Source organism: Sardina pilchardus, chromosome 1 (genome assembly GCF_963854185.1).
Source record: "Sardina pilchardus chromosome 1, fSarPil1.1, whole genome shotgun sequence".
Classification (NCBI taxonomy): Eukaryota; Metazoa; Chordata; class Actinopteri; order Clupeiformes; family Clupeidae; genus Sardina; species Sardina pilchardus.
In genome coordinates, this window is record NC_084994.1 from 51,525,627 (window position 1) to 51,669,805 (window position 144,179).

At 40.4% G+C, this 144,179-nt stretch overlaps 4 protein-coding genes and 1 long non-coding RNA gene across 5 annotated transcripts; 3 read left to right on the forward strand and 2 right to left on the reverse strand.

The window, feature by feature from the left end:
* Positions 1–5,240: 5,240 nt before the first annotated feature.
* On the reverse strand, positions 5,241–31,056 carry slc26a11 (solute carrier family 26 member 11). Its single transcript, XM_062549294.1, has 16 exons — positions 30,945–31,056; positions 30,016–30,590; positions 28,607–28,799; positions 25,129–25,214; positions 19,025–19,104; positions 16,504–16,646; positions 14,163–14,341; positions 13,976–14,048; positions 13,824–13,874; positions 13,660–13,720; positions 11,589–11,644; positions 9,646–9,786; positions 9,373–9,500; positions 9,172–9,277; positions 8,064–8,197; positions 5,241–6,168 (listed from the first exon to the last, which is right to left on the reverse strand). Exons 2-16 carry the CDS (start codon positions 30,241–30,243, stop codon positions 6,061–6,063), a joined length of 1,767 nt encoding a protein of 588 aa, XP_062405278.1. The 5' UTR covers positions 30,244–30,590; positions 30,945–31,056; the 3' UTR covers positions 5,241–6,060.
* Positions 31,057–31,147: 91 nt separating this feature from the next.
* sgsh (N-sulfoglucosamine sulfohydrolase (sulfamidase)) lies at positions 31,148–43,283 on the forward strand. The gene is made up of 7 exons (XM_062549306.1): positions 31,148–31,379; positions 31,512–31,672; positions 35,709–35,814; positions 37,713–38,026; positions 38,142–38,223; positions 38,390–38,593; positions 41,489–43,283. The coding sequence occupies exons 1-7, from the start codon at positions 31,277–31,279 to the stop codon at positions 42,046–42,048; spliced, it is 1,530 nt and encodes a 509-aa protein (XP_062405290.1). The 5' UTR covers positions 31,148–31,276; the 3' UTR covers positions 42,049–43,283.
* Positions 43,284–43,303: 20 nt separating this feature from the next.
* Positions 43,304–45,031, forward strand: npb (neuropeptide B). The gene is made up of 2 exons (XM_062549317.1): positions 43,304–43,723; positions 44,515–45,031. The coding sequence occupies exons 1-2, from the start codon at positions 43,304–43,306 to the stop codon at positions 44,641–44,643; spliced, it is 549 nt and encodes a 182-aa protein (XP_062405301.1). The 3' UTR covers positions 44,644–45,031.
* An 11,956-nt stretch (positions 45,032–56,987) lies between these two features.
* LOC134095667 (uncharacterized) lies at positions 56,988–58,905 on the reverse strand. The gene is made up of 3 exons (XR_009940590.1): positions 58,673–58,905; positions 57,797–58,040; positions 56,988–57,287 (listed from the first exon to the last, which is right to left on the reverse strand). It is a non-coding gene; the product is annotated as an uncharacterized LOC134095667 (long non-coding RNA).
* A 13,778-nt stretch (positions 58,906–72,683) lies between these two features.
* Positions 72,684–103,578, forward strand: LOC134095674 (ethanolamine-phosphate cytidylyltransferase-like). The gene is made up of 13 exons (XM_062549337.1): positions 72,684–72,972; positions 80,648–80,736; positions 80,901–81,062; positions 83,609–83,675; positions 83,750–83,834; positions 83,916–83,957; positions 84,334–84,472; positions 84,645–84,727; positions 89,513–89,590; positions 94,482–94,547; positions 95,871–95,936; positions 99,425–99,513; positions 100,665–103,578. The coding sequence occupies exons 1-13, from the start codon at positions 72,818–72,820 to the stop codon at positions 100,783–100,785; spliced, it is 1,242 nt and encodes a 413-aa protein (XP_062405321.1). The 5' UTR covers positions 72,684–72,817; the 3' UTR covers positions 100,786–103,578.
* Positions 103,579–144,179: the final 40,601 nt, after the last annotated feature.

The window sequence follows — 144,179 nt, forward strand, 5'->3', positions numbered from 1 at the left end:
CTGCACATGCCAGGTGGGGGCAGCCCACATCTCGCTCCTGGTGGATACAGGGGCAAAAGTATCAATCCTGAACAAGCACACATATGACTCGTTTTTCAGTCATGTGCCTCTTGGAGCCGTAGAAAACCCCCTGTCAGGCTATGGCCATTCCCCCATCTCTACGCTGGGTGTAGCCCGACTCCCTGTCAGATATGACAAGCAGACTGTTCCCGATGCTGAGTTTTGCATCACTCAGAGAGGAGCCAACATTATGGGCCTAGACCTGTTCCTTGCCCTGGGGTTTACAGTGATGGACGCTAGGGGTCTGCGTGTCCTGCAGGTGGGGGGCTCCTGGCCTGATCGCTATCCTCACCTGTTTAAGGGGCTGGGCCACATGTCTGGATTTGTTCACCAGCCCACCATTGACCCATCAGTCTCCCCCGTGATACAGCCTCTCCGGCGCATTCCCCTGGCGCTCCGCGATGCAGTGGAGGCCGAGCTGCGTCACCTGGTGGAGGAGGCTGTGATAGAGCCAGTGGATGCCTCACCTTGGGTGTCGAACCTGGTGATAGCCAAGAAAAAAGGGGGTGGACTACGCCTATGTGTTGACTTGACAGACGTAAATAAAGCCATCATCCCCGACAAGTATCCCCTACCCACAGCCGAGGAACTCACTAGCCATTTTCATGGTTCCACCGTTTTCAGCAAGATGGATTTGCGACACGGTTACCTGCAGGTGCCCCTGGCACAGGCCAGCATGGACCTCACAGCCTTCGTCACGCATGTGGGGGTCTTTCGATACAAACGAATGGCCTTTGGACTTTCATCGGCCCCCAGCTGTTTTCAGAAGATAATGTCACTTATACTGGCTGGTATCCAGGGGGTCTCCATCTTTTTGGATGATGTGGTGGTGCACGCACCCTCAGCCACACTGCATGACACCCGCCTGGAACAGGTGTTTCAGCGGTTCGAACAGCATGGGGTCGTGCTGAATGCTGAGAAGTGCTCATTTGGAGTCAGAGAGGTTGAGTTCCTGGGCTTCAGGCTCTCTAAGGAGGGCATTGCTCCCATTGTGTCTCACACCGAGGCCATTCTGTCCCTGCCTGACCCGCAGTCACCATCTCAGCTCTCCTCCTTCCTCGGGATGGCTGCCTACTACCTCAGGTTCATGCCCCACTTTTCAGACTTGACTGCCCCCCTGCGCCAGCTGCTCAGGAAGGATGCCACCTGGAACTGGACCCCTGCCTGCCACGAAGCTGTGTGTGCCATCAAGCAGCGGCTCACATCCCCTCCCACACTGGCCCACTTTTGCCTGACCGCGCCCACCCTGGTCACCTGTGACGCCTCTGGAGTGGCGCTTGGGGCTGTGCTCTCCCAGATCCATGGGGGGGCAGAACGCCCGGTGGCTTTCGCTTCACGGGCACTCACGCCAGCGGAGCAGAAGTACTCCGTAGGGGAGAGGGAGGCCCTGGCCTGCCTGTGGGCATGCGAACGCTGGCATGTCTACCTTTATGGACGGACCTTCACCATACGTACAGATCATCAGGCGCTGACGGCTCTACTAGCGACCAAAGGCTCGGGGCACAGACCTATGAGACTGCACAGGTGGGCTGACCGACTGAATCAGTACAATTTCGGTCTGGAGTTTCTGCCAGGACGCGCCAACACAGTGGCTGACCTCCTGTCAAGAGCTGTCTCCCTGACGAAGGAGACGGATGGTCTGACATCAGACACTGAGAGCGACGAAGACTGGGTCAACATCTTGCATGGGCCTCTCAGCACAGTGGTCACCCTGACGGAACTGCAGCAGGCCTCAGCTGAGGACAGCACACTCACCGCTCTCCGCGCCTTCGTCCAGAATGGCTGGCCGGCCAAGGTGGATGACAACCTGCTTCCCTATTACCGTTTTCGTGATGAGCTGTCCTGCTGGGGGTCGGTGTGTCTCGCTCGTGGTCATCGTGCGCTTGTTCCAGAGACTCTTAGGGCAAGAGTGCTGCACATGGCTCACGAGGGGCACCTGGGGGTGGTCAAGGTGAAACAACGCTGCCGGGATACAGTTTGGTGGCCCCGCATTGACTCGGACGTAGAGGAGCTGGTGCGTAACTGCACCTGCTGCCTTCTGAGCGGGAAGACAGGCCAGCCTTCCACAGCACCCCTGACCCCTACCCCTTGGCCTACCGGGCCTTGGGAACACATCCAAGTCGACCTCTGTGGAGAACTGCATGGGGCACCCGCACACGCACGCTTCCTGCTGGTGGTACATGACCTCCATTCAAAATGGCCAGAGGTTGTGCAACTGACCTCTATCACCTCGAACATCATCATTGGTCACCTGGATCGCCTGTTTGGGCGTTGGGGGCTTCCCAGTGTCATTACGACGGACAATGGGGCCCAATTTACATCAGCCGAGTTCACAGAGTTTCTGGCCATTCGGTCAATCAAGCACATCCGAACGGCTGTGTATCACCCAGAGAGTAATGGGGGAGTTGAAAGACTTAATCAAACGCTTAAGAATGGACTCAGAGCCTGCCTGGAAGAGGGGAAAACATTTGATGATGCGCTCAGCCAAACCCTCCTGACCATCCGGGCGTCCAAGCATTCCACCACAGGGGTGTCGCCAGCGCTGCTCATGATTGGACGAGAACTAAGGCAGCCCCTGGATTGTTTGAGAGCTGAGCCTGCCCCTGTACAAGTGAGCCCAGGGCTTGAGACGGCCAAAGCTCGGGTCTCATCTTCACAGGCGCGGATGAAAGGGAGGTTCGATGCTGCGCACAGAGTACAGCGACCCTCACTGTCTGCAGGGGATTGGGTTAGGATCAAACGTCTTCATCGGCAGAACAAACTACGATCATACTGGTCTGAGCCACTCCAGGTGTCTAAGCAGCTAGGACCGGCCACCTACAGGCTGAACGACGGCACTCGTTGGCACTTTAACCGTCTGCACAAAGTAACAGCCCCCACAACACTGGACCAAGCTCGGGCTCCAGCAGGGGTTCTTGGCTGGCCGCTCCCACCCAGAGCAAACCAGGGGGCCGGGGACCCGCCAAGGCTGCAACCACCACCACCTGACATGCCGGTTCCGCCAGTGCGCCCTCAGAGAGTGAGGGTCCCACCCACCTGGCATGGGGACTATGTTACAGGGTGAAAGTTACCTCGGGTTTAGGAGGACTGAGAGTTTTGGTCAGTCTTCTTGAAGGGGGGGGGAAAATGTTACGTTTGTAAAACACTCTTACAGTGCCCGGTTGGGCTTAGTGTATTGTTCTGTCTTTGAGGTTACTGTGGCCTTAAGAGGCGTGTCTGGTTTACGGCAGGTGTCGTGAGTGAGTTAATAAAGAATATGGCGTGCTACTAAACTTGTGTGATTACTGTCGATATCCAAACACAACATGTATGATGTTCTTCAGGATGTATTTGAAGGCATTGCTGTTGTAACTTTTCAAACCATGGTCTGAGTTTCCACATTTTATTCTTCAATCTCTTCAATCTCAAAGAGATTGTCTTCAAATTGGAGCAGTGTCAACGTTTCTGAAATCGGTCCCGTGACATTACATCTGTAACTAGGGTATCTTAATACTATTCCCAATATTAATAGCTCTAATATTGGACATCTGTAGGCTACCAAAACCATGAACATGGTTTGCAACTACAGTAGCTGTAACATTTCCACTTCACAAATAGTTTGAAGTACATATATGGTGTAGCCTAAACTCAGACCTTTCTTCAATTGCTTCATCCACACTGTTGTCAAATTGAACATCTGGAGGTTCAAAGTCTGCCTTTCTCCAACTGTACTACCTCTTCGTCTTTGCAGATTTCTTTGATTTCTTTCTTCTTGTGGCATGTGTTGCTGTTGCACTATATGCATTTATGCTACACCATATGTACTTCAAGCAATTTGTGACATGTGAAATGTTACAGCTAGTTGCAGACCACACAAACCTTTACAGTGTGGAGAAAGAAGGAAAATCAGTCAACACAACTGTCAAAGAAATTGAGAAAGTTCTTGGTATGTACTTGTTAATGGTTTTGGTACAGAGGTCCAATATTAGAGCTATTAACACTATTGGGAATAGTATTAAGATACCCTAAAGTTGCAGATGTAATGTCACGGGACCGATTTTAGAAATGTTGACACTGCTCCATATATATTTCCAGGAAAAAAAACATGACCATTGAGGGATTTACCACTAAATAGCCTACCTGCTGTATCAACTTTGATACATTTTCTGCTCAATTTTACTGCAAACTACATTTTAAAAAGTTTTTTGAACAAGTAGTTGTTTATTTTAAAATGTTGATAAATGTGTAAAGGACAATCTCACCATATTAGTAAATGACCGATATCCTTGACCGTTACATAATCAGCAAGGTGCTACTGAGATACCGCCATTTTGAATTCTAATACACCACGTCAGAATTGTTGCACTGCAAAAGGTATCCAACAGAGGACAGAAGACAAGCATCAGACTGTATACAAAAGGGTTTTATGCTAAGTTTATACTGTATCTCATGGAGATGCAATGGAGAAGAAACGCACGTCTCAAATACGATACACATTGCATTATAGTTCATATGTTTGTTCTTGTTGGATATTGTAGAGTAACAACTTGGTCCTACATTTGTGACTTTGGGCTTTATTTTGGCACAAAGCATGAAGCAAAGTTTATTCTTACTTTAAGCAAAAGACACATAAAGCACAGCTGCAATGTCATGAGATGTAAGCAGCAACTTTTTATTCAGTCATTCCAACATAATTGAGGTACTGTAAGTGTTGCTTACTGTATTTCAGGCTGTTTTAGATTGTAACCCCTTGTCAATCAATAGTGAAGAGTAATAAGCTGTGTAGAACTGTTTTGTTGTTGACTATGAGACCATGGTGAAGTTAGTTTCATTTAACTAACTTTGAACTATAAGTTCAAATAATAGATGAGTGCAGATGCATGTAGATACTCTGCTAGTCACAAACAGATTTTTAGTAAGTGGAATCAACCATACAGTCTTACGTGCAAGCAGATTCCTTCAAATGCAAATAGTCAAATCAATAATGTGCTGTCTGAAGTTGTGCTGCTTGCTGTTAAAATGAATAACAGATGTCACTCTGGTCATGGTCAAGCCCAATTGAGCTACCACTTTCTTTCTGGGCTACAGGGATTTCGTCACCCCAGATCCTGGACTTTTTCCCTATGCCAATTTGTTCAGGATGCCCGAGCCACCAGCATATGAACCCCACACAAAATAGTTTTTAACAATATTTATTTACCTCCCCCATATGGCACTTTCACAATCCTCTCACAGCCATAACAATCAGCATATTTATAAGTGGACACAGGAGGACAAGTTCTCACTTCAAGTACAAAGACACTACACACACTGATAAGTCCGACATACACAGCAAGACACACTTCTCTGGCTGGTGGGTTATGGCTGCAACCTTCTCTTGTTCACCAGCAGGGGGCCACCCAACACGGAAGACAAACAAACAAAGAGCAAAAAATCAAGTCTATCGGAGGGGTTCGGTGACTTTGCCCAGACAACCCATGACATTTCTGAGTGCAAAATGATAACAAAGAAACAAACAAGATTCCAATGTTTTCATACATTTTTTAAAATCTTTTTTTTGAGTGCATATACCATTGCTATGAGACCCGTGGTTTTTCAAGAAACTGACTTTATTGTAGCAATACAAAGTCATCATCAGCAGCACAGCACTTCTTAAGTTTATAGTTGATTGTAAATTATTACAAATTATGGTAATGTCTGTGAGAGAGTGTCATATTAGTGTCAAAGAGAGAGAAATGGCTAGTTAATCCCCCCCCCCCCCCCCCTCCCCTACAATCACACATTCGTTTACAGTATCAAAAGGCTAGTCACCAAGCCATTGGAATTCATGAGAAGTTTTACTAAATTAAAAATATACAATTAATCGAACTTCTGTCTGCATAGTCTACTGATAAAATTAAATACAGATAATTTTCAGTAAAGATAATAGGATAAAATTGATGTTACAATAAATTAGCCACATCAAAAACAATGTATAAAGATAAGAAATTATGCTTTTCTGCTGATTGGATGTTAGGGTTTTCAGTCATTATGAGTATGACCCAATAGGCTCTCAACTGCAGCTTCAACACTGTCTGTATGCTGGAGCTGTGGCAAGTCTGCTGCATTCAAAACCTCCAGAAGACAGTTCTAGTGTAGGGTAGAGAAAATGGGATGTCAGTGGTACAGCAGAATATTGATGCAGCGTATAGCTATGCTTTTGACTTGTTACAAATAAGGACATCAATAAACCATTGCAACTCAACTCAGTTCAATTCAGTTTCAAGTTGATATATTTTAGTATCATCAACTATTATGAAACTCAACTGAGTTCAATTGAGTTTCAAGATGAAACTGAATTGTTAGAGATTCTATTATGAATCTGTATACAGCTTTGTGGAAAATAAAACCGCTGTTTGCCGACAAAGCACAATTGTGAATGGTCAGTGTTGCCATTAGGTAATGCAATGCGATAAAAAGTTTGTTATCTTCCTGCGATAGTCATTTTAGATGAATGTGACAACGGATTTCCGAAGGGGATCTAAAACTACATGTGGATAATCCTGAAAACAATAATGCCAAGGAATTAATTGCACTAATCGATACTTTCTCGCAGCATGTACAGGGGCCAACACACTCTCACAGCCATACCCTCGATCTTGTTATCACAAAGGGTCTCAATGGCTCTACAGCTGTTAAAGACCTGGCATTATCTGATCATTTCTGTGTGTTCTTTGACGTCTGATATCTGCTCAATTACTAGAGTTGTTGCTGTTGTAAAGCCAATGCTCAAGAGAAATAACCTGGATGCCTCCATGCTAAACAATTACTGGCCCATATCCAATCTAACTTTGTAGTCTTTAATCAACTAACCACCTCCCTAACATCAAATGGGTATTTTGATTACTTTCAGTCTGGTTTTAGGGCAAATCACAGCACTGAAACAGCTCTCATTAAGGTTTTCAATGGCATACGCCTCAACACAGATTCAGGTAAAACGTCAATCCTAGTGTTACTGGACCTGAAGTGCAGCATTTACACTGGGTTGGATTTACAGGCATAGTTTTCAACTGGCTCAAATCATATCTAGAAAAAAGGAGCTTCTTTGTTGCTGTACCTCAACACAGTGGTTGTCAATTTTGGGGCAGCTATTATTCAACCTCTATATGCTCCCACTTGCACAAATCCTTCAAAATGATTTCATATCATAGCTATGCAGATGACATACAAATTTAATTTTAATCAGCTCTGTCGCCAAATGACTATGGTCCCCTTGAATCTCTGTGAGTGTATAGAACAAATCAACATCTGGATGTCTCAACATTTTCTTCAGCTGAACAAAGAAAAAACTTACATTTTAACTTAGAGTAATTGTATGTGGTAATAATGAGGAAAGACTTGCCACTCTCCTTGACACAAAAGGATTGAAAGCAAAGGATACAGTTAAAAATCTTGGTGTATTAACCGACAGTGATCTAAATTTCAACAGCCACATGAAAGTGATAACTAAATCAGCTTTTTACCACCTCAAAAATATTGCCAAACTGATGTCAAAGCATGATTTAGAGAAACTCATTCATGTATTTATCTCCAGCAGGGCTGATCACTGGAATGTTAGGTCTTTTTAGGAACACCTGTGAAAAGCACATTGCAGTAATCAGTCTATCTACTGTATATCTCCAACTCCAGGGAGTTTTCCTCACCCCTGTTACTCATGGCCTCTCTCTGTAGGTTTTAACACTCTGTAAAGCGCCATGAGACATGGTAATGTTTTGGCGCTCTAGAAGTGAAATTAAATTGAAACAGGTAATTTCCCCATCCCTCTCTCTCTCTAAAATGATAATGTTTATTGTTAATGCTGTATGTCACTTTGGACAAGCCTATGCCAAGAGCCATAACCATCACAAGTGGTTGTATATTTGATTAACTCTTCCCCATATTGCAATGCAATGTTTTCATCATATTGCCATTCTTATTCTCACCTTGCCAATGATTTATCATATTCCCATCTCTAATTTACGCACAACCTCAAATTGGCTAGATACCTTTAATCCCGAGAAGATCAGAGTGACATTTTGAAGTCTGAATTGTTTGAGCAGGTTGCGGAGTTCATTCACCACAGTGAAATCAATTCTGCTGACATGCTGACAGTTCAATACCACAGAGCGAGGGGGGGACACTAAAACATTGAGAAGACAAAGTGCAAAAGATTAGCTTCATGGATTCATAGACTTTCCAGTTCCCCACACATGGCAAATGTGGCATTCCATTGAACACCTTGTCCTAACCGGATCCAAGCGAGTGAATGTCAATGTTGTCTGTCTCACTAAATCCGTTAAATATGCCATTGTGTTGCGTCACAGGGTTCCATATTTCTCATTCAAAATAGAAACAGGGCGTCCGACCAAATTTCTCTCAAAAACGTTGCGTTGCATCGCGCTGCTCGCGTCGCTTCAGTCAAGACACTCCAATTGAAAACAATGTAATTAAATGGATTCTATCGCTAATGTTCGCTCGCTTCGCGTCCGGTTAGGACAAGGTGGAACTCTATGGCTGAATAGTAGTCCATGTAAATCCAAGATCTGTTTAGTGAAATTGTGGAATGGCTGGCAAAAAAGTTAAGAACAGAATCAAATATTTCATAAACAGTATTGACTAAATTCTAAATGCTTCTGAGGCCATACAGGTTGTGCAATAGTGCTTTTGATCGTGGATCATGATCCATAATGTTGTACAACAAGGGTGTGTGTGTGTGTGTGGGGGGGGGGGGGGGGGGGGGGGGGCAGGAGTGTTTATACTGTTATTCTTTTCATAGAGATCACTTGTATGTTGTGCAATACGGCCTCTGGCCTATATTCATTTGCACTTGTCATATTTTGAATTGTATTGTTATTTATTTATGTGACAGCACTGGAGTCCAAGACAAATTTCCATTTCGGGACAACAAATTGTATCTTATTATTATCTTACTTAAACAGTGACAGTAGCTAGTGATGACTGGACAATATTACTACCAATTTTCTTGTTCACACCCCCACTATAAAAAAGTAAATTGCTAGATATTTTGCTTCGGTGGAAGTAAGTCTGACAACAATATGTTACTATAAATGCAATACGGTATAATATAATGCAAATATGTGTGCTTCATTTTACCCTGAAGTGCATAGTTGTAGATCACATGATTTAAGTGCTCTGCAGCTGGAAAGCTAAGTCCACTGTCCAGTTCCATCAACAGAAAGCCATGGTCAGTGTCAGTAACCTTGACAATGAGAATAGAAAGAGCAACAGTGAATCTTTAAAAGCTATATGTGGGCTGTACATATATCTATAATTTTCCGTTATCTTCAAACACACCTTTATTTTGGGTCTGGCTTCATGATATAGCAACATAGCTCCTGACACCAGGATACCTCCTACTATGCCATACTGGATCTCCCAAAGGCTCACCAAAAAAGTTACCATAAAAGGTACCAGATCCGGTTCTAGTTGAAAGTAAATGGTTTAATGCAAAGGATACTCTAAACAAACATGTTCTCAAATATTTTAAATCAGTCAATAAGCAACACTTATGTGCAATAAGCAACACTTATATATATATATATATATAGATCAAACACAAACACTCACTTCGGACCCTCCACAGTTGTATCACCTGGTGGTAGTCAACCAATGGTGTGACAGCACATATGATGACAGCAGCTAGAGATGCTTTAGGAATGTAGTAGAAAACTGGCATGAGATAAGCCAGAGAAAGCAGCACGATCGCCCCTATCAAACAGAAGAATTATAAAAATATTATCTGTCAATAAACAAGTGCGCTCTCCTTTTGCTACATCTAGTGTCAGAAATGAAATAGTTTGCTGTGAGGACATTGAAATTGTGAATAAACATATGAAGGACACCCAAGTACCACCCAAGGTTAATCCCTGTGTAAAGGACCCCAGGGCAGGGCCAACGGAAAGCAATCCTGCGTCCTGGGCGAAATAGGAATATGTCGCCCCCATGCGCATAGACTACAGTATGTGCCACTTTCTGCAGCATGCAGATTAGAGCTGAGCTTTTGTGGGGGTAGCTCAACATTGCTTCTTTCCCGTGCTACTGGACCGCACAGAAAAATAATAAAATGTTGCGGGAAAATTGCGACTGAAAAAAACAGTTGCCTAAAATTAAGCAATTGCACTTTTCTGTATTTTGCCAGTTGCAACACTAGGCTTTGAACCTCTGTTGTTATCTGATATCACTGAAAATGAATTACTAGCTGCAGAAATGTCTATGGCATTATTTGACAATGCTGTAGCCTATACCATGCCACGCTGCAGCGCCTCTGGTGGTTTGAGCAATTGCCTTTTGCCGGCCCTGCCCCAGAGATAGCTGAAATGAATGTATGGAGGACCATGTGTTGGTAGAAGGGTACTGTATGGTTGGGGCTGTGGGACAGATGCGAAGACCCCCCAAAAGAGATAGGACAAGTACTCCTCCACAAACAAACTGTAGGTGTTTTCACACTGCACATCACTCCTAGGCTGGGTGAACCCTGCCTGAACTTCCGGGGAATTTGAATTTCGCCCAGCAGCTCAGGCTCTATACCAGCAGATCTACAGTATTTTTGCTGTTTACTGCCAGAATCTTTGGCTCCAATCAGAAACGGCCATACTCTAGTCCTGGCACGCTATTGGCCGGTGACGCGCCGAAAACGAAACTTAAGCGACGCAAAGTGCAGTAGAAACAAAGCGCAGCCTCGCCAGACTAATGTTCAATCTTAAAAAATTGAGTTAAGTATGGTGAAAACCAGACTACAGCACTCCACCAATTTACCGTCTTTTTTGTGTCTCAGCCTGAGCTTTCAGATAGATAGATAGATAGATACATACATACATTATTGATCCCCAAGGGGAAATTCAAGCCAAGGGGAAATTCAAGCACACTGGAGGTGGCACATTGGCAGCCAATTTTATGCAGGGAATATTCCTCCTGTGGGCATACACTTATTGCCGCTGACTCGAGGCTCCGGTGGCTGTCGTTGTTTTACGCCTCAGATGTTGTTCAACAAGTCCCATCACAAATTCAAAAGTAGGCCTACGCCGCGAGAATTGCTTCCACCACTCAACATCATCAAAATGGTTGAGGGCAATCGACCAAAACACTGGTCCTTGTGGTCTATATCTAGCTTCCACACATTTTCAGATGTCGATGGCAATTGATTGAGAATCGTCAAACATCTCAGTCTCTGCTGTCGTCGTAGCTTCAATAGCCGTTTAGCCTCCACCTGCCAACATTTAGCTTTCAAAAAACGGAGACTTTTTCACTGCACTTCGGTCGTTGCTTTTACCTTACTGAAAGCCTACGCAACCTCTGCCAGTTATGTATCCAACTGCTGCCTGCAGCCAGATTTTGTTGTTCTTTTGAAAATGACAGTGTCACGAGACTAAATATTCTTCCGATGCCTATGTTGTACATCATTGTTCAACTTCACGCCCAGTGGTTACATGTTTAGGCCTACACCGTGGCGGCAATGCATATCTGCTTGTTTTTTTTTTGTCAATCAGGTGTCAATCACACAATTTAAGTACCTGTAATGACACCGCCTGCTGGTGTACACACCCCTGTCTGAGAGTTAACTGCAGTCCTGCAAGAAGGGAAAAATAGTAAATAACACAGACTTACACACCAAACCATAGGCTAAACAAGATGCATGAAAGCTTGTACAGAACATACAGTATACAGCTTTTCGGGTGGCTTTTGACATTACAATGGACAACGTTAATTCCATCTAATATTATTAGTACACTTGGTAACCACATACTAGCAGTGACAAAACAAGATATTGAGAGACTGAAAGGATTTAAGCTGTTAAATGTCTGCTTCCCTTTTTTGTCGTCTTTTCCATCCCTATATTGACCTTGGTGGCTGATACTTTTTATGATATCTTAATGGGTTTTTCTTTCTTTTCACTGTTTTTAATGCCACTTTTACCCCATAGCACCAAATGTTAAATACTAATACTGTAATAATAATAATAATAATAATTGGTTCCTGACTTAAGAATTTTCAATGACACTACAAATAACTGTGAGGTAATCCTTTACCAGTCATCAGCCATCCTTATGCCTGGCCCTCATCACACCAGAAGTCCCATCCCTCTGACGGCCCTACCATTGCCTGCTGTAGTCCCCTTGCCCGGATTCCTGGTCGACACATCCCAGCGACCCATTACTTTCCCTAAGAAAATTACTAATCCTTATGGACAATTTATTCCCTACACTGGACTATTAGAGCTTTCTGAGACTAAAAATGACCTTACTGTACTGTAACTGACCCTAGACAAATAGGTTGGGCCCTTGAGTCGTGGATCTGTCCGAGGTTTCTTCCTATATGTATCGACCCTGATACTCGTAGGCCCTCTCTAAATGTTTAACACTCTGTAAAGTGCCATGAGGCCTGTGTAATGTTTTGGCGCTCTACAGGTGAAATTAAATTAAATTCAAATGGAAATTGAGTTGCTGCTCAGCTGCGCTCCATATGAGCCTCTCGCCTAATCACTTTTAACCGTCATTACCAATTTGCAAATGATGGTGAATAAGTCATTGTGAGATGTATTTCGTAATATCTTTATAATGTATAATTTGCAATGTTTTACATGGATGTTGGTGCGCGTCCCTGTGGACCAGAGAAGCAGTGTGTAGTTGTGCACCCGCCCATATCACTGTTGATAATGCCCTCTTAAAATAACATATAAACAACTTACTATGGATTTCTGACCAGGTTTCTCTTGGTCAGTGGCGCAATACGTTTTAGGTAGTGTACGATTGTGAAAGTTCAGAATCCCTTCTGTAAACTTTCGCTGATCACCGGGTGTGAAACATCAACATTTGCAGAAACAGTATGGGGCCAGGCCTTTGAAAAAAAACCTTAGCCTATTAGCTGGTTTCATTCTCATTGAGCTCAATGCAAATCAAACCAGCTAATAGGCTAACTGAAATAAAACCATGCCCATCTCTAGGTATGGTGAAGGGTATATGATGATGTGGGGCTATTCTAATTCCAAAGACCAGGGTGCATAGTGTCGTGGATCCATGAAATAACTGGCATTTAAAAAATAAAAACAATACAATTCTGCCTGCCTCTATGGGAATTTCCAAAAGATGATTTTATATTCCTCTTTATAGTCAACTTTAGCATGTGTTCCAATACTTATGGAGGGCACTGTAACTCTATGTAACTCTGAAGCTAAATATCTTAGAACTACTCAGAATGCAGTTAGAACCCTAAGGCGGGGATCACACTAGCCAGCGGCAAGCGGCAGGTTTCCTATTGTTCTCTATGGTTCAGCAGCGGAATGGTGACAACGCTGACGTAACGCTAGCGTTGAGCAAACTGTGTGTTGAACTTGGTTCAACTTTGAAGCGCAACGCTCGGCTCGTCACAATCAGTTTTGGAATGTTTAGGCATATTAACCAATCAGATTCGTCTAAGGACGTAGCAACAAAGATTGAACTTAGGAACGAGATAGAATGTTTAGATTTATTATTATGGTCTGAGCGTTGCGTTACGCTTGCCGTTGCCGCTAAGGGGACGAGCTATTAACAACAAAGGCAATAAAAGAAAAACTTAAGTTGAGAAATGCCTATTCACATAGCCTACCTTCCAAAACTCCCAGTGACAGGATATGCTGAAACAAAAGAGCCTAAGATGTTGGTGATCCCTGTTAAGACACATGTATAAGATGGAATCATCATCATTCATTCACCAACAGCTTGCCTTTTCAATGATGGGAAATGTGCTGAGAAGATCATAAGTAGACATACCAATGGCAAAAAGTTCTTGATTTGGATCAATGCGATAATTGTTTTGATCTCCTGAAAATTAAATGAATTATTTTAAGTATAAAAACACTTGCACAATTATATGTAATTTTGTCAACAATGTGACCATGGAAATTGTGCTAGCATTATCTTACCAAAGGCTTTTGCAATTGCAATACTTTCCAACAGACCCATCAGAGGTATAATAGCCAAACCCGCACCAAGGTCCTGTTTCAGACATGTGATGTAAAATAAATTAGGAACTCAATAACTTGTAACTGAATGGCAAATCAATGTACACCTCACATGATTATTAAAATTCAGCTCAAAGATTTCACTTACCAGCAAAATGTCACTGAAAGATACTATTGTCCCATTTGGTGTGATTTCAGAGAAGGCTGGAGGCTTAAATGGTGGGAGACCCTTTGAGGTTTTCCCGGTGAGAGTAAAATAGTGTCGATTGGATGACTCTAGTGAAAAGACCATAACAGTTGCACCAACAACAACCAGCGCGTTTCGGACTGGGGAAAAATGGGAGAGATAGGGTGTTAGAACAGGGAGGAAGTGAGCAATATTTACATCTACAGTATTACAGTTTTTCTCAAATGCTAAAACACAAAAGCCAATCCAAATAACCAGTTGTCTAAACACATTTACTAAATCTAGCCATATTTTTTCAATACCATAAACACATTTCACATGAAGACACAATTCACAAAACACAATCCTCCGTTCTCATAAATCTAAGCACATTTTTCCTTGCTAAAACACATGTTGCAAAACATATTCTCAAATGAGAGCTCATGTGATGCAAAATGCTTGCCACAGTCAGCAATAACTGAACACAATGAACACACCTGGCGTCATTTATTACACACAACGACTCAAATTTGAAGACACTTGTTGCTAATGCGCACAGTGACTGTGGTGTGGGTGTGTGTGGTGTGAATGAAGAAAATACAAGAACTTCACACCCTGATCATGTTTTCAAGAGTACTGTTGTGTGCAATATATTCAGTTTTTTTGCATTGAGCTGTGTTACAGTAGTGTACTTGCAGAATTTTCTGTATTCTGAAACTCACAACTCTAAATGAAGAGCTCTTTTCCAAAATGCTATAAATCCATTTTTGAAAACATTACTGTACTGTAACAAATCATGTTGTATTTACAGTAATTGTGTGTTTCAGGTAATATCAATAAAAATGCAGTTGTTTTGTTTTTATTGAGTAAAGATAAATTACTGTAACTACTGTAAACATAACCCAATACAGTTTCACTGAGATTACTTGAAAAACAAAATGTACAAAATATGTTTATGAAAATTCATTAGTAAATATAGCGTTTTGGAAAATAACTCTTCAAATGCAGATCCGTTAGAAGATCCGTTACTCTAAAGTTTTTTAAAAATATGCATTGGCAGTTATGAAACAAAGAACCTTCTCACAAATTGAGCATTGTGTTTTGAATTGTTTTGCTGTAGTGTAATGATGTGTATAGTGTTTACATTTTTGAAAGCTTCGAGCTGCTCTTTTGGTGTGAAAGTTTGAGTTTTGAAGTGAGAAGGTGTGGTTGTGCTTATGTAGCTTTAGAAAATAATATTGTGTTTAGACATTGGGCAACATGGAGGAAACATTTGTGAAATGTGTTTTAGCATTTGAGAAAAACTGTAATGTGTACTGTGCCTGTTAAAATCAATAAATCACTAGAGATGCACCGATTGATCAGCTGGTGACCGGAACTTGCCGATGCACTAATGCAGCGCACTTGAAACATCACACAGCCGAGTTTGCAAGGTTTGAAAAAGCTAGCAAGTTGCATGCCCACAGCTGAACAAGAAGCAGAGTTGAATAGAGCTAATTGATTGCGACATTAAAAAGAATCATAGCGATCATACATGATAATAAAAAGTCAACAAGCAGTAACATACAGAGTAGGCCTAGTAGTTCTACTCTACAAAAAAAATACTCAAACTATTTACTGCACATGGGAAGTGGATGTCGTGAACATGGAAATACAACATCAGACAGGCAAACAAAAGTTAAAGTTGTTTTTGACATACAGTATAGTAGGGTCATTCTGTGTTAATGTCCAATTTTAGCAAAATTTGTCAGGTGACCCTCATCTTTGTAGACCAAAACTATGCATACTGTACATCTTAAATGGTATATCTGGATAACTAATCGTTGCAAAACAGCCCTTTGAAATGTCAAATCATTTCAAGCATCATGGTGAACAATCCTTTTTGTTTAACTTCCAACATTATTGTCTCTTTTGGTAGTTCACACACATTCGTAAAACTGTGAAAAGAAGCACATTTTCCTGTTGAATTACAAAATCCAACTTTTTGAACGAGAGGGCTTTTCGTTCAAAAAGTATGTGACACAGAGGGGAAATTACATAGGATACGTCTGATTTGATTGGATTTGGATTGGATTTCATCTTGATCAAGCCTGTATCCACCATAGAGTATCCACCATAGAGTTTTCATCAACACAGTGACAGATACCTCTGACAAATTTTGATTCTGATGACAAAGCAAAAGCAGTGGGCTATCATGGAGTGTGTTGTAAACTAATTAACGAACGCAACACAATGTCTCACACAGCTCACATAAACTTACCCACAAATGTATTGTCTGGTCTACACACTTGGTGAGTGCTCACCTAGTGACCTAGAAACATACCTGTAGCAGCACTCCAAACAATTTTATGCGCCACTCGAACATGGGTCGTGTGCTCTTCTGAGAGGGGTGGTAGCGTACTTTTCATCCACATTAGAAAAATCAACAGAAGTATACAGGAAACACCTAGAACAACATCACCCAACCTAAATAAAGAGCACAAGAGATGAAAATACATAGCCACATTACCGATAACTTTAACAAATAAAAATCTGCTTGCCTCTATGGGAATTTAACACATACTGTAGGGTTGACATAGGGGTTCCAACACTTATGACCCCAGTATTTTAAGGAAAACATTTGTTTATTTACGATACATTATTCCTTCACGAAGAAAATTGATGTCCTTAAAGGTTGGATATTTCCTCATTGTTTTATTTCAGGCATTAAGATCAATTTCCAAAAGATGATTTTATATTTCTCTTTATAGTCAGGCATGTGTTCAAATACAATAAGTACATACAGTGCTGTGAAAAAGTATTGGCCCCCTTGCTAATGTTGACTAAAAAGAGGAATAAAATCATCTTTTGGAAATTGATCTTCATGCCTTAATTTGAAAATGGAGTAAAAATCCAGCCATTAAGGACACCAATGTTCTTTGTGAATGAAGAATGTATCTTAAATAAATAAATGTTTTCCTTAAAATACAGTGGGCATAAGCATTTGCCCCCCTATATTAAATTCCCATAATAGAGGAAGGCAGATTTTTTTTTTTGAAGGCCAGCTATTTTATGGATCCAGGATACTATGCATCCTGATACGTTTCCCTTGGCCTTTGGAATTAAAATAGCCCCACATCATCACAAACCCTTCACCATAGCTAGAGATTGGCATGGTGTTTTTTCCAGTTAGCCTATTAGCCTGTTTGATGCTCATTGAGCTCAATGCAAATCAGTCTGCATAGTCGAATATACGCAACAACGTGTGCGTACACATGACTGACCAGCTATCCCTTGGTTATGGTTGATTACAGTTTTTTTTCAATCGCTAACAAGCGTTTGTCCATTCATTTGACACATTTTCAAAACTCTAAACACAGACTCACACCTACAAAACACAATTGGCCAAATGGATCATTTTCCTCTCAAAAACACATTCCATGTTGCTACACCACATTTTGTTACACACTAACTCGTAATTTCTCTGCACACACTAACTTTACCAAAACACTGGAAATCTGACTCAAAATGAAATCATTCTGTCAAAGAATAAAACTTGTTTTCACTTCACAAGATATGCAGTCAATCAGAGTACACTAGGTTTCAAAATACTGGCTACTGTTGACATTACAAAAACTGCATAGACTTTTTTTGTTTCAGTTTCACAGGTATTTGCATGCAAAACATGCAATCGAGCATTTTTACACTACATTTCTTGGTTGGTAACTGTATGTCTAAATGTAATGTTCACATTCAAATGCATTCCAGTAAAATGCAAATCTTTTTTTTTTTTACTGTTCACTAGGCCTACAAGAGGTGCAGTATAAATACTGTTTACAGTAGACTATGATAGAACAGAAAAAGTTTTACAGAAACAAAATATCCATGAAACAAACACACAAGAGCATTCTGAACAAAAAACAACAGCAAAAAGCCTAGATAAAAAGGGGGGGAACAAAAAAACCACAAAATTACTGTGTCATCAACATTGCATCTGATATTTACATGTATTCTCACCAGCCTTTCTTACATGTAGTGAAAGGCCTAGGTTGATTACATGGGCAATGATAGTGGCACAAATCTTATCACTGACTACTGTTCTTGCAGCCCTTGGAAAGCCACCACTACACATTCTTACACCTCTACCTTGCCCTCTCCTTGGGCCTACTGTTCTCCCTGGCCCTGCTCCTCTCACTGCTCCTGCACCTCTCACTGGGCCTGCCCTTCTTCCTGGGCCCCTTGCTCTTACTCTTCCTCGTGCAGACAATACAGTGTTTGTCTTTTTCTGTTTCTGTTTCCAAAAACATCACTCCTCAAAGTCCTCCTTTTACTGTGTCAATGTCATATGAAAAAAATAACCCCTGCCACTGAGTCTAAGCCAGACTGGAATTGGCTGTGGTTGGTCCAATTTACCCAACATCATGTGTGTAAATTATTCAATTGTTTGTTTATTATCAGCTGAGATATATTGCTTTTGAACTGATATCATTGCAGAAGCAGAGGTTTTTATACTGTATCTAAGGTTTGGGATATTGTGTTTGCTATTGTGGGATGTTGTGTGTTAACATTCGTAAATAATAGAAAAACGATCCACCATTTTGTTAAGAAAATGTAAGCATTGTGGAAATGTATTCACTGACTGCATACTGTGTGAAAACAACATGAAATGTGTGAATGGTATGGCCAAAAAAGGTCGATGCTGTGCTAACTGTGTTTAGAGTTTTGAAAATGTGTCAAATGAATGGACAAACGCTTGTTAGCGATTGAAAAAAACTGTAAGCTGAAATCAGCCGATTCCAGTCACTGGATAATCAATCCATGCATTCCTAATGCAAATGCACAAAAACATGACACATCTCACTCACCTTGCCTCAGGAATCCTCTGAAATGTGTAGTAAAGCTGTAGAAAGAACTGATGAGGGATATTCTTCAGTCCTAGTATATTCTGCAAAAAAAGAATGAGTTAGAATTTAGTTAGCTAGCATATTCTTTTACACTGCATAATGCCAAAATGCTCAATGGGTCGCTAGGGTGTGTGGGGCAGGAATCCGGCCAATGAGACAGCAACAGGTGATGGTAGGGCAGTCATAGGGATAGCACTTCAGGTGTGAGAGAGGGCCAGACACAAGGATGGCTAATGACTGGCAATGATTTACCTCACAGGTGAGGAAATGGGGGAATCAGGATCTGAGGATTGATCAGGTAGAGGTGTTGAGGGTCCAAGAGAGGTCCTCAGAGATGTAGACAGTGGTTAAATTGGGCCGGAGCTCTCCAGGGTATAGCCCCAGCACATAAGCCTGCTTGTTTGTGTCCAGATGTGCACGCTTGCAGTTAGTTGCCTATAGGTTGGCTGAAATATATCTATTCTTCTATACTGTAAATCTTATTCCAGATGCTGAAATTGCATTGCAATACTTCCAGACCACTTTTAACACCTTAGCAGATAAACATGCCCCTTTTAAGAGATTGAGGGTAAAAAAATAGATGTAACCCTTGGTTTATTCATAATCTAGGTGAGATTATTTTTCAAAGAAACAAAGCTTGGGCATTTGCAAGATCCACTGGTAATGATGGAGACTTGCAAACTTTCAGACATCTTAGAAATACATGCACTTACTTGGTGAAAAGGGCTAAATCTACCTATTATTTGAACAATCTGTCTGTGGTAGCAATCCAGGGCAATTCTGGAAAGTGATTAAATCACTTAAAGGTGTTTCTGAAACCTCTTTTCCTAAACAAATTATGTTGGATTCTAAAATGGTAAATGAGAAAATGGAGATTTGTAATGCTTTTAATGATCACTTATCAAATGTGGTACTAGATCAACTGAATAGTGTGGATATGGCACTAGAGACACAAGTCAATTTCAGTGTCACTAATCCTGAAGAAGAGAGGATTTTATTTCTCATTCAGACCAGTAAGCCAGTCCGAGGTTCTCCATGGATTGTGTAATTTCAAATGTATGAAAAGCTCTCTGGGTGCAGATCAGTTAGACCCACATCTCTTAAAAATTGCAGCCCCTGTCATACCTTTGACTCACATTTTTTATTTAACTTTCTGCTCTGATTCTATTCCAGAAGTTCCTGAAATTACATAAAGGAGGAGACACAAATGATTTGAATAACTATAGGCCAATCTCTAAGGTCCCATGTTTACAGTAGCAAAGATGTTAGAATCCATTGTAAATGACCAGCTTTGTTCCTTTTTGTCAACATATTCTAAAAGGGACACTTCACCGATTAGCATTAAGCTTTGTATCTTTAGAAAACCAGTCATGTTTTTAAATGGCTGTGCAACATTCCCTCAGTTTGCCTTGAAACGGGAGAAATACGGTTTTCAATGTTGGACTTCCTGCTTTCAATGATGTAAAAATCGTCATTTTACATCATTGAAAGCAGGAAGTCCTATATCTTTGTCGAGTGGATGAAACTACAAACACTTTCCTCATTTTTCCAAGAGGGGGCGGTGGGACTTCACTTGCAGAAACTAAAATATATAGCCGCCATCTTTTTTGGAAGCGGTCTGTGGAGAAAGCTGATAAGTAACTACGATTTAATATTAAATACTAATTCATTGAATGCTGCTATTGAAACTGATATGGCAAATGGGAATTCTGAAGATCTGGTATGTGAAGTTGATGCATGAGATGACCTGTACGAGCTGTAATACAGCACAGAACATCAAGGCCTCCATCAAGGCCTGCAGCAAGCCTGGACGTCGATTAGGATCATTGGCTGTCGATTAACCTTTGCCTGGGCTAGCTCCGGCTAGCTCAAACTAGAATGGACTAGCTCTCACAAGGTCAGTTATCCTAATGTTATTCACAAGTTATGCAATACTTGTTAAAGGTCGGGTATTCTAGCATATGGGTGGTTGACATGACATGACCTTTTTTTGGTCCAGAGTGTCAAACTGAAGTAAAGAAATGTCTAATCTGCAAATAAATGTGGTTATATTGTTCAGAAAAACCTGCTTTATGTGAACGTATGGACCATTCATGCCAGTCATATTCCTATTTCTCAAAATTTTCAGCCAAACCAGGAAAAGCTCATATGGCGTGACTGTCCCGAGCCCATTTCATAAAGTTTGATATTGAATAAAAAAAAATCTAATTAATATATTTTCCCATTACTTGAATACAATGAATACTAAAGATGTCTACTTGTAAGTCTGTAGTGTTTAAAGTCCAGGCATAATATTTTTGAACAAGCCAGAAACAAAAACATTTTGTCCCAAAAATCAATATCATATGGTGTGACCCTAAATTATGTTTTTTAAATGTGCAATTGTGTGGAGACCTTTAGGGATAGGGGGTCCTTCCTCATTCAGGAAGTATAATAGCTTCTCAGAAGGACATTGAAAGTTTACGTGTTGAGTTATCTCTCATATTTCTTTCAATAAATCAAGTATTTCAAGCACTCCTATCTCAGTTCCACTTTTCGCTGTCTTTTGGTGTGACCCATTTTTCAGGAAAATTTCAAAAGTAAATCGTTTTTTGGTCAAAATGACCTTTACATCTATGTTACCATGTTAAAGTGGGCATATGATTTTGGTGCTAGCATGTAGCCTCAAGACGGATTGTTCTGCTAAGTGCATGAAACCTCATATGGAGTGACTCCATATCATATGGTGTGATGGGATTTTGCTGTCACACCATATGATTTATTTGTCACACTATATGACATAATCTGTATTTTCCTACATAAATAATGTTTTTTTCAAACATATGTTTAATTAATAGTTCAGTGTTATACATGTGTTAACATATTTAACATTTTGTTAACATTTATTATTTAATATGTGGCACCTATTACCCAAGTGCTATACAATATCTGGTGGAATTCTGTTTTACAAAGTTCTGAGTTTTTAACTGTGATCCTTTATGTGATATATTTGTCTTAAACTGTGATTTATTGTTTGTGAAATGCATATATTCACATTTTTGCGTTAACAGATTGTTATTTGGTGTAATTTATCATATGGTGTGACACCATATCATTTGGTGTGACATCAAGAAACATCAAGAAATTATGAAAATAAAAAGGCTTTCTGAGTCTAAATCATACAAATCTGAATGTAACAGATATGAAATAGGGTCAGCAAACATTGTATGCATTTCATTTCTTTTGTATCAAGATATGTCCAAATTAATATGAAGTTTATTGAAAGATTAGGGACAAATGCCTCACTTTGTGTATTGATGAATAAATATACTGTAAAATATAATACATTTCCACAAGGAAATGGTAGATCTTGATGAAGTAAAGATAGAAGATTATGATACACTGACTCACATAAAAAAAAATATACCCCATCATAGTTTTACACACAATAACTTTCATGTCACACCATATGATCATTTTAGTCACTAACACAAGACATTAGTGAATAAATATGAATTCCAATACAAATTATAAAAGATCATACATATTTTGGGAATGGGAGAGTCAGTACAACATAACTAAGCGATTTCCATGCATAATATCTGATTTTTTTTTCAAAAACTTTTATTCGGCCTAAATCGTCAACCACCCATATGCTGTCAATTTGCGGGACATTTGACATGGAAATATGTTAATTAACGTTTTGTTTTTTTCCGCGATTTTTTCGCTAATTCCTTTTGAAGACCAGCAACATTGATATATGGCCACAAGATTGAGTACAACATAAAACAATGATCGTTTTAATTTTAGAATCGTTATTAATGCCAAAATGTTACATTAATGAGTCCTTCTGTGTACTTGTCTACTTCCTGGTGGGTGCTGGTAAGGCAGTGAAAGGCAGGGAATTCTGGGAGTTGCTGGATTTTATCCACATGACCCAAAAATACATTTTCGGCTTTTTTCTCCCATCTCAGGGGAAAATGAGGGAATGATGCACGACCATTCGAAAATATGACTGGGTTTCTGACAATAAAAAGCTTAATGTAAATGGGTGAAATGATCCTTTAAGTCCTTATCAATCTGGGTTCAGAGCTGGCCACAGCACACAGCAGTAACTGCTGTAGTTAATGATATAGCTTCTGTTGTTGACAGTAAGAATCATTGTGCAGCTTTGTTTATTGATTTGTCCAAGGCGTTTGACACTGTTAATCACAGGATACCTCTTGAAAAACTGACCTCTTTTGGTCTAGATGAAGTGTCCTTTAAATGGTTTCAAAACTAACTCTCTAATAGAAGACAGTGGGTAGACGTGTCAGGATCAACCTCAGAGCCATTGAGAATAAATAATGGTGTTCCACAGGGCTCAATTTTGGGGCCAATGTTGTTTACATTGTATATCAATGACATCTGTGCTTCAATAGATGACACAATCCTTTATGCCTATGCATCTTCTGTAGAGCAAGCAGTGTCATATCTTCAATGTGCATTTGATTGTGTGTAGAAGTCTTTGAAAGATCAAAAACTGGTTGTAAATGAAGCTAAAACTAAATGTATGATCTTTACTAGATCGAGAAAGTGTGACCTTGATGCCTATGACATTTGTTCCCTAAATGTGACACAAATTGAGCAAGTTTCTCAATACAAATATCTGGACATATTTTGTCTAGATAACAAACTTTCATTTAGAACACATGTGCTTGATCTCACAAAAAAGGTAAAAATTAAATTAGGCGCACTTTACAAGATTAGTCCTGCTTATCTTTAGAAAATAGAATGACAATTATTCAAGCAACTATAATGTCAAACTCCTCAAATTAACTCAGGTTTTGGTAAATTAGCTTTTATATTTTTTTGCATCAAATAAATGGAACAAATTGCAAGAATTATTAAAGTTAGATTAGATAAAGTTAGGTTTGTGTCTATAGACCAATTCAAGGGCTTGATTGATAATTTATGGCTGTTGTAAAATGTTCTTGCTTTGACTGATATAGACCTTTTATGTCATTATTATTATTATTATCATTATCATTATTTATACATACATATTCTTTTTTTCCTCTATTTTATTATTTTTATTTCTTAATCATTCATGTACTATTATTTTATTATTTGCTTTTTGTATCTTTTTATTGTTCTTGTTTTGTTATTTTGATTATTGTTGTATTTTCTCTAACTCAGGGCATTGCTGTAAAAGAGCTTGATGCTCAGTCAATTTCTCCCTGAATAAAAAATGGTTGATGATGATGATTAATCTTATTTTCAGTCAACCATCGTGCACTGCTGCTCACACATGCATTGCGAATGCAATGGGCTACCACAAAAAGGCAACCAGAACGACAGAATCCTCATCCAATGAATGTATCCCCTCGAATGAATAACTAAAATATTAAGTTGTCTGTTCCCTGGCGGCCCATTTATTTTAATTACATTTTCCTACACTTTTTTTTCCATAGGGTGGAACTGCAAACAACTGCAGGCCCGAATACAGTGCCTTGAATTATGATCATCAGCTTTGCATGATGACAAAACAAGGAGGTCTATGTAGGTAGGCTTAGGCTACATTTTTCAATGAATGTTCCTGGGAGATCCTTAGTTGCGTGGGATGTGGAAGCGTGAAAGTTCAAGAAGACCTACTGCCTTGAAAAAACAATCTCATTGCCGCTGCTGCAGCAGATCGACTTGGTAAAGTTCCCACAGACCCAAAACTTCGCAGCTGTGCTACTCTCATATGCTGCACTGTCTCTTCTGTAAGATTTACTGATGAAGGATCTCACTTTTCTGGACCTTTTTCGATTTCTCTATTTCTTTGCACAAAACTCTACAGAAAGTGCGATGTTATCGTACCACCATCTCGATTATTTTTTATACTCATTATTATCTATTTGTGGGCTTAGAGAGACAACCAGAGCAGAGAAGAAAATAAAACCTGTGTTCCAATTCATTGCATTTTTATGCTAGCCAAATAGGTTTTTTTTATCATAGAAATATCAGTATCGGTACTTGAAAAAGTTAGTTCTTCCGCCAGAGGCAAAGATGGTAATGAAAGGTTGAATACATTTTCATCTGTTCCAACAGATGACACTCACCTTAATCTGCCCAAATCCAATCGTAACTGCTGCAGCAGCCGTGAAGCCCTTGATGACAGGATAGGAGATGAAGTCTAACAAAAACCCTGCATACAAAATGAAGCGAAAAATAAGTGTTCATGTAATTTGCAGCATTTTATTTCCATTGTGGTCCCTAATGGGAGGGGGAAGGGGGCAGCAGGTCTATAATGGGGTAAAAAAGCATACAAAGTCACCACCTCAATTAATATATCAGTATGCTACTCAATACAACAAATTGTTTTATTTTGTCTCGATTATGGTATTGTTTCTGCCTTGTTCTGCCCGTATGTCATCACAGTTATCACAGTTATCACCGTTTACTGTTATCAACTGTTATTGCAGTTGGAGTTATTGCAGTCATCAGAGCGTGCCAGGTGTTAAATATAAAATAGGCATAAAATACATAAATCTGTTAAGACAGATTAACCCCAAATTCAATCTAAGTACACACTCCCGTTTATCTTAAAGTACTACAGCTATGTGCTTCTGGGCCACTACAAAGCGAAAAAACATATTGTGCTTGAAGTAGACAGCAGGCTACATTATTGCACACATGTTGCAATGTAATAAGGTTCCACTGTTTAAAAGAAGATCATAACATATGAGAACTGCACACTCAATCTTGTAAACATAAAAGTCACTGCCCATTTCTACTCACGGAAATAGAGAGGCGCCCAGAGTCTCTACAAAATGAGTTCACCCTGGCCCAGACAACAAATTTCCAAGTTTCATAATAATCGGGCCAGACATTTCCACATATTCCTATTACCAACCAAACAACCAACAAACACAAACCTGCCAACCTTGAAGAAATATTTTGAGTAGCACATCGAGCTGAGAAAACGCAGTGAAAAACAGACATAGCCATACATGCAAGATACATTTTGGATAGCGACCCATCTTTACTGTTGGATATCTATCTAAACTTGATCCAACGTATTCCTGAAATAATCTTTTACAGTAGCTCTATAATTTTAACAATCTGGTTAGAGTCTAATCCTGACCTATGAAAAACACGTGTGTTAATAGGGACTGAGTGGACATGTTGTCCATTTTCTTATATGTGGTCTATTCAATATCTGGTCTATTACTAGCCTACATCTTTTCAATCCATTCGTATTAGCTATTTCTTTTAAAAGAAATAAGGGCTGTCAAGAGATTTAAAAAAAAATCTATCTAATTATAACCTCAAGCGGCAATGGCGGGCTCGAGCACCTGCGGTTCAGGACCTGTGACATTTCGGAATCTAACAAAGCACTGACGTGATGTGTTTGTGAAATGCACTTATATGATGTGTGTGCTACAGTATTTGTTTTTGTATGTTTTCTACATTGGAAGCACTTGCTCACTTCTTGTTGGGTTCATGACATACATTTTGTGATATGCAGTGCAATGCAGATAACAGTTGGTAGTTGTCCTAAAAATCTGGTTTCAGCCTACCTGCTCGGGGGGACGGGGGACGGGCTATACCAGACATGTGAATTAGCCATGTGAGTATCAGCCTTATCAAAGTATCTAATATCTGGGAAAGACCAATTGTCCAAGGTGTTGTCAATGTCTGGCACATTTCCTATTTGGTCAGCTGGTGAGACTAGACCAGGTTAGCAGTTTGAGCATGTGAATACCATCATTTATATGAACTAATATTTTGCTAATAAATTCCAAAAACTATTCTGACTTTAGCCAGCTGGTAGCGCCATGCCACACAGGCATGTTGGGTGTTTAGGTGTCATCTACACCTAATCTGACTAATCTGGATTGTGATATCCAACAGAAGTAAAAAAAAACCCACACATTCCTTCTCTTGCAAATTGGTGGTGCTATTCCAGGCTATTCAGAACAAATGAATATAACCATCATGATATCTAATATTTGTAAAATCAAGCAGTCAAAGCATAGAACATTTCTGGCACATTTCCTGATTGGCCACATGGTGGCACTATGCTATGCATATGAATTACACATGTGCATATCATCACAATCATGATCCAGAATCATGGTCCAATATTTTGTAAAGTTTCAGATCAATCCATCAAAGGCCCACTGGGTATCTGGATATCATCATAATCCTAATATGTATTAACCTGAGAAGTTTTAGACCATTCATTCAAAGCATAGAACACTTCTGGCACATTTCCTGTTTGGCCAGATGGTGACCCTATGGTAGACATGTGATTTACACATGTGAATATAATGACAATAATGATATCCAATATTTTGTAAAGTTACAGATCAACCAGTTAAGGCAGTGCCCATTTTTCGAAAACAAAAAACAGAAACTTTTGATGCTTTGCTAAGAACAGAAACGAAACCAAAATCTTTACCTTTTTTTATGTTCCGGAACAGAAACATATCTAAAATAATGGTAACCAGTTGATATCATTATTTTTTCCGTTCGTTGACAAGACGTCTATGCAAGATGACTGAGTGAAGTTCACTTACAGTCGTTCACCCATCAGGGGAAATGTAATACAGAAGCTTGTGCCAGCTGTACAGGATCTTGATCTCCCTCTTTGCCCTGACAAGATTTTGGCCATTCAATTTTAATAAAGTTATATTCACAATGGCAGCAATGTACACACCATTGTGGTTTTGTATTGTCTGATGGCATAAGAGAAACAAATGCACTGATTGGGCCCTATTTGTTATTTGCACCAATAGGCCTTATGAAAGGCTCTTCAGGTAGGTCATTTGTTTCCAGTGGAGCCAGGTGTGTTTGAACCTGCCGCTATTGTTAATGTAATTAGTGTCTACACGGGCCCGGTTGGTTGTTGCACCTAGAGAATCACTATGTTACAATGTAAAAGGATTTATTAAAAATGTTATGCTGTTTACATAACATAGCCTAGTGCTTTTTTAATGTTTGATGACAGGATAGAGAATTATGTAGACTAACAATGGCCGGGTTTCCCAGATTCGTTAAGAAGCTCGTAAGTGCTAAGAACTTCTTAGGAGTGCTCTAAGAACACTCCTAAGAAGTTCTTAGCCCTCAAGAGCTTCTTAACAAATCTGGGAAACCCGGCCAATATCATTTTAAAGTCCTGATGATCAGCATTCTTATTTGTATGTCCCTCAGCTGACATGAAACGTTATCAACCAGTTCAGGAACTTATTTTTTTTGTTCTAACTGGTTCAGGAAAGTTAATTTTAGGGTTGAATCAACAAACGTTAAAATACTATTTCTGTTCAGAACAAACCAATTGGGAAATAATTCTGGTTCAAAACCCTGTTGAAGACATGATCTTGAGCTTTGGGAAACAACAATCAATATTTTTTTTCACTATTTTACAGCATTTCATCAATCAAACAACTAATCGATTAATTGAGAAAAATAATCGGCAGGTTAATCGACTATGAAAATAATCGGCAGGTTACAGCCCTCTATAATAATGAAAAGAGGCCACAGACAACAATAAATTAAGCCCAAAAGCATAACACATAAAAATCTCCTTCTTACCCAATCTCAGGAGTGCCATTGACATCTGGATAAGCCCACCAAGGAATGACAGCAGAACAGCATAGAGAGGATCCCCACCGACGTAAAAGGCGCACAGAAGGGACATAATGGCTGTTGGCCCCAGGGTCACATCCTTCGATGTGCCCAAGACACAGTAAATAAAACCACCCATGAAAGCGGAGTATAACCCATACTGTAGAGCAGAGAGTTAAAAATTAGACAAAGCCATAAATATGATAAAAGCACAGCCTCATCAAGACACAAATAAACAATATAGCTGCCAACAGAAAACCTGCTTATCCACTGTGGTATACATATTGTCTTTGAGCATAATGGTGAATGGAAAAGGACAAGTTTGCCACAGTGGGATGTTCTACAGTACAACAGAGTTGAAGAAGACATACAACAGACTTGAAGAAGATCCCTGATTTAATCAAAATTCAATAAATTGCTCCTCACAGTTCCCTGGCAGTCTGTTCTCTCTCTGTGCTCAAGTAACAGTCCACAACAGTCCAATTTATGCATTGGAAGGCTTTTAACCATGCAGCTAATTTATTTCCGTTTTGTTTTGGTGTACCTGTTTACATGGACCAGGTTGGGTGTTGAACCTAGTGAATGAGCATGTTAAGATGCTAAGGAATTTATGTATGTGTCAAAGTTGAACTTGGAGTTGACTTTCGCCAGATCCTGTAGTTCGCTGTCTGCTTCACACAAGGATCTGGGACTTCTCGATAGGAGATGTATTTATTATCCTTGTAAAACATCCTCGTATGTGATTTGATAAACCACTTGCCTGTTATCTTGAATGACGTGCTAGGCTTCTTCAAGCTCTTGCCAAACCCGGTCGGAAGAAGAGTAAAAACATCCTTGCCACCAATACATTTCTTCAAAACTATTCTCTGTTAATCTTTTAAAAAATGAATACTCGATAGATTCGACAAAACGGTTGAAATAGCAGAATCAATGTCAGCACAAGACTCCTCGCTGCGTGCCGCCATTGTTATTTGAATCAAACACTCGCTTCGGCGCTCCTGATTGGTTGATCATTTTTTGATCACTGGAACGAGTTTGGATTGCCCTCGCGTCCAGACCCTTGTGTGGAGCTCAGCGAAACGCCTCTGGTGGAGCATGGCGGAACTACAAGGGTCTGGCGAGAGTCAGGCTAGCCCTTTTGGGCATTTATAAAACAAGAGTGAACACATGAAGAGCAGAATATAACACTGCTGACACTCCACTGGAAATATAACTCCCATGTGCCTTACGTGCATAAATCGAATCAACATGAACTTCTTGAGCATGTAATTTCTGATAAATCACAGACTCAACCTCAAGTCACCTAATAAACATTAGAGTTTAATATGACTTGGCAAGTGTGCTACAAAGTCCTTATGCCAAACAAATGCACTTACCTGCACAGGTAAACCTGCCACCTCAGCATAAGCCAGAGCCTGTGGTACTGTGGTGAGTCCAACTGTAACACCTGCAATGATGTCCATCTGCAGCCATCTGAAGTTGTATTTTGGAAGCCAGGTCAGAATTGGTATCCAGCTATGGAGGGTGCAGAGAGAGCCACAGCATACCCACTTATGCTGTGCTGAGCTTCTGTCTATGGGGATCTGGTTGATCAGTGGCTCCATTTTCTATTCATATAGGCCTACTTCCCTTTAACAGCTTGCATCAAATTAAATCTTCACAGCACAGATTTTGCACCCTCGCCTTCTTTTGAAGCTCCAGTGGTGACAGCTAATGAAGATCATTGGCATCATGAACTCAAGACTCGCTGAAAGAAGCTGCACTATTGTCTATGGAATAGTGAGGAAAGTCTTAGAAGCTTTGATCATTTGTATTTTGGCAGAGAAATGTCCAACTTTCAGAATGCCTGCATGTAATGTAATGGGAGATGCATGTCATCTCCATGCTTTAGCTCTGTTCTCCAAATACAAAACCCTGGGTCGGATGTTACGTTTCTGGACCGCCATGCCATCTGGAGTAAAGTGAGAAAAAATGCACATTATCACACAGACATTTAATTGTAGCCTGCATTTTTCAGCATTCGGGCAGGATGGTCTATCCCTTTTGGCACTGTGAAGTGGAGCATTGGAGACGTTTATTTGGCTATAGAGTGCACTCAATTCCGCCACGAAAGCAACACCACTATCCAAGCTTGATATCCTCCTGAAATTCTGAAATTAATAAGGTCTAATTAAATATCCGATTGAATTGACACAACTTCCCAGGTTATTAAAACAACATGACTTAGCCTACTTAGCATGAAAAACCTTCGGCATAGGACGCATGAGAAACGCAAAATGTTTAAATTTGAAAACAAAGTTGCTACCTTAGTTTTGATCCATGGGTCCTTTCATTTTGACTCCCTGAATCGTTATCCCCCCTGACACTAATCACAGTAGCTCCATACAGACAGTGTACTTCCTCTATTGTGGCCAGTGTGGTCTGCGAGTGTTATCGTCAAACTCACGTTGTCACGTGATAATCCTCATGACTATCAGGAGGAACGTAGAACGTAAGGCGGAAGTTGTAGGCTACAACAAGCTACAAGTGTTGCGACTTGCGAATGTTGTGTGGGCCAGCCCTTGTCACATTGAATGGAAACCAAGTGAATATTATTATTTCATTTTAACAGTTGTGCGATTCTTCAAAAATGTCAACATGACATTAGAATACAGTAGATCGGGGTTAGTTTTTCTGGCCTTTTTATTAAACTACAGCTGCACCGTAGAATCTAAGCAGAGAAATGTGCTGCTCATCATTGGTAAGAACATTTAGGCTACTTCAGAGTATTCAAATTTAACAAAGTTGTCCCTACATGTCCCTACTCATTGAAAACGCAAGGATTATTCTTGTAAGGCTTAAACCGTTTGTCCATCCAATTCTGTACAAACAGCTGACGATGCTGGCTTCGAGACAGAGGTTTATAACAACACAGTGGTTCGCACACCTCATCTCCACGCTCTGTCGCAGCGCAGCTTAATATTGCAGAATGCATTCACGTCGGTCAGCAGCTGTTCCCCAAGCCGATCCACCATCCTCACAGGCCTCCCACAGGTAGGAAATGTCAGTTCTTGAACTCTAGTTGGCCTACTAACGTCCCGTTTTTGTCGTCAACCTATCCTCGTTTTTTGGTTCATTAGGTAGCCTAAATAGCCTAGGCCTATAACAGATCAGTGAAAGTTAAACACTGATCTGTTGGTAGGCCTACTGGCTGAGTGTCAACATCAACTTAAAGTGGATGACGTCGAGTAGACATTTTTGAGGGGGGCATAGTTTCATGAAAGGGTATGTGAATGTAGTGGCCTAGCTTATGATAGGATCACTCGTTTTGTTAGTGACATAAATTGTCAGGGTGACATGAACGATATTGTGTGTAAAATATGGGGCATATGCGGTGTATTTCACTAAATAACACACAGACAGTCACTCTTGTTGCATGTTCGCTCTTACTCTGCTCTAACAGGAACTGAATTCAGATATCCCAGCATTCCCTATAGCCAGGCTGAGATGATTGGTCTACGGCACAACTAGTTACCAAAATACCAAAACTCCAAAGTTTAAAGCAACACTAAAGCACTTTTCCTCTGTCGCACGCACGCTATTTGTCTATACAGCAAATAACAATGTCCACAGACAAGGTAGGGTATGTTTCACGATTTCATGAAAGTATGTATTGCAACATTGAAGCAAGTGCACAAAGCAAGGTCCATAACGACAGAGTTTGGTGTGGATGTACTTGAGTCCTGACCTCAACCCAATAGAACAGTTGGGACTGACAGCCAGTCTCCTCATCCAAGGAGTGTGACCTCACAAATCAATGCGCTTCTGGAAGACTGGTAAAAAAAATCCCATAAACACTCTCCTAAACCTTGTGGAAAGCCTTCAGAGAGGAGTTGAAGCTGTTTATAGCTGTAAAGTGTGAACCAACGTCATATTAAAGCCTGTGGATTGGATGTATTTTAAGTGCATATGTGAGTCTAAGGCAGGTGACCCAATACTTTTGGCAATATAGTGCATGTCATATGATTACATTGTGGACCTTCAGCCGAGTTCTATAGCATGCTATAAACGTAAATTGAAGCTTTGTGGGCTGCAATATAAATTACAGATTGACAGACGAGTGTTGGTTGATATGAACATCAGTTAACTTAAAAACAGGCACCTTACTTTGGATAGACAGTAGAAATATTTCAGAGGAGTGACTAACAATAACAATGAGAATTTTTCATTATTATTATTTCACCTCATACACAGAATGCAGCTCAAAGTGCTTTACATTTGGGGCATACACAATAATAGAGAAAAAGATATATTATAATGCAAACTCACAAACAAAGCATCAGAATCAGAATCAGCTTTATTGGCCAGGTTTGCATTTCAAACAAGTTTGACTCTGAAACAGTAAAAAAGTATACAGTAAGGACAGACAGTTATGTACTGTAGGCCTATAAGAATAAAGGAATAAATACAGTATGTACATTTACAAATAAATAGATGCTATGGGTGGCCTTGTTGTCCCTCAAGGTACAGTATACCATGGTCGTGGACACCCCAACAGGCACAGGCCAGACGCAGGATGCAATATACAATTGAAGAGAGAAGTATATTCCACTGGATGCGGTCAGCTTGTTCATGGCTCAAGCAGGTAGATGACTGGTTATCATGCAAGCAGTTTACAGTTTATTTCAATCGCTAACAAACGTTTGTCCATCAGTTTCACATTTTCAAAACTCTAAACACAGTTAGCACATCATCGGCCTTTTGTGGCCATACCATTCACTCATTTCATGTCGTTTTCACACAGTATGCAGTCAGTGAATACATTTTCACAATGCGTATATCTTCTTAACAGACAAGCTATACCTCTCAACAAAATGATGAATAGTTTTTCTATTATTTACGAATGTTAACACACAACATCCCACAATAGTTAAAACAATATTCAAAACCTTATAGATACGGTATAAAATCCTCTGCTTCTGGAATGATATCAGTTCAAAAACAATATACTGTATCTCAGCTGATAATAAACAAACAATTGAATAAATGACACACAACTGATTTATGTTGGGTCAATTGGTCCACAGCTAATTGCAGTCTGGCTTAGACTGAGTCGCAGGGGTTATTTTCTGATATTACATTGACACTATACAGTACAAGGAGAACTTTGATGAGTGATGTTCTTGGAAACAGAAACAAAAAAAAGACAAACTCTGTAATGTCTGGACGAGTAAGAGTAAGGGGCCCAGGGAGAAAAGCAGGCCCAGTGAGAGATGCAGTGAGAGGTGCAGGAGCAGTGAGAGGAGCAGGTGCAGAGATTAGACACAGTAATATTGTGTTTTTTAGTCCCCCACTCCCCATTTTATCCAGGCTTTTTGCTGTTGTTTTTTAGTTCAGAATACTAAGTGTGTTTCATGGATATTTTGTTCACTGTAAGCAAAACTTTTTCTGTTCTATACTGTAAACAGTATTTCTAGTACTCTTCCTCCTGTAGTAAACAGTAAAGGAATACAGCCAACCAAAAGAATTAGAGTAAAAATGGTGGATTGCATGTTTTGCATGCAAATACCTGTAAAACTGAAACACAAAAGTCTATGCAGTTTTTGTAATGTCAACAATAGCCAGTATTTTGAAACCTGGTGTACTTTGATTGACTGCATGTATGTTGTGAAGTGAAAACAAGTTTTATTCTTTGACAGAATATTTTCATTTTGATTCGTATTTCCAGTGTTTTGGTAAAGTTAGTGTGTGCAGAGAAATGACGAGTTAGTGTATGTTAGCAAAATGTGTTTTTTAGAAGAAAATTATTCATTTGATAAATTGTGTTTTGTAGGTGTGAGTCTGTGTTAAGAGTTTAGAAAAATTATCTGAAGTATGGGTAAGTGCTTGTTAGCGATTGAAAAAAAACTAATTTAGCAGCAGTTCGATACCCACATTGAGTTTATTAAGCTATTTAGGTATTGATTTCTTGGTGGCATATACATGTCCGCTGCGCGTCGGGGTTCTGTTCATCCTGTCGGGAATACATTTCTGGTGGCATGTAAATGTCATGCATATTTGTGTTTGTTTGTCTCCAGTTTATATCAGAAAGAGACATCTGCAAGCAGTTACATCTGTCACGCAATTAATTGTGAATTGTCATCAATGCAGCCAGTTAACACGGGAGGCAGTTGACATGTAATAAGCTATAAGAGATGATAAATATAATTACCTCTGCTAACGAGGTGATGTTTTCATCTGGGTTTATTTGTTTGTCTGTCTGTCTGTTTATTTGTTTGTTTGTTTGTCTGTTTGTTCGCAAGATAACTCAAAAAGTTATGGATGGATTTCGATGAAATTTTCAGGAAAGGTCTGAAATGACCCAAGGAATTTTCCAAAAATCTTATCTCAATAAAGAAACTCAGCAACAAGCCCACATTTTGCACAGATGATCCTCACATATGAATGATATATGGTAAAATTTCGGTCAATTAAATGAGAAGACGAAAATCAAGCTCAATTTTAAAAATATATATGCTCTGACAATATAATTATGATTACAACCAAAGTTAATGCATGGACATTACCTTATAGTCCATATACAGTATGAGTGGGGAAAATATCTGATGAATTTCACAAACATTTTGAAAGAGAAGCCTTCCAAAGTGATGATGTTTTTTTTTCACATAATGAATTTATAGCCATTTTCAGAGCTTTGTAGAGGGGAAATTACACACAAGATACAGTAGCCTATGTCTGATCTGGTTGGATTTTTTTTTAATTCAACAGGAAAATGTCCTTCTATTCACATAGTTTCACTAATGCTTGTGAAATACCAAAAGAGCCAATAATGTAGCAAGTTGAACAAAAAGGATTGTTCACAAAGCTTAAAATGACTCGAAGCTTCATAGGGCTGAAGTTGTGGAACTACTGTAATTTGTAAGTTGTGGATACAGATATACTATTTTTCCGATTTTTTCGGAGAGGGTCACCTTTTGGCCACCGAGTGATTTGACACTGAATGACTTTTCTAGTTTTTAAATGTAATGCGTACTGTTTTATTGTCATTGTATGTGATGCTTTACTGATCTTTACTTTTCAATTCTCACAGCATCAAAATGGCATGTATGGTCTACATCAGGGTTACCATCATTTCAACTCATTCGATGGTGTCCGAAGTCTTCCTCTGCTCCTGCAACAAGCCAACATCCGCACGGGTAAATTCTAGATATTGCATTGTAAACACACAAATATGGTGTGGTATAAAGAAAATGAAAACAAGATAGAAGGAACATGACATTTATGAATTAAAAGGAAACAGAAAAAAACAAACAAACAAAATAGCTAAGCAAGCATTTATGAGGGGACCAAGTAGATAAGATGAAGTTTCCATGGCAGCTCAATGCTGTTACATCAGACATAGCTGTAAGTAGTCAGGGCAAGTTTAAGAATCAAAGATTGACTGAGATATAAGCTCACTTCTTGTTTGGCGGCTTTTGCCTCCGATTTCAATTGGCTGTGATGGTGGAACAATTGTGTGGCCTAGCAAGCTAGACCCACATCAAGATGTAGGGTCTAGAAACTCACCATAGCAGTGCTCAATCAGAGGGGTGGGATAAACGGTTGTCTTTCAAATTCCCTCTCCACGCAATAGGATAGCGCTAAACAAATCATCATCTTGTTTTCAAGTAGCAGGATGCTTAAAGGGATATTCCGCCATTTTTGGAAATACGCTCATTTTCCACCTCCCCTCGAGCAAAACAATCGATATTTACCTTATTCACGTTCATCCAGCCATTCTGTGAGTCTGGCGATACAACTTTTAGCTTCAGCCTAGCATAGATCATTGAATCAGATTAGACCATTAGCTTCTCGCCTGCTAGCTTCATGTTGAAAAGTGACTAAGATTTCTGGTAATTTTCCCATTTAAAACATGTCTCCTCTCAAGTTAGAAAGTGCAATAAGACCAACTGAAAATGAAACCTAGCGTTTTTCTAGTCTGATTTGACATGGAACTACACTCTCATCTGGCGTAATAATCAAGGCAACTTGCAAACGTACCATAGGCGCAGTGATATCGTACGCAGCATCTGAAAATAGTCCCCATAGACAACAAGCAGTAGTAGTGCCAGTAGTTTGCAAGTTGCCTTGATTATTACGCCAGATGAGAATGTAGTTCCATGTCAAATCAGCATAGAAAAACGCCAGGTTTCATTTTCAGTTGGTCTTATTGCACTTTCTAACTTGAGAGGAGACACGTTTTAAATGGGAAAATTACCAGAAATCTTAGTCACTTTTAAACATGAAGCTAGCAGGCAAGAAGCTAATGGTCTAATCCGATTCAATGATCTATGCTAGGCTGAAGCTAAAAGTTGTATCGCCAGACTCACAGAATGGCTGGATGAACGGGAACAAGGTAAATATCGATTGTTTTGCTCGAGGGGAGGTGGAAAATGAGCGTATTTCCAAAAATGGCGGAATATCCCTTTAACGGTCGCAACTTCTGATCACATGTCAGTCATCATTATGTCAAGCCCGCCCACTGACTCTATACACGATGTGATTGGTTCGATGATCGCTGCCAAAGCCCAGCTCCCAAGTCAACAAAGAGTTGCTAGACTACTGCCCGCTAGGGGCGTCTTTCTAGGCTAGCAATTTTGAATATCGCTTGAAAAAGCAAGACATACAGTAAGGCTTAGTCTGAAGATCATTTGTGCCAATGTTTGTGACAAAGGGACAAAACATGTAACCTGTGAAAATGTTTTCATGTTTCTGACAAAATCCGGATTCATTATGTTGATCTCACAGGTTGGCATGTGTCGACCTAAGTACCACCCATAGTACTGTATTTACAGACAGCCCTAGAAAGTTTGAATTTCAAACACATCAGTTACAATCCAAAATGCATTTTTGATCATTGCAGTGTCTCCTGGAGGTCAAAGGTCACCAAATTGAATTTCTTTTCTTTTTATTGTTGACATTTTGTCCTGTACTGTATATGATGTTCTGAAAAGGAAGTTTAATTAAATCAAAAAACCCTGAAGGTGAATTTACATTATCATGGCCCATTTAAACCCTGACTGATCATTGTGCTGTATGTATGTTCATTTTGCAGGTATTATAGGGAAGAAACATGTTGGTCCTGGAATGGTTTACCCATTTGACTTTTCCTACACTGAGGAGAACGGTTCTGTGCTTCAGGTGGGAAGGAACATCACAAAAATCAAACTTCTGGTACAGAAATTTTTGAGGACCCACAAAGAAGAGGAGCGTCCATTTTTCCTTTATGTGGCATTCCATGACCCACACCGTTGTGGTCATTCACAACCACAATATGGTGCCTTCTGCGAAAAGTTTGGTAATGGTGACAGTGGAATGGGATATATTCCAGACTGGGAACCCAAGCATTACACCCCAGATCAGGTTAAAGTAAGGAGTGAAAGCTTTAATATGATGAGATTCCTCTCTGATTGCTAAGCAGCCATTTATTGCAAGTATCTTTCATGTTTCAAGTAACAGCTAATTTCTTTAACTTTGGCTTGAGGTGCCTGATTTCATCCCTGACACTCCAGCTGCAAGAGCAGACTTGGCTGCCCAGTATACCACTATTAGCAGACTTGACCAAGGTAAGAACCTTTTTGTATATGGGATGAGCACTTTGTAATTTCACAAATGTGTCATTGTAAGATACAACGTTTGAAATTGCAGTAAATAATTTCAATTGAAAATGTATGTCTGTGTGCCCCATATGCGTCTTATAAGTCATATAAATGGCCTTACACATGTGTGCAGGGATTGGGCTGGTTCTGAAGGAGTTGCGGGAGGCCGGGTTTGAGGAAAATACCCTCGTCATTTACAGCTCTGATAATGGGATCCCATTCCCTAATGGGAGAACAAATATGTACATGTCTGGAGTGGCCGAGCCCATGCTTGTGTCCTCACCAGAGCACAGGCAGCGCTGGGGAGAGGTCAGTAAGGCCTACGTAAGCCTCCTGGGTGAGTAGGAATGTGCTATGAGTGGACAATTGATTTTATGATCTAGTATTTTAAAATTTTTACATTTTTACATTTTTAGTGTATTCAGGTTAACTATCTTGCCATTTTATTTTTATGCTAGAAATAGTATGGCATGCACTGGACTGTTTTAGTGAGTGTGTCAACTCTTGAGATGTAGTACCAGTAAAAAACCACAAGGAGGTAATGTTACCCTAGTGTTGAGGATGTGAGTCAGTCATTGTAAATAATCATGCTGCACTCAAATATGAATAGGATCGGAGGTTAGTCCTTAAAAGTAACATTCTGATTCTATCCTACACTGAAAAAAATGATTAGTAGAATTTACTTAAAAAAATCTTTGTAACAAATTGCACTCAATAAAACTAAGTAAATGTAATGCTGTAATATCAAGTACAACTTACTTGCCAGAATCAATTAAAATGTACTTGCTACTGTCATTGACATTTCTGAAAAAATTAAGTAAGTTTTACTTGACCATGTCAATATAGAAACACCATGGTCATGAAATATGGAGTAAATCTTACATGTTTATAATAAGTAGATTTTACTAGATTGTTTTGTATTAAGAGGTCTTACACACTAAAGTTATGTAAATGTTACTTGTTTTCTTCGGATAAATGTTACCAAATGGCAAATTACACCGATCACACTATTTAAGTAAAATGCAAACTTTATTTTACCAATTTAAACAAAAATGCTCTACATAACAAATAAAATATCACTGATATTTCAAGTTAAGATACAACAAAACCACTGGGGTGCAGTCAACTTGATGGAATTAATCAAATAATGAAAAACAATAAATACAATTTCACATATCTCTCACTCAGGTGACTGCTTTTCTGTAACTTATTGGATGTAGCATTAAAACAACATTATAACCCTATGTAGGCTATAAAATATAGATGAGCATCCATACCAACTGGACTTAGTAGAGGGAGAAAGAGAGAGAGTCTCAGAGAGAGAAAGACAGAGAGAGAGAGAGAGAGAAAAAGAGAGAGAGAGAGACCAGGAGCCAGTGAGATAAGCATTAGTATACATGGAATGACTTCTTGCTTTTCATTATACACCAATGGTTCAAGAACAGAGAACACTGTTTGATAGAGAAAGATGGAGGCAGACAGGTCACCAGGTGGGTAACCTGTTACATCAAAATGATCTTTGAGTAATGGGGCGGGGGGGGGGGGGGGGGTAATAAAAATATACAAATATATATTTGAGTAATGCAAAATGTCACACAGTGTTACACAGTGATTATAGTTGTTTCTAGACAATGCTGTTTCAATGTACAACCTGTTTGTGTTTGAGAGCGCGCGAGAAAGAGAGAATGTTTAAGTGTATGTGCTTGGGTGTGTGTGTTTAAGTCCGCAATTTGGATTTTAAAGCTTGTACTTTTGGTGTCAGCTTCATCCCATCCAGTTCCACAAAAAGTTTCTGAAACACCTTGAATGTGTAACGCGGTGGTTTGGGATATGCAAGATTCAGGGCATAGATCAGTCCCAAAAGTAATATGCAAGCTCTTGCTGTGTTTCCACATCCACGCAACATCTCCCTGCCTTCAAGAATGATGGAGACATCAGGATCCTCTTCGGAATCACCATGGACGACCATGATACGTGACCAGTAGGATCACTGCAGTGGTCCTCCTGCATACAATTTACAAGAAAAGATAATGCTAATGAGGAACAAAACCAAATTCCTTCTATCATTCATATCAACTACATTTCATTACATTACAATGGCATGAACAATAGTGAACAATGGCATGTAATAACAGCAATAATATCCTATCACACACACACATAGATGTTTACTTGCCTGAAGTGCAGAGTCAAACGTAGGGCACTCTCCCCTGGCTCAACCCGCATGATGATGCTTGACAAATCACTGTTGAGAAAAATACAATAGTAAGACCCAAATTAATATTACCATAACATTTTCCGTCAGTATTTGAGTAAAAACTTATGCATACTGTTCTTATATAGGCACAATGTAACATTAGAGCCAGACACTTCAAGTTGACGTTTTGGTAGGTAACTGCTAGCGCTAAATGTGAACTTCAGTGAAATTATAGCTAGGCTAGCGCTAATTTAACAGTTGGAGTCATAGCACTACATTGTTTCGGGCAGTTCTTTGATTCGACTGGACCTCCTCAACCACAAACACTTCCAAATAAAAAAAATAATCGTTTTTGTTTTGAGAGAAGATATTCTAACTTAGAAGTTACCGTGCTTACTATCAACCTCCAACTCACCCCAAACGTTTGCAGACGTTAACTGACAACGACGTTAGCTTTTGATCAAAACAAATTGTGGCCTGGCTAGCAGCTAGCTGCTAGCACTACCCGAACTACGAACGGTAGTGCTAACGTGTGCTACTGTACGTCAAGCAGACAATAATCAAATTATCAACATGTACACGAACTCCTATACGACCACAAATATAAAACAAAAAGGGAATACTCACTCGTTTCGACAGTCAGGTGTAGCAAAGTGGTGACTTCTTCGGCGACAAGCTTCTTCTTCAAGTACCTCAGCTCAGACCAAAGATTCTTTTTCAACCGTCTTTGCTACCAGGCATTGTCCAACGGCGCATGCGCGAATTCAAATGCGTGAAGGTTTATTTAGTAAAAGTTACTTAAAATGTTCAGGTGTTGGTAATTAATTTAGAAACTACGAGTAAATATCTAGTAAAAAATACTCTTCCAAATCAAGAACATTTGATTACATGAATATGTTGTGTATAGTTTAATGTTTTTTTCTAGTCCCCACTGAAACTTGATATAACACTGTAATAATTGCTACATTTGAATAAGTAAATATTACAATGCCTAAAAGTCATTTTTTTGAGTGTATGTTCTCTTCTCCCCCACAGATGTCACACCTACTATCTTGGATTGGTTCTCTATTCCCTATCCCCCCTATAGCCTCACTGGGGGATCACTAGTCCAGTTAACAGGGCGATCTTTGCTCCCTGCCCTAAGTACTGAACCAACGTGGTCTGTTGTGTTCTTCAGCCAGAGCCTGCACGAGGCCACCATGTATTACCCCATGAGATCTGTATATCAGGGGCCCTTTCACTTAATTCACAACCTCAACTATCGGATGCCCTTTCCCATTGACCAGGACTTATATGTGTCGCCCACCTTCCTGGACCTGTTGAACCACACCCAGGCAGGCCAACCAACAGGTTGGTTTAAGACATTAAAGGATTATTATTACCGTGAGCGCTGGGAACTGTATGACACACAACGTGATCCAACAGAGACCAAGAACCTTGCATCAGACCCCAATCATCTCAGCGTTCTAGAGACACTGAAAGCCCAGCTGCTGAAGTGGCAATGGGCAACGTCAGACCCATGGGTGTGTAGCCCAGATGCAGTGCTGGAGACCAAAATGGAGCCACAATGTAGGTCACTATATAATGGGCTGTAAGACCTGAAGTACTCACAAGGTTACGAAGAATTAAGCAATAAGCCCCGAGAGGCCGTGGGTTATACTGTATAATCGAACAGCTAAGGGGCGTTGTTAGGCACGACGCGAAGCGGAGTGCCTAAAACCCCCTTAGCTGTTCGATTATACAGTATAACCCACGGACTCGAGTGGCTTATTGCTTTTCTAAAACGGTAACTACGTCGATCTAGCAAGATTTCATGAAACGAAGGCACAGCAACGACAATGTAACGATATATTCATAGATAATCTTTCTTCCGCCAAGAAATATATTCCCTCCTTATGAATGGTTGCCATCAAAGATTCTAGAACAGAGCAAGATGGATCAGTTGCGTCAAAAGAATGAAGTACGGTACAGGACGCCATTTCGGTAAGCTCAGCAACATTTCTGACACAGTTCCAATCATATAAACCCACCTCAACAGCTGTTTTTGCCGTTGCCAGCTGTTTTTTGTTTTGTTTTGTTACTCGGTAATGATCTGGCCGTGTGAAAGGCACGATTTATTACTTTTCGGCTTACCAAAATGGCGCCCATGGAGCGTTAAAATGTACTTCAAAAAATCCAACGTATTCTCCGGCCAGTGATCCATCTTGCTCTGTTCTAGAATCTTTGGTTGCCATGCAACAACAAGACGCAGCCACTGCTAGTTTTGTGCTAGCGCATTACTATAGAACGAAATGCGGTCAAGGTGTGAGTTTATCATGATATTTACAACGGCATCGAACGCGATTCAGCCAATCACAATCAAGGACCGGAACTATCCGTTTTAGAAAGGACATTTCTAATGTTATTTTTGTGATAACACTGATTCATCTACACAGCCTACAGTTGCATTAGACATATTTTAATATACCAAAGGAATTAACTGACACACACAGATAGACTTATGTGTGTGTTTAATTACAAATTAATCTAATGATGATATTTTTTCTTATCAAATAAGAGCCGTAATTATCTGCTTAGTTATTTTCTGCTAGAAAGCCCATAAGTAGCTAGCCTATAGCTTTGATGTTTCTTGGTTAGGTTTTGGAAAATTGATTGAACATGTAAACGATGAAACAATTTGGCACTGTTTTTTTTCAGTTGTAAGAGCTGTAAAAGCTGTGCAGCTTCACTGTTATGAAATATGCCAATATCGTATGCGTTTTGACTGTAGGCTGATTTGTTATTCTTTTTTATTACACCACATTACAATAAAAGTTTCCCTCAAAAGGTTCTCCACGTCTGAAATGAGCTATGAATCATGACTATGCGATGACGTTGACGAACATCATGATCTGTCATGAGCCTGAATCGACTAGGCTATATAAAGGACCAGTGCTTGGAACTATAAAACATAGTCAACCCTTTACTTTCATCCCCTTCACGCGGCTTCCACTGAAGATGTGTGCAATGGAGAAATCTGCCCGAACTGCAGTGGTATTCCTGGCCATATCCATGCTCATTGCCTGCCATCCAACAGAGGCATGGTACAAGCAGTCGACCGGTCCAAGCTATTACTCTGTTGGTAGAGCCTCCGGTTTGTTATCCGGGATCCGCAGATCACCATACATCCGCAGGTCCGAACAGGAGTCACCTCTCGAGACCATCGAATCCACTGTTAATAATGTTACTCCAGAGTTGGTCTACCGACAGACTCCGGTCCTGAAAAATATGGTAAGGTCCTATATTTTCAATAAACTTGTATCGAAATGATATACTGTTTGATGTTGTCGCTGCATTATACAAATAATGGTGCAGCCTAAGTGTAGGCTACTTTCTTTATGCTGAGCATGCCTAGTCTGCAAAGTTGGTTGGCTACGCATTTAACAACCTCAGTTGGTGAACAGACTATTGGCTATAAGCTAATAATAATTTATGTATTGGCCAAAAATAGCTTTCAATTAATTGCGCGGTCTATCTTCGTTATTTGGATGCTGTAGGCTATCCCAACTATTCGACGAGATGTGCACACTTTTCGTGTAATCTAGGCAATAAAAAGTATTATAGGTTGTTAAACTTAGGCTATTGTTCACAGCTCTGCACTATTAAAACGATCAACACAAATATGTCGCATAAACTGCCTATATCTATCTTAAAACCTGCTGAATTTAGCCTGTTGGTGGAATTAATCGCCCAGTGCTCAGTGCTTCGTGTGATAGTTTCTTTCAAGGTCTTTCAAGAAGCATATCTGTTCAACATGATGATGTTTGTTTATGTGTTATGGTTTGCATATTATAATAGGCTATTGATATAAGCTATTGATTAAGTTAATTAATTAACTAATCAATTGATTAGGCTTCTACCTTTAATGCAGTATAACCAACTTTTAAATTATTAAGGAAATGTAGGCCTAACTTGTGTGTTGCTTTGGGCAAATAGTATCATGACTTGAATTCTGAAGTTAAATTTCAACGGAGGTAGGCTACTAATGGTTTTTTTTGTTATGTTTTTTTTTGTCTCCTCAGGCTATCTGTGTCAAAGACATCAGTCCGTCTTTACAGAGTTGTGAGCTTATCCAAGACGGTTCTAACATGTTAAGATGCAAAGCTGATGTGTCTGTCTCCCTCAACTCGCTGGACTGCCTGGACGCTTGAACGTCTGCAATGCTTAAAAAAAAACTGATATTCTTTCATCTTTTAGAGTAATTTTATGGAAATAACATATGGACTGATGGCCCTGAATGTTTTCTCATTTCACACAATGTTAAGGTGTTATAAATGTAAAAGCAAGAGAAATAATAAATGCTGTCATCAAGATATAGGAGATACAACAGGTCTATTTTATGATACATACTAAATGTTGCCACACTTAACATTGACATGCCTATGTAATTAGCCTACTAAAATGTCCTAGTATTTCTCAAAAATGATTTCTTTATTTTATTAAAGTGGGACAATCTTATCAACGTGTGGGTAAGGCTGTGTGCATTTCTGTTTTACCTACTAGGCTACCTGTGATAGACAACAGTCTTTTCAATTATTTCCTCGCTATCAGTATCTTTTTGTTGCTAAATAGCCTACAGAAAGCTACTGTATGTGTTGTCATTTTCTCTGCAATGCATATTTTTTTAAACATTGAACCAGATGAAAGTTTTTAAAAAATATATATGATATAAGATTTACCAATAATTATATTGTAAGAACTTAAATGACACTGTCATCAACAAACAAGTCAATTTTCATTTCAGTTACATAAACATTGAGACCATATAAAGTGAAAATCTTTTGACACTTAGCCAAATGTGTGCTGAGGACATGATTCAATGTGTTTGTCAAATAAAACAGAATACTCTCCCTCAGTGAAAACAGTCCATATTTAAGACCATCGGAACCAAATAATCAGTTATCAAGATGATGGAATTAAGTTGTCTTTCTTCAGGAAGCTTTAAAGACTGACAGAACCTTTTAGAGGTATAGGCGAGAAACATTTGATTAGTCCATAGTCTAGAAGTCTATGTAAAATAATAAAATAGAGAGCTTTTTTGGAATGATCCATATAAATTGTGGTGCACAATTACAATTTTTACAATGCTTTGACATAGGCTACCATCTGAATGATTTTTACATTTTTAATTGGAACCCACATAACCACACTGTCAACATCACGGTATTCAGACACTTACACGGTTATACAATACAAAGCAACATACTGTCTGCAAAATTCTCTTCACATCATTACAGTGTCTCTATTGTCATTCTAATAAATTAGTTTGCTAGATGTGACAATGATATTTTAAGGTAATGACATTACTCCATAACATTTATGGCTGTATCCACATCATAAAGAGAAAGACCTGAGCATAATATACACACATTGAAGTACATAAAAGATAACAGTATCCAGCCACTAAATGCAGTGCATAGTCCTCAAAGCAGGGCTGTACACTGCGAGCAGGTCGTCGCAAAAACGAATAAAAATATAGTGCGAGTTTAAAATAATAAATACTCGCACACGTGCGAGTACTGATTTCAACCCTTTCATTCGCATTTGGCTCCTAAAATGAATCCACACCAAGTGGATCAAAGTATAGGCTAGTACAATTTTCGTGCATCAGTATACAAATTTCAGAGTTGACAACTCTTACGCACCTGGCTAGACACTCACGCTTTCAGCATCAACTTCGCGCTCTCACACACACGCAAGAAATGTCACTCCAAATCCATTCTTCTTTCAATCTGTTCGTTATCAGTTGGTGACTATGTAGCAATTACCGGTGAAACGGTAAACCATGATAAAACTGTTGACTATAACAATTACCGTGATATAGAAACCAGACAAGCCATTTTCTGTGTGTATGGAGGGTTTGAGCAGAGACTAGGATTGCCACTGCTGTGAATGATCTGTATCCTGCTTAAGGCAATAAGGTTTTCAATGAAATGTCATAGTGCTCCTAATTTTTTTTCTGTGCTCCTAAATGTTTTCATTTAGGAGCACCTATGCTCCTAGTGAAAAAGCTAAGCGTAGGCCTACAGCCCTACTCAAAGGATGCAACCTTTTCTACCAAGTCTACATATTATTACCCTGAGAGACCTCAGTCAATATTCAAAAAGTGATGACAAAAATAAAACCTGCAAAAGAGAAATGAGATGATTCATATATATGTACAGTATATGAGCATGAGATATACCACCCTAACCTTCATCAAATCCTTAAGCCTCTTTCTCTCACACCAAAACACAGGTTAGAGATCACTGATCAGAAATGTCAAATGAAAGAAAGGAAGAGATATAGTCTGCTGACCCCATTTCATAGACTCGACCCATGTTCATATGAAAAAGCAAAAAACATTTCCTGCACTCAAGAACAACGTAATGTTACTGTCTTTTTTGGTTGAATAAGAATATCAGTATCACCTGAGGCCAGGGATTGATTTTCAGCCCATATCCATAATCCTACTGTTACTGACTGAGTTGTACCCAGACTTTAGTGAAAATGTAAGTAGCATATTTCCCCCAATCTGATGTGTTTTTCACTGTCTACAAATCTATTGTATGTGTATCAAGGAATCCAGCAAATATTAATCTCGAAAAGTGTCTTGGCCTCCAGAATAATGTTTGAGTCGATCAAATTCATGAAATAAATAAATAAATCTGAAAGAAAGATAACAATGTAATACCTGCATGGTGACCCAGGTCAAGCAATCAGTTTGTAATGATACTTTTCACAAAAGGATATCAGGAAGTTTATTTGATCAGATCTATCATATCCTACAGTAGATGATGATTCACAGATTAAATGCTGTAGCTATAAATAGATACTAGTTAAAACCCAACTGTACATTTAGACAAAAGAATGCTAATGATGTGTGACTCCTGTCATAAAGGTTGGACATGGAAAACAAACACACATGTAATTAGATCCTAATAACACTGACACAGGGCACTAAGGCTGGTGGTCTGACCATAGATATGCCCCAATGACTTAATTAATGGTTGTGGTTTAATAGCTGCCAATCATTTTGTTCATCTTGGAAGAATGAAGTATGACTAATGTGGCTTGAAAATCATCTAATGAGTCCAATTATTAAACATGTTTGACAAAATGTGATGCTTTTTTTTTTTTTTTTGAAAAAAGGAGGCTCCATTATTGGCTTTTAGTGAACAACGGGATGATGTGGGGCTTAGGTCTTTCACGGAATACACCCTAGTTCCTCTCTGAGGTTTAATCATGGGTGGCAAAGTACAAGATAAAAGCAAATGTTAGCGGAATTGTGTGGGCAGCAAATGAGTGCAAAATTCAACCACAGATCTTAGCATGAAAGAAAAACTGTAGTGACATTTGTACAGTGAGTGATGAAAATAATGAAGATAATGAAGTTAGTTTTAGCTCACAATTAGAATGATTGACCTGCAATCTATTTGATTCTCCCCCTGAAATTGATATGGCTCATTCAATCTCGATTTCACAGGTAAATTGTTCTTTACAGATTGCATCAAAGCAACAACTGCTCCATGTGATATGGATCTGTTTAAAGTCATACATTCATTAATTGCTTTTTTCATCTGTATTGCCTGTCACATCTGTGATAAAACTCTTAGAGGGCAATTGAGGTTTTGATGAATTCCTCTTCACATTAATTGAAAATGGCAAGTGTCAGCTTTTCCCCTATCTTGGCCAGGACAAATCTGGCAAAAATGCATCCAGCATTTTAGCCCAATTATAGAATAGGTTCTGGTTTCATGACAGATTGTTATACGAAAAGGCAATCCCTTGTGTAGTATAAGTATTAAGTAAAAAAAAAAAAAAACTGAGCATAGTTTGCTTGGGCAATGTTTTGGTAGCGATTTATCTTATTTGCAGATTAAATATCGCTGTTTGGATTATTTTACACAGTGATGTCATATCATAGCACATAGGCCTACATATCAATCTATTCTTCCTGTAAAACAGGGTTGTGGGTGGTTATTGACATTATCTACAGGTCTTACAATCTCATAATAATAATGATAATAGTCTTTTTTTCATATCTTATGAAAAATATGTGCTGAATAACTGTTTCATACACAGCTAATAATATACTGTATAACATAATGCCAATATAATCCAAAGTATTCAACTACTCATCTTGAATAATATATCAGAATATAGCCGCTTTCAGACATAGGTGGGCCGCTTCAAATGTTGCCTTCAAGGCAACGATACTGTACCTGGAAGGCGCAAGGGTTAGGCATGGGTTAGGGTTAGGGATGGGATTAGGTGCTTTTTAGTCGACAGTGGCAGCGTTGCTTGGAGGATGATGTTGGGGTGTTAGAACACCACCAGCAGGGTGTTGTACCAAATCATATTAAATGTGGTAGAAAAAGGAATGCAATTTCCTAAGGAGTGTAATGAGGCTGGAGTCTGCATCAAGCCACCACACACAGACGTGTCCAGGCACATTGCCTGAATCAGACAAGGTTAGAGCGTCTAACCTGGGTTTAGGAGAGACAGAACTGAACCGTTGCTCAACTCCTCTTTTCACATAAAAACAAATTTAGATATCAGGGTTCAATCAAGAGCCCAAGAGTGCCCAAGAGTCTGGAGGAAGAGGCACGCAGTTGGGTGTCAAGTGTAGCTAAGGTCCTGTCTACACAGAAACAACAAATGGCTTGGAGTATCCATGGCATTAAACAGCATAGAAACTGCATAGCATAATACTGGTCTTTAAATTGATATTAGTTAAGCTGGTTGGCTATACAACACAATTTATTTAAATTAGGCTGTTGTCTGTTATGCAATGTATTGTAGCTTAGCTTAACAGCGGTAGCCATTGTGGATATTATGGATATTATCCTATAGCCTATTGCCATAACAGCTTTAAACAAAATGCACTTGTCTTGCTGGAGTGAATGCCTTGCAAAAATACATTAATTAGTGAGATGATCTGCATCTATGTTTACCTAAAGCTGTGTGCTAAGAGCTAACCCATTTGCACAAAACATGATTTCTGAAATGTTTTCTTGATTGATAACATGAGATACTGTATGTCTCCATGTGGGTAGTGTCACAGCACAGCAATGAAGTGAGAGTAGATATGTACTAGGCCTACAGTACATGTCACATGAGCCACACAGAAGAGGGGCGCGGGCAAACCACATTAAAATGCTGTGTTTAGCAACCAGACTTTCATATTCAGGGTAGAAACTCCCGGACACCAACCAACTTTTTGATACGCATCTGATTTCTGACACTTGCACTGGGAGTTAGTTCACATAGGAGAAATAGAAGATCCTCTGCTCTGCTGCTCTGCTGCCTTCTGTATTCTTGGCAGGCATGATAATCCCAAACATTTCCATGGTCCTCTGACCTGCAATATTCTAAAATCTGGAATAATTTTCTCTGTAGTCCCTGATGCCTTGTGATCTGTTCATGTTCTTTTGTTCAATTTTAAGTTCTGATGAGGGGACAATTTTGCCCATTATTAATGGCTAAAAAAGTCTCACAGGGCAAAGTTCAATGTAGAATGACTGCATGAACAGTCTTATGGTGTAACTGATCTCAGAGATTAATGGACTGTTACATTATATGCTCCTCATTACAATGTCAATTATGATTTGGAAAATATGGCTGACCTTTTGTCGACCCTTGAATAGGGAGGGGTGAGGAGGGTTTTCTCATAAAAACATCAAATATGGAAACAGACACAGAAAGAGGAAGACAGAAAGAATTTCAGGCTTACACATAAATGCATGACACTTGAATATAAGAAAACATGTATGTATGTATGTATGTATGTATGTATGCAACGTATGTTGATATGAAATTCACTGATTTTAAGTGAATTTGAATCTGAATCACTAATACCTTTTACCCCCACACACCCCTACAAACTATGCTTCTTAGACACATTATATTCCATAAACGGGAAGTGATAGGAGATGGGTTGATGTAAGATGGCTGGCTGGTGGGCCTATCAGTTCTGATTCAGCAGATAAGAGCACAACATATCCCAGTGCCACATACTGATGAGTAGGACCCCCTTGTCTCTTCATATGAATAATTCATGTGACTTCCTATCATATATTATTCAAAGACAATGTGGTGACTATTCAGTGCCTATTTCAGTGGCCTGTTGCACATTTTCTCAAATTAAAAAAAAGCTCTGAATGTGCAACATTGAATATGAGAATAGTACCATTTAAATATAAAAAAAATACTTTTCAGTGGAGCTGGAGCAGGAATTGTATGGTTTTGGATAAACACACTTCAATGTTTTCTAAGTGAATAAAATCATAACCATGGTGACCGGAGAAAATAGCAGACTTATTGAGATGCTCTATACAGAATAGAACAGAATTGGATTCTGTACCCATCAATATTGTTATGTTGAGTATGTATGCAATGCAAAGCTAAATAAACTGTGACTTTAACTAAGTAATAAGCACGCAGTAGCAAGTGTATAATCCATTCTCCATTTATCTTTTTTTCTTCTCTACTTCTCCTACACACAACTTGTAACATAAACAGTACACTCATGTACACAGTATGTATGAGCGCCACCTAGAGGCACGCGGAACATTAACAACACAACATTCCCCCCTTACTTAAGAATAGGACTTGCATTACAATAGGGGAACCTCAAAGGACTTGCATTACAATAGGGGAACCTCAAAGCATGTTACCAATAGCAGTTATCAAAAATTATGCATACCTTTAACCTTCTGTATGCATATAATCAAGTAACATTTTAAGAACACAGTCATTATAACATTGCTAACAGTAATTGGAAATCTGTCATGGAATTAAATCATTTCCTAAAGAGACTGGTAGAATTTAAAACAGGAAGAGACCATTCAATCTCACAACACTACGAATAGTATTAGAACAACAGCAAAAGATGAGTATTAATCAAACTATCAGTATGTAAATGTAACATCGATACCCTTGGGAACTTTTAACAAGTTATGATTGATGTGTGTATGCATGTATGCTTAAGTAACAAAATCCTCAAGCCAACTAGGAGGCTGTCTGATGCGGGCAGGGGTGGTATGAGAGTGTACGGCATCCGGGAGGTCAGGCTCAGAGGCCGCGCTCAGAGTATCTGGTGTAAGTGACGCCGGGGCATAATATCTAGCAAGACGTGATGCATGCCATTTCTTTCCATCTGCCAGGAGGTAAGTGCTTGGACCAACTTGCTTTCTTATGGCCACTGGTTTGGTGTAGCGTGGATGTGCCTTTGGAACATGGAAAGGCTGTCGGACACGCACTCTGTCCCCTTCTTTGAAAACAGTAGCGCGTGCAGTGGCACGGTACACTTGCAAGGAATCTGTCACTGTAGCCTTCCAAGGCTTCTTTTGCAGGATAGCAGACTGTATGGACGATCGCAGGACACGGTGGAAGCGTTCAATCGCTCCATTTGCCGCAGGATGGTAGACAGCAGTGTGTATGTGTGTAATGTCACGGTCCTTCAAGAATGCTGCAAACTCTGTTGACAAGAATTGGGGCCCATTGTCTGATACAATGGTTCTGGGGTTACCCAACCTGCTGAATACTGAAGTGAGAAAAGTAATGATATTGGCTGTGGTAGCAGAACATGTGAAAGCAACTTCGGGCCACTTAGAGTGGTAGTCAATCAGTGTGAGTGCAAAACGGCAGTCAGGAGAGGCATTCTCGAATGGACCCACAACATCTACTCCTAGCTTCTCCCAAGGCTCTGCAGGAAACTGTACTGGTTGCAGAGGTGCAGCAGTGGGAGCAGCAGACTTATCCATGGACTGGCATATGTAGCAGTTCTTAATCTGTGTGTTCACAAGGTCATCCATACCTGGCCACCAGTAGATGTCACGGAGGCGCTGTTTAGTCCTCAGGATGCCCTGATGTCCTTCGTGAGCCAGGTCAACAAGGGTGTGACGCAGGGTGACAGGAGGGATGAGCCGTAGGCCTCGGAACATGAGGTCACTTTGGGCTGACAGTTCATCGCGAAGCTTGTAGTAGGGACGTGTGACTGGACTCACAGCAGCTGGAGAGGGAGGCCAATTCTCTGCAATCTGTGCACGCAATGCACAGAGCTCTGGACAGGAAGCAGATGCAGCAGCAAACTCATCAGGGGAGACAGCAGACAGGAGATTAACGGACAGCATGGCCACAAACTCAGGCTCAACTTCTGGTTCGCCAGCAGCAGCAGGCAGAGGAAGGCGGGAGAGACAGTCAGCAGTAGTGTTATGTTTTCCAGGTAAGTATGCAACATCATATGAAAAGCACAGCAAGCGCGCTGCCCAGCGTGCAATACGCATACCAGCACGGTCAGCTCCTTTGGTGGTCAGGAGAGTAGTCAAAGCCTGGTGGTTGGTACGTAAAGTGAATCTCCGGCCCCACAAGTACGTTCGCCATTTCTCCACAGCCCACACGCATCCCAGGGCCTCTTTCTCTACTGTTGAGTATTTGCGTTCAGCAGGAGTCAAAGTTCTGGAGGCAAAAGCAACTGTGCGCTCAGTGTGATCGGGCTGGATCTGGGCGAGAACCGCGCCAAGGCCATAGGCAGAGGCGTCAGTGGACACAATTGTAGGGAGCTCAGGGTTGAACAACGCTAGAGCTGGACTCTGTACTAGAAGCTGTTTCACAGTATCAAAACTGCGCTGTGCATCTTCTGACCAGCTGAACTCGATGTCTTGGCGGATGCAGTTACGTAGAGGCTCGACAACAGTAGCGAAGCTGGGGATGAACTTATTGTACCACGATAACAGTCCAAGAAATGACCGGAGCTGGCCTGCATCAGTAGGAGATGGAGCATGTAGTACAGCAGTGATGTGGTCCTCATCTGGCTGAATGCCATCTGCAGTCACTGTATGGCCCAGGAAACGCAGACTGGATCTGTTGAAGTTGCACTTTGATGTATTCAGTTGTAGCCCTGCATCTCTCAAGCGATGCAGTACAGCTTTCAGTGTATCGTCATGACTGGCTTGTGTGTGACCCCATAAAATCACATCATCTAAGTAGTTGGCAACATTTGGCAGGCCTTTTAGAATGGTGGCTAGCATTTTCTGGAAGGCTGACGGCGCAGAGGCTAGACCGTAGGGAACACGGCAGAATCTAAACAGTCCTTTGTGTGTAATGAAGGCAGTCAGGTCACGGCTTTCCTCATGTAAGGGTAACTGATAGTAAGCACTCTCTAGGTCAACGGTGGAGAATACTGTGGCCCCGTGCAGCAGGCCCAGCATCTCATCGATGTGTGGGAGAGGGAAGGAGTCAACAACTACAGCCTTGTTGGGCTCACGCAGATCCACACACATTCTAATTTTGCCTGACTTCTTCTGCACAACGACAATAGGGGAGACCCAGGGTGAAGCATCTATCTTCTCTATCACACCAGTCTGGAGGAGACTCTGGATTTCAGCACTCACAGCGTTCCGCACAGACAGGGGCAAACGGCGTAATTTCTGACGTACAGGCATGACAGTCTGAGACACTTTCACCTTGTGTATAAAGTTCTTAGCGCAGCCAAGAGTGGTCGTGGGCAGAGGAGCAGTAGTCATGACAGGAGCAGAGATCGATGCAGCAGGAGGTTGTACAGCAGAACCCTTAAAGCACAAGTTCAGGCCATTAATCAAATCCATTCCAAGGAGGGCAGTACCAGAGTCGACTATGAACAGAGAAGTCTGACATTGAGCATCATTCCAGGACACAGCAACAGGTAAGCAGCCAATCACTGGAATTGGAGCTCGGGAGTAGGTCACTAATTTAACTGTAGGAGGCAGCAAATTTTCATGTCTGAAGTGCTTGTTATACAGGTGTGTCGGTATGATTGACACAGAGGAGCCAGAATCCACTGTCAGCTCAACAGGGACTGGAGTAGTAGTTGCTGTAGCAACATTGACAGTGCATTGAATTTTATCAGAAGCAGTGTGGTCATGCAAGTACAGGATCTGGACTTCTGGCATGTCAATTTCGTGCACAGAACGTGTTGGAGCAGAACGGCAGACTCTGGCAAAATGTCCTATTTTATTACAGTTCCTACACAGGATGCATCGTTGGCTAAATGTCGGTCTGAACTAGCCTGATTGCCATCGACTTAAAAGGCTCTGCGAGACTTTAGTCTGACCAAGAGTCTGTTCTAACACGGTTTCTCCAAGCGCTGGTTGACCCGCCTCCTTTAAAGAGGAACTATGCAGGATTGGCGATTTCACCTCTGGTTTCGGTTTCGTTGTTCGTTTTCGCTCGTTTTATGCTTGCATTTTCTCTGCAGAGCTTCCCCGACAGCTTTAGCGTGTATATTTGTATAGGCTATATTTAAATATATAAATTGCAAGCGTGGTTCTTCGTCTCAGACTTCCAGATGTAAACAAAGAGCAATCGTCTTCTGCAGAAAGTTGCATAGGGTCTCTTTAAGTGCCTCGATTTGCTACTGGTCGATGTCAGAAAACGGTTTGCCGAGTTTAAACCAATAACAACACTCTTTCCTCTGCCTTGAACACGCCTCTACCCAGAGCCATTGGAGCTGCTCAAAGTTGATTGGTTCTCGACCAAAAGGGGCAGTTCCGGAGATTTGGGGAATTCAGAAATCCTTCCCGATTAGCAGTTGACCAGACCAGCGACAGCAACGCCGAAGGTGTTACGTCACTGGGAGTGCGTGCCAGGCTAGGTCTGAACCGCAGCGGTAGCAGACTCGGCCGGAGGCAGAACGAGGAGCAGCAGCAGACGGTAGTTTTGCAGAGGAGCGAAGTTCACGACGATAGGAAGCTGTTGCAGCAGACACGGCTTGCACAGGTGCACAGGAGGAGTTATCACTGGCCATACGCTTTGCTTGTTCACTAACAGTTTCTATCTGTGTAGCGAGGTTAATGGCTTTCTGTAATGTCAAGTCTGATTCTAGAAGTAGTTTTTCACGTATACGAGGGCTACTGATGTGTTCCACCAATTGGTCACGCAACATTTCATTCAAGTTCACTCCAAACTCGCACGTTGTCGCTAGGTCTCGCAGAGCAGCAACATACTGTAGCACTGATTCACTTGGCGCCTGAACACGCTTTCTGAAGGCATGGCGTTCGGCCACTACATTCCTACGCGGTGTAAAGTATGTTTCTAGCGCTTCAACAGCAGCATCAAAAGTAGTACCTGTGTCTGGAAAGGTATAGAATAGTCTCTGTCCTTCAGTCCCTAGACAGTGAAGCAGAAGTGCACGCTTACGAGCATTTGACCATCCATTACCGGTTGCGACCACTAGCATGTAGTTATCGAACATCCTCCTCCGCGTTTTGAAAGGCATCGCAGGTTCTCCAGGAGATTGCAAAAACGGTGTTGAAAAAGGTGCAAACGCAGCCATCCTCGTAGTGGGTTGAAAACTCGTCGCCAATTGTTATGTTGAGTATGCAATGCAAAGCTAAATAAACTGTGACTTTAACTAAGTAATAAGCACGCAGTAGCAAGTGTATAATCCATTCTCCATTTATCTTTTTTTCTTCTCTACTTCTCCTACACACAACTTGTAACATAAACAGTACACTCATGTACACAGTAGTGCCCTATATGTGGAGAGTATCGCCAACTCAAATCATGGGCGCCATCTTTACGACCAGAAGTGACGTCACGTACGTTCGTCTCAATGATGGTCAATAGGGCGAATATGACATGTTGAAACAAATAGCTTAACATCGTCATAAACAAGCCTATAAATGTTATAATATGCATCACTATTCATTAAGATGTAAATGCTGTTGCAAATACGCTGCATTATACATTTTGAAAAAAATAGCAAAGACCAGATAAATAGTGATAAACGTTGCCTAGTTGGAGCCAGCTAGCTCTGAAAACGCCTACGAGGCGAACTTCGTTATCCAATTTCTTACAGCAGTTAAATATTAGTCTGAGGAAACAACTTGAAATAAAGCAGTAAGAGAAAGCTGAAAGCTTCATTTTGGTGAAATAAGCCTGTTTAGGGCACAATGAATAACATCTTACCTTACTTAAGCCAGCAATCCCTACATGTTGCAGCAACTCTTTGAATCACTGTTAGATTTGACGTCTGACCTCCAGATTCAGGCATACAATGTATTTCGACCGTGCATGAGGCAAGACTAAAATATGCTATTTATTTTCTTTTTTATCAATAAGTATGTTGTTTCAATAGACTCTGGGACAGTAAAAGAAAATAGTTTTAATTGAACACATGTTATTTAAAAAATATATTATTATCATAAAGTTAGGCTATTATATAAAGTTATTATTATTACAAAAGCTACATGGAGGTCACCATTAGTTTGACCTCAAACTTTTCCGTTAAATAATAACTTACCCTTATGCACAAAACCTGCCAGACAATAATCACATTTTTCCCACTGCCATCACTCAATCTATTGGTAGGTATGTATATTGTGGTGCTCTATAGTATGCATCTTCTGACTGCATACTACTGTATGTCTAATTGTTCCAACAGCTAATGCCAGTCAAATTCCTTGTAGATATACTTGGTCAATACAAGCTCATTCTGATACTAAAACACACAAACTTGCTAGGTTTTCAAAAATATTTTTCAATAAAATATATTTCCATTTATTATAATCAAATTAAATAATCAAAGACAACAATTTCTGACTTGTGTAACAAACATTTACAAGACCATCAGAATCTAGGCCTATATGAAATGCAATATAAGCATGAGGGATGAGGATGAGAGATCTCCATGTACTCTTTTCGGGTGTCACATTGTTGTCCTCCACCAAGTCCATCCCTTCATGGTCCTTTACATGGCCTGATTAGATGACATGGAGTTGATCAGCTGTCTGCGGTGTCCTCCCCTCAGACCAATTGTACCTTTGTTCTCGTCCTGCATGTAAAATAATGAAACTCTTGTCATTAAATGGGTAGATGTACATAAAAATACCACTATTTCTACCACTGTAGTAAGGACTGCTCTTCTAAAAAATCTGAAATGTGCACAGGTTGTCATTAAATGTGTATGCTTCTACACCACACTCGTTATCTGTCGCGCACTCTCTCACACACACCCACAAAACATGGGACACAAAGGGAGCAGACCGTGAATCTCCTCTCTCAGCCTCAGACTTGGATAATACAAGGCAGTACCATAACACCACACACGCTACATCCTCCTAATAATTTTACTAATGACATCATAGCAAAGTGTACCTGAGAAACTGCAACTAAGTGCCTTAATTAACCAAAAATATAAACATAATAATGTTAATGGTAGAACACGATGAAGAAAGGAAGCTGTTGTTTATCTTGACTTAAATTGATCCAGCTGAGGAAAGCACTTGTTCTTTGGAAGGAATTTCAATTTGTCTGAATGCAATATTGACACCGATCACATACCCTGTCTGTGTATAGTGTATTGTGCACACTGTGGTGGAGACTTGGGTCCATGTTGGGTCCATGTTGACTGGGCTGATTTGGTGATGAGGGGTGTCAGGCATCAGGGGAAAGGTGCTGAAGCAAGGAGCAGCAGCAGTAGCCTACAGGATCTTGAGGATGTTGAGGCGACGGGGCAGGGACCTTGAATCAGCAGACAGCTGTATCCCTCTTACTTCACCAGCCACTGACTCTTCTCTACCTTCATCTAAAATAATGAAAAAGACAAAGAGGGAGCATATTATTTACTATGATATAATACAGACATAATTCATCACCTTAAACCATGATTCAATAAAGCATGGCACACTCACTAGAGGGCTGACAGATTGAAGTATAGCCTACACAACCAGTGTAGAGCTGAAGTCTGTATTGACACCACTTAATAATTCGTGATTAGCACACCACCTACCAAGTTTGACAGATAGCTAGCAAACCATATCTTCAAACTATGCTGTGTATTTCAACAGATTTATTTGGACAATACTGTGCCTAGGCTACTGGTAAAGTTTCTAACAACGTTGATAGAAAGACTAGCTAACTTGCAAACTGCAATTATCCGACCAGCTATTTCAGTCAAGCAGGAGGACATTCTTAAAATAGGCAAACAAGACGTTGTCTTATTTTGCTCGACAAGAAAGAAAATGCAAAACTAACAAGTTTATCAATGATTACAGATCGCTATGTTACCTGCTAAGCAGCTGTAGCACTATTAACACACACGACACAATACGTACTGGCTGCTTGTCTTAATAGCCACTTTAGTGCTTCAAAAACGCAAAAATGCAAGGAAATTAAGACCATAAATGATAACAGTATGAGATGAAAAACCTTATTTACCAGAGTTGTTCCAACCGTTTTCCTTTTAGACAAGGTTAAGACGAACGATGTATGATGTATTCGCTGCTCCTCCAGAAGTGGCATCTCTCCGGGTAGTTAGAAACAAAATCCGTGCTGCAAATGTCTTAACAAGTCTTATCACTAAAAATGCTTATGACGTAAACGTTATAATGTTAACGTTATCAGAAAAGTTTCCAGTGAGAAAATGGGTCGCTGTATGGTGAAGATATTAAGACTTAAAGGAATATTTCGGTATTTTACACTTTAAGCCCGTTTTCTGTATTGCCTAGCATGAAAACGAGTGTTTGACACCGACATCTCGACGATTGAGCCTGTGTGTGCATTTCGGCACCTTTAGAATGTTCTCTGTATGGCCTTAACATTGCTCCCTATGTGCATAAACTATTCTGTCCTTAAAACACCCCTAAACGTTCGTTTTTTAAAATGTGCAGCTCACCGAGTGGTTACTGGTCTTCAACGATCTTCTATAGCAAGTTTGACAGCGAAATGTAGCTTCAGTCATAGTTTATCAGGGATTTTCGAAATCCCGGAAGTAATTTTTCAGATAACTCACAACCGTGTTTGCTTAATAGAATTTGAATTTCACTGCGAAACTTGCTATAGAAGATCATTGAAGACCAGTAACCACTCGGTGAGCTGCACATTTTTAAAAACGAACGTTTAGGGGTGTTTTAAGGACAGAATAGTTTATGCACATAGGGAGCAATGTTAACGCCATACAGAGAACATTCTAAAGGTGCCGAAATGCACAAACAGGCTCAATCGTCGATATTTCGGTGTCAAACACTCGTGTTCATGCTAGGCAATGCAGAAAACGGGCTTTAAGTGTAAAATACCGAAATATTCCTTTAATGCCAACGATACTCAAACGATGCCATCTGAAAGCATTAGAAAGCATTCTAGTCAAAAGTGCTTTTGGTAGTAAAAATGGCGTCCATAAAACACGTGACCACCTCTGAACCAATCCTTGGCAGAACTGCTCTGAACATTCCAAACACAGTTGGCGGTACTCTCCACATATAGGGCACTAGTACACAGTATGTATGAGCGCCACCTAGAGGCACGCGGAACATTAACAACACAACAAATATTATCACAGATTTTTTTCTATTGTTGCCAAAAGACTTGTTGCCATGTTTTTGATGCCATTATAACATTGGGGTGTTTGTTGGTGGAGAAGGTCGAAAGAACCATTGAGTCAACACAAAGGCACTGGGACACTGTTTGGAAAGAGGAGATCCGGTAACTATTGCTCCTTCTAGGACACGTCTCACAGGGCCCAGTATCGCTGTACGCTATTACAGCCCAGCAGCCGTCTATGCTATGCTCTATGACCATTTCTGAGCATAGAACGGGAATCAGACAGGTTACCAACTTTGAAGTTGAAGCAGTGCTAACCATTATATCACCAATGTTGTAGTCATAATGGGACTCTCTTAATGATATCATAATGATAAGGAATTCCTTAGCCAAGAAATTCTATAGCGGGAGCCATTCACCAATGCCAGCTGGTTGGCCTTCTGTCAAAATTTGAAATGAGTTGTGTGGTTCGTTCATATTCAGTGAAATAACTGAAATGATTTCAATTATTGAAATTAGGAACATTTGGCCGCATCAATTATTGAACATGTGGTAAAGAACAACAATTAAACTGTCAGTGAAAGGCATGTTATCATGAATTTTTGAAGATCTTGATCCAGAGCAATGGCATCCATACAAAAGCTAGGACATTATTTGAATTACTCTTTTTTCACTTTTCTGTGTCATGTTTCATTTTATGTTTGTGTCCTGAGTTTACACAACTGTACAAACTGAAACTGAATATATGAATACTTCATCATCATCGTCATCACCTTGAGATGACTACTTTCATAATGCCTTCACTGATTGTTACAAAAGTGTGATATTTGAAGAAACATAGTCCTTGTTTTTATTTACCAGTGTTATAACTTTGAATGCACCCGTTAACATCTCCAAATTTCAGCCAAACTAATACATTCTGAAATAGTTAGCCTAACTCCAGTCTCTTTGTCATGTATTCTAACTGGTGTCACATTTTCAGACATTTGTGGCTTATGTGTGTCTGTAATCCAGCTGCTACACAACAACTGTAAGATGGGTTTTGACATTTATATTAAGGTTTTGTCATCTGGGTGCATTGCTTAAATACTGTACAAATAGATTCCACTTTATTTTGTCCAGAAGAATAGATGAGAAATGATGTGTTATGAAAAACTGTCAGAAGACATGGGTAATATAAAGATCGATTCGCATGCAAACTAATATGTAATTAAATTGATGCTATGCTTGTGGCACAGTGCATGGAGAAACAGTGAAAAGGCATTATTTTGAAAGGCTCAAACAACAATAAACTCAAACAATGAAATTAATCTTGGGAGACAACCAATGATACACAAAGGTATTTTAGTAGTATTGCATCCATATTTCTGTGCCACATTCTGCTACTGGGCTAGTCTACAATTCACATGGTCTCAACATCAATTGAAAATTATTTTCATTTCACCAAGAGCCCTGTAATGGTATTTCAACAACAACGGCAGTAGCAGCAGCAACAACAACAGAGTGTATTTATATTCCATTTGGTTTATGCACCCAAAGGGCTTTAGAGTGAGGGAGGGAGCCTCACTTGTAGGGTGTGGGAATGATAGAGAAATCAATAAATTACACAAGGGGGATCATTAGGTGGCCAAATGGAGTAAGCCACATTGAGATTGAAGCCAGAACATTGGGTAGCCTATTACTCTTTGCTATGAGTGCTATGGGATCTTGTATGACATCAATCAGTGAGTCAGGACCTCAGTTTAGCATGTTCGAGGATGAATTTTTGTATGCGCTGGCCTATAAAACAACTTTCAGTCGATGAATTACAGGATTTTTTATGTAATAATATGGTAAAGCAGTTAAAGTGCACTTTAAACTGCTAAATATGTTACTAAGTTCAACATGTTGTGAGTGAGTGTCAGACTGGGCTGAATGTTTTCAATGAAATATTCTTATTTTTTTAAATGATTTTTTAAACATTGAGTTATTGATGAGAATGTCAAAGACATGACTAGATACAAATCTTGTCATCTGTCTTTCCATCTGTGCATAAAGCCTTAGTCTAGACAGTTCACTTTAGATATGTATTGGCAGAAATGGCAATGACTGTCATACATTTTAATAGATGTGACAAAACATTCATGCATAAGCTGCCACATATAGCTTATCTTCTGTTGATAATGCCAGTCAACCTATTGACCTATTGAGTGGTCAATGTTCTGGTCTGCAAGGCACGCAACCCCAAAACCCCAAATGAGCCATGGGCATTGCTGAGAACATAAACATGTTACTTTACTGAACTGAATACAGACAGTGAAGAGAATAATATTCATATTGAATTACTCGAGGTAACTATATCTAATTTCAATTGTCTTGTATCTGTTCATTCTCAGCTTCTGATCACATTCTGCTTTCCAAAAGGCAGCCGTATAGGCAGCTCAAATATATAAGAGGTTGTGATGGTGCCAATTCATGTCTAGTATTAGAAACGTCTCTCTGCTTTGCTGCTTTCATTATTTGCAGCAGAAATTAAAGAGATAGGGCAGGACCCCAGTGGACTTATGAAGAATTAGATTTTGTATGGAGAATATTCAGTGGCTTTGGAGTGAATATTTCAATGGATTCTGAGTGAATATTTATGCAAACGTTAATCAATGCATCATGATGACAGAAGCTAAGAATTAAGGGACTTATTCATTTCAGAAATGGTTTAATGCTCTCTTCTCCAGGGAGGAGACTGATCAATCCCTCGGAATGAGTTTCTCACTGGATTATAAACGACTATAAACTCCTAAGCAATAGAGCTTGACCAGGTTTGCATGCACTGGATCCTGTTTAACTTCTTCCTGTCTTAATTCTGAAAAGGCTGGCAGCACAGCAAGTCAGTGTGATCTCTGTTGAAGTAAGCAAGGGCACTGCACAGCATGAAACCACTTAAGACCCCCACACAATCACAGACACTCAGCATAAACACATAAACACACAAAAGTACTGCATCATTAGGTGACCATGATGGTTTATGTCAGACAAACATCCGCACCCCCAGTCAACAGTGAGTTTAAATGATGAAAGATCTCCTTTTCCCTTTCCCGCAAAGCATAAATACACAAATGTCTCCCTTAGAGCTCATACCATTAAAGTAATATTCCTCAGCAAGTATTACTCTGTCTGTGATCACTGGTGATAATGTAGAGTTGGTACAGTCAGAGGTGGGCACAAATACATCAAAAACTATTTTGTTACAAAATACAAATACTGGCGTAGAAAATGTAACAAAATAAAATACAAAATACGGATGTGAAAAATGTATTTAATTAAAATACAAGTAATTAGTAATTAGAAAATACAAAAATACCCCCACAATAATCATGGTATACCAACTTCTAAAAACAACTACAAGAAATACTAGTTTTTTATTGGCGGACAGAGGCCTAAATTCTTTACTTTGGGCTGAAGTAGCCTGGTCCTACCATACTCTCGTACATTCATAATATACAGAGAGTCTGGACACTTTCCATTGCCAAGCATGAATGTCCTTGAATGTGGATACTCTGCCCAGAGCCTCTCAGATCTGCCATAACCAATCGATAAACGTTTGATCGTGAGGTGACATGCTCAAACTAGCGACCTCAACATCATCGTTCTCAGCTCCCTCTGTTCGCTGATTGGACCTGCACATTTTGGTCTTGAGAAAACCTGTGAATATACCGCAGACCCAGACTACGTAGTGGAGTGAAATGAAAACTGAACGGAAGTACGTAGGAAGGCGGAGCCAGGTTACCCATGAAGTAGATCTAGTAAAAAAATGTAATCAGCATCCTATATCAATATAAACGATAATTGAACTGACAACAAGCAGGCTTTGCAACAGTGGAATCAACTCTGATGAAGCAAACTACCCACCATAATTTTCCGTATTCAATGAAAGTAGTATAACAGATTGAACAGGTTAGCCTTTTTAAATTGAAATGCATTTCCCTTTTTGTGATAAATGCATGCCTTTTGCCTTCATACATGACTGGCAACACGGGGGACAAATAAAGTAACATCCTGTAAGGTGTCTCAATATACAGAATTAATTAACTGGGAGGTGAAAACTCGAGACTGTTTTGCATTGGGGAGGTTTTTGCCTCAGTCTCCTCCATTATTTCTGCAGATCAGGACACCTTGGTTGATACCTTACATAAATCCTCATGTAATGGGGTTCATGTCCTAAAGATTCTGACCTTTGGCTCCCAGACTATGATAAGCATAGCATATTGTCATGGTTAGGTAAGAGGCTATATTTAACTGTGTGATGAATTTTTGGCTAATTTGAGGGGGGAAATGATGAGATTTTTGTTAAGTATTTAAGTATTTTAAATAATCTAAATACAACCCCTCAAAGTATTTTGTTACGAAGTACATTTGATTTTTTCCAATCCTGCAAAATACAAATGACTAAATACACAAAGTAATTAAATACGTATTTAAAATACATATAATTGAAATACTGCCCATGTCTGTCTACAACTGTGGCTTGAACTCAGCAACTGGCACAGGAACACCCAGACTAATCTACTGCTGGCGACAACAGGCAGACATGACTCCCTTGTATGACATATGCAATGTTATTTGGAGAGGACTTCATATGTATGAAGAATTCAGATGCAAAAGCCTCTAAAAACATAGCCTCCAAGTTGCTTAAAAACAGCAAAAAAGCTAAAACAAAATACGCCGACTGATAAGCACTATTTCTAGCAATATACAGGGTATTATGAATCCTCACCAGCATTCGTATACATCTCATGAATATTTTATGAAGTCTACTTCAAATGTCACTTTACTCTACGAGTTGTGAAGTATTCATCATACTGGGAAGTGAACTGACCATCTGTGGACCTCTGAATGGTTGGACATTCCTGTTTTATATATCTATATACAGTCATTGGTGTAGACAATGCATTCTGCAGAGGTTACTATCATAAAATAAACAAACAGACAAACAAAAAAATAAATTCTCCTGCACTGGACTTCCCCGTTGACTAAGATGTGACATGATCAGGTTAGCTAAAACAAAAAAGACAGCAATGCTGCTTTGCGATAGTTGGACTTTTATTTTGACAAGTTTTTGACGTTTTGTCTTCCACATTCATGAAAGGGTTGGTATGAATGTTGAGTCATGTTTCATGAAACAGTCATGAATGCTTCATGTGCAGTTCATGACAGCTATTATGAATGTGTTATGAACGAACCCGCCAAGTAAAGTGTTACCACAAGGGGGGACTAACTGGGAGGTTTTCTCTACCTGAATCCCCATTCCATGGTTCCCATATTTCCTAAGGTGGGGCTTCGGGCTACCAAGTGGGGACAAACTGAGAGGGTCTCTTTATTTGAATCCCTATTCCATGCAACCCCTAGTCTGGCTATCACGGCTCAATCTTTTAAGATTGAACATTAGTACGGGGAGGCTACACTTTGTTTCTACTGCAAAAGAGGCATTTTCAATGGGCATCGTTCAAATTACTCTGTACGCTTGGATAGTCCTTCAACCAATTAGACCAACGATCTGGTGCGTCTTTCGGATTAGATAGTTTCTGATTGGAGCCAAAGGTTCTGGCAGGTTCCCCAATGTTTGGAGATTTGTTGCCAAGTATTACAGATCACTGTTAAGGAAATGGGTTTTGTGCCTCTGATTCACATTTTTCATATCACTAAATCTGGTTATATCATGTGGAGTTTATTTTTTTGTTCTGGCAAGTATGTTGGTGTAATTTCACCATATGATGGGTTTTACCAGATCCTATCACACATGATATTTTACATTGCATGTTTTTGCATTTTCAAGCGATGGTACTCCTTGGCACTCTATTATCACTAGACTTCTTCTTATTCTTCTTCTTATTACAGTGCATGCAAAGCAATGCACTGTTATTCGGTGGCTTTCTTTTATTATTACATTTTCCTGGGGTTACCAGATTATCTACTGACTTAATACTTTAGCATGTATCCTCAGCATGTATCCTCTGATCTGAAAGACTATATCTACATTAAAAAAAAAGAAAAAAAAATACTTATTCATGTATATGTATATTCATATTCACACATTTTACATGGGATAGTGTTTGCTAAAACATTAATCTTTTTACTAAGTGATTCTCTGACATTATAGACTTGTCTCAACCCATAGGCCACCAGTGGGAGACACATACACCCTGAGGTGAGATGCTCTCGCCATTCCAAAAGCTGTCATAAAGGGTATTTCCTAGCTCAGACTTAGCCATGAATCACAGCAGGACAGAGAGGGCCTGTCCACACAAATAACACTAGACTATATCCCCCTCCATTGTGCAGAGGGTAAGAGGAAGTAGGAACCTGTCAGCTCTCTGCTCCTCTAATCTCACCCCCCCCCCCCATCCATTCATACAAACTACTACAGACAAAGCACAGCAGACATACAGAGATCTGCTTCTCCTGCACAATTTTATTTAACACGGATAACACTGATAACAAAGATAACACAATAAAAAACAGTGATTCTCAACAGCCACATATCACAACAAGTATCACAAATACTACTAATCACAACATCAGGATCATCAGATTAATTATTTGCTATAAATAGCATAAATGACAATGACAATACGTTTAAAAAAAACCTCTTTCACCATTTTTGACAGAATAATTTCACATTTCCTGTTCATTTGAATTTCCTAGGCAAACTGTTCCAAAGGACAGCTGCAGAATATTGACTTAACCATACAGGCTTGGAATCTAACCGGTACAAAATATGTATACCTTTGAGTGCGAATGTGTATAAAAACCCTAAGATAGTTGGGAATATCACAATACACAATCATGTACCCAGCAAACAGTCTTTGTAGCTGCTTCACAGCCTGTCTATCTTGTATTATGTTGTTTACAGTTTATTATTTAGATTGTTAGAGGCAGGCACTGCTAAGGAACTACAATAACAGTCAAAATGGCACTCTATAAGAGCACCTATTGTTTACATAGCTGCTTGATCAACAAACTTGGATATCCTGTCAAGAAATTGTATTCTGTTGTTAAGCAAAACCATATGATCTCCAGAGTCCAGACAAGTTATTATCAAGCACACAACAATTCACGGATTCCTTTGTTGTAATCAGTTTTTCCTACCACAATACTTACATGTATAATCCAGGGGATTTCCTTAGCATGGAATACAACATAGCTCTGCAGAATTGGAAATTGCATTCACTTTCTAGAACGTTCACACCAGGCATACACAAACATACACCGATACACATATCTACCTACAGTACTTAGCTGGGAAAGCCATGAAAATAATACTGTAATTTAGGCGTAACAGCTCCAGTCAAAGCGCCACATCAAATTATTGATTCAGATCTCACAGCTTTCAGCTTTGTCCTACTATCAAAAAAGTATCTGTGTTATGTAGATCCTTTTACTGTATAAAAACAGTGACAGATGCGCGAAGCATGGTGCCAGCAATGACCAGACATTCTTATGCTTTTTCGTCTTGATGCTGCCACTTCTAAATCAGAGTTTAAAACTGAGTAGTTTTGATAAGAGCCTTCCTAGACCAGAATAGAACTTGTTTATGGAGAGTTCACTAGACCCCACCCCACTTCTGAAGTAGAATTGAAATTCTAAGAAATGCACATAATTTAAGATAATTCACTAATTTGAGAAGACAACGAAAGGATGGAGGCAGCAAAGAATTCATTCAGATGGGCATAAACAAGGTAGGCAAAATTGGGGTGCTTGTCAAAACGTTATAGCGTTAAAGCTGCAATAATGCTTTTGCTGAGCATACACGATGCTTAAATCAGTGAATTGAAACAGAACTAAAGGTAACTTTAGCCTTTATTGGGCTGTTTTCCAAATGAATTATGTCATTATTATTAGGCGTTGTCGTGTTGTATGTGGATGTTTATTATATTGGCTACTTTTTAGGTGACCAAGGTAGGCTACGAACGAGACCGGGAAAGGACAAATATTGTCAACGCTTAATCTTTCGTTGCACATATGGGGTTGTCTAGATGGGTGTGCATAGCATTCATTCCTGCAGGCTCCTGTGGCTATGCATGCACCCTTAAAATATCACCTTAATAAGCGCCACTGACTTTAGACTATGGTTTTCCTGGTATGTCATTATTATTAGGCGTTGTCGTGTTGTATGTGGATGTTTATTATATTGGCTACTTTTTAGGTGACCAAGGTAGGCTACGAACGAGACCGGGAAAGGACAAATATTGTCAACGCTTAATCTTTCGTTGCACGTATGGGGTTGTCTAGATGGGTGTGCATAGCATTCATTCCTGCAGGCCCCTGTGGCTATGCATGCACCCTTAAAATATCACCTTAATAAGCGCCACTGACTTCAGACTATGGTTTTCCTGGTCTGTGGCAGAACTATGAACCTGCAAAATACACTGCTCAAAAAAATCAAGGGAACACTGGTTCATAGGAGTATAGAATCAAGTCAGTCACACTTGTGGGGGGATATTGATCTGGCCAGATATGTAACAGAGGTGGTTGTCAATCAGGTTCACATGCTTTGATGTCAACGGAATTTTCTACAGTTGTACTAAAGGGCCAACTGTGAGACAACACCCAAAACAGGAATGGCTTTACAGGTGGTGGCAACTGGTCATTTTTCCATGTTCATCCTTCTTGACTGATTTTTCACTAGTTTTGCATTTGGATAGGGTGAGTGTTACTACTGGTAGCATAATCCAGTATCTGGAGCCTACAGAGGTTGCACAGGTAGTCCAACTCCTCCAGAATGGCACACCGATACTTTCCATTGCCAGAAAAATTGCTGTCTCCCACTGCAGTCTCAAGAGCATGGAAGAGATTCCAGGAGACAGGCAGTTGCTCTAGGAGAGCAGGGCAGGGTGATAGAAGGTCCTTAACCTAATAACAGGACCAACTGCTCCTTTGTGGAGGGACAGAGCCTTGCTAAAGCACTATGACCTCCAGCAGGCCGCTGGTGTGAATGTCTCAGACCACACTATCAGAAACAGACTTCATAAGGGTTACCTGAGGGCCCGATGGCCTCTAGAGGGACCTGTGTTCACTGTGTTGGGAAGCAGAGCTAGAGTTCAGAGTGACAACCACAGGGAAAAAGCTTCCTCTGAACCTGCTAGTTTGGGTGAGACCCGTAACGCCTCCTGGAGGGTTTTTGGGGTGGGAGCAGTCTTTGATGACGCTGCACGCCTTTCACAATCACTGGTTGGCCTCGAAGATAGGTGGGGACAATTTACACTGTTGTTTCTGTGAATAACACCACTCAATTAGGAGACCAATGGGCAGAGTGAAAACGTGAATGACGAACCACCAGTCATATTCTGGGGGCAGTGAGAGTGAAGCTAGCAGTTTACAGTCCAGTGGGGATGATGCCACTATTGATAGGACTGTTAGGTAGGTTGCTGGTCTCCCAGGTTCCTCAGACACACGAGGTGGTGACAAGGGGTTCTGAGACAGTTACTGTAGGCAGATGGAATGAGATGGTTCCAGTCTTCAGTCTGTGAGAGCTCTGCGTGTGCAGTGTCGCGTTAGGTGGCTGAGTCTCTGGCATTCCACTGTTAATTTGTAGATGTTATTGGCATTGTGTCTATTTGTGTTTTTGTATCATACTGTATATGTAAGAAGGGTGTCTCTTGCGCTCAAGCCTTGTCGGTGCTCACAGTCTAGGACCACAGGATCAGAGAAGCTGGCTGGGCTACTTCAAAGAGATTAAACCCAGAGATGACCGGAGCACTCAGATTACTTAAAGGAACACTTCACTGTTTTTTCATATTAAACTATGTTATTCCCTTAATTAAGACGAGATGAGCCAAGTTGGTGGAATGAGTTGCCCAGTGCTCTTCGTTCCAATACTAGTCTTGAGTCGTTCAAGAGGAATCTGAATCTTTAGTCTATTACTGTTGTTATGGTTAGGTTTGTATGTTATAGCGTTGTTTTGCTACCATTAGGCCATTGATTAAATTTAAATTGTTTATTATTTTTATCATTTTTATTTTTTTTTATTCCATTGTTATTGTTATTATGTAATTGATTGAATGACTTTACTGTCTACTATTCTTCTATTTAGTCATTGTTTTATTTTCATTGGATTGCTTATATAGACACTTATTGTTTAAGTAGCCATTCTCTTTAGTCGACACTATAATATGATCAACTGCTAAATTTAATTATTGTGTTTTGTTTGTATGTCGCTTTGGACAAAAGCGTCTGCTAAACACCACCACCATAACCATAACCATGTAGCCCCAGTAGCCCCCAGTAAGGAAAAATTCATTTGGTCCCCGGGGGCCATTCCACCCCCGCGCTGGCCCCCCGAAACCCTAAATAACTACCTGAACCGAGGCAACAAGGATGACAAAATGTTTATAGTATGTTGGTCTCAAGAGCCCGCATCAACCTGGTTTATGATTTGCACCCCCATGGTAAAAAATGAAAATGCAATATTGTATTGCTTTAATTGTCCTTATCTTCAGATGAAATGTTTTGAACCACATTTCATGTGTATGATTAACCTGACATCTTCTGGGAGTGTGCCAAGTTTTGAGAAATTTCATCCATGGGGGCCTATAAAATACATGTAAATTAATTTATGTGTACATACAGTGGTCTCGTTTCCCAAATTCGATCTAGAAGGCTCCAAAGAAGGAATCGCTAATAAGGAGCGCTAAGATACGGGTGTTTCCCAGACGCGTTCTTAACTGCCTTCTTAGGAGAACCTTAAGATCAAGCCAAAGAAGCTTCTTAAGAAGCTCTTAACGAGAGCTATCACCACGGTGGTGCTGAAACTGAATCAATCGATGCCAGGCAAATCGATCACCCACCCCTTTATCAGCGCACAAACACAGATATAGGCTACTACTGTTCGGAAGTGTAGGGTCACTTTGAAATGTCCTCTTGATCAAAATAAATGCACCAGACATTTCTAAGTGTACCCTGACTTTATTCCTAACTATTGCACCTGACTTCTAGGCTGCTTGTGTGGGTTTGCTTTTATTTGTCACACAAGCTGAGTAGTTTACATTAATTATATTCATGGACAGGGTCAATTACAATATATGCTTTGTTTCTCTTTTTGCAGACACCTGACCTTTACTGCCAAAGGGATCCCCATCAGAGCACCTCTGCCTACCCTGCAGGACATCTATACCAGAAGAGTATGGACAAGGACTCAACATGTTTTAAAGGACATTTCACGCCCAGACCATGGACTGTTTAAACCACTGAGGTCAAGCAGAAGTCTTGTTCTCACTCGAGACAGGTCATTGACAGGTGGCGAGTGTCACTACCCAAGCGCCCCCACTGCAGATGAGAAAGCCATATTGGTTTGAGTATTTCTTGATAAATACAATAAAGACCATGTAACAAATTGTATTGCCTGTCATATATGAATTTAAATGTTTAGATTAAGTCACTGGGATTTAGCAGGTGTAATGCAGGTGTAAAGTAAATAATGTAATTAAGTTTATGTAAAATGAATATAATAATGTAACAATAATTTATACAGTGAATGAAATATTACAACGTTGAATGGCTGTGGGTGTAACAATAAGCTCAGTGTTGGTGATGTAGGCCTATCCCACATTTAAAACCATTTCATATAGGGCATAACTCATTGAAATAATTAAAACTATTAAATATATAACTAATAAAGGCATGCACATAAGTGCCTGTGAAATTAGCTCTGCCTGGCAGTATCTGGGCAGTATATGCCTAGTGTCATGTTTGACATATCAGGGGTATATGGCAACAAATACCAGAGATGTCTGGGGTCATATAAGTAGTGAATACTTGAAACATGGACCATATCTGGTGAGTATATGAAGTCTGGATATCTGGCATGTTGTCGCAGTCCCATTCAGGAGTTTTGATATGCTCCGGATATGCCAAATGGGACAAAATTATCAGAGGCATATCAAATATATTACCTGATATATATACCACATATCAGGAAATATATCACAATGAATATCCCGATTCAAAGCCTTTTCACCCAGTGATTCAACCGAGCAGTGGAATAAATACATCTAGTTCATTAAGGTACAGTTTGTGGTCCTTGGGTGACAATGACAGTATAGGCCTACCTTGACAACTCATGAAGGTCTATTAGCTGGTCCATTTTTTCTGACCCCAGGCTGTGCGCACCCAATCTAAGCTTTGAATGTTTACAAATAATGAAGGGGTTTACTTGCTTCATGATTTTGGCCCTTAAGGCAATACGATTGTTACAGTAGCCTATATGATTTTAACTACCCAGATAGCAAGAGGCAGGCTGACCACTTTGGGGCAGATCTAGTCCACTGGCATTTTTCTCTGGCAGTCCGCTGGTGGATTGCTGACAAATGCCCCAATATTTTGCCACTATTGGTTCAACCATTTTTTTTTTTATTTGTTCAGTTATACTTTATGGATCATTTTAATAGGCTAACATGTCATGTATTTTCTTAATATTCATGACAAATAAAATTTAAAGAGATGGCGGTCCGGTGGACCACAAGTGGTCCGCTCTGCCAATCTGATTTTGCTATCTGAGTAGTTGCCATTGACTATAAAATAGGAAATTGGCCAAGGGATTTCACCAGGCATCCTACTAAATCTTAAAGCAACACTAAAAAGTGTTTTGTACCTTAAAATAATGTTTCCAAAATAATTTGGTTTATCAACTCGTAACAGGGTGAATGGCACTCCTGCATTCGCTTCGCAGCCATCTGTCAGCTATTCTCACTATAGGCCGTTTGCTACCCCAAATCTAGAAGATAAAGCTGAAACAAACAAACAAAAAACAACAACAACAAAAAACAGGTTTAACACGGGTTAAAAATCACTAAAAACTGTTCAACAACTTTCACATTTTATTTTGAAAAGTTTCCTACTTTTATTTTGAAAACTACTATCTTTGACGGAAGTTATTCATCGCCGCCCACACGACGAAGCTCAGGAAGCTTGCGTTGTCGGCCAACGTTTTATGTGAACTGGGGTTGTTTGACTAAACTCAACCCGAAAACTATTGTGCCGGTTGGTCGGTATTAATTGAGTAGCCTACTTTTTATGTTTAGAAATAAACTTAAACGCGAATCTGACACGATGATCAAGAACGGCCATCACGGCGCTAGTGTTAGCGAGGAGTCAGTGTCAAATCCAGCAGTCACCGCCTCCGGTACTGAAAAAAGAAAGCGTATAGTCCAGTTGTGGTGCGATGGTTGGTAAGTTACCTATTGCAGATAATGACAACTATCTTACAAATAACCACAATCTCGTTAATCTTGTCTCGTACAAGTCCCAAAAGAAGTTGCGTTTATGTAACATTATAACTGTGCTAACGTAGACAACTGACACCTAAAGAACTTAGAGCGCCTTCATGCAACATCGGATTTTCGGAAATTCCGACCGCCGATAGAAGAAAATTGCCGCCTTCATCGGATACTATGAAATGCGGAACTCTGATAGAGGAAAAATGACTTGAACGCAAAGTCGGGATTGTTTTGCTCGGAGACTCGTGCGGAAGTCTTGTGCCCCGATGTATCCATAGACCTAAAAGAAGGACGTATCCGACTTGACGTCACTATCGGCCTCCTTTGTAACAACAGAAGAGGTGAATTTCTCTCTCATAGGGAGGGAAAGTGAAAAACAGCGCCCCAAGCGGTTGCGTTCCTATCGAAGAGCAGCTCCAATGTTAAATCCCAGTCACGAGAACCGATACCTGTGATACCTCTCGATTCTAAAATGAAAAAACACCGGCGATGCCTATTTTTTTGAAGCACCGTAAGCACCGACGCCAGCATAAGCATCGGTGCTGCGACTCTTCGGGAACTGATGGGGGCAATACAGTGTTTCCCACACATAGACTAATTTATGGCAATGCGCCACAGATTCAGCACCGGCCGCAACATATTGCGTTTCGTTACTTTTTAATTTATTTATCTATTTTTTAACGCTATTGAAAAACACGCAACATTCATTAAGCTGAATTTCCTTTCCGTGCTCTCCCTCTCTGTCACTCACGCGTCTGTCTCTCATGCACACACACATGCACACACACACACAGCCTCTCCCCTCCGTGCACACCGCGTCTGTCTCCATGAAAACCAACGAGATCATCCCTGGAAGCGTGGTCGCACTGATGCACCTGACGCTGCGGGTGGAAGTATAAGTTCTTTCGCAATTTTTGTAGACTATGCGTGCAACTTTACCAAACAGTATAGAAGTAAACTAATTCTCCTTGGCCTGCTCTCGTGCGCGCTCAATGGACACCCGCCCCTCAACATGCACATTTAATCCAAATAAAACATTTACAATCGTGAACGCAATGACGCACAGAAGACGACCAGCTGTGTGTGTGTGTGTGTGTGTGTTTCAAATAAAGACAAGCTTTACATCTTGTTAAAAAGTCATTAAATAAATAATACATAAATTCACATTATATGAAAGTAGGGCTGAACGCTATATTGCATTTGCGATAATATCGCGATATGATGAAGTGCAATTTTCTAACCGCAAAGGCTGCGATTACCCTCTGGTCACTTGACATGAGAGCGTAAAGTAGCAAATATTTGAAACAGTCTATCAGAGAGTGAACTCGGCAAGCTGCTCGATAGAACCATTGAACCAACATTGTTAAGAGTGCGACTGAAACAAATTATAGGTTGCACTGGTGCACCTGCGCTGCTCGGGTGAAAGCATGAATGTCTTTCGCAAGTTTTCATTGTGGACTATGCGTGCAAATTCACCAAACGGTATTCAAACCGATCTCCTTGGCCCGCTTTCTCTCCCTCTCCTCTCTCTCTCTCTCTCTCTCTCTCTCTCTCTCTCTCTCTCTCTCTCTCTCTCTCTGTCGTGCGCGCTCAATGGGCCTAAAGAGTAACCATTTAAACTAACTTAGCCAATATTAGATTGGTATACCTAATACATCCAGAGAAAAACATTTTTGAACATGGTACCCCCCTTCTGATTTTTGGCACATTGGCGCCCTCATCTAAATCTGCAGCAAAGTTCAGATGTCATTATCTCAAAACGTATTCAAGCTAAAGACTTCACATTTTCTGTGAATAATGATTGCTACCTATAGATGCCCCATATTCATTCGTAGGCCGTATGTGTTGATACTGACTGTGTTTCAATCTTGTGAAATCAGAAGAAAAATTGCAGATTTTTTTCAAACCCCCACATTGGGTGCACCATTACACAATTTATGAACAAAATGTTTGGCAAATGGTTATGTCTCTCTACAGAAGGGTTTAAGCTGTCTTTGAAAAAGTAATTAAGAGGTGTCTATATTGCTTTTTTGTTGGAAGTATTGTAACACAAAACTGAAAAATAATCAATTTGGATGATATTGTATCTCCCCATTACAGAGGTATGACAAGCTATACCAATGAATTGAACACATCTCCAGAAAGAGTATGAAATGGGCTTTCAGACTGTGAAATTTCAAGATGGTATTATGGCTGCAGTTATTTAAATTTTATTTTTAAAATATTGGTCTATTACAACAATTAGCGTTGTTTTTTGTGCTATTATTTCATGATTTCATAATCCGTGTCTTATTCCTAAGTATTAGATGTTTATGTCTTATTCTGTTAAACATTTATTTTTTCATTTACTTGCTGGGTGATGAACTAATTAAATATTTCCTGTATTTCCTAAATACATTGCTGCTGCCACTATTTAATGCCACTAGATGTCACTATTTAGTGATATCAGCAATATGTTGTTATAGTAGACCAATATTTAAAAAATAAATTATAACCATAGTCATAATACCATCTTGAAATTTCACAGTCTGAAAGCCCATTCCATACTCTTTCTGGAGATGTGTTCAATTCATTGGTATAGCTTGTCATACCTCTGTAATGGGGAGATACAATATCATCCAAATTGATTATTTTTCTGTTTTGAGTTACAATACTTCCAACAAAAAAGCAATATAGACACCTCTTAATTACTTTTTCAAAAACAGCTTAAACACTTCTGTAGAGAGACATAACCATTTGCCAAACATTTTGTTTATAAATTGTGTAATGGGGCACCCAATGTGGGGATGTGAAAAACATCTGCAATTTGTCTTCTGATTTCACAAGATTGAAACACGGTCAGTGTCAACACATACGGCTTACGAATGAATATGTGGAATCTATACGTAGCAATCATTATTCACAGAAAATTTGAAGTCTTTAGCAAGAAAGCTTTTTGAGATTATGACATCTGAACTTTGTTGCAGATTTAGATGAGGGCGCCAATGTGCCAAAAATCAGAAGGGGGGTACCATGTTCAAAAAAGTTTTTCTCTGGATGTATTAGGTATACCAATCTAATATTTTGGCTAAGTTAGTTTAAATGGTTACTCTTTAGATGGTAAAAGTTTGAAGCAAAACAGATGTTTTCCAACTTCAAGACTCAAAAGGGCATATCCCAAGGAGAAAAAAAGTATTTATCTACCTTGAAACAGACATGGGGATACTGACCCGTCCAACCAGTAGACTATGATAAGATAGCCAACTATGCTACTTTGTTTAAAATATTTTGAGGCTTCAATCAGACAGCTGAATTAAAGAGACAGAGTTGGAATAGTCAGTGCAGTGTGCTGTGCATCCATGAATATCAGGAATTTCTGTATGCAGAACAATATTTTGAGGCTTCAATCAGACAGCTGAATTAAAGAGACGGAGTTGGAATAGTCAGTGCAGTGTGCTGTGCAGCCATGATATTAGGAATTTCTGTATGCGGAACATATCACGTTCATTAAAGTGAATTATCTGAAAAACTGCGTAAAACGATTTAGGCTGTTAATATTTTCATATTTTTGCAATCTGCACTTTTGTTTGTGTGACTTGTTACTGACTTTCATTTTAATCTTTACACCAGGCTTCCTTGTACTAGTAGGCCTACTTTATGTTCTGATATGTAGGCCTACAAGGTTGAAAGTTCAAAATATAGGCCTACTATTGTGATTGAAGTAGCTAGTTAAAAAAAAATGTCATCCATCTATTCATGCATCACCTGTCATCATAACAGAGGTATGACTTCCAGGAACTAAGAGTTTATTTTTAATCTAATATAGCCTATTGCCCATACCAGGGGTCTTCAACCTTTTTCAGCCCAAGGACCCCTTGGCTGTGAGAGAGACTGAGCACGGACCCCCACACCTGGCACACCTCAAATCATGCCTATCATTTGAACCGTCAGTCATTAGTGCCTACATGCATGCACGTACGAGCACGCACACACACGAACGCACACATTCTAAACATAAGTTATTATTAACAGGGGGGTAACTGCTTTATACAACTCGTTTCTCATAATTCTTTACATAGTGTTGCATAAACTCGCCCTATAATAGAATGAATGTCACAAGGGTCAACTAAGGTAGATATGTAAGGGATAATCAATGACGCGCCGTGCGTTTCTAGGAAAATAATGCACGTTCGAAGTGTTAATAAGCTCCCGACGCCGCAGGCATTATTGCAGTGCATTATTTTCCTATAAACGCACGGCGCGGAGTTGATTATCCCGTTTATACCACTGCTACGATCATTTTCGTTTATATTGCCGCTGTCTTAGATACAACGTTGCTGTGTTTACCGTTACATTCACATTGGCAAATTAATATTCAAGTGTGAGAAGCTCCGCTTTAACCCACTCTGGTGGTATAAATTCAGCTAAATTCAGGCAAAGCTTAATTTGCTCAACCTGATACAGACAGAGAGCCTCTTCATCTTGAGTAAATATAACTTGTCTTACACAAGGAAACACAAACACACAAGATTATCGTTATCGTTTCATTTTGATGGTATGACATCGCGGAGAACGTTGGATTAATGAATTCACGCAGAACGCCTTGACGTGCAAAGACCGCAGACTCTCATTTAAAATAAAAAACAAAGCAAAACATCACACAGAACAAATAGGCTACCCCGCAAAGTTCAGGGTCCATCAGTCCCGACATTAAGCAAACGAATCAAACAGTCGAAACGTAATTTATCTCCCAGAATGAAAAGAACGAGTTTGTTAATGGTCAGATGCCGCTGAAAACGAAGCTATTTAACTAAAACGCACAGGGGGGAAAGTGTTCCATTGGGTAACACAATGTTACAGGGATCACATTATCACAAGCATGATTCATGGGTAGCCTACAATGTGTTATTTAAAAACGAATATGAAGCGATGTTCATTGAACATTATGTTAACTTTGACAAATGTTATTTTTTGGCAGACAAAAAAATGCTTCAGACGAAATATTTTCGCGGACCCCCTGCAGTACCTCCGCGGACCCCCTAGGGGTCGCGGACCCCCGGTTGAAGACCCATGGCCCATACTATATGATTCACTGCTTGTTTTTGTTGAAAAATTAGCAAGACAAACACCTTAAAAAATAATGGCATATCGCATCGCAATCGCAATATTGGCAAGAAAAATCGCTATTAGATTATTTTCCATAATCGTTCAGCCCTATATGAAAGCAAAAACAAGGTCTGTGTCGTGACAAACACTCCAAAAAGTAAACTGGTTTCCAATCGATCGACCAGCATAGTGTCGTATAGAGTCGCATGCACGAATCTAAAAAAGTTCAGGCTCAGGTTTTTTTTTTGCTTTAGGTGCTGTGTCCACCAAACACGTTTTTTGCGCCGACGGCGACAATTTTCAATGTAAAGTCTATGTAGCTCAGCGTTCACAGCGCTGAGCGCCCTTGGCGGAAAAAAGCTCTCGGCCTGACTGTTTTTTACCGCAGCGCTCAGAGCGCACAAGTTGAAATCTGTTCAACTTTTAGAACAGCGCCGGGCTCGTCAATGTCACTTCTCGTTATAAACCGTCTCTGGTTTTGGTAACTTAGCAACAATAAATACTTATCGAAGCGCCGAGAAAAGGAGGTTGAGGGCGCTCTGGCTGTAAAAAACGCGTTTGGTGGACACAGCACCTTAATCCCTGCATTTTGACTAAAAGTAATGACTTAAAGTTAACTAAAGTGTAAGGACTTTCCGTCGACTAAAACTAGACCAAAATTTAGGGGTGAACAATGACTAAAATGTCACTAAAACTAAAAAGCATAATATAAACGGTTTTATTAACAGTACTCACTACAAAAGTTAAAAAGCCAAGTCAAAGCTTTCGTGCTGCCACTGCAGCTCTTGTTCACTGAAGGAGAAAGTGTCACATGACCACAGGTGTTTCTAATTTATTAATCTAATTTATTATTATTTAAAATTAAAAAGCATTTTCGTCTTAAAACTAAGACTAAATCTAAAATAGCCGCCAAAATGAACACTGCTGTAAGCAAAATCAAGAAATACGATATTTTTGTTTGTTTGCCGTTACCTAGCAACCACCTTCAAATATTAGCAAGTCAAGTCAAGTCATTTTATTTATATAGCGCATTTAACGTGCACAACCCAAAGCGCTTCGCAAAGACATAGACAGTGCCGAATGGAGTGGCGTAGTCGCCAGCGTACCTGTGGCAACAATGAACAAATAAATTTACAAAATAACAAAACACAAGACAAAAGATGCCGGACAGAGCAGCGTAATCGCCAGCGTACCCGTGACACCAAGACATACAAAGACAGACACCAAACAAAAAATAATAAATAATAAAATAACATAGATTAATAAAAAACACTTGTCCCAAAAGGCAAGTTGGCATGTCAGACGGAGTGGCGTAATAGGCGTGACACCACAGACATACAAGACAGACAGATAAACAAAAGTCAAATAAATAATAAAACAAACAAAAACAGAAAAGTCCACGTTAATGTAGTCCAATTGACTGCATCCAAAGTCCCACGGCATTGATGGCGCATAGCTTAATCCAGACGCATAAGCACAGAACAGTAAGTCGAACAGTCGTGGGTGATCCTGCAGATCAGCAACTCAGTGGACCCCGTCAGCGATGTTTGTCTTTAGCTTCTGATGTTAGCTGATGTTAGCTCGATCCAGACTCCAGGCAGCAGACCATGGCAGCTCGCAGGCCAGCAGTAGCTCGGCGGTAGGGATGGCGAAAACTACAAATTTTCTTGACCGACCACCGAGGCTCATTAGCCGGTTGAAACCGGTTTACCGATTCGTTAAAAATCGTAGGAGCAGGAGGATTTTTATATGTTTTTATTTTTAAAGGGCAGCTATTTCATGGATCCAGGATATTATGCATCCTGATAAAGTTCCCTTGGCCTTTGGAATTAAAATAGCCCCACATCATCACATACCCTTCACCATAGCTAGAGATTGGCATGGTGCTTTTTCCAGTTAGCCTATTAGCCTGTTTGATGCTCATTGAGCTCAATGCAAATCAAACAGGATAATATCCTGGATCCATGAAATAGCTGGCCTTTAAAAATAAAAACATATAAAAAATCCTCCTGCTCCTATGGGAATTTAACATAGGGGTCAAATACTTATGCAACCTGTATTTAAGGAAGAACATTTATCTATTTACGATACATTCTTCAATCCCAAAGAAAATTAGTGTTCTTAGCGGTTTGATTTTTACTCAGTTTTTGAATTAAGGCATTACAATCAATTTTCAAAAGATGATTTTATATTCCTCTTTTTAGTCAACTTTAGCATGGGTGTGCATACTTACTGTACTATACCCACTGTACACGTTAAAGCTGTCGGGGAAGCTCTGCAGAGAAATATGCAAGCATAAAACGAGCGAAAACGAAAAACGAAACCGAAACCAGAGATGAAATCGCCAATCCTGCATTGTTCCTCTTTAAAGGAGGGGTGTATTACGCAATAGTTTATTTTACGTTACATATTTTTAATGAATCATTATTTTATTTTGTAGAATTATCCAAGGAGGACAGTGGTGAATAATCTTTACAGTCACTGTATATTTAGAACTGGACAAACTTATACCCCCCCTATTATAAACCTCTTTGTTTTGCAGTTATGACATGGTTCACTACGGCCATTCTAACCAGCTGAGGCAAGCTAAAGCCATGGGAGATTACCTTATAGTGGGGGTGCACACTGATCGTAAGTTATCTACTTTTACCGTTACACTTACACATGGACATGCTCTTGTATTTAGTCCCCTCTATATTTCACTATTCTTAATAAATACTTTGCGTTGAAATTCTGACTTTTTATCTGGAATGTAGCTGATGTCTCCCACTTTGTTTCTTCCACACTTTCCACAGGAGAGATTGCAAAGCATAAAGGGCCTCCAGTTTTCACACAAGCTGAACGGTATAAGATCGTGCGTGCGATCAAATGGGTAGATGAAATTGTAGAGGGGGCACCCTACGTTACCACCTTGGAGACCCTGGACAAGTACAACTGTGACTTCTGTGTACATGGAGGTTAGAAAAGCGTCTGGATTTGCACTTCTCCACTAATTAACAATACCTCCCAAACACGCACACCTATTAAGCGGCTAGCATGCTCCTGTGTCTGCGTTATTGAGTCGACCAAAATTTAATACCGTGCGTCTCTTTCACGCGTAGACTGCACATGTGTGAAACGGAACTGCTGTAAACACGCCCCTCCAGTAGGTAGAACACGTACAGGAACAATGCTTGAAAGGCAGCAAACAGGCCCCAGTCGTGGCGCGACTGGCTGGGGCACCTGCACCGCACGCCGGCGACCCGGGTTTGATTCCCGCCCCGTGGTCCTTTCCGGATCCCACCCTACTCTCTGTCCCACTCGTTTCCTGTCACCCTACACTGTCCTATCTGATTAAAGGCATAAAAGCCCTAAAAAATATCTTAAAAAAAAAAAAACGCAGCAAACAGAGACAGAAGAACACTTAAACTGGCGTTTTTCCTACACGGTAATGTTGTTATATGGAGACAAAACATTAGCCTTTGAGTATTTTAATAGTCAGTAGTAAACAAAGACCTCCTATGTCAGTGGTCGGCAATAGGCGGCCCGCGGGCCAGATGCGGCCCGCAAGCAAAAAACATCTGGCCCGTGAGATCTTTTGAACCAGAGAATGAAAAAAAAAAAAAAAAAAAAAACCTTTTTAAAAATCGGACTGCCAGTCTCAAACATGCTCTTTATTTTGAAACGTAACTTTCCAGAACTGAAGAATATCAATCAATCTAAATGCTTAGATATTTGTTTCATCTGAATACGAGTGAAGCACGCAGCGAGGTGCAGCGTGAACGCACAACATGCAGAATCAAATGAAGTCAGTGGACAGCGCTGGTTCTCAAATTCCAAGCTAGTCCCTAAAACACATGTTGTCATTCAAACAACGGACATAGGCTTGGTGATAATTAAAACACGACTTCTTTTAAACAGGCCTGACATCAAACAGGCAATTTACGCACATAGAACTGTGAAAAGTAAAACACGAGTTTCAAACATTAATAGCGTGCGTGTTATTTAGGAACGCAACCTTTAAATTAGCATGCTTACTTTCGTGGTGCCGTCTTGTACTCTTTGCATGCAGAGAAACCCTCGTTAGTAGGCCTATTACAGATCAGGCATGTGGGCTTTGCATTAATACAATTAGGGAGGATGAAGGCATAGTTCTCTGTCCATTCATCATTAAAGATCCTGTTTTCGCTGTTAACTTTTCTCTTCAGATTTTTTCATAGTGCCATTTTTTGACAGCTAACAGCAACGCGTGGAAATGTTTTTCTGGTGTTTTTTATCATTATTTTTTTAAAGACACAGGCATATAATAGCGCCCCCAATGACCAGTCGACAAATTTAACCTACATCAGCCTGCTTGAATGTCCCTGCTCTGTCATTTCAAGAGCGCCTGTCATTTTTACCTCCTCCGATATTAATTAATTAAATTAGCCATTGTTTTGGTTGTGAACTTGTGGCCCGCTATGTAATGGCTCGGAAAATATCTGGCCCGATGCCAAACTTAATTGCCGACCCCTGTCCTATGTAATCCAAGTTGTGTAAATGGACTGAAGTTCGCTCTAAATATATACTTTTATCGATTATGCTAACCGTTAGCATCTCAATGGGATTTCTCATAGACATTTGCCATAAGCTAACGCATTCGTTTCTATTCTGTAACTTGGAATGCTACGTGTGGTATGCTGTGCGTGTTCTGGTGGATGATAAATGGAGAGATGCGACGAACCAACTCATCCAACTTTTCAGCAGACATGCGAAAGTACTCGTGGTGCTTCTCCTCATCTAACAGCCGCATCTTTTGTGTGGAACACTCCTTCCCTGGCTCTTCCTTCGTTCAGTGGTCGCACAGCCCAGAGTATCACAGTTAATTCGTAGTGCGCAGGCGCTAACCTTGATCGGCTGGCGCGCATTCAGGACAACAGACATTGGAGTATGCCTCGTATACGCGTCTAGAATGACACACGTCAAACGTCCAGTGCCGCGTGCGCGTGACGCAGACGCGGGAGCATGCAAGAGCCTTTACTCCTACCCACACACACACACCATTTCATCCACCCAAACACACAACATACCCTCCCCCAAACACACACCGGTACACCCCCGCCCTCCCTCACACTTTCCATTACCCTCCCCACACACACTCACTGGCTCTTGAGCATAATCATTTCATGAGTATATGACAATATACTTGAACTTGAACTAATACATGATTAATTTTAAATTAAACCACTCAAAATGGCTCAGACCAAGCAATACAACAATCAATTGAACACTGAAGGGAAGAAGGTTTATAATGATAACTAGAAAAGCACTCAGAGAGCGTAGACCTCTTCCCTGAAAATTTCATCAAAATACATCCATTACTTTTTGAGTTATCTTGCTAACAGACAGACAGACAGACAGACAGACAGACAGGCCCAGATGAAAACATAACCTCCTTGGCGGAGGTAATAATAATAATAATAAATTTTATATATTAAGCGCCTTTCAAGACACCCAAGGTTTATGGCATGCCTTGTCTCCTCAGATGATATCACACTGACTGTGGATGGGAAGGACACATATGAAGAAGTAAAGAAGATGGGTAGATATAAGTAAGGACATCCGACTAACTTTCTCATGGAAATATGCCATGTTATGCTAGGTAATGATCCTCCCTCTTCTGCAGAGAATGTAAACGAACCCAGGGTGTGTCTACAACAGATCTGGTGGGACGTATGCTTTTGATGACTAAAGCACATCACAGTAACATGGTAAGCAAGTGTCTCTATTTCCTTATGTATGCATTTCTGCCTTTGCTATTGTGTCATTCTCTGTATCTGTCTCCTGCACAGGATAATTCAGATTATCAACAGCACACTGACAACTTCGGAAAGGTGAGATTATTCATTATTTATATGATCAAGCTATGCACACAAGTTTATATTATGTTATTGTTTCATGACTGCAGCCATGACTAGTGGATGTTAATTGGAATTAGATGTACTAATGGCAAAGACATAACAGGTTAGAATGTTTCCTTGAGTAAAAATAATAATGAAGAAAACAGAGCATGACTGTGGAACATAGGATATATAACTCTACTTAATGTTGAAAGTAAGCTTATGTTACCTGCATTGTACCATACTGTACATCTGGTGCTGATGTTTACTTATATATTAAAGTAAAAGCGTTGCTCTCGATGGAGCAAGTCATTTGTTATTAATTGTGTTCAGAAATGGTTCTGAGGTGGTTTTATTACTATTTGCCCAGGGTCCTAAAGGCCACAGTCCATGGACAGGTGTGTCACAGTTTCTGCAGACATCCCAGAAAATCATTCAGTTTGCTTCTGGGAAAGAGCCACAACTGGGAGACACAATCATATATGTGGCTGGAGCATTTGATCTCTTCCGTATCCTTTTTATGGGAGGTGGGGTCTGCTTTAAGTTGTCATTTCACAAATGTAACTGACACTTAACAAAAGCTGAGGTGATTGTGAGTGATGTTAATCTGTGAACTCTTATAATGCATGTCAGTTCATTCTGTGTATCTTTGAAATGATGTAGCTTTCTTGACATTGTGAGACATCGGTCATGTTGACTTCTTGGAAACAGTATACAAGCAGGCAGAAAGACCATATGTCATTGTGGGGTTACACTTTGACCAGGTGAGTCCCATTTTGATAAAAAGTTCCGTTGAGGCCAAAATGATTACCCCCCCCCCCCCCCCCCCTGAAATTTTGGAACGTTACTCTAAAATTCTCCCTACATCCCTGATAAAATTTAAAAAATCTAACATATGCCAGTGTTATTATGTAGAATCTGGTGTTAATATTATTATGAACACCTGTCTGAGAGGGGACTGCCTTTACAGGCATGCTGAAGATGAAGGAAAAACATTGAGGCCTATACCATGGAGAAAGGCTATACTCTAATTTCGAGATGCTTCACAGTCTCTAGAACAGCTGTGCGAGGCATCATTACAAAGTACAAAGATTTCTAAGTTTGTTGAGAATAAATTCCCATGGCAACTTATGTAGCATCTCTTTTGTGAAACCAAGTCAAGGGTAAATTCATCCAGGATGACCAAAAAATCCCGGCTTAATCCCTTATCTCGGTTTTGTGAAATACCCCTCTGGTCCTTGATCAGCATGATAATAACCCAAAGCATAGTGAAAAGTGGTCTAAAACGCCCTAAAGGATACCAAAATCAAGGTGTTGGAGTGGCCTACACAGAGACCAGACCTCAACCCCATTGAGAATCTGTGGCACGTGAGTCCATGCAAGAAAACCATGCATTTTGGATGAGCTGGAGCTAAAGTGTGTTTAAAGAGCCAACCTAGTAAAAGAAATGAAATGAAAGGCTACCCTGTTGACTATTAAAGGAACACTTCACCGTTTTTTCATATTAAACTATGTTATTCCCTTAATTAAGACGAGTTGATACATACCTCTCACGTTTCAATGCGTGCACTCACTGGCTCTGGCCCGCGGCGCAACTTTGATAGCATTTAGCTAGCCCAATGCATTCATTAGGATCCAAACAGAGATGAAGTTAGAAGCAACCAAACACCTCCATGTTTTCCCTATTAAAATACAGTTACACGAGTAGTCACACGACCAAGTGTGGTGAGACAAAATAAAACATGGTGCATTTCTAAGCAGGAAGGTACATTGGGATAAAAAAATAACATTGGGAGCACTTAGACTCTGCGCAGTAATATCCTCACTCCAAAGTGAAACTGAAAGAGCAAGAGTGATGATATTACTGCGCCACACAATATAGTTATCCCTCTTACCTGCTTACAAATGCACCACGTTTTATTTTCACCATACTTGGTCGTGTGACTACTCGTGTAACTGTATGGAGGTGTTTGGTCGCTTCTAACTTCATCTCTGTAGGCCCTTTTCCACCGACAGAGAACCAGCTCCGTTCCCGTTCGCGAACCAACATTTGAACCATTCGTCGTGTTTCCACCACACAAAATCTGGTTCGGAACGTGGCACCTTGGTTCGGAAGTCGAACCAAAAAATACTTGGTTTTTCCTGCAAACCGGAGTGGGCGTGTCATTGCGCAATTCAGAGGGGAGAAGGCTAAAAGCATGAGTTTTCCGTCCATATCAACTGTTGCCATGAGTAAGCAAAACGATTCAACTAGCATGACACTGCTGACGTTGACTAGCATTTTAAATAACTAGTTTCTGTCCTTTCTATGGGAAAACTGGTCATATCATTCTCCAGTTTATGCATCTCATTAACTTTTGCTTTTGCATGCACCACCCATTGTTGATGACGCATCCTTGGTTCGGTTCAGAACTGGTGTAAATGCGGGCTGGTTCACTAGATAGCACCACGGTTCAAAGAATTCTGAACAGCACCAGTTCAACACCATGTTCGTTTTTGGTGGAAAAACGCCTTGTTTGGATCCTAATGAATACATTGGGCTAGCTAAGTGCTATCAAAGTTGCGCCGCGTGCCAGAGTCAGTGAGTGCACGCATTGAAACGTGAGAGGTATGTATCAACTTGTCTTAGTTAAGGGAATAATGTAGTTTAATATGAAAAAACAGTGAAGTGTTCCTTTAATGGTCTGGGGGCTAATCATTTTTAACATGTCAATTCTTCCTTTTCTTGTCACAAATCAGAGCATGAGTAAAAAATGATCATCAAACTTTGTGGGCATGCTGTCTTTGCTCTTTCGTAAGCATATAAACTAGGCACATTTTTGGAAATGGTAATTTTCATGCATAAACAAAGGATTATGTCTGATTTCACAAGGGGGGCTAATCATTTTGGCCTCAACTGTACATGTAAACAATGTTATATGAACTTCCAAGCTAACAACTTTGCAGTCAGATCTAAATTGAATGCTGTCTCAGACATCTATAGGTGTATAATTAGGGGTGTAAAGATTCACCAATATGTATCAGTAACCGTTTTGACTGGTAGAGATGCGAATGTAGCGATAAGTGAACCCCTGGGTCAGTTTAAATGTCCGTTGAACCAGTCGATGGCCCGATTTGAAAATGAGAAATCAGTTGCTGCTTAGCAACTGAACACTACAAATGATGTTACTTTTCAAAATGACCGACTGATTCATTATATATACACTATATTACCAAAAGTATTCGCTCACCTGTCTTGTCTCACAAATGAACTTCAGTCACATCCCATCCTTAATCCAGAGTTTATTGTGACGTCAGTCCACCCTTTGCAGCTAGAACAGCTTCAACTCTTCTGGGAAGGCTTTCCACAAGGTTTAGGAGTGTGTTTATGGGATTTGACCATTCTTTCAGAAGCACATGTGTGAGGTCACACACTGATGTTTGACAAGGAGACTGGCTCTCAGTGTACACTCTAATTCATCCCAAAGGTGTTCTATTAGGTTGAGGTCAGGACTCCGTGCAGTCGAGTCAAGTTCATCAAGACCTTGCTTTGTGCACTGGTGCACAGTCATGTTCAGTTGGAACAGGAAGGGGCTATCCCCTGAGTTGAGTCCCTTAGTTCCAGTGAAAGGAACTCTGAATGCTTCAGCATTATTCTAGAGATTTTGGACAATTCCATGCCCCCAACTTTGTGGGAAGTTTGGGGATGGCTCAATGTGAAATGTTGGCATTTGGGTCATTCCACGCCAAATCAACCAGAGCCCACGCACTTGCGTCTCAAAAAAATCTGAAAAAAATACCATGTGTGCCTATGTTACCCAGGAGACACTCTGTAAAATGTTTTTGTGCTAAGATCAATACTTTTCAAGTAACAGCCAGTTTTACAGGGGGAGGGGGGTGTCAAATTTGTTCTACCTCTTTTTTTGTCAAAGTTCACAAGCTCATTGCTCAAGAACTAGAATCTGTAGGAGGCTCAAATTTTGCAGGCTGGTGCATAAATAGGAATAGTATGCAGTAAAATCACCACGAGTAGTCTGGATGATCCTGCATAGTCATAGCAGTCCCTCAAAGTTGATCAAAATCTTATTGGAGTTCTTGGCTGGGCTCTGCTTAGGCTTACATAAGACATATTTTTACTCAACATAGGCTCTTGATTTTTTTTCTCTTATTGAGATCAGTAGAAACACTCTCCGAAAAAGCAATGAAGAGAAAAGAAAATCCATCAGGGACTGAACAGCAGACCTCACAAGTTTGAAAAATAATTTTGGATCTCATATTCAGAGCACCCTAACACCTTGTGGGAATATACAAAGATTTTTTTTATATTTTTTTTGTTAATCTGCATTACCTCTTCTTTTTAAAAACACCAATTTGACTTGTCTTATGCGAATCTTTCTTTTTCATTTTCCACCCTAAACATGGACAAAATGCACCATTGAGATCAATATGTTTTGTCCCCACCCGGCAATTTCAGTGATTCAGTGATTTTAGTGGCACCTAGTGGTTACCCTATACAAAACAAATCTCTCAATAGATCTCTATGGTGCATTTTGCCCTTGTTCAGGGTGGGAAATGAAAAAGAAAGATTTGCATAAGACAAGTCAAATTGGTGTTTTTAAAAAGAAGAGGTAATGCAGATTATAGACAAAAATATAAAAAAAATCTTTGTATATTCCCACAAGGTGATAGGGTGCTCTGAATATGAGATCCAAATTTATTTTTCAAACTTGTGAGGTCTGCTGTTCAGTCCCTGATGGATTTTCTTTTCTCTTCATTGCTTTTTCGGAGAGTGTTTCTACTTATCTCAATAAGAAAAAAAAACCAAGAGTCTATGTTGAGTAAAAATGTGTCTTCTGAAGGCCTAAACAGAACACAGCCAAAAACTCCAATAAAATGTTGATCAACTTTGAGGGACTGCTATGACCATGCAGGATCATCCAGACTACTCGTAATGATTTTACTGCATACTATTCCTATTTATGCACCAGCCTGCAAAATTTGAGCCTCCTACGGATTCTAGTTCTTGAGCAATGAGCTTGTGAACTTTGACAAAAAAAAGAGGCAGAACAAATTTGACACCCCCCTCCCCCTGTAAAACTGGCTGTTACTTGAAAAGTATTGATCTTAGCACAAAAACATTTTACAGAGTGTCTCCTGGGTAACATAGGCACACATGGTATTTTTTTCAGATTTTTTTGAGACGCAAGTGCGTGGGCTCTGGTTGATTTGGCGTGGAATGACCCATTTACAACATGGAATCTAAAATTAGTCGAACAACGATCGGTTTAAAACTTGTGGCTATTCTTCATAGGGAAGTTTTCAAAAATCTGTTTGGTGATCTCTTTGGATATCGCCTTTTTGACAGAGGAATGGGAGGAGGGACATCGTCCAATAGTTCTCCACTTGAGTGAGAGCCAGAGGTTTATTTGAGCAGCTCGGTAACCTGAGCCATTTGAAATAAACGTTATAAAGAACTCTTCACAATAGGAAATCCAACCAAGCAGTGGTAGAACATTACATTACTGTATGGATATTTCTGTAATATTGTTTTGCCCTGTTTTTGTCTTTAGGAAGTGAATCGCTATAAAGGAAAGAATTATCCCATCATGAATATTCATGAAAGAACTTTGAGCGTGCTGGCTTGCAGGGTAAGATACACACATGCACTCTCTCTGTCTCTAAGGTTTGCCTAACTAATGCCCAATGTCCTTTTTGTGTATACTTTCATACCTAAAGCTGTGCAGAATATGGATTGATCAGTTATTACAGATGGTACGGGTTGAGAATGCTCCTTTCTTTGCTGCACATCGGGAATCCCGAAGGTTCAGCATTTGTAATTAAAACTGCAACCGCAAGGGGGCAAGATAAGACCGCCCTAATAACATGCAGGTTCGGCTCATGCCGGAAAAACATGATAAAATCCGAAGACACCGCGCTGGTGACAAGCGGAGAAATGAAACATGACACTCAGCATCTCAGATCGCAGTTGCAGAGTTTTCGAATGTTTTTACAACCCAGCTGGTATCCGCCGTTCATTCCGACATATCCCCACTCGGCGGTATTTCACTTTTTTTTGTCAAACAACGTGCCATTCCGACATGAGGTCATTAAATAGGCTATTAATGTCATAACTATTAGGCTATCATTAGGCTTACGCGACTAGGGGAAGTGAAAGCAGTTCTGCATAGACATTGCAAGTTTTCATGGTGATCATCAGTGCAGCTGTAGCTGATTGTGAAAGCCGATTGGAAATACATAAGTTTAGAGCGAACGTTTCAATATGTTTGCCATGGTAGACAAAAACACTCAAATAAAACAATAGCCTAAATAACTGTAGTGCGTAATGGACACGGCTCTATCCTAAATAATTTTCGAGGTTCGCCATTTGGTAATATGACCTATCCTTACTGACAATAATTTAGATTGAGCACAACTAAAGTTGCACAAAGGCAAAATACAGTCCTGAGCCTATTATAGCCTGGCGAATTAGCCTATTGTAGATGTGCAAAACCAGCATTTGCGTGCGTGCTTGCCGGTGAGGTGTAGCCTACAAAAATGAACATAACATCTGATTATTATGGCTATAGGATATAGGCTATTGGTAAGAGAAGAGCTGGTTTAAAATTCAAGTGTAGTAAAAAAGTTTGTGCACATCCCCGGTCAAGGTGCAGAACAAGAGTAAATCATAAAAAATGGAAAAAGGTTCGCACTCTTGAAATCCTTTTTTTATTTTATTTTATTTTCTTTAGCACAAAGGAATGACGTTTCGACCGTGTGGTCTTCTTCAGATTAAAATTCAAGTAACGTGCGCTATTTAACCCCTCGAGACCAACTGTATTGCATTCTGCTGACACAGCCAGACGACGCTCCCAACCCATTCATTCGTTTTGGCCACGAATGAATGGGTTTGCCCTTAGTTTAAATGGAGGCCGGGGAGAGCGCGCGGCAGCTATTGTTATGTATGGAGCTGGCTTAACAAAGTTTCGTGCGTGACATATATATATATATTCCTGCATGCTGCATTACCGTGACCCTTAAGGCGCTAGCACACTCCTCCGTCTGCGTCACGCGCACGCGGCACTGGACATTTGACGTGCGTCAATATAAGAGGCATACTCCAATGTCTGTGTCCTGAATGCGCGCCAGCCGATCAAGATTAGCGCCGGCGCACTACGAATTAACTGTGATACTCTAGGATGTGCGACCACTGAACTAAGGAAGAGCCAGGGAAGGAGTGTTCCACACTTAAATACACAAAAGATGCAGCTGTTAGATGAGGAGAAGCACCACTAGTACTTTCTCATGTTTGCTGAAAAGTTTGATGAGTTGGTTCTTCACATCTCTCCATTTATCATCCACCAGAACAGGCACAGCACACCACGCGTTGGCTAGCATTCCAAGTTACAGCTAAACTAATGGGTTAGCTTATGGCTAATGTGTATGAGAAATCCCATAGAGATGCTAACGGTTAGCATAATCGATAAAAGTATATATTTAGAGCGAACTTCAGTCCATTTACACAACTTGGATTACATATGAGGTCTTTGTTTACAACTGACTATTAAAATACTCAAAGACTAATGTTTTGTCATCATATAACAACGTTAGCGTGTAGGAAACGCCAGTTTAAGTGTTCTTCTGTCTCTGTTTGCTGCGTTTTAAGCGTTATTTCTGTACGTGCTCCACCTACTGGAGCGGCGTCTTTACAGCAGTTCCGTTTCACACATGCGCAGTCTACGCGTGAAAGAGACGCGCGGTCTTAAATTTTGGTCGACTCAAAGACGCGACGCATGCCGTAAAAATGACGCAATTCTCGTCACGCGCTCACCAGTGCCGCGTGCGCACGACGCAGACGCCCGACCATACTCGGGCCTTTAGCCTACCTTGTGGATGATTTTTTCTCATTGGAATACAGCAGGACAGGATGCCTTTTATCTAACAAACGCAAAAGCTGAGATAGTTGGAAGGACTAGGGGGGTATTCCACCAAGCTCGCTAATAAAGGTGGCGCTTAACAGAAATAACCTGGCTTGAACTAGCGTCAACTTTTACTTGGGGCTGAAGCCGTTCCATTAACTTATGTTAGCTGCATCTTGGCCTCGTTTATTCAAACAAGGCTTAAATCAGCTTCGTGTCTGCTCGTGCATGAGGTAGAAAAGTAGACCGAAACCGTAGATTGACGAAAAGAGGATATATGTCGTAAAATTAAGGCAAACTAGACGATTTCAGTTAGATTTACATGCGCCATCTACAGAATTTTCATCGGAAGTAATCAAATTGAACACCGAGTGAAAAAAATAGATAGTTGCCTACAGAAAAGGATAATAACGAAATCGTAGGCTACTGTAAATCGCTAAACAACCTAATTATGATGGTTTGAATTGTGACTTTGATTGTCTTCACTCTGAACAAAACGAGTGAATAAGCAGGCTATTTAAACTCAAAACAACTTTGGCATAGGCTATTCAACAATAAAGATAACCTACGTTTGTAGATTAAAAGGGTTCACTCTGAAATATTTTTTAGGTGGTCATAAAATAAATTAGTATATTGTCCTGGGAGTATTGGGAGAAAACCTAGCCTATTGTCTCCCATAAGCATAGGCTATAGTTCTGCCAAAGTGTTTGTGAAATATAATTATCTGATATTGGCTTTCAATTTGTCATTTAATATTTAATTTGGCCACGAACTCATTAACTGTTTACAACACAATACAGTGTGATATTTGTGTTTTTCGTTTATTAGATTTAATGCATGTTTGACATGTAAACAGGCCTTCTGCCCGTTAACTTAAGGCCTTCTTTTGCATGGGGTTGCTCGCATCCGCCCGTAACCTTATATTATGTGCGTAGTGGCAGTATACTCTTGATTATAATAAGAGGCAAATTGTTACAGGACAACCTAAACTGACTTCCCCAATGCTTCCCCGCAGCACATTTCATTTTTAAAAGCATATAATATAGGATGAACAAAGTCTATGGACTTGCTATATTAAATCCAGTAGCCTAATAATTAGGCTATGTGCCACATCCGATTTCGCAAGTGATGTAGTAGGCTACATTTAAAAATTGACAGCCTTCTGTGAGACTATCCATTACAGCATCATGAAGAGCAATTGTCTTGAGCGATCATTCCCCCTCCCCCACACTCGTCTAACCAATTCACTTAGACATTATAGCCTACCTATATGCGGCATTGAGGACGACTGCCTCCCCCCCCCTCTCTCTCGACAGACACTTGAGCCTGACTTTAATTATTTAAATGTGAAAATGTGTGTGTGTGTGCTGAAATACAAATTCACATATTAACTTTTCTTTTCAGCAGACATCGCAAACATAAAAAAAAATCGCAAAACTGAGAAAATCTTTCATTTTTTAAATAAAACAATGCCTTTTGTCTTGATGGGTTCCGGAGAGGTGCGTGGAGTGGGGTTTGAACCCCGGTCACCGGCGTTGGGTACAGATGCCTCAACCAGTTGCGCCACAGCTTGAGTCATATTACTTTTTCGATTAGCCTACTTTTTAACACTTGCCAACAAACATAAGGGATTCAGTCAGTCGAGTTTATTTATTCGCAGCATGCACTTGAAACGCCGATCAAAAGTTCTGACATGTTAAACTGACGTTAGTCATTAATTCACCTCACGATAAAATGCTGTCATTTAGCTTGACGCACAGTAGCCTATGCCTATCTCTGAATCAATATGAACATGCATACCGAGATCTAGATAAGTTGCTAGAAGTGTATTTTGCGGAGCTAGGCCTACTAGTTGATGGTTACAATGAATCACCCTCACTCGCATATCTGACCATCCATTTTTACAATGTTACAAAATTCGCAATCTTCTCCATGCATGTAGCCTACGGTTATAAGTAAAGTGACAAGCATAGGCATGTATTAAAGAGATTTCTGTTAAATACATTTTATTTTCAGTTGTCAAAAGTGGTGGGGACGAAATCTGTGATAACAACATGTACCCATCGTCGAACACATGCCTCCGTTTTAAAATAGCCTATAAACATTTCTAAGTATTCCTAGCATATAAATGTAGCCTAATGTCCATTTTGTCCATCTCTTTCGTCTTTGCCTTGACAATAATAGCATATTCACGGAAATGTGGTCTTGTTACCGTAATGAATTAATGAATTAATCTAAGGTTGCCTATCGAGTCTTTCAGGTTGAATTGAAGGCTATTTCCTTCTGATAGGCCTATAGGCGATTTTATAAAACCATTTTCATTAATTTCAACAATGGTTTATTGAAACGTCGTTTGATTAATTTCGCCAGTCATCACCTTCATTTTAATGATCAAGTGAGACGGATATGCGCTCTTCATCATTAAATGCAGTTGAAATGCGGGTTGAAACTTTCTGCCACCTGGTGATTGTTTGGGTACATTGCCTTAGTCTCGAAAAAAATCGGCTTGACAGCCTACGGGATCTCTTCGGGAGTCCGGCGGCAAAAGGTGCATTCTCAACCCGTACCCACTGTACATAGGCACAAATATACTGTATGACCTTTTTCTCTCTTCCTCTTGTAGTATGTGTCTGAGGTTGTGATTGGAGCGCCATATGCGGTGGGGAAAGACTTGCTGGATCATTTCAAGGTATGCAGCAAGCATTGAAGAGCCCTGGCATTTCAGTGTAATGCAGTATCACCACATTGAGTAATCTATACAATAAGGTGTAATATCATCCAGAGGAATGTCCCAGGAGTCCATCACACTGTTTCTCGCTGTAGGATGTGCTCAACGTAAATATGTAATTTTCTTTCAGAAAAGCAGCTAGATTAATTTGAGTGAGCTGTTTAATAACTGGCAACAAAATGTACATGGAATGATTCTAAATGTAGTCCTAATGTGTGTAAATGTAGTTCATATGCCTACAGGAACGCTGTGCGAATACGCCGCTCTGTTTGGCACCTGGCTATTTTGTGTTTGTAGGCTAATTGCTTGATTTTGAATTTCGTTTTGTGAGGCGACCTTGGGTGTCTTGAAAGGCGCTGGTTACCAAAGATTGTGGGTATGGCCGAAGAAGCAGAGGCAGTAGTTGAGGATGGACAATAATTTATTGTTAGGCTTGCCTTGAAACAAGCAAAAGAGTCCATGGAAAAAATATAAATGAGGAAAAAGGTTCACAATAATAATCTTGCAAGAATTCCATTATCCTGTGAAAAATCTATTTTGGCCTCTAATCAACATACAGAGCCGTAGTACTCACATTACATAGGCCAGACAAGACTAACATCAGACTAGACAAAGGGGAACATATACCCGGCGGCCAGCACCATTCAACATACACTGTAACACTAAACAATCAATTAATGCACAATAGACAAGACAGACTCTGAGCCACAAGCATAAACATATTACATATGCCACTAGCAAATACAATCAAATACATTGCCAAATAACGGGCTTTGTTACATGTGGAAAGGCTGAACATAGAGGCGGCTTTATTAGGACCGTCTCGAAATCCCCCACAGTATTTACGCTCAATGGAACAGTCCAATACAGCCCAGAACCAATAAAAAGTCTATTGCATCTTGCCGGCTCTCCTTTGTCACCGGACCTTCAGATGCCGAAATGAGAGGACGTCATGCACACAAATAGGTAGCTATCGGTTAAGCCAATGTTCATACGTTACCCAAGCTTACGCGTCTAACTTATTGTCTAGACAACAATAAACATACCACCATAGTTAATAGCTCCGTCTTGTGTCATTTTTCCATGCCATGAAATAACTAGCCAAATAGCAATGGCTCATGTGTGTGTGCATTGTGTGTAGGTGTATGTATGCAAACAGCTGATCTGTAGCACAAACGAGTGCAGACAGGGCATCGGACCTGTGCGGTCGTAGCTAGAACGTCACACATGCACTAGAGAAGGTAATCTCTTGCTTTAATTATGAATATGTGCTTTGTTTTCCAGGTGGACCTTGTATGTCATGGGAAGACTGAGGTGTTTCCTGATAAAGACTCCTCTGATCCTTATGCTGTAAGGAAACATTGTGTCACTCATATCATATATCAAGGCAACTTGCAAACGTACCATGGGCGCAGTGATATCACGCAGCATCTGAAAATAGTCCCCATAGACAACAAGCAGTAGTAGTACCAGTAGTTTGCAAGTTGCCTTGATTATTACGCCAGATGAGAGTGTAGTTCCATGTCAAATCAGCCTAGAAAAACGCCAGGTTTCATTTTCATTTTCTTTGTGAATAAAAAATGTTCTTCCCAAAATACTGGGGTCAAAAATATTGGCACCCCTATGTAACCCTATGGGAATTTAACACACAGGGTTAACATATGGGCAGGCAGTTTTTTATTTTTAAAGGCCACTTATTTCATGGATTCAGGATACTATGCATCCTGATAAAGTTCCTTTGACCTTTGGAACTAAAATAGCCCCATATCATCACACACCCTTCACCATACCTAGAGAATTGTCATGGTGTTTTGTTCGGTTTTGTTCAGTTAGCCTATTAGCTGGTTTGATTTGCATTGAGCTCAATGAGCATCAAAGAGTTTCCAAAAGATGATTTTATATTCCTCTTTTTAGTCAACTTTAGCATGGGTGCCAACTATTTCAGCCATGTCTTATACATGTGAAAAATTACAGAGGGATTTATGGATATCTTCTTTTGTTCTCATAGGAGCAGGAGGATTTTTTATATGTTTTTATTTTTAAAGGCCAGCTATTTCATGGATCCAGGATATTATGCATCCTGATAAAGTTCCCTTGGGCTTTGGAATTAAAATAGCCCCACATCATCATATACCCTTCACCATAGTTAGAGATTGGCATGGTGCTTTTTCCAGTTAGCCTATTAGCCTGCTTGATGCTCATTGAGCTCAATGCAAATCAAACAGGCTAATAGGCTAACTGGAAAAAGCACCATGCCAATCTCTAGTTATGGTGAAGGGTATGTGATGATGTGGGGCTAAAATCCTCCTGCTCCTATGGGAATTTAACATAGGGGTCAAATACTTATGCAACCTGTATTTAAGGAAGAACATTTATCTATTTACGATACATTCTTCAATCACAAAGAAAATTTGTGTCCTTAGCGGTTTGATTTTTACTAATTTTTTTTAATTAAGGCATTACAATCAATTCTCAAAAGATGATTTTATATTCCTCTTTTTAGTCAACTTTAGCATGGGTGTGCATACTTACTATACCCACTGTACATACACACATTTTATCTTTAGTGATGAATCTGTCCACCGATATTCCCGTTGACATCGTATGTGACCAGAATTGATGACGCTCGAAAACAACGTTCTTTTGTGGGCTGCAGTAGTCCTTGAATGCTTTCAAAATTTTCTCCATCGTAACGTTACCTGTAAGACGTCACTTTTCTGGACCAATGAGGGAACAGAGAGTGGTCGAAGGAAAAATCGTGAAGCAGCCGCGCACTGTTGAAAACATCAATTAATTCAAGCCCCTGCTAAACCTAATAAAGCTATCTCCGCTGAATATGGAAAGTTTCAGTTGAAAGTAAAGTCAATAACCGTAGTGGGTTGATAAACCCACAATATTAGCTGTTAAGGAGAATGCCTAACTGTTCTCATGACACGCGTTTAGTCCCTAGGAATAATGTTTGTGGGTATCTTCCTCGGCCGATTTAATCGGGCAGTTCCTCTTACACACTACTCGTCCCGGTTGCTGAAATAAGCAGAGACTGCAGTGCTGACTCGGGCCGCTTTGAGCTGCAATACTCTGAAACCCAATGTGTGACACGCCTGGTCTACCAACACCTTATGCTAGAGGGCTCAGGCTGAACTAAGGTGAGGCCGTCTCGCACGGACCACCCACTGGGGAACTGCTCATCGCTAACTCCGGTGCAATAGCCAGTTCTTCTGCAGCTTACTACTTCAGCTGACTTAACTTCTACGGCGGCAAAGCTAAGTCCCAGCCTTTCGCCGTGCCAAACACCGTTACCTATCACTACCACTCTGGTCTCTAAGTACAAGGAAGGCTATGCGGATTAGCACAACAATTTATTTGTCAGGTACAAGTTAAGAATTTAATACAATAAGAAGCAAGCATCTAAATGGATAATATGAAAGTTATGAAAAACAGGTTAAGAAATGCTTAGGCTATCATACAGAAAACAGACAGAGAATGAAACATACTTTACCAGCTCAGAGGAAGATGACTACACACCGAAGTGTGGGAGTTCATAGCTAATAGAGACTCCATGAATAATGTAATAATAAACGCTTTTATAGGCTACAAAGTTTGTGATTGGTTCACACAGTGACAGGGGTTACATGAATGGAGATCACATGATGAGTACTGTAGGTGAAACTGAGACCATTGTTGTAGTGAAACCACTTGAGTAAATCAATCAAGACATGACAATACATTTGGTTACATTTCCTGGTCCAAGTTGACTTCTGAGGACTTTGGACAAACATGTGACAGGAGGTCCACAATAGGCCCACACTTAGTAGCTAATCAAGAGTCCATATATGATTGAAAGGAATGTCATTAGCCTGGGAACTTAGATCCTTACAGTAACGTTAGCTCTGGCTGGGGGTAATTGTGAGTGTGTTGTACACTTCCAGTGCCTCTTCGCCAACAGTGTGAAGGAGAATGGCTACTTTGACTGTCTCTTCTGTGTCCACCGCACTAGAAGCAATAATTTACAGCCGAATCCGTTCTGCGCCAGTTTTCAGCTATATTGCCTGAAGGCCCCATCACATTGCACACGGCATGCGCTATGAAACCCATTACTTTCAATGGGTTGAGAGCGAAAAAACGGGTCTGCGGCGGCATTTTGCCGCTTTGCCGCTGTTGCGCGTACCGCGGTCAAAGTTGAAATATGTTCAACTATGACCGCGGCGCGCTGTAAGTGAATGGTCTTTTGCGCCGAGCCGTGGATGCTTGAGTTTCCGTAGGAATCCGCTGTCTTAGTTTGTATAGAAATGAAGTGACACATACAACAAGAGGGGAACATAGGGGACGCGCGCAGTAGGCCTAGATGGTTTCACTTTAGCACTTGCTCGCAGCAGCTCACCAGCTTTGAGTATGTGCACGAAAGGGTCGCGCACGGGGGGGAGGGGGAGGAGGAAGAGGAGTAAGGCCGTTAGGTGGACGAACGAGCTGTGAAATATGGTAGCGGGTAAAGAATATAATTGGCTGGAGTTTTTCGAGCCTTGCCCGTTCCACAGATGATTGACGTGTTTTATTGAATTTACATTTCAGTGCTTCCAACTCAGTGGCTGTAAATGGGTTAGGAATAGGATTTCAAGTGATTTCGCAAAAATGGCCAAAAAAAGCAAATTCCATACCCTACCTTAAGATTGCAATTTGTTTTTAGTTTTTTGTTAATCATTTTTTATTCTATTTTATATTTATTTATTTTTTGCTCATGTTTATTTATCATTGCTATTGTTTTGTGCATGACACTAAACTCGCAGCAATACCTTTTCAGCAAAACTATCCTAAATGCAGCCCTTTCCTTCTTCACACAGGAGCCAAAAAAAAGGGGAATTTTCCGGACAGTTGACAGTGGCAATGGCTTAACTACAGATGATATTGTTCAGAGAATAATTGAAAACAGGTAAGTGCTGCCTCCCTACTATTTGCTGAAAACTTGAGAATGGAGCTATGACTAGTACTATTAGTAGTAGTAGCTGTAGCAGTAGCAGTAGCAGTAGTAGTATACATTTAAAAAGTATGGTGATGTGAAAACACAATTATACAATTACAGTTATTCATTTAATTTTTTATCCAAAGCGAGACTTACTTTACAAAGTGCAATGTGTCATGCGCAGCGTCTCCTCACTTGCACACGCATCACAGTCTAGAATAAGCAAACAACGCAGTTTACATGCTTCATTATTCATTGAGGCGAGACGCGGCAGGTGAAAACATGGTTTTTGTGAGCGCCAGTCAATTTCGAGATTTTGTGCTAGTTTGATATTTTAGCATGTATTCTACCACCCTACTACACCCTACTACAACAACAAAGTCCGTTTTGCACCTTTAGGTGTTTATTTCATGACATTTTGTCTACTCGCGCCTATATATTTCTCCTAATTTCACCAAAAGCTCCCATTCTAAAGTGTCATGTACTACCGCGACCGTGATCCAAATCATATCGTGTGTGACAACGTTGGAAAGCCCTGTTTCTCCTACATGATGCTATACAATCCAAATATTTCCTTTGTATTAGAAACCAATCTCGAAAGTTCAAAGGCGAGTCTAGGCTTAGAACGGTATCCCATTGGCTGTGTTTCAAGGCCGTTATCTCAAAATGAGTTTTTTCCCCACACTCCATGCAAAGCATCTCCACTTCTGCAGCACCTACATACACCAAACTTTCCAGTCTTATTCCTAACTATATTTGGAAGATTTTTACCGAGGGATTTGTTGATATATCATTCTTGGCCTGATTTATATGATTTTGTATGCCTAAAAATCTCGCGTGAAACCAGCCAATTGATTGATATTGTACGTTTTGAGCCTTGTCATTGGTTTGAAAATTGCGATTTATTTTGATGTGGCTCCATGCCTGCTGCTATACAAGCTAATTAGCCATTTTGTTAATGCAATCAATAGTCTAACTCAAAACTCCTCCGATTAACATCATTTTGCTACCAAACCAAAGTTTGAACTCATTATCATCCAAAAATATACTCTAGGTTGGCTGTGTTTACACTTTTGGATGTAAATGTTCCTGTTACATTTTTGTTTATTGACTTTCTCTAGGCTCCAATTTGAGGCTCGAAACCAGAAGAAGGAAGCTAAAGAAATGGCAGTGATTGAGGCCATGCGTCGCAAAGAAGAGGAAGAGCAAACACAGGGTGCAGTCCAGGCTGATGTACTTTAGTTAACGAATGTTTATGCTTCAACAAGACCAAGCCAGACCCGCACGAGGGAAACCAAGCCACAGACTCCACAATATCTGCATCAGTTGCTCAATATTTCAGCCTTTGGCAAACATCTATACTCAGTTGTAGTGCAGACATATGTGAGTGAGTCTTAGACCACTATTGGATTTATTGTTTTAAATATGACCACATATATTTATTCTTATTCTCATTAGAGTACAGCCTTAAGATACAGCAAATATGTATACAGTATTTTAATATATGTATTTCTTTGGGGGAAGGGGAGCTTTTTATGCCTTTAGTGACAGAGTGACTGGAAGTGAATGGGAGAGAGAGTAGGGGTGGGATCCGGAAAGGACCACAGGGCGGGAATCGGACTCGGGTCGCCGGCGCACGGTGCAGGTGCCCCAGCCAGTAAAAGATCAGCTAAGGCCATACAGTAATAAGAAGCACAACATATGACCTTTGTCTTAGACAACCAATACATTTGTTGTTTTAGCATTGTTGATTCTGGCCATGATACATTGGTGTCCGGGAAGGAGATGACAAATACCTCATCAGTTAGCTACAGCTGGACAAGCTCATTGCTCAGGTGCATTATGAAGTGCACAGTCATAGATTCATATTCAAAGCGTGTCGCCTACATTTTTTTGTGGGTGTTTTTAAGTACTGTTTACATATCTGTGTATGTGGTTGTATTCTAATGAAGACAATGGTATATATGTGGTCTTTTTGTGAAACTGATCAAACGAAACATAACATGTAAGGTGGTCTAACACTTGAATAGTTCTACATGCCCCATTAACTGTCCACGCTTTCAGGTAATTTTGTTTGAATAAATATATAGATTTTAAATGTCAAATTTCATGATTTTTATAAGCTAAACTTTTACTATTATGTTTTCATGTAGAATACATGAATGTTTCTGAATGAATGCCTAAAAACACTGACTAACCCCAACAATATTAAATCACAAATTGTTGGGTGTGTGATACGCTTGTATCAAAGGTTATACTGCTTCTTTATTATAGTCTATGCATAATAGTAAAGAAATTTCATTTAATGTCTGATTAAATATTAAAATGCAACAGGTAAATAATAAGGGAATGGAATAAAATCATAATGTTACTGGCAAGTTTATTTAACATTTTTATTGGTCTGGCACATTGTCATTTCCATGTCTTGGGACATGATATAATGAAAAGTTCATGCGCAACTTCATGTGTGGAATGAAGCACACATTTAGGGGCAGATGTACTAACGCTTTTGCGCCCACTTTGGGCGTATTTGTTTCGCAATGTGCGCATATAAAGATGGCAAGGTATGTACAAACAAGCCGCAATGAGGTGAAGACGCAGACTGCCTGTCGCGGGAGCTGAGAATGGCAAATTGCGCTTTTCTGTCTCATGCATATGCATATCAGATGAGAGTGGGAGGTTTGTGTAAAAAGATGGGAGGAGAAGCGTAGAATGCGCCTAATTATGTATTCCCCGGCATGTACTAAAACTGCCCATGAAAGCGCACGTCTATTTTGCGCCTAAATGCGCCCAAATGCGGTTTGCTGTTAAATGCATCTTTAAGAGAATCTTTCAAAGACAACAGAATCGCTTATTAGACCACCTGTTTTGCATCTTTGTACTATATCAAAAGCAACCTTAACTTTCGTTGGCCTTTCGAACGTCTTACTTTCACGCCATTCGCTTACTTTCCTCCTTGCTAGATTTGAAAAATCTTCCATAGCCTACGTGCACAAGTAATCCTAGTTTGAGTAGAACAACTGCTCTAAATTATTTTTCTGCTTGTTGACATTATGCATTGTATTATTTCATGATCGCTAAACGTTGGATTCCTTTTAATGTTGTCATCAGTTAACTTCATTCAACTGCGCTTCTGATTGAAGTGTCGTTCAGTTGTTGTCCGTTAGGGGGCGGAGAACGGCGCAGATTACCCAACAAATATCAGGTTTGGTAAATAGGACGTAAACTGAAGTATCATAGCGTGTGCTTTCTGCGTGTTGGCCTTGGCGCAAACAACGTTCCGATCGCTAATCTACGTACATCTGGCCCTGAGTGTTTGACCTCAACCTCCTGCCCATGATACTGGACCTGTTGTGAAGTTTAGACACTTGAAAAAAAGTCAGAGGATGCATAGGGGAGAGTGGGACGGTTGAAACATTGGGTAGCTGACATCCAGGCTTATTGCTCCGGTCTGGAATGGCCTGCAGTACTATTTATACAGTACATGCTAAACTGTTTCCATGAAGCAAGAACCAAGTGTTTTTTTTTTTTGTTGCAAAAGTTTAGTAGGGCTACATGCTAATCAAGTTCCAACCAACCATGTGGCCCCGGCGTTTCGTTGATATCGTTGACCAAAAATTCAGGAAGTAGATGTGTGTGTGTGAGTGTGTGTGTGTGTGTGGGGGGGGGGGGAATTGCTTTGTCAGTTAGCATTGTGCTAGTTGCCCTGCCTTTAAAACCGTAGTCCTTAAAACCAAGGTTTTGCCGTTTAACACAGCTGAGCCTGAAGCTGGGTGTGATTTCTGTGTAACAACTCACACAGGATCAGCTGATTCCTACTAACTCAGGTGAAACTGCCTAGAAACCGGAAGTATACTCTGATTTCAAGTTTTACCCCAGCAGATGCTGTCTTAACTTCATAGTGGACGCATTTCAGGATCTTAGGGGTATATTTTTTATGACTGCTGTGGCTAAATAAATGTATTGTGTGCTATAATTATCTAAAACACTTGTGTAAAGTCAATTTTAATAAAACACAAATAATGTTGAAATATATCATGAAATAGTCTAGGCTTTTTGTGGAAATCTGGAGTCTGGAATCTGAATCTGCCCTCACCTCATTCAGTGTGTTACAGTAATGAAATGAAATCAGACAATCAATCAATTGTTGCTAATAGAACATTACAACAAGGAGCAAAAATTATATTGATCGCCACACTTCACCCTAAGTATACCCATGCACCAAACGTGGATAAACAGAGAGACATCTCCACGGCATTTGACGTTCATGCGGGTATGCCTGGGATGATTGGAATAGTGGACTACACCCACATTCCACTCATTTCCCATGGGACTGTGCACAATCCAGCCTTCACAAATACGTGGGTAAAAAAATACACTGGTCTGGTTAAACATAACACCTATACGGTAACACTTTATTTGAAGGGGTCTACATAAGGGTGTCATGTAACCGTCATAAGAATGACATGACACATGTCATGCACATTAATGACACATTATTGACGTTTATGACTGTTGTCATAATGTGTCATTCGGTTTTTGTTATGTCAAGTTGACATTGTTTGGGCGTCACCATTATGACAACTTGACATTAGGCAAGATGACATTATTTGAAGGCATCTTTGTCATGACAACTTGACATTAGGCAAGAAAATGTAATCCGTTTACAATATTGTCATGACAACTTGACATATAACTGTGTTTGGCCTGACTTATTTTCTAGGTTTTTTAAGTGATGAGTGTCGTGGAAAAAATGTTCCACTATGCGAATCCATTATCACTAATTAATACTTAACACTTAACTATATACTAAATAGCACTCTGGAACAAAGCGTCCGTAGGAGACAATACAGACAGGAGACTTCTGTAGACTGTTGATCTTTATTCTCCATATTGCAATGATAGTACAGCGAAAACAAAGTTTCAGGCTGACAGTCAAGACAATAGGGAGAAGGTGAGGTGTCATCCGCTGGGGATCCCGATGAACGTCCTACCTAAGATGGCGGGGTCTCATCTTATATACCTAAAGCACACTTCTTGGCGTCCCCGCTCGCATCACCCCATATTCTTTTAGCCAATCAGCGTAAAGTTTATGTCATTTTCCTCGGACCTTGTGTTCTTGTGTTTCTTTGCTTTGATATGCCAGGGGATGATATAGACTCTCTCTCTCAGACACTTTCTTCTTGACATTTCTATTATGGATGGTTGTTCCAAATTAGTTGTGTGGCGAGTTTTCTGGTACCTCAGACAGTGTGCCTCCCATTGTCCTCTATCGGACCCCGCCAGCTCGGACCCCGCCAGCGGATCACATCCCCTCTCCCTTGATCATGAAGATTCACCTGGTCCTTTCTCGGACCCGACCAGCGGATGACCTCCCCTCTCCCTTGAACATGAGGGTTCAGCCCTAATATGGCTTTCCGTCCCATATAACTCTTTGGTTTGCTTAGATGGTCAGTTAAGATATTCTAGATGAAAGTGCATTCAGCAAAACCAGATGCTAATGCTGGTGCTGATGTTTGCAGAAAAATGCCAGACACAGGAACACACAAGAACATACAGTACTGTATGCAGTAGGCCCCATGTTACAGCTTATGAACCACACTAAGATCAAAGGCAGTAGGCCCAATTTTAAAGCTTATGAACCATGAATGCATCCTGTGAATTCTGACTAAAATATCACATATAATCTGAAAACCACCACATATTCCCCCCTTTGAGGCTAAACTAGCCTCACTCCACAGTTGACAGCATATACGATGCGCCATGTGACTGAATATACTGTCATGGCATTACATCAAAACGCGTGAACATGCACTGGGGAACACCACATATAATTGTCCCCTGAAACAAGTGATGATTATAGTAACTATAAAACGTAATATACCATGACTTCAGGGAATTAAATGATGACAAGACATTATTAATATGAATAATGGTCATATACAAACATCATGTAGGAATTGTCACAAGTTTTTTTTTTTTTTTTTTTTCCAACTGGCTTACACCCATCCGTGTGTGCCCAGACAAGTACCCTTCTGAAAAAATGGTTAAACGATTCCATAACACACATAATTAATATCAAGCATGTGTAAATAGTAATATGACCCATATTATGTTAGGCTATGTGTGAATACTAATACTATCAAGATTATGTTTTTTTTGTAATGTGTTCAATACTTTTAAGATTATATTATGTGTAACTATTAATACTAATGATCAAACCTGGGACGCCCAGATCGGGTGACAGAAAGACCAATTTCCTGCTATGAACAATGGCTAGGACCCGAGACGGATTTGTCCCTAGAAGTGACTGGTAAGTTAGTCCTTCTAAACATAAAATACAATTTTATGCAACGGCCATCATGCCAAATCAGTGGTTCTTAACAATGTCATGAGTATTTTTGTCCCTAATCTGACAATCCGTTCGCTACGACTATACTGTATGTGACATAATCAGTAGATATGTGGATTATATATCGATTATAGTTTGGTTATACTACCTACATGCTCCACCCGCCTGTTGTCCCGTAGCATCACCCCCCTTGGATATCTCACAAGTACCACCACATACATGCCCCTTTCGGGCTGGGTGGGCGTCACTGGTCGCAAGTGTACGCCACACCATGGAGAAGTGCTGCCAGTACCCTGTCTAGGTGGCCCCTGCTGACCAAAGTGGGGTCCTACCCGTCCTTGGGTACTGTCGGAGCCACAAACTCCACCATATCTTCAGGCGGTCGGGGTGAGCATATGGCAGGCCGGGGTGAGAGCATCTTTTTGTAGGTTCCAAGCAAGCATTACAAGCAAGAGTTATCCAACTCTGCTGGATGGCCTTGCAAATGAGGGCTAATCCTCCACAACTCTAAGTTCCATCTACTAAGTAATAATAAGAGTAATAAGTATTTGTTTGCGCGGCTAAAGTTTTTGGGGCGACTTATTCGTTTCAGGTCACAGCCCATGACTCCTATTTTTTTTCTCTGTCACCTGGGCGTGCAGGTACATGTCTTGTGAGTTACCTGTCAGTGTTGTGCGGGGGTGTGTGTACGAAAAATAGCACTTGTGTTATTTACCATTATAGTGTGGGCGTGTGTGATCAGTATGTGTTTAAGTGTGTATATGTGCGAACAAAATATTTATGTATTTTGTGTGTAGCGGTAGGTGGTTCTCAAGCCGCTGCCCCTTTTAAACTGAACCGGTGGACGGGGAACCACCTCACTAATGTTTGGGATACTCTCCATAAGTTCATACTCAGCCTCCACGACCATCAGTTGTTTGGCCACTGTTTTTGAGAGGAACCTTCCACAGCATTGGGTGAAACAGCAGACCAGTCCTACCACAAGGGCTGCCCCAAGTAGTATCTTTACAAGAATCGCCACAATCTGTGCTCCCACTGACCCAAAGGTGTTCTTCAGCCATTGAGTCACCGGTCCAAAAACACTTGACACATCGCCTATGTTGAACGTCAGTCCTTTTCCGGAGTTTGCGTGAGCTTCTTTGTTTAGATCTTTAATTCTATTCATTGCCGTCGTGAAATCCTCCATGTCTCCATCTTCTCCAGGGATATACGTGCAGCATGACTCTGTCCCCACCATGGCACATACTCCTCCTTCTTTGGCCACCAGCCAATCTAGTACCATCCTGTTCTCTATTACCATCCTGGTGGTTCTATTCAGCCTGCGGTCCACTGCATTAAATGCATCCGAGGTGGCATTCATAAACCGCAGATGGTTGTAGTGGATTGCGTTGATCCATTCTGCGTTCTTAGCAATTCCTACGGCTGCTCCATATATTGGGATGGCAGCCGCCTCGAATCCTGCGACCACCTCGTCACGTACTTTGAATTCTTTTGGAATGTTCTTTGGCTGTCCAAATACGTCCAAGTAGATTCCTCCAGAGGTGGCTGCTCTAGGCTTCCTTTTCGGGCTGCCTTTCAGACTCTTTGTTCGTTTTTTGGAGTCTTTGAGAGTTGTTCTGATCGGCGTGGGAGTTGTTGTGGTTGGCTTGGGGATTTTATTGGTCACTGTCCCATTGCTTTGCTTCCAGGGGATGATGTGGGCCGTCTGGGCCAGCATTACTCGGGCGCATTTTCCGGTCCAGTATAGGGGGAGTGTGTTTCGCGCTCCCCTCTCTCGTCCACACACCCACCAGGCGTCTGCTAGAGGAACGTCTTGTGGGTAGTAAGAGAATATTCTCGTTGTTGCATTGTCTGGGGGTGCGACTGTCCATTTTTGTCCACTTTTTTTAACTAAGCGGAATGTGAAATCCTTTGGCTGGCGAACCCACTCTGCTGAACAGTTTCCGTCGAATACTCCTACCTCCTCCATTTTTATTTGTGGTCCTTTTTCCTTCATATTTGGAATGGCTTCCATTATATTTTTTATTGCCTTCGTCATTATCTTTGCTGCTTTACTTGCTGTGCTTGATGGTATTTTTAATGGGTCGTGTTGGAGGCTCAGTGTGCCTTTTCGTCCATAGGGGCTCTCAAAGCACTCAAATTGTGCATCTTCTGGCACCTTGATGTATGGGTGGGTTGTCAGTATTGTTGTGGTTCCCAATCCTGGGTAGTCCTTTGCACATCTCTCACCGTTATTCTTCGCTAGATTTTTGTCACCTTGGCGGTAGTGGTGGGCTTTATCCTCACTCCATGCTGCTATCTCATTTAGTCTTCGCCCTCTTTGGCTCCCCATTATCATAAGGCAATGAAACGGGGAGAAGCGGTCCTGTAGAAACGTTTTCCCTGATTTCATGTCGGCTACAACTTCTTCGCATGTTCCAGCCATGGGCAGCACTGTCAGTTTTGGTGCTATAGTCGAGCACACATAGCAGTTTCCCTCTGGGTGTATTGTCTTTGCGGTGTATTCGGCCCATTTCATCCATGAATTACCTTCCCAGTCTCTCCAATCCTTTGTTGCCCTCTTCTTCCTTCTCCTGGTCTGACTTTTAAAGGCCTGGCTTCGTTTACTCTTCTCCTTAGACTGGGGAGGCATGGTGATGTCTCCTACTGGTGGGGTTATATTATTTACAGCTGTGCTATTTACACTTGTGATTGTGCTATCGTTCCCATGTTCTGATTCTTCACCTGATCCCTCAGGCTGAGTTTCTGTCTCATTTAGTCCTATATACATAGCAGCATCTGCATCTTCTATATGCAGGATATCACTCTGTTCTTCTGTGTGCAGCGTATCGTTTGACAGGGGGGCTACTTTTACTTCACTCGTCGCTCTCGGAAAGACTGGGGAACCATTCTCTAGTGTTTCCATGGTTAAAATCTTCTGTTGAGGCTCTATTACTGGAAAGACCAAGAGAGTACTAGGTGTCCCAGTCGATTGTGCTTTCCTGTTGGTGCGGGGGTGGCGACCACGGCGCTTCCCCTCCTTCTTCCGGTCCTCGTGCTCCTTCCGGTTCCGTTTCTTCTGATCCTGACGCTCCTTCTGATCCCGCTCCTTCTGATCCTGACGCTCCTTCCGATCCTGCTCCTTCTGATCCCGATGCTCCTTTCGATCTCGTTTCTTCTGATCCTGACGCTTCTGACGTGGAGTTGGCTGCTGGCATTTCAGAACTGGCTGTAGGGTAGTTGGCTGTCGGGATGGCAAAAGAGTGGTTGGCTGTCAGGATGGACGTAGGGACGCTGGCTGTTGAGTTGGATGTAGGGACGCTGGCTGTTGAGTTGGACGTAGGGACGCTGGCTGTTGAGTTGGACGTAGGGACAGTTGCTGAGTTGTTGGCAGGGACTTTGATAGAGTCGGCTGTAGGGATGGTGGTGGGGTCGACTGCAAGCCTCGTCTTGGATACCTGGGGTTCGGGAATGGCTTCAGCATCGGGTGAATGTGTCCACCTCCTCCTGTCTGGACCTGGTATGATCCCCTTATCACCAGCACCTGTAGAAACAGATAGGGGAGAGAGAGAGAACACTACGCCTCCTAGGCACATCATGCCGTTCTGGAGGTGGCCTGGGTTACTCTGTAGGGTCCTCTGCTCTGGGTTGATGCATGACTTGTTGAACACCCTCGAGGACCTCCGGTCTCCTTTCCCTTCTCCTCTGTTCTCTGAAAATTGCCCTGTGAACTTGAGAAAGTTGTTTAATATGGCTGCTCACTTCCTCCTTTAAAATGTCTTATTGCACTGGTGTGATAATGTTTCAACACATGAGTAATACAATCTCGACGTAATGGTGCCCAAAACCCTCTGTCCAGAATCTGCTGCCTAACCTCCCCCCTTGCGCAATGATTAACATCATGCGCACCATGAATAAGGAGATCAAGCAGCTGATTCAAGACCACCATCCTTCAATCATGATTTTTCCACACGCCATCAAACCATATTACGTTACCATTACATGAAACAGCCTAGTTCTGGAGGAAACATCCTTATTGTGTTCAAATAGTCATTTCGATGGAGTAACTTTTTCTAATTGAATCAAGTAAGGTAAACATATTTACTAGGGGTAAAAGGAAAAGATTGATGTCATATTTACTAAACCTCAAAACATTAATTTAAACAACAATGATGTTACGTGGAACTAACGTATTTTGCCACAACACTGAATTCATTCAACAAAATCATGTTAGTGTGAAGCACCTAAGTACTGAACCAATAAGACGAATGAATACATGGGATGCCTTGGTGTCACCATTACATTGTGTTCCCATGAGTCTTTGCAAAAACACTGAGATAATAATACATCTAACCGTGTTGCCAAAAGGTTTCACATGAGTTTCTTAAGGAGGACTATCATGCTTAGAGACCAGTAGAATTTGGAGTTGAGTTTTATCTTATGTTATGCTTTGAGATGAACCATGCTTTGTTCCTACTTCCTACCATGAATGTGCTATGTATTGAGCATGCACAAAGTAAGTGGTTCCACAGTATTAGAATGAACTTCAATGAATGCTTCTTAACACTGTTGCACACTATGCTTCCAGCATTGGATACTACTTGGTCCTGGATTTTGTTGATTACGCTGTTTTCCTTTTTCATAGCTTCTTTCGTGCCCAATTCCTCCTCGGTGGGGCTCACCTCGGACTCTTAGCTGTATCACCCCAGGCTGCTGTACCGCTAGTGTTGCCACATGCTGCTGTTCACTGGCGTTGACTGTTGCTGTGGGGTAGGAGCTTGGCCAGCTGCCTTTTTTGTTTTAAAGCTTATAGACCATTCCTCTTCTGGGTGCTGAGTGATAATTATGGTCCAGCTTGCTTCCTGTCCTCCTTGTGCCATATCTTCCTATGGTTTGCGTGTTGCTTGGCCTCTTTCTATGATTTCGAATATTAGTGTGGGCAAAGCTAATGGGCCACTACCTTCCTTAATTCATACACTATAGGTGGAATATTTGAAGTCTTGACTATACACTATACACATATATTTTACAACTTGTGTTGTTCTCCTCCTTCCACTGGACGGCAGTCTTCTCCTATTTCTATCTCCGTGACTGCGTTATTATCTTCTTCTTCGCTGGATGACGTTCCTCCCTTGTTTTCTTCTTTGTTGCATCAAGGTTGTGGTGGTCTCTTTTCCTATTGCACTGCTTATCTTGCCCTGTCTCAGGCTAAGCCTCTGTGGGTTATGTACTTTCTAAAGTGTTACTTCTCTCAGAGCTTCTGCTCTAATGGTGTTGTATGTGGTTGTTACCTCTTTTCCTCATGTTACGATCAGTCTATAGGCTATATCTACAGTATTTCCAATGTGGTGCACTCTAGGAGCCCTACTGGAGCTCCAATTATTATTATCAAGTGCTGTGTTGATAACTTGACCCTATGTGATGTTCGCAGCTTATCTTCAGCAATCACGAAAAGGTTGTCTTGTTTTCCTTCTCTTTCAGCTGTGGCTGCACGTAAAAAGCTAACTAGCCTGTGTGTGTGAGTGTGTAAGATTCTTTCGGCTGTGGCTGTGTATCTAATGGGCCTATAGGTGTGTGTGTGTGTGTGTCAGGTCCTTTGGCCTACTAGCCAGTGTATGTATGTGTATGTGAGTTTGACTGTGTGTGTGTGTGTATGTGTGTGAGTGTGTGTGAGTGTAAGGTCTTTTGGCCTACTAGCCTGTGTATGTGTAAAGACAAGGGGCTTCTAACCTGATACTGTAGGTGTGTAAGATTCTTTCAGCTGTAGCTGTGTATATGACGGGCCTATTGGTGTGTGTGTGTGTGTGTGTGAGGTCCTTCCAGCTGTGGCCGTATATACTAGCCTGTGTGTTTTGTTTAAGATTATTTTGGCTCTAAGCCAACTCTGGGCAGTGAGCCAATTTTAGCCTGTGTGTGTGTGAGATTTCTGAACTCCCCTGTGTCCTCCCCACCTTTGTGCTTAGTAACTATGGGCAAATACCTTTAACACGATTACTATTTTTTATTTTAAGTTGTTTTTAACAGGTTGCACGTTATTTCTTCTACTTGTAAGAGTACATTGTTCTACTAAAGTGAATACATTTTGCCACATGCATCGCAATCCTTTATTATCTTACTGTGTCTTTTACAATTGATATAATAGCAAGGCAACACTGTAAGGCTATAGTGGTGTCTCTTCTGAGTTTTAACTTTCCTCACCCCTGCGTCTCCGTCTTTCAGGGGAGTCCCTTCCAAATCTCTCCCTTCTTCTCTCAGATGGAGAGAACAGTTGATCAACCAAAGGCCGGGTATTTATTCTCACAAATTTGCCTAATTTTTGGACCTGCATTTGGACTACCAGGGGTTCACTGCTGGTGACTAGCTCTGTTGATTCCGTACTGTGTTGGTCCAGTAGTACAGTGTCAACGCGTAACCATGTGCTTTCTCTCTCAACATTTTCCAACAACAAAAAAAAAAAAAAAATGAAATCTCTTGCACTTGTTTTACGTTGTTAGTCAGCAACCTGCTTCGAAGGGTCTCCCATCCATTCCAGGCACTCCTATGGGCCCCTCTGTATCTTCAAGCCCACTTTGTGAAACTGTGGGCATGTGATTGAGCACTTCTCTATCCTCTGTCTCAGTCTGTGGAACCATGACCATGTAAAAGGGCAGGTCTCTACTCTCAGCCTCAGTCAGTGGAACTGTGGCCGTGTAATCGGGGCTTGCCTGTGGGAGATATCCTCTGTGGGGGGGCGTTTCTTCCCCTGACCTGCTGTAGTCAGTTTCTATCTCGCTCACTAGCTCTAAATCCTCTCCCTCCTCATCTGAGGAACTTGCACTCTCACTAGTATTTGTGGGAGTGACTCCCGGGTGATTTTCTACCCTTTCCTCCTTTTCCTGTTTTACAACAAAATTTTCGTTCAGTTTAACCTCCTTCACTGGCTCTTTATTCAGCTCCACTTGATCTCCTTCACTTAACCAGCTGCTAGGTGAGCTGTTCACTCTATTCTCCCCCTCTGGCCCACTTTCCTCCCACACCTCTGTTTCCCTACTTTCGCTTGTGGGGCTGGGAGGTGAAAAACTATCCCTGAAATTCGGAGGGGTAAATGGGAGACGTGCAATTCCGTCTATAAGCTCTCTTAATTGTATCCCATGTGTCTGGTTCAAGTCAAATATCAGCATCACCAGGGCAGCTTCAATTGTTCCTCTCCTGATTCCGACCTCCTCCAACAGGACGATCCTGTCTCCTTCCGAAATCTCCTCAATCACAATTGTACGTCTGTGTGTTCCCGGCATCTATTTAGGGCCCAGGCCCGCACAATAGGGATAAGCAGACAAAAACAGCGCTCTCAGTATATTCTCATCCTCTTTAGGCAATTTTATAGAGATGTATACTGCAAAAACCTGTTTGTCTAATAAAACCTAACTAAGTGTTTTACTCCTATATCAAGACAAATGAAGTCGGCACTGCCTCCAGTACAAAGACACCCACTCAGCGCTTCCCCCGAAACCGCCCAAGTCAATTCAAAGAACGTTTGCCTTCCTTTAAGTCAATTCCTCCTGAAAACAAGCACAACCATCTGTCCATGCGTTAAGTAAAACAAACAAAATTATCTGTCCGTGCAATAAACTCCTCAAAATAAGTCAAAGTCCTCTCAAATCAAGCAAAATTATATTCTGAGAGAGCGCTAGGTAAGTATCTTCACACCCAAAACAACACCAAATAGACCCTCTATGTTAACATAAGATAATTGCTCCCGGCCAGATTTCTTTCTGTTTGTCCTTTTCCGTGTTTTTGATAACCTTAAATATTTGTGGTCTAGTTTATTAATCAATTGTTTTGTTTGATATCACCAACTCATTTGAGACCATTAATTTTGTTCTGATCGGTCTGGCTTATACTCAATTGCCTTGTTTGGTGATATCAACTTGTTGAAACAATGACATTTATACTAAGTGGTTCTTTGGTCACCCGAATTGTTTAAAACAACAGTTTTTTTCTACATCTATATCTATATATGCCTGCGTGTGTTTGTATGCTTCTGCAACGTACCTGGAGCAATATCACGAAAGACCAAGCAAGCAATACAAAATGAAAATGACAAAAAAAACAAACAGTGTGTCTACGTGCCAGGCCACCTGCTCTATAGGAGCAGAATTTTCCTGTGAGATAAAGCAATGTGTGTCTAGGAGTCCTGCTCCAGACGCAGGATTATACGAAGCAAAGCAAACAATGCAAATATAGAAAGTAGGCCTACCATACAATTATTATTATTATTTTTAAAATTAAAAATAATAATAATAATAAAAAACCTGGCAGATTACTATCTATGTCCTTTGACCTTCAAAGGCTGTCAGAACGCATACAATCTTCTGACTTCTTTATCCCGTAAATTATCGTATCACCATGAATATAAACTTGCAAGTGTGTGTGTCTATATGTCTGGCCACTTGCTCTAGGAGCAAGATTTATTTGGCAGACACATGTAACTCCCACACGGACAACACCAAACAAAAGACTCTATAGTGTGTGTCTGTATGTCTGCCACTTGCTCTAGGAGCAAGATCTATTGGGCAGACACATGTAACTACCACACGGACAACACCAAACAAAAGACTCTAAATATAGTGTGTGTCTGTATGTCTGGCCGCTTGCTCTCGGAGCAAGATTTATTGGGCAGACACATGTAACTACCACACGGACAACACTGTGTGTGTCTGTATGTCTGCCGCTTGCTCTAGGAGCAAGATTTATTGGGCAGACACATGTAACTACCACACGGACAAGTGTGTGTCAGTATGTCTGGCCACTTACTCTAGGAGCAAGGTTTATTGGGCAGACACATGTAACTACCACACGGACAACATCAAACAAAAGACTCTGTGGTGTAAATACCACACAATTCTTGCAGATCAGTCTCTACTATCTGCTACCTTTGCTCTTCAAAGGTTTTCAAAATACATACTTTTCTCTTTTCCTTTTACAAAAATAACTGCCATTTAACCATAACTATCACACGGACAAAACCAAACAAAAGACTCTATAGTGTGTGTGTCTGTATGTCTGGCCGCTTACTCTAGGAGCAAGATTTATTGGGCAGACACATGTACCACACGGACAACATGAAACAAAAGACTCTGTGGTGTAAATACCACACAAGTCTTGCAGATCAGTCTCTACTATCTGCTACCTTTGCTCTTCAAAGGTTTTCAACATACATACTTTTCTCTTTTCCTATTACAAAAATAACTGCCATTTAACCATAATAATCAATAAGTGTAGTATACTTAAAAAAAACCAAACACAATGCTGCCAACATAAACCATAAAACACAAAACATCACACATAAAAGCCTATATACATGCGCTTTGTAAAGATCAACAGTGTAGCAAACTCTCCCCTCTATGTCTCCATTATTCTTTTTGAGGACTAAAGTAAACAGCCCCGTCCCTGGGCTACCCACAAGTCGGTTACATGTCGGCAGTCCGACATCCTGCCAGTCCGACATCCCTTTCGTCCGACATGCCGCTATTCAGACATGGTGTTATTCCGACATGCTGCCAATCCGACACATTTTAGTACCCCCATTCCGACAGTTTACAAATCCTATTTTTTTTCCCACGTCAATTTAACGGACCTATATGAGCCCGACGGACGCAAAGTGCGTCAAAAAACACACCCATTCTTCTCTGTTACATTGCTCCACGATTATTAGTCACAGCGAGATGAGACCTGTATTGCATGAAAGAGCTCAGAACCGGGGCTTTCCAACGAGACTAGACACGTGTCTGTACGATCAAGTATGAAAATAAAAATAAAATCATGAATTTAAATGAAAGTAGGATATCATATTTACAGTCTATATTGCTCTGCGTTCACCCACACAGCCGCTGCTCTCGCTTGAATTACTCCGGGACCAGGCATCGCACAGACATAACACGCATATCAAATGAAAGAGGAGAAACAGAGCTTTCCATTGATACCAAACACATCGATTCTTTTGTGTTATAGAAACAGGCGAAGTGACAAACAAATAAGAATCATAGCCTATAGCTTCGGCTACCGCTTTCATTTGATTTACTCGTGAAACCGTGGTTAAAAAGATATGGCTTGCATGTCAGATAAAAGAGGAGAGCTAGAGCTATCCACAGATACCAAATACAACCTTCTTAGCCATAAAATAGACGAAGTGACAGCAAAATAATAACTTAATTTAGCTCCACTTAGTCTGCGAATGATGAGACAGAGAAGAAAACTTGCCATGTCTCCCCGAGTCGTGCACGCAACAGACACATAACCATATCAAGAAGTCTTCACAATGACATTTTAAATGTGAATCTTTATTATTTTACACAATTGGATATAGTTATGACATTAATAGCCTATTAATGACCTCATGTCGGAATGGCACGTTGTTTGAAAAAAAAGTTAAATACCGCCACTGCGACCATGAAAAAAAAAAATGTCGGAGTGGTGGGACTTTCTCCCATAAGGAGACATGCCTCCACTATGACAATTGGACGTCAATGTCGGAGTGCTGGTATGTCGGAATGAACGGCGGTAGCCCCACAAGTCTGCAGCAGCCGGGTTCCCCCTAATATAAGCAAAAATCGCTTACCTTGTTTTTAGGGCCCTTGGAGAACCGGCTGCTGAGGCCTGCTTCACCCGGGGCGGTCACTGTTTTCTTGATGAGTCCTTTTCAATATCTCGGTCGAGAACCTCCAAATCTGTTGTGGAAAATTGTTCCACTATGCGAATCCATTATCACTAATTAATACTTAACACTTAACTATATACTACAGATGGTACGGGTTGAGAATGCTCCTTTCATTCCCGCACATCGGGACTCCCGAAGCATCGGGAAAACTGCAACCGCAAGGGGGCAACATAGACCGCCCGAGTTTTCGAATGTTTACAGCCTACCTCACAGCTCTCTCACTCGACGTAGCCTCTAACTCAGTCAGTCCAGCAGAGATGCCAGAGCAACGTTTTGGTCAACGGAGAGGGAGAGAAATGCTCCGCATATCCGTCTCATTTAATCATTAAAATGAAAGTGATTGGCGAAATTAATCAAACGACGTTTCAATAAACCATTGTTGAAATGAATGAAAATGGTTTTAGAAACCTATAGGCCTATCAGAAGGACTATTTCCTTCAATTCAACCTGAAATAGGCTACTCGAAAGGCAACCTTAGATTAATTCATGAATTCATTACGGTTACAAGACCGCATTTCCGTGAATAGGCTATTATTGTCAACGTCAAGGCGAAGACGAAAGAGATGGACAAGATGGACATTTTGGCAATATTTACATGCTAGGAATAGGCCTACTTAGAAATGTGTAAGCTATTTTAAAACGGAGGTTTGTTCATTTTAACCGGCGACGTTTCAAGTACATTGCCCGAATAAAGCCTATTGAAGTTCACATCCAGCTGTGGCGAAAGTGGTTGATGCATAGGTATCGTATGCCAGCGACCGGGGTTCGAAACCTAGTCGAAGAACCTCTCCGGAACCCATCAAAAGAAAATGCACCGATTTATTAAAAGAAACGAAAGACTTCCTGTTTTGAGATTCTTTTTATGTTTGCGATGTCTGCTGAAAAGAAAAGTTAATATGTTAATTCGTGGTTCAGCGCGCACTCACACACATTTTTACATTGACATAGTGTCGGGCTCAAGTGTCGTGTCGTCCTCAGTGCCGCATATAGGCTATAATGTAGTGACCTGGTTAGACGAGTGTGGGGGAGGGGGAATGATCGCACAAGACAATAATGCTCTTCATGAAATGGATCTCACAGGCGGCTGTCTGTTTTTAAATGTAGCCTAGGCTACTACACCACTTGCGAAATCGGACGTGGCACATAGCCTAATTATTAGGCTACTGGATAGCAAATCCATAGACTTTGTTCATCCTATATCCTTAAAATGAAAGTGATGACTGGCGAAATTAATCAAACGACGTTTCAATAAACCATTGTTGAAATGAATGAAAATGGTTTTAGAAACCTATAGGCCTATCAGAAGGAAATAGCCTTCAATTCAACCTGAAATAGGCTACTCGAAAGGCAACCTTAGATTAATTCATGAATTCATTAGGCTACGGTTACAAGACCGCATTTCCGTGAATAGCCTAGGCTATTATTGTCAACGTCAAGGCGAAGACGAAAGAGATGGACAAGATGGACATTTTGGCAACATTTACATGCTAGGAATACTTAGAAATGTGTAGGCCTAAGCTATTTTAAAACGGAGGCTTGTTCATTTTAACCGGCGACGTTCAAGTATACGGCGACGTTCAAGTCCATATGCCGAATAAAGCCTTACGAAATTCACATCCAGTTGTGGCGCATGTGGTTGAAGCATAGGTATCGTACGCCAGCGACCGGGGTTCGAAACCCAGTTGAAGAACCTCTCCGGAACCCGTCAAAACAAAATGAATCGGTTTATTAAAAGAAATGAAAAATTTCCTGTTTTGAGATTCTTTTTATGTTTGCGATGTCTGCTGAAAAGAAAAGTTAATATGTTAATTCGTGGTTCAGCGCGCGCTCACACACATTTTTACATTGACATATGTCGGGCTCAAGTGTCGTCCTCAGTGCCGCATAGGCTATAGGCTTTAATGTAGTGAACTGGTTAGACGAGTGTGGGGGAGGGGGAATGATCGCACAAGACAATAATGCTCTTCATGAAATGGATCTCACAGGCGGCTGTCTGTTTTTAAATGTAGCCTACTACACCACTTGCGAAATCGGACGTGGCACATAGCCTAATTATTAGGCTACTGATAGCAAATCCATAGACTTTGTTCATCCTATATCCTTGGCGGAGATAATAATTAGGCATATCAAATTAAAAGCACACTACGACAGGTATACTTGTGTGATCACGCAACACAAGAGAGCATTTAGCGATGGGACAGTTGTGAATGAGTGCTTGGACACCCTGGAGTCTAAATACCCCCGGGGGATTTGAAAAACTGTTCCAAACACACATCTCAATCTCTGCTTTTATCATATTATAGAGACACCATTAGAAGCCTTTAATCAACTCGTTTTCAAATATATAGCCTATGTTTTAAGAGAATATGGCAATGATAATGGCACTTTCTAAAAACAATAAATTCGTAGGATTTGTCCTCTCACCTGCAGCAGGCCCATTCAAAAGCCCATCCACCTAATTAGAGTGCATGAAAATGCACTCTACTGTTATGCTGTTTATTCTTATTATCGATATTATTATTACAGTGCATGAAAATGCACTGTACTGTTATTCCAAGTCTTCTTATTAAACTTCTTCTTCTAACGCAGCCAATTCAGCTTCAACCGTTTAACGTAGAAACTTCATTCAAACGTTGTTGCGTAGGTCTTGCTTATGCCATGCCTGCTTTGTATTTTTCAACTTTGTAACTTTTATACTTTTTAAACTATTAGTTAAAAACTATTACAATTTCCCCCATAGACTTAACATTGCTCATTATGACATCACGGCAGCAATTAGAATCTTAGGCCAGGTGGCCGGCCACCTGGGCACCAACTGTCAGTTTCTCTGGCTTTAAGCATACAGTCTCTCAGAAGACTACATATCCTGTTAACTGTTTCCTCTGTCCACAACTGTTTCAAAATAAAAGTCCTCACTGCAATAATACACTATTAAATCATTTAACCATTGAAACTACTCAACTATTGAACTGTTCAACCATTCCAACTGTCAGTTATCATCCACTATACCTCCAGTCAACTACATGAAACCTCCATGTACCTAGCAACCAACATAGCAACCATTAAAATTAAGCGTTTATGACCGTTTCCATAGCAACCAACATGATTATACTGCAGTAACTTCTTGTTTCCTGATAGTGGCCACCATGGATACCCTAGCAACAAATGTTTCAAAATGAAAGTCCTCACAAGCAAGTTAGCTAGTTAGCATGGTTAGCATTGTTAGCATAGCTAGCATTTTTAGCATAACTGCAAAAAATCATCAAATAAGTTAGCTAATCAACCTGGTTAGCATTGTTAGCAAATTTAGCATTGTTAGCATAGTTAGCATTTTTAGCATTGCTGCTAGAAATCATTGGTTAAGTTAGCTAATCAACCTGGTTAGCATTGTTAGTAAAGTTAGCATTGCTAGTATAATTAACATTTTTAGCGTTACTGCTAGAAATCATTAGCTAAGTTAGCTAATCAACATTTTAACATGAATAGAAATCATTAGTTAAGTTAGAACTGGAATGTTTCATCTTTAAACAGTCTACCTTCACACTATCAACTCTCTGTAAACTATGCAACCACCATGTTTACCCTAGCTACACCTTAGTAACTAGATCTACATTATCTATCTATTTCTGCATTTTCATGCACTGGTAATTCCTTGGAATTGCATTTCTAGTTCTTCTTCAGACACTTTTTCTGCGTTCAATTCAGCTTCAACCGTTCGACGTAGAAACTTCATTCAAACTGCGCTGCGTAGGTCTTACTTAGGTGACTTCAGCTATGTAATTTTCATCTTTGAAAACTTTATCGTTTAATTTATATGAATTTTTTAAAACATTTTTTCTCCCATAGACTTAACATTGGATTATGACATCACAATGAAGTCGTTAAGCAATTAGAATCTTAAGCCAGGTGTTCAAAGCCACCTGGCAGCAACTCTCTGTCTCAGGCTTTCTGGCTCTCTTAAGACAACATATCCTGTTCAACTGTTTCCTCTACCCACAACTGTTTCAAAATAAAAGTCCTCATCATTTTTGCATTTTCATGCACTCGTAATTTCCTTGGAATTACATCTCTAGTTTGCATTTGAAAGAGCCAATCACTAAAGTGACACATTTAGTCTAGCCTACTTTATTAGTTTTTTTTGACCCCTCTAATAAATTGCCTATAGTCCTACTACGATAATGGAGGAAGGGCTGCCTAACTGTTCCCCCTAAGAGTTTTTTCATAAGATAAAATGTTTACTCTATTTAAGTTTAGGATTTGGTAGACAAGACAACCTCGGAAAAGTTCTTCAGATAAACAATGTTTTATTGAATTAAAGGAAAGAAAATGTATCGCCAGGGTTTCGGGGCTTGCGAAGGCATTCGTTGATCTTATCGATGCAGTCCTTGCGGCCACTTCTCCCCATCGTAGGAAACTTTCTGCTTAGTGTTGACAAAGGTCTTGACGTTGTGTGGCAGTGCTTGCTTGCCCTTCGATCCATCCCAGTTGGTGGTTTTGCACCAGGCTCTAGTGCTCCTTTGTGGTGATGGCTCTGAAGAGCAGGCATCCGTATCTACCAGTGATGCGCGGGCTGATCCAAATCGAGCGCACCCGCGGTTATGGGTCAAGAAAAAATATTTTTAATGATATGCGGGTCATGTTTGGTCGGGTCGGTAAAAAAAATAAATTGTCATTTATATCGTACATAATTGTCTTTAGAAGAAAAAGACATAAGTTGCAGCATTCCCACTGAAACGCGATTCTATCCCCCACATTTTGTCACGAACATGTAGAAATGCACTTGTTGTTTCTGCGTAGACAGACCCTCGGCTACACTTGACATGCAGTTGTGTTCTGTTCTCAGAGCATATGCTTTCTCTGTCTATGATCTGCAGCTTTTATCTCGAACTGCTGGCCTCTACAGAAAGTGGCAGAATCGTCTACTGAGCAGCGAAGTTGCCGATGCAATGCGTGTTTCTCAAGTCTGATAATTTCCAGCAAGATCGAATGGTATTATGGAAAGAAAAATAAACTAAAAGTTTCCCAAATCAGGAAATATTTCTTAATTTAATGTCATCAAGGCATATAGCCTACAATTGGTATGAGCATGCAATATGTGCGTCCTTGCGCAACTTATAGGCCTAGTGGCTCGTTGGAAAGCCCCACGTCTGCTCTTCCCCACGTCGTGCAATAAAGGTTTCATCTCGCTGCAATTTATAATCGCGGAGCAATGGACTTTTGGTCCATTGATGAAGACGTTAATAAAGAGTTTCTTAATAATATTCTATGCCTGCATTTCATGCTTGGGAGAGCTTCAAGGCATTCATGTGAGGAACGGCTGAAACAGAATTTGTATAGGAAAATCCTAGGCTAATTATGTTCAATGTTGAGTCAAACAGCCACATTTTTGGATGAATGCTGACACGGAAGAAAAAAAAGGTAGACTAAATGCATGTTTCCCAAATTCTGAGCAATTATAGGCTATATATAATTAGGCAATATAGGCTATATTATTGTTTTACATGCATATGAGATACCAATTTTGCATAGCTCAATGACGCTACGACTAAGTTAGACTAGGCTACTTTTTACAATAAGCGGGTCGGGAAGCGGGTCGGGTCCTGTATTTCAATATTTTTTTTTTGCGGTCCGAGTTGCGGTCGGGTTAGTTGTAAACGGCGGGGCGGGGCGGGGCGTTCAGACACGTACCCGCGCATCACTGGTATCTACCAACGTTGCCGCGACTCTGTTGGTGAATTCGAGCATGTTGTTCTAATCTGGGCCAACAGCAAGCAAAGTCACGTCATCGTGCTGAGAAGGAACTTGAATGCTGTTGTCGAATGTGGCAGAGAATACAGAAGAAGACTTTAACTATTACTTATATATTCTTATGACGAAACGCGAAGAATAAATACGAGGACTGACCATCTCGCCTCTCCGCGTTTCCCCCAATAGGCCTACCATGGCGACAAAGAAATAAATATGATTTGACATTTTAATGTTTGTAGCGCGCCAGTTTACCCAGTGTGTGTGCATTGAGTAGTTCCTTAAAATACGGAACAAGGAGCGTCCCGTAGGCTATCTGTTTAATACAGAAGAAGACTTTAACTATTACTTATATATTTCTTATAACGAAACGCGAAGAAAAAATACGAGGACTGACCATCTCGCCTCTCCGCGTTTCCCCCAATATCATGGCGACAAAGAGAAATAAATATGATTTGACATTTTAATGTTTGTAGCGCGCCAGTTTACCCAGTGTGTGTGAATTGAGCAGTTCCTTAAAATACGGAACAAAGAGCGTCCTGTAGGCTATCTGTTTAATACAGAAGAAGACTTTAACTATTACTTATATATTTCTTATAACGAAACGCGAAGAACAAATACGAGGACTGACCATCTCGCCTCTCCGCGTTTCCCCCAATATCATGGCGACAAAGAGAAATAAATATGATTTGACATTTTAATGTTTGTAGCGCGCCAGTTTACCCAGTGTGTGTGCATTGAGTAGTTCCTTAAAATAGCCTACGGAACAAAGAGCGTCCCGTAGGCTATCTGTTTAATACGGAAGAAGACTTTAACTATTAGGCTACTTATATATTTCTTATAACGCTGGCTGTAGGCGATTTCTATAACCATTTTCATTCATTTCAACAATGGTTCATTGAAGTGTCGTTTGAATAATTTCGCCAGTCATCACCTTCATTTTAATGATTCAGTGAGATTAAGGAGTCGACTATTGACGGATATGCGGTCTTCATCATTAAATGCAGTTGAAACTTTCTGCCACCTGGTGGTTGTTTGGGTACATTGCCTTAGCCTCGAAAAAAATCGGCTTGACGCACTGCGGGATCTCTTCGGGAGTCCCGCGGGAGAAGGTGCATTCTCAACCCGTACCCACTGTAAATAGCACTCTGGAACAAAGCGTCCGTAGGAGACAATACAGACAGGAGACTTCTGTAGACTGTTGATCTTTATTCTCCATATTGCAATGATAGTACAGCGAAAACAAAGTTTCAGGCTGACAGTCAAGACAATAGGGAGAAGGTGAGGTGTCATCCGCTGGGGATCCCGATGAACGTCCTACCTAAGATGGCGGGGTCTCATCTTATATACCTAAAGCACACTTCTTGGCGTCCCCGCTCGCATCACCCCATATTCTTTTAGCCAATCAGCGTAAAGTTTATGTCATTTTCCTCGGACCTTGTGTTCTTGTGTTTCTTTGCTTTGATATGCCAGGGGATGATATAGACTCTCTCTCTCAGACACTTTCTTCTTGACATTTCTATTATGGATGGTTGTTCCAAATTAGTTGTGTGGCGAGTTTTCTGGTACCTCAGACAGTGTGCCTCCCATTGTCCTCTATCGGACCCCGCCAGCTCGGACCCCGCCAGCGGATCACATCCCCTCTCCCTTGATCATGAAGATTCACCTGGTCCTTTCTCGGACCCGACCAGCGGATGACCTCCCCTCTCCCTTGAACATGAGGGTTCAGCCCTAATATGGCTTTCCGTCCCATATAACTCTTTGGTTTGCTTAGATGGTCAGTTAAGATATTCTAGATGAAAGTGCATTCAGCAAAACCAGATGCTAATGCTGGTGCTGATGTTTGCAGAAAAATGCCAGACACAGGAACACACAAGAACATACAGTACTGTATGCAGTAGGCCCCATGTTACAGCTTATGAACCACACTAAGATCAAAGGCAGTAGGCCCAATTTTAAAGCTTATGAACCATGAATGCATCCTGTGAATTCTGACTAAAATATCACATATAATCTGAAAACCACCACATGAGCCTGAACAATTGGCTGTCATGACACCATTATGAATTGGTCATGAATACTTTTCTTGACCTCAACTACAGTGGTACAGTTTTGATTTGTCATTAAGCTGTCACAAAGAACTATTACTGACCAAAATAGTTTTCTGACAGTGTCATGAATACTTACCTTTGACCTCAAGTACAGTGAACCATCTGAGATGTTTCCTGAACATGTCATGAAGTGTCATTACACTGTCATGTAGGTTTTCATGTACATTTTACATTTCTTGAACATTGAGTCTAATTTCAAGTATAATAACAACAAACACCATACTCAAGTTATGACTTCAAAGAGTTTATTTCAGCAATGAATCTTGCAAAACCATAATACATTGTAGCGCCCGTTGCCATGGGTAGCTATCCTGAGTTCTTTAAAATATTAAATAAACAAATTAATCCGAGTGTTCATTCATCACCTCTATGTGAAAGCCTACAACCACTTAGCTTAGTGATCCCACAATTATATGCAAATTCTATTTACTCTTATTTACACATTCATCACACATGCATTACACTCAATCTTCAATAGTTTTCAATAGGCTACCTTTCAGTTTCAGGTATCAAATGTAATACAACCAACATCCAAGCAAACAATGGTTTTCACTTTGTAAGGGATAGGCTAATGTATAGAACGCCGGTCATTATCGGAAAATAATTCCCGACAGGACGGACAGAACCCCGACACGCAGTTTCGTACTGAAGGGAATTATTTTCAGATAATGACCGGCGTTCTATACATTATCGCGCTTATTATATGGGTACTTGCCAAAACGAGAAAAGAAACTTATCTCAATGTGTCTTTAGCAATGACTTGGCTACCGTTTCGTGGCTTCCGCTACAACTAGCAGAGTGAACCCGTTAACGGACCGGTAGAACGTTGAGAGGCCCATTCAAAGTGAATGGGAGCTCCCTCAACATTCTAGAGAGCCATATAATAAAATTGAAATAAAATACCAAACCCTATACTTTGGCCGGCAGTTATTAAGTAAATAAATAAGAAATGAGTAGCCTAGGCTACCCAACCAGTTGTCAGAGTTCATGTGGCAGGCCTGTAATGTTGCTAGTGTGCGTTGAAGCCTAAAAACCAAAACGGCTCTTTCACGCCACTCCAGCACATAGCTCCAGTAGCGCAACAAAGAAAACTCAGGTGTAGGCTAGATGTAATGGATGGACCAGATGGACAGACGTCTTCAGCGAGGCTCGTGGAGGTTCCGAGGATAAGTGGCCGTGCAGGCTATCTCACGCAAAGTCATTGACAAGTGGCATCGTGCCAGCAGCTAGCTAGGTCTTGCTGACTAGTGAAGGCTTTATACTCGTGGGAAATTCTCGTCTCGAAGTTTTCACTTCCAACACAACTTCACCGTCTAGCAGTAATGTTTAAGTAAGCGTTTTACCCACTTAACACAAAAGCTATATTTGTGTTAGGCTGCAGTAAACCTTTCCCGCTCAGCAGTCGTTCTCTTCTTCTCCCTGGTGTTGTTTCTTATTTCCTGATTACCCTTGACCTCTAGCTCAATTCTCATTGGCTCAAATAATACAAATGTAACATAAACTACACATTTCTATCTTTTTCACTTTTAGAATCAAAACATAATATCTTGACAACATTTCAGTAACTAGGAAATTGTAAACAAATATATATTCATCTCTAGCCTACTGGAAACGTTGACTCTTGTGCACGCAAGTCATGTTTATTCAATTTCATGGTTATGCATTGCTTTAGATGAATATATTTTGTTTATAATTTCCTAGCTACTGAAATGTTGTCAAGATATTATGTTTTGATTCTAAAAGTGAAAAGGATAGAAATGTGTAGTTTATGTTACAGTTGTATTATTTGAGCCAATGAGAATTGAGCTAGAGGTCAAGGGTAGCCTAATCAGGAAATAAGAAACAACCATAGACAGTAAAAGGGAAACAACACCAGGGGCCGGTTTCACTAAGGTAGTTTAGACTGGTCTATGGCTTAGTTAGGTCTTATGTTTCTTTATAGATCAGTCTAATGCAAGTAAGCCAGTTTCACAAAAGTTAAGACTATCCAATTTTAGACTTAAAAAAATAGACACCTCACCCCCAGGCTAACGTGGGTCTAAAGGGCTATATCACCATCATATACAACAGAAAAGGTGGTAAATTACGTCAGCAAATCCATTTGAAAGCAGGCTAGCATGGCTAGCTAATGTAGGGCTTCAGTCCTATGAGTCAACAGCGTCTGCTTTAAACTAACCTGGCTAGATTAAGGCAACAATGTATGTTCCTGCCTACGAATAAAATGTAAACGACCTCAAACGTGTTATGCACACATTAAAAGAGCATGCGGACTGGTAGGTTGGTGGAAGTAACGTAGCTTCCTAGCCAGCTAACGTTACGCTAAAGTGGGATAGAACATGGGTAGGACAAGACGGGAGCAAAATATTTATCTGTTACGTTAGCCAGCAACGATAACCACACTAGCCACTATGCATGACACACAAAAAAGTATTTATACGTGTTAAACTCCTCCAAAATGGACAGTTTCTCTGAGTGAGTATAAAAGCTACGTGGTTAGTGTCCACTCGGTCGGCCATGTTTTTTGTTTTGAAAAGAGTCTTAAAATACCCAGATTACCCACAATTCTTTGCATCTAGCCCTACTTAGGATAGTCGGTGTCTTAACTGCTTTGTACAACACTATTATTTAGACGTCTATGCTAAGTCTGACTATACCCTTAGTCTAAGTTATAGTCACAGTCTATCTTAGTGAAACCGGCCCCAGGGAGAAGAAGAGAGAACGACTGCTTAGCGGGAAAGGTTTACTGCAGCCTAACACAAATATAGCCTTTGTGTTTAGTGGGTAAAACGCTTACTTAAACATTACTGCTAGACGGTGAAGTTATGTTGGAAGTGAAACCTTCGAGACGAGAATTTCCCACAAGTATAAAGCCTTCAGCTAGTCAGCAAGACCTAGCTAGCTGCTAGCACGATGCCACTGACTTTGCGTGAGATAGCCTGCATGGCCACTTATCCTCGGAACCTCCACGAGCCTCGCTGAAGACGTCTGTCCATCTGGTCCATCCATTACATACTACACGCTGAGTTTTCTTTGTTGCGCTGCTGGAGTGGCGTGAAAGAGCCGTTTTGGTTTTAGGCTTCAACGCACACTAGCAACGTTACAGGCCTGCCACACGAACTCTGACAACTGGTTGGGTATAGCCTACTCATTTTTTTATTTATTTACTTAATAACTGCCGGCCATAGTATAGGGTTTGGTATTTATGTTTTGCTTGGATGTTGGTTGTATTACATTTGATACCTGAAACTGAAAGTTAGCCTATTGAAAACTGAGGATTGAGTGTAATGCATGTGTGATGAATGTGTAAATAAGAGTAAATAGAATTTGCATATAATTGTGGGATCACTAAGCTAAGGGTGTCTTTAAAGAATTCAGGATAGCTACCCATGGCAACGAGGCACTACAATGTATATGTTTTGCAAAATTCATTGCTGAAATAAACTCTTTGAAGTCATGACTTGAGTATGGTGTTTGTTGTTATTATAGGCCTACTTGAAATTAGACTCAATGTTCCAGAAATGTAAAATGTACAGAAATGAAACCTACATGACAGTGTAATGACACTTCATGACATGTTCAGGAAACATCTCAGATGGTTCACTGTACTTGAGGTCAAAGGTAAGTATTCATGACACTGTCAGAAAACTATTTTGGTCAGTAATAGTTCTTTGTGACAGCTTAATGACAAATCAAAACTGTACCACTGTAGTTGAGGTCAAGAAAAGTATTCATGACCAATTCATAATGGTGTCATGACAGCCAATTGTTCAGGCTCTTAAACTTAAAATAACTAGAAAATAAGTCAGGCCAAACACAGTTATATGTCAAGTTGTCATCATGACAATATTGTAAACGGATTACATTTTCTTGCCTAATGTCAAGTTGTCATAATGATGACGCCCAAACAATGTCAACTTGACATAACAAAAACTGAATGACACATTATGACAACAGTCATAAACGTCAATAATGTGTCATTAATGTGCATGACATGTGTCATGTCATTCTTATGACGATTACATGACACCCTTATGTAGACCCCTTCAAATAAAGTGTTACCCAAGCTTCTAAGACCTTCCAATTTCAAGCTATGAAGGAAAAGTGAAGACACGTTTACTTTTCATATTTCATGACAGTTGGCTGAGACGGCCAAAACATGCACTCGTGGAAACTTTTTTCAAAATCCACTTTGGGCTTGTAAGATGTTGTAAAGTGACTTTCTGTCACAATGCAGTACATGCACCTCAACACCCAACTTCATGAACACCACATCAGAGTGAATGATGCGACTGAACCGCGTGCGCTGGAGCCACCAGTGAGCGGCCAGTAGCTCATTGAGGCCCTTTGTGTTGTATGCGCTTGGTTTCAAGCTTCTAAGACCTTCCAATTTCAAGCTATGAAGGAAAAGTGAAGACACGTTTACTTTTCATATTTCATGACAGTTGGCTGAGACGGCCAAAACATGCACTCGTGGAAACTTTTTTCAAAATCCACTTTGGGCTTGTAAGATGTTGTAAAGTGACTTTCTGTCACAATGCAGTACATGCACCTCAACACCCAACTTCATGAACACCACATCAGAGTGAATGATGCGACTGAACCGCGTGCGCTGGAGCCACCAGTGAGCGGCCAGTAGCTCATTGAGGCCCTTTGTGTTGTATGCGCTTGGTTTCAAGCTTCTAAGACCTTCCAATTTCAAGCTATGAAGGAAAAGTGAAGACACGTTTACTTTTCATATTTCATGACAGTTGGCTGAGACGGCCAAAACATGCACTCGTGGAAACTTTTTTCAAAATCCACTTTGGGCTTGTAGAACCTGATAATGTAATAAATCCCCGATAATGTAATAAACCCGATAATGTAATAAACAAGTTGCACTTGAGTCCATCGAAAATGTAATACAACCTGATAATGTAATAACTTCCCGATAATGTAATAAAGTGCATTTCCCAATTATGTAACAAACTTTTTACTGATAATGTAATAACATATTGCATTAATGGGAGGTTATTACATTATCAGGTTAGCCTTCATTTCGCAGGTCCTGATAATGTAATAACTCCCCAATATTGTAATAATTTAACAGCACACCACCCGTAACTGGGGCTCAAGTGGTGATACCGTGTAGGCAACTCTAGCTGGAGAGCTCTAGCGCCACCAACAGGTCAAATTTGAACAGGCACGAATGTTTATTAACTTTTGACCTGTTCATCCATTTTTAACAAACAATGTATCACTGGAACCCTTGGGCCAAGCCAAATTCAATGTGCATTTTATGTCTTTCTCAGCCATATTGGATTTTCTGCCATCTTTCATTTTATCAAAAAACTTTAAAAGGCTTCTCTTGTCACAAATGTTGTCTAATCTTTCCGAAATGTTGCCCAGATTATCTTTAGACCATGACACACGAATGCATTCAACATCTTCTTGAAATTCAAAGGCTTTTAGCTGTGACGGCCAATAAAACTTGCCATAGATGTCGCCAAACAGACATAAGCCTATTTCTCAGCAACCCTTTAACATATCTCAACCAAATTTGGCCTATACTGTAGACTCATGACATCATCCTGGGGACCTGTGACCACTAGGGGACCACATATTCTGTCCAATTTTTATGCAACTTGGCATATGATCTTCAGTCCAAGCTGAGCAAATGTGTCAGCTTTTTAAAAAACAGCTTAAAAAAAAAAACAAAAAAAAAAAACAGCTTGGCTGTGGCACCCATCCAAATACGAAGCCATGGCCGCAAAACAGGAAGTAAGGCCATTTCTCAGCTACCGTATATCATAATCAAACATGGTACATAGATTCATGAGATCATCTGATACCACAAAAAATGGTGACCTTTGACCTCTGGGGCACTGTATTTAAATGGTTTATTTAACACACAACAAAACTAACTTATATCCAGAAAAGCCAGTAAAATAGAGCTCCACAGTCCCGCCCACAGCCTTGTCCGGAAGTAAAAATCCAATACAATTTCTCCATTGACAACTGGAGAATAAGCCATAAAATCGTAACCGTCCATGGTAGACGTAAAACCAGCTACGATGTGACTAAGCGATTATACCGGCTCATATAGATGTCAAAAGTTAACGGGGCATCAACCTTGTTTTTGAGAAAACAATGTTTTATTCACGATTTAACGAGAGAGTACTACACTACCCAACACCCTACCGTGTAAAACTGGTGAAAGCAGAGCCTTTGATTGGTAGAGATCGCCGTTGCCATGGCAATCCCAAACAAACTGTACTCAACTTTTCCCGCGCCTATCGTCCGGCTAGCGTCTCGCTGTAACTTCAAAACTTAAAATGGCTGCAGGGCTGTCAGGACCGATGTGTGGTCTTCCGAAAAAGAACAGTTTTCTCATCTTGAAGATTGAATTTACTCAATGGAAACGGTAGGAAGTAATCATCTTCTTTTCTCAGATTAATATGGAACCATGTTAAACTATGGTTAGGCTGAAAATGTTGGAAATGTGTGTACGTTTGCAAAGCATCCTGGGATTTGAGTTCTCTAACTAGGAATTTAAGATATGTACACAGTCTTGTACCTTTCGCTTTTTTTACATTTTCTGTTCATTTTTTCACTCAAAATTACAAGTTATATGCTTATGAGTCACATCGTAGCTGGTTAGCCTAAGGCATGGTCTAAAACTCTTTATATCCGGATTTTTCCAGAAGTCAATGGGAGAAATGAATGAGAAATTTTCTTCCGGACAAGCACCTCTCTCGGAGGAGGGGCGGGACTGTGGAGCTCTATAAAGTGTTACCAAAAGCGTTCTGAACTGGCAAGTGGCAGTGGACTCCAAATGCAACGATTTGGGATTTGTTAAGCTAATCTAAACACAAAACAAAACTATATCCAGAAAAGCAACCTGAAACCTTTAAAGCCATCATTTTAGAACTACTATGTGATGGTTGATGTCTTCATCATGACTATTATGAACATGGACTTGAACTTCCTTTCGGCATCCAGGCCTCCACCACTATTATCTATACTATATCCAGAAAAGCAACCTAAAACCTTTAAAGCCATCATTTTAGAACTACTATGTGATGGTTGATGTCTTCATCATGACTATTATGAACATGGACTTGAACTTCCTTTCGCCATCCAGGCCTCCACCACTCCTTGTGGTCTCCTTGAAGAAGAAGTGATACAATATGAATGTTTTGAAAACATTTTTGGAAATATTAACAAAATTCCGTATATACAGTGAGGAGCATATGTATTTGATACCATGCTAAAACAGGAATATAATATCATCATTTGACAATTGATCTTAATGCCTTAATTCAAAAAATGAGTAAAAATAAATGAGCTCAATGCAAATCAAACAGGCTAATAGGCCTACTGGAAAAAAGGACCATGCCAATCTCTGGCTATGGTGAAGGGTATGTGATGATGTGGGGCTATTTTAATTCCAAAGGCCAAGGGAACTTTATCAGGATGCATAATATCCTGGATCCATGAAATAGCTGGCCTTTGAAAATAAAAATCTGCCTGCCCCTATGCTAGCCCTATGTGTTAAATTCCCATAGGGTTACATAGGGGGGTCAAATACTTCCTTCCCTTAGCATTTAAGGAAAACATTTATTTATTTATGATTCATTCTTCAATCACAAAGAAAATTGGTGTCCTTAGCGGTTTTATTTTTACTCATTTTTTGAATTAAGGCATTAAGATCAATTGTCAAATGATGATTTTATATTCCTGTTTTAGCATGGTATCAAATACATATGCTCCTCACTGTAGCATAGATATTAACTCACTTGCCTCTTCTACTTCCAGTAGATATCTCTGACTTGATATCTCCCATAGCTCAGATGTTTGAGCACAAGCCATGCTCTCATCCAATGACAATGTTTGGAAAAGAGTTCCTTAAGACTCAGAGCCAGACCACTGTTACGGCCAGATTGTTTATACAACTTCATCATGCTTATTGTGCATTCTTCTGCTGTATTCAAACCCAGACTGTCAGACAATGAATCTCTTATATAAACCCATGGCAAGAAAGAGCTGGCGAGGTACTTGAAGAGATAAGAGACCCTATTAATTGTTCCCAACATGCTCATATCCATTTCAAGGGTGTGCTTGATAATTAATCGCCACATTTCATCAGGAAGTGTTGAAGAAGGTGATGGAGTAACATCAGGTGATGGAGTTACAGGAGGTGAAGGAGTTACAGGAGGTGAAGGAGTTACAGGAGGTGATGAAGAAACAGGGATGAAAAGATTGGAACTATGCTCTTGACATTCAGGAATATCAGTAGATGACATGAGATGGTCAGATCCAGAGTTCACTGTTGGACTCGATTCAACAAGTCTTCTAGATGTGATCCTGTGAGACTCCTCCTCCTGAATGCCATTAATGTATTGACTAATTGGGCCATTTAAGCTGACATAATGATCTCCATGACCCTCAGCTACAGTATATGACCAACTACTAAAGTGGGCAAGTCCTCACTATATTCTCCAGATGGTGATACAACTGTGGAAGCATCCACACCAAGAGTAGAAACAACCAAAAACTGAACTTGGAAAATTTGAGCAGCTCGCTGGATAGTGATGTGATCTCCATAAGTTCCCAACTCACCCATGCTATTAATGTAGTCATCCCAGTTTTGCTCAGTAACAAAGTTTAACAAAGGTAAGCCATCAAGACCAAAAGGATTTGCCACCAAATCAGATACAATTTCCTGTCTAAGAGTTGTGGATGACCGAAAGATCCCCAAGCTTTCTAACTGGTCAGCCATAGCTGCAAACTGACAATTGCCATCTGGGATAGGACCAAAGCTACTGTCATTCCAGAAGAAACAAATGAATGAAGCTGATCTGAGTGACTTTTTACGATTAGAAAAAGCTTTCTTTCCACATTAGCTGACTGATTAAGAGTTCTTCTATTTTTTTCTTTACTACGGGTAACACTGGTTACATTAGCTACTGAAAACCATTTCTGCACTGGGACAGCAGATTCTGACATTTGATACTGGACCTTGTATTTGGAGAATTTCAGATTTCTCTTAATGATGACCCCTTGGACAACTGAACGCTTTTTGGTGACACGGTTGTTATTGTGCTTTATCTTCACCAAAACTTCTTCATTCACATTGTAGACAGATGCAGTTGTGGATTTAGTTGCTTGTTGGATAACTTTCCTCACAAATTCCTGATTTGCATGCCGTGCCTTTTGACGAATCATTGATCTTTTCCTGTTAAATGATTGGCTTTCTCTTCTTGTCGGTACAGTGCATCGGATATCAGCATGGCCCTCTCTATTCTCTGTATCATTGTTTGACTGCAGGACAATGTTAGACTTTCTGCCATAATACACCTCAAAAGGGGAGACCCAGCCAAGTGCCTTCTTTGGATCATTGTTCAGTATTCTAGCATAATCTTGCAAATGGTCCACCCAGTTAACACCACGCAATCTCAACAGGTCATGCAACATCTTTTTCCTCAATGTTCGATGCATTCTCTCCACCTTCCCTTGACTTTGCGGATGGTAAGGGGCACTCCGAATTATCTTTACTTTCAGGGCATGCATTCATTTTTCCACTGCCCCGCGAAACTCCTTTCCTTGATCGTGCTGTACTATTTTTGGAGTACCATGCTCATTGTAAATCGCATGCAAGTACTCTGCAATTTCACTGCTGGTCTTCCTCTTCAGTGGCTTCAGCCAAACATATCTGCTAAACACATCTTGCACCGTTAGAATGTATCTGTACACTGATTTTCCAGATGTTACTCGCCATTTATTCATATTCATTAAGTCGATCTGATGTCTTATCTGAACTTCCTTCGCTGTAATAGATTTGGGGATAGGTTTATTGGTAAATCGGGCCTGTAAATGATGATAATTCCTGGATTGGTTGAGTTGTGATTGGATTCTTGCCTCACTGATTCCTTTGTATTTCTCTCTAAAGAGTATCATTAGTTTTCTTGCCCCTGAGCCTTTCGTTTTTGTTACGCCATTCTCCACCAAGTTGGGAATTGAGCCTCTTTTTGCCACTATCTTACCATCACATAGGACAGTCTTGCCATCATCGCCTAGAGAGAAGCGGTCCCTATTCCTCCAGAATCTTATAACAGCGTTGCGTTGCACTTTTGTTCGCATTTTGACAGGGATTTCAAACTTTCCTTGCAGTAACTGGGAGATGGTTTTGTATGTTTCATCATCCATTGGCTGGTGACCATAACCACAGCACATGGCTACAAGAGCCAGGAGCAAAATAATTCCAAGCTTCATTCTGTTAAAAGATGTATCATATTAACTATCATTAAAATTAGAATGTTGATATCTCCTCATTTACTTATGGATGTGTGATTTCACTATATGATGATTATTATTATAGTAAAAATGAAGGAAAAACAACCATGGCTAGCATGATTACTGTCCTGCTATTAGCATTGATGCAAATCCTAAAAGTATGTTAGGTTCTACTATTATGTTCTTTTCAAATCCTTGATATTCTGTTATTTACAGCATCTCAACTTCATAAACTATTATTGCTGATTTTGTTGAGTTTAACATTTGAGATGATGTATTACAAACCTTTTAAAATGTTCATGATCCAAGTGTTCCAAAACTATGTAGAAGTAGAAGTAGCTTGGTAGCTTTGAGGTAGAGTAGAGCTGTTGATAACCCTGGAGGTCCATCTAGTGGTGATATACTGAACTGGTGTATAATCCATAATCTGATAGAAAACAGCCAATGTATTATGATTATTATTACCTCCGCCAAGGAGGCTATGTTTTCATCTGGGTTTGTTTGTCTGTTTGTTTGTTAGCAAGATAACTAAAAAAAGGTATGGATGGAAGAAGCCATTGGAAGAAGCCATTACATTTTGGGAGTGATCCAGATTACTGTCTGGATCCAGGAGGTGATTGTGTTTTCGCTGATAAATCTAACTAAGATACAGTAGATAGATAGGTCGACAGATAGATAGATAGATAGATAGATAGATAGATAGATAGATAGATAGATAGATAGAAACTTTATTGATCCCCAAGGGGATATTCAAGAAGTAGGGTAGTGTCAGTGCAGCATAGTTGTCCATAGCATTAATTATACCTTTGAACCGAGTTCTAGACATGTAATAGTATAATGATGATGAAACAACTTAATAAACATAACTAGAATGCATTTCCCGGTGGGAAAGTGCGAAGTGTGCTTGCTCAGACGCGCCACGACAGCGCCCGGTAGGAGACACGACCGCTTGTCCTCAGGTCAAAGCGCCAAAGTTTGGCCAAGACGCGAAGCTGCTTCGAGTTTGGCGGCGTTGCCCTCGATTGCCGAATTCTTACACTGACCTGACAAGTTGCCTAGATTCATCAGTGGTATGGCCCAGAGCACCTCCAATGTAAAAATGTAGATGTCATCCCAAAGACGTAAAGAGATATGAGCCAAAATGCATTTTTGCTAATTGCGGCGCCCCCTAGTGGCCAAATTACAACACATTTACTGAGGCTACTTTGGATGGTGTCCAAAATCATGCCGCCAAATATGGTCTCAATATCTCAAAGCGTCTCCGAGATTTGACCTCACTTCCTGTTTGGACGCTTCAACATAGAATTTGATTGGCTGTCAAGGGCTAACGCTTTGATGTATGAAAATGAAATGTACACCTCTAAGGTCTGTAGACCTTGTGTTGAATTAAGTATGAGTTGTTCACGTGTAGCCAGCATGAAACACGTAACCACTGAAGGAAGGAGGGAGCCTAAGGAACTAGGCATGTTTCTAGAACAAATACGAGTAGCCTAATGTTATAGCTATTCTGTTATGCGGGAACATCCGCAGTTTACTCACTGTTGAATAAGTTGCAATGTGTTATAGCCTCAAATGGATGGTAAAATAAACAGGACGACTCACCTGTTCAAATGATGTAATAGGATAAAATTTGGTTTTGATATGTCAAAGCAACCAGGCTGTTACTGGTTAACGTTTCTGAATATGAAATCGATTTTGGATTGGTTGCATGTGATAAAAGCTGTGCCATTTCCTGTCCAGACAGCATTCATATTCAGAAATACTGTACACCGGCAACAAAGACACACACACACACACACACACACAAACAACTCGTTCAAACAGAAACGTCAGTCCGTTACATCTGCCTCTTGTCCACAAACTGCATGTCGCTGAGTTGACCAGCAACGAAGACTTTCACATAAACACACACACACACACACACACACACACACACTTACACACACACATACACATCACCCCCTCAAACACAAATATCTGTCTGTTACATCTGCCTCATGTCCACAAACTGCATGTTGCACAGTTCACCCACATCTACCCACAATTCTTTGATTTATAAATAACCCCACCATTAAAAAACTGCAATGTGTCAAATCTTATTATACAACAATTGGGTTCTATGAAGCGGTTTCTTTGTTTCTGATTGGCCGAGAGACGTTCCATGAGTTGAGATATCCCACGATAATCCACTCGGACTTTTCACAGCTAATAATAAATCACTCCGCGATACAATGTCAAATTGTCAAGTGTAAACCGAACTGTCACGTTGCATCCAAGCTGAAATACAGACGCTCAGAACATAGAATATGACGGAGGTGGATATTAGCTAGTTGGATGGCATGTAGGCTAAGTAAAATAGTGATGTTTCAAAGCTAAAAGCATGTCCTAACCAGACGCAATGCGAGCTAACGTTTATTAGGCTAGATTCTACATTGCTTGACAACGGGAGAGATAGAACTAACGACTGGCTTTTGGCCATAGCAACGTGCTTTTAGAACTAACGACTGGCCTTTGGCCATAGCAACCATCCATTTAGAACTAGTAACGGCAGTTTGTCCTGCATGAAGTAGAAATTTGTGGCGGAGAGAAGTTAGTTCTACAAACAAGACAGTTTTAGCGATTTAAACGTTTACATGATAATGGGAAATTAGCGCAAAAAAGAAGTGGTAGAATTGTTGTATAAAAGCAATATAGCACTCGTGATCGTGGGTTGTTGTTGGATATTCCCACGGGTGTTGTTCGGCCGTAGCCTCGAGGCCGGAGGCTACGGCCGAACAACACCCGTGGGAATATCTAGCAACAACCCACTCCCACTCGTGCTATATTGCTTAAATATGTATATACTGCATGGGCAATTCCATGCAAAACTGTCAAGTCCATAACCCCACACAGCATCATACTATGATGTGGATGATGATTTCTTAAAAGTTTACCATTTCGCTCTTCTTGTTTGTACAACATATTCGATGACATTGTTAACATAATCATTTGCATTATATAAATGTAACCCCCTTTTCCACTCTTATGTCTCAACATATACTGGAGTCACATTCATAAACATAAACAGGATCCTAGGTTCTCAATTTGCTGGACTCACTTTCTACCATAAAGTTAAAGAATAGTAATAACAGAAGAAAAGGTAAGAAGGTGTTGATGGCGTGATTAACTAGTGTGGTCCCTCCACTGAAGAATTTCTATACCACTGCCCTGATGGAAATATGTAAATCCTCAGAAATGTCAAGCGACTACAGTTACTTCTACCTGCTTTGATATATCATTTCATAAAAAAAAATTTGGCCATAATAATTATATTGCAATTATATCAATTCAAGTTTTCTTTGCAGCACAAACAACAATAGGCTACAGTTTACTTTACTTCAGGGCGTAATGTTAACAACTTCGTTAACATTAAGTTTGTTTGTTTGTTGTTCTGTATTGACAGCAGACGGCAGAATGCAGGTGCACGCAATGGATATGTTTTTAAAGAGAGTGCATTCGCTTCCACATGAACCTCGGAATGTGCTGCACCAGAACAAAGACACTGAATGCTATGCTTTCTATCGTGCGTGTGGCTCGTTTTTCAGATTTGTTTGCTAAATTTAAAAAAGCCACACAATTTAACAGAGTCGCTCATTCTAGCCTGCAAATGGTTAAAGTGATGCTAGGGCCAGATGCTGCATAAGAAATGGAAAAACTCCACTGACCAGTTGGCCTTGCCAGTTGATCGCTAACGTGAGATACGTGGATGATGAGATTTCAGATCATTTTATTTGGCAAAGAACTGGACAATGCTACCGAAGATGAGATGTTCAGGGTAACAGAATTGTTGCCTGCTTTACAAATCATGAGCGTACAGGGGAGCTACATCCGGTGCAGAACTGAAGTGTTGAATTAGCTTCCACTATTAAAGTAGCTATAACAGATGTGGGAGATGGACCAGTCATCTAAAATGAATTGTACGCGTCGCGAACGGAACGCTTCAGTTACGCGTCCAGTATAGCTTTCCAGTTAAGTTAGCAGGGATATGCGTAGTTTGCACTGACGGGGCAGCATCGATGACAGGTCAAGTCAAGCTTCATAACGAAAGCCAAGCAGAAAAATCCTGCCATGGTAGCGGCACATTGAGTGTCGGAAAACTCTTAACTGTAAAAAAAAAAATATATGCCCCCGACCTTGCTTTGAATCAAGTCGTAAAAATAGTTAATTATAGCCTATGTTAAGTCACGTCCCCTTCAAACACAATTACCCTATCCTCTGCAATGAAATGGGTATCCAAAATATCACATATGTTAAAGGCCGTATTGCAAGGTTTGCATTATTAAACAAATTTGCATTAGGTACTACTCATCTAAACTGTTATCCATTGTAGGCCTATTTGATGTTGCAATGATTTGAGGTTTGCAATGATTCTTCTTTCCCCCTCAATGTACTCTATTGCGTCACGTTGGGGACCACTGAACAAGCCCCCTTGAGATTGACATGAGAGAGGAGTAAAGAGAAACGGGCAAGACACTGTTCAGCAGTAAAAAGTGCAGATTATAGATATATACATAGATATATACAGATATCCTAGATAGATACAGTATATAGACATATAGATATATATCACGTCACATTTTGCTGGTTGGGGGTGGCCTGACCAGCGATCACGCAGTCCACCACTGCAGTTTACATGGAATAGCACTGCCTTGCCTAGCCTACCACACGCACCTGCCATACACAGCTTACTTTCTCCCTGTCTTGGTAAGCCATACCCTGACGGTGTCAATGACAATCAATCAGGAGAAGTAGTTATTGAAAATAATCACGCTTTAGACATGACCAGCCTACTTGGCAGCAGCTTGCAACAGGGGGATTCATAGGTGGCACATAGACCATACAGCTAGCATGAATGCAAATATTTTTAGATCTTCTGACTAAGTTTACTGTACTTATTCAAACGACATCAGCACCACTGCCACTGGATATAAAGCAAACATTGACTTTCACTTGGTGCTTCATTGACTGTAAAAAAGTGTAATAATATTATCTATGCACTGCCTGATGTAGACTAGCTTGACTTGCTAGCTCGATGAGTTGCGAAATGATATCAGCAACACGTACTCGTTCCATATTAAACTTAGGCTACAGTTAACATAGTTTGGCTTTCCAGGCTACTTGGACCATGCATTTAATTACCTTTCACTGCCTTCACGTCTGCCAGGCTCCAAACTGTCTTCATAACAGCAGTTGCAATTCAGTATAAACAGCCTCGGTAAAGTTAAAACCAACTAGCGATGCTAGTCGCGGTTAGCATTTGAACTGCAGTTAGCTAACCTACCCTCATAACTAGACGGCTTCCCAGGCTACTTGGACCATGCATTTCATTACCTTTCACTGCCTTAACGTCTGCCAGGCTCTAAACTGTCTTCATAACAGCAGTTGCAATTCAGTATAAACAGCCTCGGTAAAGTTAAAACCAACTAGCGATGCTAGTCGCGATTAGCATTTGAACTGCAGTTAGCTAACCTACCCTCATAACTAGACCTCTCAAATTCCGAAAAATGCATTAAAATAACATTGGACTACGTTGTTATTTTTGTTAAACCTTAGGGTGGCTATGATATAAATGGTGTAACGAAATTTGAAGTGTAAATATACAAACTTTATGAAAGTGTAAGCCACAACCTTTTCCTACAGGAATACAGGAAAACATAACCCCATAACCTCCATAAGGAGACCTCCCCAAATTCAGAAACATTTATTAAATTGAAATGGACAACGACGTTATCTTTGGTAAACTCTTAGGTGGCTATGATATAAATTATGTGACGAAATTCGAAGTCTAAACACACTTACTGTTGAAAGTGTAACTGCGATTTCCATAGGACTACATTCTAATTAAAATCCTCGTTGCCTCACGCACACCACTCTACTTCCGGTATTTCGCCTGCTTTGTGGGGGTGGCATATGATCCTCTGAGTGAAATACCCAGAATGCTCAGGTCAATACAAATGATCCAAAACACACCGTCACTGAGAAACATCGTGTGATTGTCTACTATATATAACAACTGAACACACATTATATTTAACAGCGAGTAAGTCCATACTTGTCCCTCGGGACCATGGCATCTCTAAGAATTACTCAGTCTCAAGGTGAGACAACGATGCGGGCAAGCCTAGAATTACACCATTGGTGTACCACTGCGGATCATCCCTGTCAGTCAATCGAGGATTGAGTAATATCGGGTTTGAAATCATGATGTCGGTGAACTGCATGCGTAAGACCTGGAACAACGCTGTGCTGTGGTGTACACATCAGTACCTTTTACAAGAATGGCAATAAATAGATTTTTTTTTAAAAATATCAACATTGTATCTTAAATCACTCTGAAATGTCCTTTTGGCATGACCTAAAGCAATTTAAGATGAGCTATTCCGATTAATAGTATACATTCACCAACACTCACGTTTTTGCTAATTATAGAGCCATCGACAGACCAAATAACACCAAATTTCTTGGGGGTGCTTTGAATGGGGTCTCAAGTCATCCCACCAAATATGGCTTTCATACGTCACAGTATTTCCAAGATAGGCACACTTCCTGTTTGGCGGCTTCGCTCGCTGAATTTAATTGGTCGTCACAGGCGAACGCTTGGACGTATGAAGGCGAAATCTAGGCGTTAAATCCGCCTTGGTCTGTAAATCACGCGTACCAAGTTTCATGACGATCGGATGAACTATGCGGCCAGTGTCGCTTTACTTTGATTTTGGACAAAATTCAAAATGGTGGAAAATCCATCATGGCGGAAAATTACGTCACATAGTGCGTTGGAATCGGCCGAGTCAGAGGATTCCAACGGTATAAGTTTTATCAAAATCGGCCATACGGATCAAACGTTACGGGCATTAACGTGTTTTCCAGCTTTGACCAGTTGGTGGCGCTAGGGCGTGAGAGCGGTGAGCATGAAACCTGGTGGTGTCAATCAGGGTAGTCTCTTCTATCAGCGTACCAAATTTCATGACTTTATGTTTTACGGTTTGGGCTACAGGTGGAAAAATGTGTGGGCATCAGTGCTCAAAAGTCGCTTTTCCATTCATTCCTATGGGAAAAAATCTACCGGAAAAACTGGAATAACGGGAGAACGACAAGGCGTATCAAAAAGCTGTATACAAGCCACCATCCTCCCATCAGGACGCACGCGTGAGAGGTGGAACGGCGTCTCTAGCTCCAAATCCCTAGGACAAGACAGGGAGACAAAAGTTGGCGTTAAGATATATGATAATAATAATAGGAAGAACAATAGTGTGCTGCTTTCAGCAAGCACACTAATAAAATATCTGCATAGCATTTGGGTTGGCCAGGGTACAAGTATAAAGAAAAGGAAATCTGTTGGTTGCTTACACTGATCTTAGTAATCAGAGATAACCCCAGAAGTCAAAGGTCACCAAATGTGTTGGGTGTCCCCAGGATGATGTCATGAGTGTTTGTACCAAGTTTGGTTAAACATGATTAAAAGGTTTTTGATAAAATCAAAGATGGCAGAAAATCCAATATGGCTGAAAAAGACATTAAATATGTGTTGAACTCGGCTTGGCCCAAGGGTTCCAGTGATACATTGTTTGTTAAAAATGGATGGACAGGTCAAGAGTTAATGAACATTCATGCATGGCCAACTCAGACCTGTTGGTGGCGCTAGAGCTCTCGAGCTTGCATTGCTTACACAGTATCACCTCTTGAATCCGAGAAATGGTTGGTCTGCTGTTAAATTATTACAATATTGGGGAATTATTACATTATCAGGACCTGCGAAATGAAGGCTAACCTGATAATGTAATAACCTCCCGTTAATGCAATACGTTATTACATTATCAGTAAAAAGTTTGTTACATTATTGGGAAATGCACTTTATTACATTATTGGGAAGTTATTACATTATCAGGTTGCATTACATTTTCGATGGACTCAAGTGCAACTTGTTTATTACATTATCGGGGATTTATTACATTATCAGGTTCTACAAGGCTTCCAAAGTAATGCAATGCCATGAAATCTAGTGAAATAGCGGGATGTTCTGATATATCAGGTTTTGGTGAGCAGTTAGATGAAATGTCACTAGCAGCTCCTTTTCCGAGCCTGAATCAGCGTTGACGTACGTTTTAGCTCTGCTAGTAGACAAATTATTTTCTGGTAATGCAGGGATGTTTTCTATGTTTAGTCTGTTCATTACGTGGTTGAATAGTTAACCAGTGTTAGCCTACCTAGTTCTAACATGTCATCAGTGGACGTTGGAGAACACAGGGCTATGGCTTGAACAGTTGTTAAAATCAGATTGAACTAGGGCAGTGCCCGTGCAAGCAATATTTTCCAAGAAACATGTTACCCTATGACGTTGATGCAGGTAGATCATGTTAGATTGGTGATGATGTAGAATCAGGCCCGTGCAGTTAGAGCTTTTCTAACTGTCTACTGTCTTTGCAAAGTAAAAAAGTGAAGGGGAAAGGCGTTTGAGTGGCAGCTAATGGCAATATTAGACACATTACATACCCGTGCGTTTTTGCTGTTGTTGGGATTATTATTATTTATAGCCTAAAGTTAACCGCATGACCATGGCCATATGCCAGTGCTATGAACTCGGAGTGATGTTTGAATGAATGTTATGCCCGTAGCCGATGTACAGATAGAGTCAAGAGCCGCTGTTTTAAATGCAAATTTTAACAGAATGCTACCGACGTGTGTGTCGGCCTGATCAGGCAACAGAAGCGCTAGGCAACCGCGGTTGTTGATTAGTAGGCTAGCCTAGCCTAACCTATGCAACGTTACGTGACTGTAACAGCCTGCTTACCAACATGGGTGCATGTGTGTCGGACTCAGCTTGTTTATCCAACATGAACATCTTGAAACGGCCCGTTGGTTATATGAGACATCTTAATTTCCATGAATGGCAACACGTGAGTTTGTTAGCGACATTTTTTTCTATGCTGGACTGGAGTGTGGAAGGCAGGGGAATTGTGGGATTGCGGTAGAGTTGTATTTTGCTTAATTTAACGTTATCTTTGTCATTTTTTGTCCATAAACAACCAAACTTTGCACTGCACTCACGCATGTCCTTAGCAAGACCTGTGTCAAATTTGAGGTCAGTCGGATGAGCGGTTCGAGAGGGTATCCGCCGTTCATTCCGACATACCAGCATTCCGACATTGACGTCCAATTGTCGTAGTGGAGGCATGTCTCCTTATGGGAAAAAGTCCCACCACTCCGACATTTTTTTTTTTCATGGTCGCAGTGGCGGTATTTCACTTTTTTTTCAAACAACGTGCCATTCCGACATGAGGTAATTAATAGGCTATTAATGTTACAGTTATTATTTTGCTGTCACTTCGTCTTTTTTATGGCCTAGAAGGTTGTATTTGGTATCTGTGGATAGCTCTAGCTCTCCTCTTTTATCTGACATGCAAGTCATATATTTTTGACCAGGCGTTTCACGAGTAAATCAAAC

What these genes read in the sequence shown, in the direction of transcription:
- slc26a11 (XM_062549294.1), bottom strand. Translation starts at nt 30,243, where the DNA reads ATGGAGCCACTGATCAACCAGATCCCCATAGACAGAAGCTCAGCACAG. An exon ending in TGGCAGGTTTACCTGTGCAG is followed by an intron (nt 28,800 to 30,015) that starts GTAAGTGCATTT and finishes TCTGCTCTACAG; the next exon opens with TATGGGTTATACTCCGCTTT. An exon ending in TGCAATTGCAAAAGCCTTTG is followed by an intron (nt 13,875 to 13,975) that starts GTAAGATAATGC and finishes TTTAATTTTCAG; the next exon opens with GAGATCAAAACAATTATCGC.
- sgsh (XM_062549306.1), top strand. Translation starts at nt 31,277, where the DNA reads ATGACATTAGAATACAGTAGATCGGGGTTAGTTTTTCTGGCCTTTTTA. An exon ending in ACACCCCAGATCAGGTTAAA is followed by an intron (nt 38,027 to 38,141) that starts GTAAGGAGTGAA and finishes CTTTGGCTTGAG; the next exon opens with GTGCCTGATTTCATCCCTGA. An exon ending in GGCCTACGTAAGCCTCCTGG is followed by an intron (nt 38,594 to 41,488) that starts GTGAGTAGGAAT and finishes TCTCCCCCACAG; the next exon opens with ATGTCACACCTACTATCTTG.
- npb (XM_062549317.1), top strand. Translation starts at nt 43,304, where the DNA reads ATGAATCATGACTATGCGATGACGTTGACGAACATCATGATCTGTCAT. An exon ending in CTCCGGTCCTGAAAAATATG is followed by an intron (nt 43,724 to 44,514) that starts GTAAGGTCCTAT and finishes TTGTCTCCTCAG; the next exon opens with GCTATCTGTGTCAAAGACAT.
- LOC134095674 (XM_062549337.1), top strand. Translation starts at nt 72,818, where the DNA reads ATGTTTAGAAATAAACTTAAACGCGAATCTGACACGATGATCAAGAAC. An exon ending in CAGTTGTGGTGCGATGGTTG is followed by an intron (nt 72,973 to 80,647) that starts GTAAGTTACCTA and finishes TTTGTTTTGCAG; the next exon opens with TTATGACATGGTTCACTACG. An exon ending in TGACTTCTGTGTACATGGAG is followed by an intron (nt 81,063 to 83,608) that starts GTTAGAAAAGCG and finishes TTGTCTCCTCAG; the next exon opens with ATGATATCACACTGACTGTG.